At 38.8% G+C, this 123741-nt stretch overlaps 2 protein-coding genes across 16 annotated transcripts; one reads left to right on the top strand and one right to left on the bottom strand.

Annotated features, from left to right (window-relative positions):
- Positions 1 to 13973: 13973 nt before the first annotated feature.
- Positions 13974 to 54916, bottom strand: UTP18 (UTP18 small subunit processome component). Of its 2 annotated transcripts, XM_079906109.1 has the most exons (14): positions 54267 to 54916; positions 52507 to 52619; positions 50012 to 50110; positions 47934 to 48001; positions 43583 to 43671; positions 41919 to 42044; positions 40930 to 41104; positions 35022 to 35122; positions 34642 to 34732; positions 31813 to 31936; positions 22761 to 22935; positions 17785 to 17927; positions 16416 to 16454; positions 13979 to 15216 (listed from the first exon to the last, which is right to left on the bottom strand). In XM_079906109.1, exons 1-13 carry the CDS (start codon positions 54594 to 54596, stop codon positions 16430 to 16432), a joined length of 1659 nt encoding a protein of 552 aa, XP_079762235.1. In that variant the 5' UTR covers positions 54597 to 54916; the 3' UTR covers positions 13979 to 15216; positions 16416 to 16429. The 2 variants fall into 2 exon arrangements, with proteins under 2 accessions (XP_079762234.1, XP_079762235.1); XM_079906108.1 differs by lacking the exon at positions 17785 to 17927 and having other exon boundaries at positions 13974 to 15216; positions 54267 to 54694.
- A 158-nt stretch (positions 54917 to 55074) lies between these two features.
- MBTD1 (mbt domain containing 1) lies at positions 55075 to 121658 on the top strand. 14 transcript variants are annotated; one of them, XM_079906103.1, is made up of 19 exons: positions 55075 to 55346; positions 55956 to 56019; positions 59768 to 59865; positions 80616 to 80817; positions 85215 to 85354; positions 86625 to 86739; positions 87310 to 87395; positions 97721 to 97838; positions 100211 to 100345; positions 100620 to 100708; positions 100918 to 101152; positions 101760 to 101815; positions 102153 to 102257; positions 106359 to 106506; positions 107501 to 107583; positions 107989 to 108223; positions 108718 to 108795; positions 113168 to 113359; positions 118412 to 121658. In XM_079906103.1, the coding sequence occupies exons 4-19, from the start codon at positions 80664 to 80666 to the stop codon at positions 118528 to 118530; spliced, it is 2088 nt and encodes a 695-aa protein (XP_079762229.1). In that variant the 5' UTR covers positions 55075 to 55346; positions 55956 to 56019; positions 59768 to 59865; positions 80616 to 80663; the 3' UTR covers positions 118531 to 121658. The 14 variants fall into 14 exon arrangements, with proteins under 14 accessions (XP_079762229.1, XP_079762228.1, XP_079762230.1 ...); XM_079906102.1 differs by lacking the exon at positions 59768 to 59865; XM_079906104.1 differs by lacking the exon at positions 55956 to 56019.
- The last annotated feature ends 2083 nt before the right edge of the window (positions 121659 to 123741 follow it).

Raw genomic sequence — 123741 nt, forward strand, 5'->3', positions numbered from 1 at the left:
AAGAGGCGGGTGAGGAAAGTGAGACAGCACACGAGACTGCCACAGAGTGAGCCCTGTTCTGCCTCAGGCCACCTGCAAATGTTATTTTCTAATATTGGCTCCTCAGCATTGCTTGTAAAATACTTATTTTTCTTATATTAAAATGTATAAATTCATAACCAAGTTTAACCATGTGGTAAAGGAATTAAAATGTAAATAGTTGAATATTTATATACCAATATCAAGGGCCTGCAAGAAGAAGCAGGGCTGAAACTAGAATCCCTCATGTAGCCAGTACTTCCACAAGAGGAAATGTGGGCAAAGGAGGATGAGTAGAAGGATGAAGAGGGGCTTCCCTCCCTTGTTTCCCCAGTATCATCCGTCCCTGGGAACTGGAAAACATACCATTCTCAAGGGGCATAGATCATTAAATCAAATAACAATTTATTCTGGTGCCCTCTCTCTCCTGGTTCATCAAGTACCAGTTATTTACAACATGCTCGACCTCCTGCCCATAGAGGATCATCTACTTCTGGCCCCTCACGTACGGTCATTGGGGTTGCGAGAATACTTGGATCACTGGGCCTCCCTCCACGGTGGAGCCAAGGCCTGACTTTTCTCCCAAGTTCTCAAACTCAGGTGCAATTGTGTACCCTGTCTTGGTAGGGGGTTCTCCACCATTTCAAGCTGGTGGAAAATTCCCATTGAGTTGTTTTTTTCCTTTAAAAAAAAAATCCAAAAAAAAAAAAAAAAAAAAAATCCCAACCCTTGGATAACTAGCAGGGAGGTGCCAGAAAGACAGGGTAAAGAAGAACGTGCGAGAGCAGCCATTGCCCAAGACGGCCCTCCTCAGGCCCTGGCCTCTCCTGACCCCACTGCGGGTCAGCTGTGTGCCGCTCGGCTCCCTGCAGCTCAGCCCAGCACCAAACCTACCACCTCCTGCCCCAGCCAGCACAGGCCCCGGGCTGCACGATTCCAAGTGATTCGATAATGACAGTGCCACCTGCAGAAGGTGCAAAGGCTCTTCCACTCCTGCCAAGAAAGTCATTAATCACATTTATTAAGTCATTAATCACGTTTATTAAGTCAGTGAGAGTTAAATACAGTAATGAGTAAAAGAAATTCTGGATGAACAAGATATGATAATGTACCTAAATGACCACAGATAGTGCTGGCGGTTTAGTAATGTGAGGTGAAGAACGGTGCAAGCCATGGGGTGATAGCACACGGTCCCCAGAGGATCAGTGGGCCTGGGAGACAGCCCAGAAGGTTCTGCCGGTTGGGTGGGGTTCCAAGCAAAGTGAACGGCCCATCGGTTCTTCTGATTTATTAGTTTGCTGATGCTGCATGAGAGACATCTGTTTTCTCAGTGCCTGCCCAAGTCACCTCCCAAAGTTTCTTGCTGAGAATGAAAAACAAGTGTTTTTCTCTGGGCGGTGACTTCAGTGAGGCAACAAGTATTTACTGTGTTTAAGGCGCATGACTAATACTAGTAACAATAGGAAGCAGCAGCAGCTAACATTTACCACTTGCTTGCTTGGTGCCAAGCCCTGGGTTAGGCATCTTATGGTCTAATTTAGGCCAACAGTCCGTGGAAGCATATCTTGTTATCCTCGTTTGACAGATAGGAAACAGGGTTTAAAGAATGTAGGTAACCTGCTCAAGGGCCCAAGGCCCCACGGCCCCACGTCCAAAAGTGTGAGTTAAGGTTGGAGCCCAGAACTGTTAGCCTCCAACAGGGATGCAGAGAAGTATAAGCTGTGTTTGCCACCAAAGAGTTGATAACAATGATAATAATGAGGAGAAGGAGGCAGCTGCTGTTTATTGAGCACCTGCTATGGGCCAGGTACAGTACTAGGCACTTTGGTTACACTATTAGGTCACAAGAGCGGAAGGTCCCCCTGCCCGCTCAAACTCTGTAATGAGTGGGGGTCTGATTTCAATAAGAGAGGTGGTCACAAAGACAGGGAGCTGACGAGAAGCCAGGGGTAGAGATCCTTGTACTGCTGGGCTTCCCAAAGTGTGGACCAGCATTCCAGGTAGTTCCAGGTTCCTATTTTGGGAGATTTCCATGATTTCAAAGCTGGTACATAAATGAGGCTTAGATAATATTTTTGGTATCTTACTACCTCAGATTTGTACAATTTTTTATTAGTCTCAAATGCTACCCTACCGTATTTGTAAATTAAAATGCCCAAGAGTAAGATTCTGCATTGCCCAGCTTGACCTAGATTGGGCAGTGTTTTTGCCAGAGCCAGAGACTTCACCTGGCCAGCCTGTGAGTGAGCTGTCTCTCCTTGGATCAGGGACTCATCCCTGGCTGTGGCCCAGAAGCAGGAGGGGTGCCCAGGGTCAGGTGGTACAAAACATGGCCGCCTGGGGCTGCCTCTGTCACCATCTTATGATGGACAAACTAGCTCAGAGCCCAAATCCTTACTGAGACCTGAGAGATAGAAGGAGAGAGGGAGATACAAGGCCAACAGCTACTAAATGAATGAAAATTCTGATTCTGATGAACTCTATCAGAGAAATGAGCCACTTTTTGAAAGATAATGAAATGAGACAATATATGATTAGGGCAAAAATGATACAAAAATGTAGGATTCAGAGGAGGGAAGGTTAGGAAACTGGGGAGGGTCCATGAAAAATGTAGAACTTGTTCTGGGCCAGGATTATATACCAGACAATGTGCCTGGTGCTGGGGAAAGAGTTGGTTAGGACCAAGTCCCTGCTCTTGCGGAGCCCTGAGACTGAGAGGAGGCACAGACACCTGAAGACATATTATACATAGAAGACAGTGTGTTGACATGACAATGGCAGTGTACCAAGAAGTGGTTCAGCTCTTGGTTCGCTGGAAAGGAGTAAATGTGAAGGATGGCTTAGAGGAGGGGAAGAAGAAGAAAGCCAAACAGAAGTTTCTTGGGAGGACGAGATGAAGGAAAGGCATTCTAGATGGAGGACAGTACAGAGGCAAGAGGCAAGAAGCCTTGGGTGGGCTTGAAGCGTGTGCAGTCTGGTGTTCCCAAGCATGAAGCACAAGGAGGAAAGGGCAGCAGGTGAGGCTGAGCGGGCGAGCAGAGAACCGATCCCAAAGGGCCTGGTCAAGGCACATGGCCTCGAGCGAACAGAGCACAAACTACAACGTTTTCAACAGCGAAGAGACATGACCAAGCTCGAGTTTTATAAAGAGTACTTTGATGGTGGCCTAAAAGTAGAGAGGCCGAGAGGTCAACTTGGGTGTTTAGACCAAGTAGGAACTGGGAGAAAATGGGGCACCAGACCAGAGGTTTTGATGCAACTGAAGAGCATGTACGGTGGATACACGTGAGTGAGAACTGAAAGGACAAGAGCTTACGTTCAGAGAATGAAAGATTGTACTTTTAAGATTTTTTATGACAAATTCCAGATGATGATAAAGTCCAAATGTAACCTGGGAATGGAGATCAGTGAGGTGTTACGAATCCAGGAGGTGATGAGAAATAATTCAGATAGTCCTGGACACTCATCCCTTTCCCCTTTCAGTAGCTCAGCAAAAAGCTAGCTCAGCAGCTACCAGCGAGCTCGATGGAAAAAATAGGCTCCCCCTCCTACTGCAACCATTTCTGTCACCAAGCAGTTGCCACTGTTAGTAGTATAGACGTTCCCTGCCTCACCATCCCTGTGACTGTGACGCACTCCTGGCTGTCTCCTCCTCTACGGGAACTCTACAGGTCATGGGACACACAATCCGGCTAAGTCTGATCTAATCCCCTTCTCTGAAAGCTTGGAGGATTGAGTGCCCTCTGTTATTGCTCTGCTTATAAGTTCCCCCCGCCCCCGAACAATAAAACTCTACTGTATATTTGCACAGTAGGAGGTTGAGGAATTTTGTGTCCAGGAAAATCTGTGGGTTGTTGGCATAGCAAGTATTGTGGTAGAGGAAAGGCTTGGGGTCCAGGACCAAAGTCCCCAATGGTTACGAGGGCATCATTCATTAATATGCCAGTTCGGGCTTCCCTGGTGGCGCAGTGGTTGAGAGTCTGCCTGCCGATGCAGGGGACACGGGTTCGTGCCCCGGACCGGGAAGATCCCATGTGCCGCGGAGCGGCTGGGCCTGTGAGCCATGACCGCTGAGCCTGCGCGTCCGGAGCCTGTGTTCCACAACGGGAGAGGCCACGACAGTGAGAGGCCCGCGTACAGCAAAAAGAAAAATAAATAAATATGTGTGATATGCTTAAGTAAAGATAGTAAATTGGGTTTTTCACACAGGGGTGATGGGAGTATAAACTGATAAGGGTTTTGTAAAGCAATTTAGCCATATCTATCCATATTTCAAATTAATACTGGTCCCATGTGCTTCACAGGGTCAGAAGAAAATGAAATAATGAATGTGACTACAGATGGATAAGTGTGAAGGACTATAGAAACACAAGGTAAAGACAAACTCAGGCTGATCAAGCACCTCGTAAATGTCAGGGAGAGTGCTATACTAAGTCCTTTATACATATCATCTCATTGAACCCTTTATAATCTCTGTCAGATAATTATCATTTCAGATGTGGCAACGAAGGCTCAGAGAGGTTTAGTAACCTACTCAGAGTTACCTAGCCAACAAGTGAAAGAGCTTTCACTTCAGAAATACTACTCCAGAGGAAAGAGAATAGGGAAGCACTAGCATCTACCCTGACAATTCGTTGGACATCAAAGAAGAATGAAACCCAGTGCTTTCATTGAAGAAAATGGAATATTCTTGCTGATATATAAAAGCAAGAAGCCCAGAGGCCTTGGATGAGAAATAATCTTTTGTAGAAAGAGTAACAGTGTAAAAACACATTAGTATCTTTTCAGCAATATCATATTACAATACCTGTTATAAGAATTAAATGATTCTGGGCTTCCCTGGTGGCGCAGTGGTTGGGAGTACGCCTGCCAATGCAGGGGACACGGGTTCGAGGCCTGGTCCGGGAAGATCCCACATGCCGCGGAGCAACAAAACCCGTGCGCCACAACTACTGAGCCTGCGCTCTAGAGGCCGCGAGCCACAACTACTGAGCCCGTGTGCTACAACTACTGAAGCCCGCGTGCCTAGAGCCCGTGCTCCCAACAGAGAAGCCACCACAATGAGAAGCCTGCACACTGCAATGAAGAGTAGACCCCGCTTGCTGCAACTAGAGAAGGCCTGTGCGCAGCAACGAAGACCCAACGCAGCCAAAAATAAAAATAAATAAAATAAAATAAAATAATTTTTAAAAACAAGTGTTTTTAAAAAGAAAGAATTAAATGATTCTGCAGTTTTCAAATGCATAAACATATGATAGGTCTTATTTCAAGTTGGAGGGACTCTAAGTAATTCTACTCAGTAGACATCTAGGTGAACACCCAGCTGAAGGCTCACTGCTCACATTGCATGGATGAACCCACCAGCCTCACAGCCGCTGAGTGCCCTTCCTGGTCCCTCCTGAGAGAGACCTGCATCCCAGAGCCTCTGAGCGACAGGCAGAAGTTTGGCCCCGGGGTTTCTGGAGAAAGCACCAGGCAGAATTTTGGTAAGAGAAGGAGCAGCAGGAAGGAGAGAGAATTCACAGACATGAAAGGCAGGTCCCCAAGGGAAATACCACTCATTCCAGAGGCCACTCTGAGAACAGAAGGAGCACTGGACTCAGAGTCAGGACACCTGGGGTCCTGACTGTCATTTACTGGATTTGTGACCTCAGACCAAGTCATTTAACATTTCTGAAACTCAGCCTTCCCAGGGGCATAAAAGGGTTAATAAAAACTGCCCTGCCTACCTCCCCAGGCTGATGAGACAATAACAGCTGGCATTTACTGACTGCTTGCCATATGCCAGGCAACAGGCCACACGTTTTATATGCTGCAGTACTTCTTAATTCTCCATCAAGCCTCTGGAGTGGCCTCTATTACTGCCCCTCTTTTACAGGTGAAGAAACTGAGACTTGGAGAGTGTAAATAATTTGCCCCAGTTAGGGCTGACATTCTAAAGCAAGTAGATTGACTCTGGGTTCTATGCTCTTAACTGTGATGCTGTACTGCCCCCCTGGAGTACATACAGCATAACTAAAAGGACCCTGTGTCCTTAAAACTGTACAACAGGAAGACACACAGTAGGTACCAAATGCCATCTATAATGCAACATCTCCCCAAGCAAAGCAGAAGGGATGCTTCAAGGACACCTCCAAGTGAAGACTGAGGAATGTAGGGAGATTCAGGAATATGTCCTTCAAACCCTCAAGACAAGAGAGACTTGGAAATAGCAGGAGGGGGTGTTGTATCCTCTCCTACCCCACCCCCATCCCTGTGAGACAGCCAGAGGTGCTCCCTGCACTGGAGAGAGGTCCTGGGAGTTTCCAAGGTTGCACAGGACAGTCCTCTTTTTGCAGAGGAGACAAGAGGAGGCTTCTGAGAGCACAGACTCAAGGTCTTCTGGTGAAAAGAGACAGGGAGCCCCACTGAGCATCCCCACGGAGAATGAAGAGCATGGGGTACTGTAGTAGAAACAGCATTAAAGTACAAGTCAGGACACTTGGGTTGGAGTATCAAAACTTGGATCCTAAGTCTAGCTCCAACATTGACAGGTTGTATGCCCTTGGATAAATCACTCTACTGTCAAGACCAGATGACCTCTAAGGTCCCTACCAAACTTGATTCCTACAGCCCTATCTTCTCTGCTGTGCCTGGGCCATGGGGCCCTTGGATGGAGGAAGGGACTCATTACTTATGAAGTCCTTATTATGGGCAATGTACTGTCAGAGTCTTTTTAAAATAGTAATATCATTAATATGACATATATCAAGAATTTACTCTGTGCTTGACCCACTGCTAAACTGCTTTATGTTATGATAAGAAAAGTTATCCAAAACTTGGAAATAAGACGAAGTGATTTCTCCATCCCTTTATTAGAGCATTGTCTAAGAAAAAAGAGAAGCTGTAGCATTCTCTCTCCCCAAACTGAGAGGGGGAACGAGGTGGATGGACAGATCCATCAAAGAGGAGACAGAGGTCCACTGGAGACCCAGGATCTTCAGGGAGAACCCAGGGTTCGAAATAAAGAGAAGCAGTCAGAGAATGCACAGGGAGTCTTCCCAATAGGATAAGAAATTCCATAAAGCATAGTAGAGGCCAAGGCCTTAGAGAGAAATGGGGTGCGGTGACATGGAGGGACTGAGCTAACTCCTACTCACTCCTCCAAACTCCATTTAAACCTGGCTTCCTCAGGGAGCCCTCCAGGACCCTTCGGACCAGGTCAAGCTTCCCTGCTCCATGATCCAAAGCACTCTGCCCTTCCCTTCCAGTTACACTTGTTGAACTTGCAATTACCTGTCTAATGTGTGATTTTCCCTTCGTGAGAGGAAGGCCTGTATCTGTCCATGACTGCTGGGAATCCAGCACGAATGACATAGTACCTGACGTACACAGGAGCTCACCTGATATTCAGTGCGTGGATAGATGAATGGATGATCTGAAAATTCAGGTGACGCCAACAGGAAGAGGGAGCAAGACGCTGAGGTAGAACAGAGTATTTCATCTTCTGAGAATTTGATTTCCTTTCACAAGTCCATACATGCTTTGAAGGGAGGCAGGACCTACAAAGAGGGAATTCTGTCACCGCTCAGCTGTCTGTGAGATAATGCGTTTGCCCGCTGCTGGCTGACTCAAAGTTCCAGAGTCTATTTTCAACTCATTACCTATTTTTAAAACTACTGACTTGAGTTTTGCCTCTGGCTCTCGGCAGTTCATCTCTCCTTATGCCTCAGCATTCTCTCTTAAGCTCTTTTTTACAACTTAACCTCCAAAATAGTCCCAATTTCAAGTATACTGACCTGCTGTCTGTATAAACCATCAAAATACCTCAGAAGTTTCATTTCTATTCATGTTATACCTCCAAGATGGTGGCTTCCCACATCAGAAAGTGGCACAAAAATCCTTAGTTGAGCTTCCCTGGTGGCGCGGTGGTTGGAAGTCTGCCTGCCGATGCAGGGGACGCGGGTTCGTGCCCCGGTCCGGGAAGATCCCACATACCGTGGAGCGGCTGGGCCCGTGAGCCATGGCCGCTGAGCCTGCGCGTCCGGAGCCTGTGCTCCGCAGCAGGAGAGGCCGCAGCAGTGAGAGGCCCACATACCGCAAACAAACAAACAAACAAAAATTCCTTAGTAAACCCTTGCATCTTGATTTGAGATGCAGAAAATGTGCTTTTAGTCATTATCAGTCCATATTTACCCCTTGTTCTCTCTGTAATCAAGTCAGATTTTCTTGAACTCATAAAATTACATATCTAATATATGAAGCAAGCACTGAACTAGATGCTGGAGATACAGAGAGTAATAAAATATTAGCAGGACAGAAATATATTAACAAATGCATGTCAAGGATGGGTTGAGGGGAGGAGGAAGACTGCTTTCCCTGAGGGACTGGTATTAACTTCTCTTATGGACAATGTGGATCATAGAACTTTGTTTTTTTTTCTTAATGGAATCAGAATGATAGCATAGGCAAAGTAAGATAATAATAGGTATCATTTTCCCTCATTAGGTTATGAACAATAATATCCAGTGGTGAAATTTTATCACTGTTTAGCTGTCAAAGAGAAAGAAGGGAAGGGGAATGTTCATCCCCATCAGTGGAAATGTCATTGGCATAAAACCCTTTTTGGAGAGCGGTTTTTATCAAACTTTTAAATCAAAAATTTTAATGTCTTTGTCTAGCAATTCTATTTCCAGGTATCTCCCCTGGAGAAATACATATGTGTACAAAGAGCCTGTATAAGACAGTTAATTGCAGCATTGTTTAGTTTACAATAGTAAAAGACAGAAAACTACCCAAATGTTCCTCGGTCAGAGATACTATGCAGTAGTTACAAAGGAGGTAAGTCCATACGCACTGCCATATCGGCTGGGTAAGTGAAAATAAGTGCAAATAGTGAGTTGGAGAATACTGCAACTTGGGCCCATTGCTGTTTAAAAAATAAAACAAAAAATTTTAAAAGATGCATGCATGTATCTGCGGCAAGCACTGTTGGTTTTCTCCCAACAGTCATTCCCTCCTCCCCCTCCCTCCTTGCAAACTGAATGGCCAGAAGTTTTCAAGCAACAGGCAGATAGCAATGTGCTATCTGGGGCAACAGGTCCCACTGCCAGCCCCTGGGATGAAGCATGATTGGTTTTATGGAAAAATCGGTCCTCTTAGACAGTGATTGGTCTAGAGGTGGGCTTGTGACCCTATTCTGCCAAGGAAACATTAGGGAAAGTCTGCAGGGAGACTTCCATCAAAGACTTTCTCCTTTGATCAAAAAGAAAAGCCCTTGGCGAGGATGTGGAGAAAAGGCCACCCTTGTACACTGTTGCTGGGAATGTAAATTGGTGTTGCCTCTGTGGAGAACAGTATGGAGGAGCCTCAGAAAATGAAAAATAGAACTATCATGTATGATCCAGCAATATCGCTTCTGGGAACATATCCAAAGGTAACAAAAACACTGACTCAAAAAGATATGTGTGTTTATGGCAGCATTATTTACAATAGCCAAGACATGGAAACAACCTACGTGTCCACTATTGGGTGAATGGATAAAGAAGTTGTGGTACACACACACACACACACACACACACACACACACACACACACACACACACACACACAAGAGAATGTTATTCCACCATAAAAAAATGAGGAAATCCTACCACTTGCAATAAAATGGACCTTGAAGGCATTATGCTAAGTCAAATAAGTCAGACGAAGACAAATATTATATGATCTCACTTATATAGGGAATCTAAAAACAATAATAACCAAACTCACAGCAAAAGAGATCAGACTGTGGTTACCAGAAGTGGGGGTGGGGGGAGAGAGGGAATTGGAGGAAGGTGGGCAAAAGCTACAAACTTCCAGTTGTAAGACACTTAAGTACTAGGGTGTACTGTACATAATGTGCAACATGATGACTATAGCGAACACTGCTGTGTGTGGCATATAGGGAAGATGTTGAGAGTAAATCCCTCTGCCACCTCCATCTATGTTATCTACTATTAATGGAATTTTGTGCAAATCCCTTTGGTGTACTGATAAACAAATTAATATGCAAGTCATTTGGGGGGATCTATATACTAGCTACAAATTTTCTATGCAGCAAACATGGTTTTTATATAAACTGTAAATTTATCCAACTAATCTGTTGAAATAATTCCAATGAATTGGAAATGCTAGGACTAAGGATATCCAAAATTTATAGTTTGAGTCCAAACTAGATTCCCCCCTACTATATATAGATGGGACCTCATCAATCTTGTCCCGTGTTTATGTGGGTCTGTTTCCTAAGGCTGTACAAATGTTAGATTTTTAATCTTTGGTAATATGATATTACAAAGAAATTGCTTTTCTTCTTATTGTTCAGCTCAGTCATCTTCATATATGCTTAATCCTTACTAGTCACTTGTGTTATTTCATTTTTCATTTCCCTTGGTACCTCAATGTCTTTGTTACTGGTTTCTAAGAACTCATTTATGACTGAGGATGGTAACTATTTGTCATGCAATGCAAATGAAATACCATACTTTATTGCCATCAACTTACTATGGTGATTTGTATTTTGGTTGTATATTAAAATATAATCATGTTGTGTTTTATAAAAAAGAGTAAATCCCAAGAGTTCTCATCACAAAATTTTTTTTCCTTTATTCTTTTCTTCTTTCTTTTTTTATTGTACTACATGAGATGAATGTTAGCTGAACCTATCGTGGTGATCATTTCACAATATATGTAAGTTAAACCATCATGGCTGTATGCTTTAAACATATAGAGTGACGTATGTCAATTACTTCTCAATAAAACTGGAAAAAAGAAAAAGAAAAGCCCTGCCAGGGAAGAGACTATTTTCTCCCTGTTCCCTTCCTTCCAGCTTGGAATGCTCTTGGGTTGTGTGAGGATGTGAGACTTCAGGTACAGCAGCCATTTTGCAGCCATGAGTAACAGGCAAAGAGAACCCCAGACACACTGACCAAAGATACGGCATTGCTGAGCCACCGAATGGATTCTGAAGCCAGCCTGCCACCTCTAGACTTCATCAACGTTAAATGTCCTTATGATTTAAGCCACTATTTGTCAGGTTTTCTTGCATTTGAACATATAATTGACTCAATACCCCCCCCAAAAAAAAACTACTAGCAAAATATACATCAAACTGTTAATAGAGGTTCCGTTGGATAGGAAGGGAGAGAGGACTTTCACTTTTTCTTGAAATATATTTTTCCCCAAAAATATATGAGTATTGCTTAGGTCAAAAATTGAAAAATAAAATACAGTTCAACTTTAGTAACCACACATGGCCTACATATCTGGCTTCTAATTTCCCTTGTCTTATTCATTTTCCCAGGCTCTGATTCACTTCTATTTTCCCTCTTTACTGTGTGTTTTGGAAGGCCACTTCCAATCTTCTGTTGAAAGACTGTATTAAAAAAAAAGCAACAAAGGGTATAGGTACTATAATCGAAGTCCATCTCAGTCTTGTTAGATGTGCAGAGTTTGAAAGGCAGAAATAGTAAAGGCAAGGAGGAAGCATCAGCAAGAACAAAGGCATGTGGGAGAAAAACAGCTAAGTTTATTCAGGGAAATCTCAAGTAGCTCAAGATTTCTGGAGTGGTGAGAGCTAGAGAGATGGAAAGAGGCTGAAATAAAGGGTCCTTCTACGAGCATAGGAGCTTGAATGTCAGCTTGAACCTGACTGTGGTCATGATTCTAATGATGGCAGCTAACATTCACTGAGAACATGTTCTGGACCAGGTGCTGTTCTGAATCTAATAACTAGTCCTACAAAGCAAGTCAGCTTTTATGCCCTTTCCATAGATGGGGAAACTAAACAGTTTGGGAGAGATGAGCTGTTGAAGGATTTTAAGCAAGAGTAGCATGTTGAGATTTGTATTTTTAAAACACATCTCTATACATACTTAAATATTTAGAGATGAAATGATACATCTTGGCTTTGCTTCAAAATAACCAGTTTGTGGGTGGGGATATAGATAAAAATTCCCAGGAGCTGATCATTGTTGAAGCTGGGTGATGCATAGAAGAGGGTGTATTATACTAATCTCTCTTCTTTTGTATACATTTGAAGTTTTCCATAATAAACGTTTTTTAAAAATCTCTGGCTGCAATATAGAGATCCAACTGAAAGTGTGAAGTTAGGGTATTAACAGGTGAGAGCTGATGAGAGTCGGTGAAGTGGCAGTAGGATAAAAAAAATAAGACATTTTGAGAGAAACTAGTCTTTGTGGTGGGGGGATGGAGTAGCGGAAAAACCTCAGGTTTAAAGTCAGTCTTAGGTACCTAGCTTAAGTGACGCAGTTAATGCAGCACCTGTTAACATTATAGTGAATAAAAAAACAGGTCTGGGAAACAGTGAAAGGAAGGGTGTGGAAGTGTGTTCAGTTTTGGATATGTCAAGTTTGGTATGGCAGTGTGTGGGGCATCTAAATCAGTGGCCCTTTCATAGAAAATCCTTGAGTATATACCTTCAATTCAATCAAACCTATTTGTTTACAAATTACCTAAATGATCTATAGTAATATGTTATGTAACAAAGATACTTTTTGCATGGCATAGAAGTTCTAGCATTTCCTACCCACAACTTAATGGGCTGTATTTCATACTATTAAGAGTATGGACACACTACCCTTTGAGGACCACTGATCTCCGTAAGGGTGATGGTTTTAGACTGGAATGTTCAACCTCTCTGAACCTCAATTTACTTCCATGTTTATAGAAAATACTACTTTCCTTACAGAAGAACAATGAAAATGTCATGAGATCTACATATATGCTGATGTGAGCACAAGTATGGTGCCAGGGGCTGCAAAATGCTGTTTATACTCCATTCTTCCTTCTCCCCACACCTCCTGCCCCAGTCTCCATTTCCTCCAGATTAGAGCAACAGAATAGCCCATGCTTTTTGCTTCTTGTGTGAGGAATCTGGAGATGCATTTAAGTGGACTCCCGAGTGGCTTGAGAGCTGATTACAGGTGTGAGCAAGCACTTCATTTCATAGGCATTTGCTTGCTTACATCCCATCCCCAAGGTGAAGTGCAAAAATGCTGGTCACAAACCCTGCAGCTGGTCACTTCATTCTGCACAGGCTTAGAAAGGGTTACATACCCTCACCAGGAACACACCACACTTAACAGCTAGTACAGCAAGAGACTTCTCACAAATGGAGAAATTTTTCAAGAGGCTAAGAATTCTTCAGTTCATTGAATATTAGCAGGGATTGGGCGAGAGATGAGTTGAATACACTAAAGGTCAATGCATTACTCCAAATAAACCCCATGTGGCTCTAGATGACAAAATATCACCTCACAGCTTGACAGTCCCCCCAAAACACATATAAGCCACATTCATGCTACCTTAGCAACTGCCAATAGAGAAGTGGGTAAATAAGTTCATGACTGTGGCTCTTACCTCCTTGAAGAGTTCGCTTGGCACTGGTTACAAGAAGAAGGATTTGAGCTTGACTCAAATCCTCTAATCCCCATCAAGGGAGTAAAAAAAATTAGAACTGGGAATTCTTTATTCTCCCCCTAGTAGAGTATAAATATGACCTAGAGATGTTAACAAAGTAGAATTAAAATTTAAACTCTGGGGGCTTCCCTGGTGACGCAGTGGTTGAGAATCCGCCTGCCAAAGCAGGAGACACAGGTTCAAGCCCTGGTCCGGGAAGATCCCACATGCTGCGGGGCAACTAAGCCTGTGCGCCACAACTACTGAGTCTGCGCTCTAGAGCCCGCAAACCACAACTACTGAGCCCACGTGCCACAACTACTGAAGCCCGTGCTCTGCAACAAGACAAGCCACCGCAAGGAAGAGTAGCCCCCACTTGCCACAACTAGAGAAAGCCTGCGCACAGCAACGAAGACCCAATGCAGCCAAAAATAAATAAAATAAAATAAATTTAAACTTTGCTTCCATTATTTTTTTCTAGAACAATAAATTCTTATAAGTCTTTCGCTCTGAAAACCACATGCAAAATAAGCACATATAACGCTTAGCGTCCATTTCTGAAACAATGATTGAGCTGAAGCTTAAGATAAGGTGACGACAAAAAGCTACAAAAGCTTCAATTACTCACATAATCTAATGCTGCCGTCTAGCAACTCAAAAGAGGAATATTAATAAGCCTACTGGATCTAGGACTCTGAAATTTTTAGCCTTAGTATTATTTACGACAGAAGACGCTGAAAAAGGAGGCCACATAGGGTCTCCACAATTGTACAGCAATAGCTCATCTTAATAGAAAATGTTCTTTTAGAAAGATGCTGGGATACGTTAACACAATCCAGTGGGCTGCTCGAGGTCATCACCCGTAGACCTGGAAGGACCCTGAAGACACTGAAGGTACCCAGCACTGGCCTGTTTGTTTGTACATTTAAGTGGGATCTATTACTTCTCTGGGCAGAGCCAGAACCATTTTTTGTCATTGGAGTAACTTCCTTTTCTAACCTGCCATTTCTTTTCCACATTTTAGAAAGGAGGTGGGGTGAAATACATAATATAATGTCAGTTTTTCCTAAGAAACATAGGGACTTAAGCAAGGTTATACTATGATTAAAGAATTATGCAATCAACTGACAAACTTGGAACCTCAACTAAACTTTTAAGTTGGCGTCATGTACATTTCCAGGAAGGGGAGTGGCTAGTAATTAGTAGGACAAGCATACCAGGTGTTCATATGCCCCCTTCCCCACAAAGTAACAGTGACAATCATTTGAAGTACTAAGCCCAGAAAAGTCTTTTCGCTTCCACAACTACCTTTCTAGGAAAACCTGAAGGTTCAAAATTTATACCATTAGATCCCATGGTTCTCATAAATGTGGACTGACCTCCAGCTCATCAGAACCTCTGTTAGCTGATACCCAGAAACACAGAGAGATCTGTGCTGGGAAAGGGGGAAATACTCATCAGGGTTAACTGTGAAACAGGAGACTAACTACCTGTATTATTTTTGGCTACAGACAGGTGTTTCCAATCTCTCATGCTGGGTCTTAAAAGAAATGCACCCACATTAGCGTGTGTGTAGGTGGAGAGGGAAGAACCACATACACTTAGTTTCAAACAAAAGTTACTATGGGTTTATTAAAACATTTCTGGTAACTTAAATAAGCACAGCTGGCTCAATATATCATTATCCTTATATTATCACTCATTCTGGAAAGTTTCTGAGAAGATTTATCAGGATGGGTTTCTCTTGTGGCTCAACTGGATCTGAGGAAAGAACAGAAGAAATTATATACTTGATTTATAGTCACTGGTCACCAACAAACAACATGCACTGGCAGTGCTGTTTTGGGAGGCAAGGCAGCTGGACTGCTTTCCCCTCCTGGCTAACGGTTTGCTCAAAATTCCACCACCTTCAAAAATTCTTTCCCCTAATTAAGTCTACATGCACTCCCAGAGTCTCTCCTCAACATTTATGAATCTCAGAGAAGACCAAATTAGTCAACTGTGATGAACAGCTGGTCGCAGCTCCACCTCAGAACCACCACCATATCTCAGGTGAAAAATCAAGCCATAGGAAGAGAAGCATGTCCTACTGTTTTAAATACCAAGCAGCAACTGGAGGAAGGCACAAATCTTGTACCTGGAAGTCAAAAGGTACAAACGTCCAGTTATAAGATAAATAAGTACTAAGGATGGGATGTACAGCATGATAAATATAACGAACACTGCAGTGTGTTATACAGGAAAGTGGCTGAGAGAGTAAACCCTAGGACTTCTCACCACACAGAAAAAAGTTTTTCTCTATTTCTTTAATTTTTATCTATACGGATGTTCACTAAACTTATTGTGGTAATCATTTCATGACGTATGTGAGTCAAATCATTATGCTGTACACCTGAAACTTATACAGTGCTGTATGCCAATTATATCTCAATGAAACTGGAAGAAAAAGAAATACATATATGGTGTATATGTGTACATATATGCATATGCCAAATATATCTACTATATACGGCAGCAAAACTAATGACCAACCATTAACTAGCTACAAGGCAAGCCACTTATAATCTCTCAAGAAACATACAAAATAAAAGGGTTTGAGCTTACGGAAGCTATAATTATATCTGGAGATACTTATCTCTCTCAGTTAAGTCTCTTCTCCTTTGTGGATTAAATATTCAGTAATTATAATTTTGATGACCATTATGGACACAATATTAAAGATCTGCCCTCAGAAGAACAGAGCCAGACTGTTGTGATTTGGGATAAAAAATTCCCAAGGAAGGTTCAAGTCCAACTAGGCTCTTCCTGATCTATATCCATCCCACTCCCTTAACTGAAGACAGCGCAACCCAGAGGCAAAGAAACAAAAATCAGTTAATATGGTCCCTCTGCCAATTGACAGCAATGGGTGTAACCTTAAAACTTTGTAGGATGAAAAAAAAAGTGAAAGATTTTCTTACTTCAAATAATCTCTTTAAAAGTCTGAGTAATGATGCAACCTGAAAAAGTAAAAGACAAAATCATCAAAACAATTTTGTGATTACCCAGGATACTGTCAATCAGATCGCAGAATGACACTTAGGAAGACTTTGGTGCGGAAATGTAATCACAATCACTCTCACTAGGCAGCTAGGTGACTCCTCAAGCTGCCATTCTGAAGTATCCTAATGCTAATACCTCAGATTTTAGATAAAAGCCATCAGCTTGCTCCAAAGCATTACATCACGGTCTATGAAATACCTGATCAGCCACATCCAACAGAAATGCTGTCAGTCCAACCCACACGCTAGAAACAGTCTCACTAGAGACCAATGCTCTGGTGAAAACTCTAATGAGCTTTGGGGCTTAAGAAAAGAAACAAATCAGTTATAATAAACCAAAGCTTTGGAAGAGAATTCCTAAGTTCAGTAAGAATCTGCATCCTTTTATAAAATCCAAACTGAAAGAACCACTCCAAAAATGACGTGAAATGAGAATGATGGAATTATCAATTTTCCCGGTACCACCCAACCATTTTCCTTTCAAAGTAAGTAAAACTATAAGCCATATTATTGTTTGCTCTGTTCTCTTTTCAAAACCAATTTGTATTCCTCCTCTTCTTCACCCCAGATTTCAGTTTCTTTGAAAGCAGGCCTTCCCTGAAGCATACAAACATAAACACAGGGTTCTATGCAACATTCACTGCCAACACATGGGAGCAAGGAAAGGTGGCTATTATTTTTAAGTCACAGGTTCTCCCCCAGAGCTACCTTGTCACCTGTATCTTCTAGCAACAATGTAATTACATTTTATTTGTTCTTGCTTTATAGCCAAGTAGGTTGAGCACAGAAAAGAACCTGGACAGAGCACAGCCTTTTGGTATCTTTGTAGTTAACATCCTTATTTACAGCTTACAGCTGCAGGAAAAGAAATACCTCTTAAAAAAAATCACGTACATCTAGTGGAATAAATAGAGCATTGTCAGGTCAACAAAGGCTAATCTAAACATAAGGCACCATGAAAGTGGCAGTATTATTAAAGTGGCAACTTTTCCTCAATCTGACATTTTCAAAATATAGCTTCCCCCTTTCCTCCAAAAATTCCCCAAGTAAATTTTCTGCTAGAAAAATCTTATGGTAGAAAAATGCACATTTTTTTTTAGATATGACGATGGGAGTCGACTATAAACACTCTATAATTTATCAGTTAATAATTCTTAATTATAATTAATAAACTACAGATCTAATAAATTATATATAATTATAGACTTGAGAATGTAACAACTTTATCTTCACATTTTCAAAGGAAGCTGAGACTTCTTTCTGACTTCTAAACATAAATAATACCTACCTATACATCAGGGCCTTGCCCTTTTCATTCCCCAAAGCAAAATAACCACTTCTGGGAGAAAAATCCATAGTATAAACAAGAGAAATATTCTTCTTTTTAACAACTGGGAAGTTTGAAAATACTGTACAGGAAGGAAGGTGGACCTGCAGGAAATAATAAAAAGCTTTAAACTACAACAACTGGGAGCTCCTCTTTCTTAAATTTTAGTCTTCATTCTGTCATTTTGCTGGAACAAAAAGTTCATTTTGATTGTAGCACACATCAAGTACAGTTCTCTTAATAAGGCAAAGTGTTCCAAAATTAAAATTTGATTCTCAATGTGCTATTAACTAAGAAGGAAGGGAAGGAAGAGAAGAAAGTGCTTTCTTGATGCTGCATTAAAATGCAGCATCTAGCATGGGGCCTGGGAGGGTCAAACGAATAAGTGAATGAATAAAGTGAAAAGTCAACAGTAGAGCCCATTAATGCTCTAGCTTAATAACCACAGTAAAGGATACTAAAATTTAATCACAAGGAACAGATACTTCAAACATTATGAAGAGTTGGAATCCAAGACAAAGTCATATCAAATCTTCCAATATCATCTAACTCCCCTTTTTTCACTTTTATCTCTCAATTTTGTGGTATATTCTTTGCCTTTTGCAATCTCTCCTTGAGGAGGGCTAAACCATGAAAACCTAGTTCATCAAGTGAAACTGTGTTCTGATTGGGAAAGAGCCAAAAGCTCACCCCAAGGCCAGGTCTCTTTCTCCAGGAAAGTCTACTTGGGGGAAAACAGGCCCAATCCAAGCTAGGCAAGACAAGTCCCCGTCCAATTTGTGGATAAATAAAACCCAAGCACGGAAGCCGTTACCTTAAGCAGACTAGGATTTTAACAAACTCTCATTTTCACACATTCTCTAGCTCTTCCAAGAAATACACCACCTTAATACTCACATACAGAATTATCATTCAGCTATTAATCATGGTAGTCTATCATCCTTCACTTTTAGATGAGACTTTAAACCACCCAATCAAGGTGATTTTCATAGACAAGTACCAGGTAAAACCCACTGTTAGATACACCTGTCTATTACACTGGTTTCAGTCAGTCACTAGGCCCTACTCCCCCAATAAATGCCTATTGACCATTTTTTGTCAAGAAAGTAAAGTTTACAGTGACTCTCCAAGCCATTTTCGATTATTTTCAACTTCTCTGGGAAGCAGGCTCTGCCTGCACAGCCTGGCATCAATGCAAAGGCACTAGAAGTGGTCTTGACCCATTAAAGCTAAGAAGTTCACAAAAGTTGGGGCACAAGACACAAAGCAATTTTTTAAAGTTCATTTTTACCAGAAGGTAGCTGTGTATTTTTCTAGCTAAATAAACAGAACAATTCTGTTACCAAAATTATCAGAAATACTACAGTAAATACAAACACAAAGTTTATGATGTAAATGGAGTCTCTTTAGATGTGGTGCCTTGTGCAACAAATAACCTACACAACTGTACACAGCGGCCATGGTTTCACACGACAAGCTGATGTGTTCTTCCTGATGGAGGATAAATACCAACTTATGGGCAATTTAATTTTTTTTTTTTTGCAGTACGCGGGCCTCTCACTGTTGTGGCCTCTCCTGTTGTGGAGCACAGGCTCCGGACGCGCAGGCTCAGCGGCTATGGCTCACGGGCCCAGCCGCTCCGCGGCATGTGGGATCTTCCCGGACCGGGGCACGAACCTGCGTCCCCTGCATCGGCAGGTGGACTCTCAACCACGGCGCCACCAGGGAAGCCCTGGACAATTTAATTTTAAATTTTATCTCCCCTACTGACTTGGATATCAGGGGCAAAAAACATGTTTATGCCCTCCTAAAAGACTCAACTGTAACTATTCCCCAGTGTTTTTAGTACATCTTCCCTCAGACCAATGACCCCCACCTGGTTAGAACTCAGCTGTGCTCTAACCTCTCTTTATGACCCCCGTATTAAAAGCTGTAATTGAACTAATAAGAAAAAGTCCTATAAAAACCCAACTTCTGGGCTTCCCTGGTGGCACAGTGGTTGAGAGTCCGCCTGCCGATGCAAGGGACACGGGTTCGTGCCCCGGTCCGGGAAGATCCCACATCCCGCGGGGCGGCTGGGCCCGTGAGCCATAGCCGCTGAGCCTGCGCGTCCGGAGCCTATGCTCCGCAACAGGAGAGCCACAACAGTGAGAGGCACGCGTACCACCAAAAAAAACCAACTTCTTTAATTCAGAAAGTTCCCTTTATCTCCAACGTAATTTCTGTATTACATTTAAGGGTCCAGATACCAAAATTCAACAAATAAAAGGTCTCTCATCCTTAATTTAATGGATAAGGAGTTCCACAACTTCTACAACATCCAAGATTGTAGATGTAATAACAATTTAACTTCTGAGTCTCTGACTGGTGCAATGGCTTAGATTCATATTCACTGCTTTGTGCTGGAGTAACAGAACTCTTTGGATCATTATAAGAGATTGCATTTAATGACACTACCACTGTTTCACTGAGGCATTCTGAAGCTATGCCTGGCTTCTTTCCATTAGATATTATGGTTGACTACCATTTAAAAAATGGGAGTTAAAAAAAAAAAAAAAGGGAGTTGGCTGTTACTAATGAATTCCTTGTGTGATTTTGCCACAATAAAAAACCACAAATGCTGCCATGATCACTGAAGCAAACTAGGCAGAACTAACTACTAGGCATCTTGCAGAATACATTATGTCAACAGAGATTGATCCCATGGTTTTCTAAAACAACTTACTACCATTAAAATGATAAAAGGTTAATATGTACTAGTCCACCACTACCATTACAGGAGCGGAGATTTTAAAGCTGACTTGAATTAGGATCCCCTCATTTATCAAATGATTCATTCAAGAGGCAATAAAACACAATGCTATATTTTCCAAACACTTTTTCCAGCAGAACTCTTTCTTCCCTCAAAGAAAATCTTATGCAGAATGCCAATACATACCACAAGTAATACTGAAGCTGCTCTATATAATACAAGGAGGAGCTTAGCCTCCTACTTGCCCTACTTACCATCTGAAGTCCTATACACATTCTAGGGCTCTGAAGAGTTTAGTCAGAAAACCATTAAAATGTTAGAAAGAATATGGAATCTAGCATCACAGTTCACTGCCCTTTACTAGCTGCTGACTTGGGGTGAGCCAGTCCTCTGAGGACTGTTATTTGGCTCAAAATATTTTTGTACAATTCTTTATAAATCTTTGTAAACTATACACTATTAAAGCTGATGAAGTGTGTACGGTTTATTTGCTGAGTAAGCAAGATAAAAATAAGAATCTCTGTAAAGTGCTTATGGTATACACATAACAATAGCACAGTGTAATGCTGCCATTCAAAGTTCTATGCCATCTGCATACCTGGCCCACAGCAAGTAACTGTTGAATGAATGAAGAAATTGGTTCTGCCTGAAGGGTAGGAAACTTCACACAGATGGAGTGACATTTAAGCTGAACTCTGAGGTTGGGCAGAAAAGAGTCAACACTGGCCTGAGGCTGCTATCCTTAGAAAGGCCCGCTTGCAAGTGGCTCTTAGATGGCCTCTGGGAACTTGACTGGCATACAGGTCCCTACACACATGGGAAACTTTCCCTAAATGATAAGGACAGCTCACTATGCCTAAATGATTTGTCTCATGTGGTTTATGCTGAACACTTGCCTTTACTTCTGGGAGCCTTTACTTTGGGTACCTCCTAGGCAGAGGGTACCTACATGATCAACCCCCAATAAAAACCTTGGGCACTGAGTCTCTAATGAGCTTCTCTGGCAGAAAACACTTAACACATGTTGTCACAACTTGCTGTTGGAGGAATTAAATGTGTCCCATGGGACTTGCACTGGGAGAGGACTTGTATTAAATGCGTCCTATGTGACTTGCACTGGGAGAGGACTTGTATTAAACGTGTCCTATGTGACCTGCACTGGGAGAGGACTTGTATTAAATGTGTCCTATGTGACTTGCACTAGGAGAGGACTCTTGGAAGTCTGTGCCTGTTTCTTCCAGGTTTCACCCCATGCACCTTTTCCTTTTGCTGATTTTGCTTTGTATCCTTTCCCTGTAATTATTCTTAGCCATGAGTATGACCATATTCTGAGTCCTGTGAGTCCTTTTATTTACTATTCTATTCACCAAACCTGGGGGAAGTCCTGGGGATCCCTGGCACAGAGCTATCTTCACAAGTAACTATCCAGCTATTTAAATTGCACTCTTTGTACACAATTTATTTTCAAAAATTAAGAACTGCCTCTACTCCATTATGACACCAGGCCTTAAAAAAGTAGATGAAGAAAGAAAACTAGGGATTTCCCCGGTGGCACAGTGGTTAAGAATCCGCCTGCCAATGCAGGGGACACAGATTCGATCCCTGGCCCAGGAAGGTCCCACATGCCGTGGGGCAATTAAGCCCGTGTGCCACAACGTCTGAGGCTGAGCTCTAGAGCTCACAAGCCACAACTACTGAGCCTGTGTACCATAACTACTGAAGCCTGCGCACCTAGAGTCCGTGCTCCACAACGAGACGCCACCTCAATGAGAAGCCTGCGCACCACAACTAGAGAAAGACCGTGCACAGCAACGGAGACCCAATGCAGCCAAAACTAAATGAATGAATTAATTTAAAAAAAAAACTATAGAGGAATGAAGTGTTTGCTTTAAACATATTCCTTCATGTGTATGCCGAAAGAAACCTCTGAAAATGAAGACTACCACTTAAGAAATGCTAGGAATGGACAGCACAGCTTTCCCAAAAGAACTGACATAATACAAATTTGGTGGCTACTGTTAGTCATTTCTATAATAATACCCAAAAGCTACAGTATAAGGAACTTCTACATCAAAAGAGGCTACTCTTTTTAAAATAATCCAACACTTTCCTATTATCTTTCCATGTTTTCAACTTTAAATTTTAAAATTATCAATGCTAAAAGGAAAGGGTAAAGAAATATTACCAATCTGACTGCTTCTTTCATTTTTTCTGAAGCAATTGCCAAGATTTCTGTAGTAGGATTGAAGGTCAGAGAAGTAACACCTGTAACCAAGTTCATTATAGCTTTTATTGGCTTTGGGTTTGCTTCTTGGAGACAAGAATCTTGATTGTATATGTTTACCACTCCACAATTAGAACTGCAAAGAGAAAAAGGAATACAACAGATTAAAAACAAGCAAAAGAGTTTTCACCACCTAAGTGAATAAAGATTTAACCCCCCAAACTGATATTTACAGGAATCGTATTGTGTTACACAGGGACCATGGGCTGGAGAGTTCATCCCAAGGCAAAAGCTAGACACAGTCTATCAGTTCTACTGTAGTCTTACCGAACTCTTGTTAACTCTGGCAGCTTTTTAGTTACTAGCCTAGCTAGAAAACCCTACAAAGCGTAAAATCTTCATTATTCATTCCTTCAATAACTATTTACTGAATTTCAACTCTATGCCAGGCACTATTTAATCGCCTGGGATGCAAAGGTGAACAAAAGAGAGTAAGACTGCCACTCTCATGGTATTTATGGCCAACCTAACATCCTAATATGCGAATGAGAGCTGTCCTTCCCCTATCTAAATAGGTCTCCTCCTTTCCTTTTTTATTCTATTCTATTTATGAGAACTTCCAAAACAGTGCTGAACAACAGCTGTAACAGCAAGCATATTAATTTTTTGCTCTACCAGGAATATCTACAGTCAAGAGTTATGGAAATGATCATCCACTCCAAGTTTACTGAAACATTTACCAGCAATGAATTATACCCAATATTCATAAAAAGTAGATCTTAATGGCTTTAACAGAATCATCCACAGACAAGAACTTTCAGTAAACTTTTTGCCCTCAGTGTTCAGACAAACTAACGTTATGGGCATCATTTGTAAGGAATAAGAATAAGGTACTTGTAATTCATAGATACTTAATTCAAACTTAATTAGCAAATGCAACATCAACCTGAAAGATGCAAGAAATTAAGCCTCAAACTAACAAGGGCGACACACATGTATTCCACTAAGTGTTCTCTCATTCCTATACTCATTCTCACTTAAGCTTACTGCCTACAGTGAACCAGGCACAGTGCATACACAAGATAAATTCAGTTCACATACAAGATTCCATAGCTTGAAATTATAGCCAACACACAAATAGTATGTTAGATTTAGTGCTTTAAAGTCTTCAAACTGCTTACATATACAGTTTTTGATATATATTTCATATATGTTAAGAACGCCTTAATTTAAGGACAGCTAACTATATAGTCCATATTAACCACTCAGGAGAAACAATATATATCCTGGGTTTATATAATTTTGTTATGGACTGAACGTCTGTGTCCCACTGAAATTCTTATGTCGAAATCTTAATCCGAAATGCAATGGTATTAGGAGGTGAGCCTTTGGGCGGTAATTAGGTCATGAATGGGATTAGGGACTTTATATGATCTTTTTTTTTTTTTTTTTTGCGGTACGCGGGCCTCTCACTGTTGTGGCCTCTCCCATTGTGGAGCACAGGTTCCATATGCGCAGGCGCTCAGCGGCCATGGCTCACGGGCCCAGCCGCTCCGCGGCATGTGGGATCTTCCCGTACCAGGGCACGAACCCGTGTCCCCTGCATCGGCAGGCGGACTCTCAACCACTGCGCCACCAGGGAAGCCCAGGGACTTTATAAAAGTGACCCCAGAGGCTCTCTCACTCTCTTTTCACCCTGTGGGGTCACAGCAAGAAGCCAGCCTATTGCAACCTGGAAAGAAGGCCCTCACCAAGGACCCAAGCATGCTGGCAACCTGATTTCAGACTTCCAGTCTCCAGAAATGTGAGAAATAAGCTTCTGTTGATTATAAGCTACCAATCTATGGTACTTTGTTACAACCTAAGACAAAATTTATATTTTCCTTATTTATATATTTGACTTGGATCAAAATATCTATTCACTGTACTTATTTTATACTAAATCTCTTTTCTTGCTGAAAACTAATTTATGCCTAAATCCATCTTAATTAAAGATGAAAAGTTATAATCCATATACTCTCTTCTAAATATCAATTTTAGATCAAATCTTATCCTCGTGAACATCAGAGTACCCTTAAATATAGCCTATGTTGCTTAGATGTGTGGAACAAAAATGGTACAAGTTAATCATTTTGACATATGGAAACTTACAGTGGTATTTGTGCTAAAATATATTGATAACTGATTCTAATATGCTACTGAGAGTGGTTATTTATTGAATGATATCTATATAACCAGCAATATGCAAACTGTCACAGGAACACAGAATATCAGAAGGAATTTAACCCCAGAAAAAATACACCTGCAAGAAATACCCAGAAATACAGGAGAACATAAGCTAAGCTCTTTACGTGATCTAGAACCTCAAAGAAGGGAAAAATCAATATGAGGTGAAGTTGCTCCAGTGAAGCTCTGTGGAAGAGGTAGGTAAGACGTGAGATGGAGAAGGGAAATATTAGGTTAAAAAAACAAACAAAGAACAACAACAACTAAAACCAGGTATCGTAAGTGGAAGAACAGGACCAAAGGGAGAAAGGAGCTCATCCCTGAAATCCAAACTAAAGAAACAGACATGACTGTTATCTTTCCACCCTCAACCACAGCTGATTGGACTAGAAGCAGGTTCTTGAATCAAGAAGCCAATCCATTAGCAGATCAGCAACCATGACGTATCCTGGTACACAAAAATCTTCCCCAACAGGAATGATGGCAATTAACCACATCAACCTACCTCTAGTCTCTCTCTCATCTCATTTACCCCCATGGACCATCAGTGTCTTTAATTCCACTCACTTCTAACTGCTTGTGGAACAGCCCCGTGACACGCCTATCTCTGGCACGCCTCCCTCCTCCACCCTCATTCTATGGACAACTCCACTCTTCTGGCTGTCTTGGCCAGGAGCCTGATAATGTCACTGCTTCTCTCCCATCCCAATTTTCTAAGCAGTTATGACATATGTTACAAGCATTGTTTACCTATCTCCCTATTCCCATTCCCACCTTTACTACTTAATGCCTGGATTATTGCAATGACCTCAAGGCTCATCTACCTGCACCTCTATTCCCCTTCTGAAGGCTGTCATGCAAATTATCTACTTCAAACTCTAAAATTCAAATATCATCATGTTTCTCCTCTGCTTAAAAACTCTTAACGGTTTCTCTTTCCACTTAATGTCCATATTCTTCGACACAGCATAAAAGACCTTTCTACAAGTTATCCCCTGACTGCTTACCTTTGTAGCCTAACCCCCCTTAAGAGTCATCCCATCCAGACTTCTCTCAGAACACAAACCTGAACTTTCTCATCCTTTCCACTATCTGCAATGCCTTTCTCTGAACCCCACCTGGCCCTCAAAATGGCCAGCTCAAGTGCCAATATCCCCCAAACCCTTTTCCAGACATTCAACAATAACAGCCTTCACCATTCCTAACATTCTTAAAATTAAAACACTGTATCTCAACTGCAGCCCTTAAGACGTCTCACCTTGTAAATAGAGATACATGTATGCATGTCCTCACATAAGATCAAAAACTATGAGAAGGTGATGATGCATAGTTCTATCTCACAATCTCCAGCTCAATGCTCAATAAATGTTTTTATGAATGAGGAAACTGAAGCAAAAACATATCCCTGAATAAAACAGGTTTTCCTTGCGTTATAAAGCATACATGTCCTGAACAATCTCTAGATGAAGCAAAATGAAACCCATTTTATATGTTCAATGAGAGCACTAAAATTAAAGAACTACTAATTCCAGGCCCTAAATCATAACAAATTTCATACTTTTCTATAGCCCTGAATTATTCAGTATTCTTTTAAAATAAAATCAAAAATACTTGGGGGTGGCAGTGTGGAAAGAACACAGAACTGGAAACTAGACAACATGAGTTCCAGATCCAGCTCTGCCAATAACTAGTTGATAAGTAACAACACTTGAATTACCTAACTAATAGACCTCAGTTTCCTTATCAATAAAATGATTGGATTAGACTGGCACTACTCAGTATACCTTTCTGTGATTATGGAAATACTCTATAGCTGTGCTGCTCAATATGATAGCCACTAGACACATGTGGCTACTGAATACATAAAATGTGGCCAGTGTCATCAAGGAACTAGATTTTTTTTAAATTTTAATTAATTTAAAATTAAATAGCACATGTGGCTAGAAGTTACTGTGATGGACGTGCAGAATTAGACTAAGACACCAGCAAGAAATTAAAAACAGATATACAAACAAATGGAAAGATAACAGAAAAGGGACAATCATCATCAGAATAAACTAATACTGAAAATATCTTAGAAAGAGAAACTTTTTGTTAGCTTTAAGTTATAAAAGACTAGTTTCCACATTCTCCCAATCCAGGTAGATTACTGAAATCACAAAAATCCTGAAGCAAAGTTTTAAGCTAAGGGTTTAAAACACAGATTTAAGTAGGAAAAATAGCAATCTAAGGTATATTTAGACATTTTAAAAGATAAAGCTAATAAAAGCTGAAGCACAGAATGTTTGAAGCTGATGTTCCAAAGGGATTACATACATGGCACAAAAGGATTCATTCTAAAGACACACTGGACTAAATGTTCTTTACTTCTTGTAAGACTCCTTAATTTGCAAAACTCCTAGTGATTGTACCATTTTATATTTAAACACATCAACACACAGAGATGTACCTTTAAAAAGGCAGTAGAACTCAACCATAAAAAACAATGAAATGTTGCCATTTGCAACAACATGGATGGACTTGGAGGACATTAAGCTAAGTGAAATAAGTCAGAGAAAGACAAATACTGTATGACACTTATATGTGGAATCTAAGAAATATAACAAACTCATAAATGTAACAAAAAAGAAACAGACACAGATATAGAGAACAAACTAGTGGTTACCAGTGGGGTGAGGGAAGCGAGTAGGGGCAAAATAGGGGTAGGGGTCTAAAAGGTACAAACTATTATGTATAAAATAAGCTACAAGAATATATCGTACAACACAGGAAATATAGCCAATATTCTAATAACTATAAATGGAGTATAAACTTTAAAACTGTGAATCACTGTACTGTACATCTGTAACTTACATAATATTGCACATCAACTATACTTCAATAAAATAAAACAGCCCAGACAAAACTATAATTCAAAAAGATACATGCACCCCTATGCTATGAGCAGCTCTATGTACAATAACCAAGACACAGAAGCAACCTAAATGTCTGTCGACAGATGAATAGATACGGATGTGGTATATATTTATATTCAATGAATATACTCAGCCATAAAAAAGAATAAAATAATGCCATTTGTAGCAACATGGACGGACCCAGAGATTATCATATTAAGTAAAGTAAGTCAGAAAGAGAAAGACAAATACCGTATTATATCACTTATATATGTGGAATCTAAAATACGACACAAATGAACATATCTACAAAACAGAAACAGACTCACAGACATAGAGAACAGACCTGTGGTTGGGGGTGGTGGGGAGGGGCGGGAGTGTGGGATTAGCAGAGGCAAACTATTAGATATAGGATGGATAAACAACAAGGTCCTACTGCATAGCAAAGGGAGCTATAGTAAATATCCTGGGATAAACGATAATGGAAAAGAATATGGAAAAAAATATGGAAATTTTTCATATTCTTTTTTTCCAAAAAAGAATATGAAAAATTTCAAAAAAAGAATATGAAAAAAGAATATGAAAAAAATATGAAAAACGATAATGGAAAAGAATATGAAAAAGAATACATATGTATAACTGAGTCACTTTACAGCAGAAATTAACACACCATTGTAGATCAACTGTACTTCAATAAAATTTTTAAAAAGAAAACAAACAAAAATTTTAAAGGTTAAAAGCTCCAGCTCTGGAGCCAGACTATTTGTAATCTTGGGTCTTCCACTTACTGTCTGACCCTAACCAAGTTACTTAACTCACAGTGCCTCAGCTTCCCCACCTGTAAAGCAGGGATCATAGTACCAATATCATGGAGTAGGAAATGAGAATTAAGTTAGATTATATATGAGAAGATATCCATATATATATTTATATACACACATACATATGTAGCTTACATATATACACACACACACACACAAAATACACATATACAGCTATATATGAAAAACAGTGCTTGGCAGATACTAAGTGCTGAAAAATTTTGCTATTAATATTATAAATCTTTTTATTATAATTATTATTCAGAGCACAGTTTAAGACTATTTAGATGGAAACTAGTAAAAAGACAATCTTAATTTGTGTATTTTTAAGAAGGTAATGAAGACTAAAGTCAACAAGTATCTAACCACCTGATAGAACTTTGATGAGAAAATATAAAAACAGGTATTTTTATGGCTTTGACCAACAGTTCTCAAAATACAAAGAGCCCGAAGTGGTTTATCGGTTGCACACCCCCAGTCAAGGCAGGAGCCCAAGCCAGTGACGTTCCATGACTGCAGCACAAGATGCTCCTAACTTCTTCACTGTAAAGCAGAGAAAATAAAGCAACAGCAACAAGATACAGGGGATTCTCCAAGTCACCTTACGGGGCCACCTGAATTTAGTGAGCTATCTTCTGAAGTCTATGTATTCAAAGAGCTGTCACATGCAAAGGAGAGAATATGCCAGGTCTCAACTTCCCATTCTTCAATATACAGTGCTTTGTAATACATAGCCAGCATTCAAATTTTTCTTTTTCTTTTTCTTTTTTTTTTTTCCTGACTGACTTCTAGACTAGATAGGAAGTCACAAAACACACTACTGCATATACAGAAGATGCAGCAAAGGTACAACTTAACTAAGATTCTACCCAGTAGAGCGAGAAGGGCACTGCACCTGGAAAAGTAAGACTGCAGGCTTCAAGACCCCTCCTTATCAATGATTTCAGTTGTGTCTTACAGAACGCTTCAGGGCATCAGCGCCCCCGACCTGTAAGGAAGGGTTAGCCCCTAATGATTTCCCAAGTATGTCCTAACACTGATGTACAAATTAATGTGAAAACTTTCTAAAAATATGCAGCAATCCTTATATTAACCAAAGCCATAAAAAAAGATACTGCAAACTAACAGACCTCTCTATTTACAACATTCTTAGTTTCCCTATTTCCCTATCAGAGCAAAGCTGTAAATCAAAAGCAACCACTTTATGCCAGGACACTGAGAAGAGTTAATAGACACTATCAGACGAATTTTGAGATCAAGGGAGGAGTTAATTCCCAGCAGCAAAGTCCAGGATAGAGAAATTTCACACCAGTACATGGAGAGGGGTAAGAGAGGGAGGTGCGAGGAAGGGAAGGAGCAGCCAGCCAACCAGTCAAGTGAGTTCAGTTTCTCCTACCTCTGCCCTGATTCCACCACCAACTCTTCCCCGTCTGTCTGATAACATGGGAAATTCCTCTAACAAGGGTTAAGGCCTTTCTTTCCAGGTTTAACAATAAAAACCTAATAATGGTCTTTCACCAAGCACATCAGAATTCAATTACACTGAAAGGCAATTAAAATCCAATGAGTTTAAACAACTAATACTAGATTCTTTCCTCTTTGGGCCCTTCAAAGGCGATTAATAAAAAGTGATACAAAAAGAGAGGCAAGGACTAGAAAAAGATTAACTTCACAGATTTGAGTGAAGGTTACGTTTGTGCAGTTATTCTTTCCCACATAAAGGCAAAAGCAGGTCTGCTTAAAATTATTTATAATTAATTTAAATACCAGTCTTCATTCTAAAGGAGCTTTAGTCTCAGAAGACCTGCTAATCACGAACTGCTGCCATAGTGCACAGTGCTCTAGCGACGCTGGGCTCAGGCTGCCCTACTGCCTATGGCAGGCCCACGTGATGTTAGCCTGGCCTCCAAGCTCCACAGCCTGGTTCCACTTTCCTTTCTTCCCAGGCCCCAAGGTAGCTGCTGACCAATTTCCAAATGGTGGTAGGGATATTTATAAGCAGTTTCCCCAATTTTAACCTTTGAAGGAGTGAAATGAAGAAAAAGTGGTGAGTATGCTATAACGGCAAGACCCACTGGACCTCCCACCAAGGGAGAATTTGAAATCTCTTTATGGATCAATTGTGTTTAGTCTAAGAAAGTCATGAAGATTGACTTCTGGAAGTTCTAAAATTACAGGTGCTGATTGGTGATTTGGTAGGTAAAATCGTTTAGAATTACAGGTAAGTATCCAATACCCCCCCCTCCCACCCGGCATCTTTAAAATCAAGTAGGACAATAAAGCCATCTTTTCCCCAGTGTAATAACCGTTTTTTTCAGCAATGACACAATAACATGTTCTAGATAATATTTTCAAAGTCTCTAAAATACTAACAACAGTGTTCCCAAAAAACATGTTTTTGGTTTATACCACCTAGCTAGCTAAAGGCAAAAATGCTTTAAGTATCTTTAAGACTTAAACAAATATTTCAAACATAAGAAAACATACCATAACATAAGGTAGTCCAGTATTTTCATTGCTAAAGAGCTGAAAAACTGCCATTAGTATTATTCAACACAAATATTAACAAATATTATTAAGACAATAAAATGTAAGACCTGGGTTTATTAATTTCATATTACTAGTTTATAAACAGAACTACTAGGCACCATTCAGTATACTCAATTCTTTTTTTTTTTCTTTCTTTTTATAAGTTTATTTATTTTATTTTTGGCTGCGTTGGGTCTTCGTTGCTGCACACGGTCTTTCTCTGGTTGCAGCAAGCAGGGGCTACTCTTCGTTGTGGTGCGCGGGCTTCTCCTCGCGGTGACTTCTCTTGTTGAGGAGCAGGGGGTTCTAGGCGCTTTAGTAGTCGTGGCTCGTGGGCTCTAGAGCGCAGGCTCAGTAGTTGTGGTGCACGGGCTTAGTTGCTCCACGGCATGTGGATCTTCCCGGACCAGGGCTTGAACCCATATCCCCTGCATTGGCAGGCGGATTCTTAACCACTGCGCCGCCAGGGAAGCCCCTCAATTCTTTAATATTTTCTCATTAGCAAAAGGTGATTAAAGGTTACCAGAACCTCAGTTTACTTACCCACAAGCCACATACTGTCCATTCCTAGACGTGGCAATGCTTAATCCATATAAACTGCCTTCATCAACAAATCTGTTAAGGCACTTCCTAGAGTTCACATCCCAAACATAAACGTCTCCATCCCCTGAATGAAACAGCCAAAAATTGGGTTTGGTTAATTTTGTTTTAAACTTGAAAGGCAAGTGAACTGACTATTCTTAGTCCCTCTTTAATAGTACAAGATACTACAAATAAAGACCTACTATATACTATAATTGTCCTAGGTCTAGAAAACTGGCCTAAAAATGTTTCTTGTATACATTTTCATATATAGAAAACTACATCCTCATTAGTCATTAATAAACAATATCTTTAGGTTTAGAGTGAAAATCACAAACTCTTGGCTTGAGTTGAACTTTCAGAAAAAGTTTCTACATTTCACTCAGATAAATTATTGGCGCAAAATTTGAAAAAACAAAAAACCCACCAGCAAAGGTTTTCCAACATCTATCAAGAGGTATCAGAGTACCAAACATGTAAGGCTAGGTGATCTAGATATCAAACTGAGGATGAAGTTGACGACAGAGGAGGAAATGAAGAACGAACTGCTCCAGACCAAAAGGAATTTATAATTTAATTAAGGAGGTATGGATAATTTACTGCAGTAAGCACAAATAGTTTAGAGAAGGGAGAATGTGTGAAAGATAAAGGATATTAAATCTGATGAGAACACAAATATTTTCATGATAGAAATGGCCATCTAATTGCCAAAATCAGTCCTCCTTTTTTCTCTCTCCTATACACTCAATACTGATGATCACCCCCTTCCTCACACCCATTATAGATGTGTATAATGACCCTATACCCATCTCAAAGATGGCTCCTCACTCATGTATTTCATCTTTCTTTTATGTGGATATTGCTCTAACGTTCACCCTTCTATACTATTATCCTTCCAATGAGAATTCAATGAATCTCACTGTTTCAACTGTTTCATTAAGAAACAAAATTTCCCAGGCTGGCATAAGGGTTTAGGTTAGGTAGAAGTAAAATATGTATTTAGAAAAAATTTAATAGGCTCAAATTTTAAAAACTTTATGTCTGTCTGTAGGGTAATGGTACGATAAAGGAAGGGGTTTAAAGATCAGCCTAGCTAGCAACAGACTAAAATGGGAACAGAAGGGATCAAGGGCAGGAAGACCATCTAGAAAGCAAGTGTATTAGATGGTCATAAGTTGATGTTGACTTAAGAAGCAATAATTAATCCAAGAGAAAACAAAAAGAAAAAACTGGTTCAGCTAAAAAGATAAAAGGTAAATTCTTTCTTCAACACTCCTTCTATCAAAATATTCTTTATATATATAAAACAATAAATATGAACAATATGCCACCAATCACATAAATCACTCCTTACAGAAGAAGGAAAGGAGGAAGGGGAGGGGGGAGAACACCAATCAAAATATAGGTAACCCCTAACTTACCAAGGCTCAACTTTTCATTACTCCTTCTCTGATTTTAGGACCTTTCTTATGGTAAATTAGACCTCCATGGTACTAACCTAATTTGTAAATATTTAACATCTATATCCAATTCATATAACCAAATCTCAGTATCTGTGCTGACCCTTCAACTCTTCTCCCCAACTCTGACTCTCCCAGGATCCAAGGGCCATTTCATTAGGAGCATTATTTCTCTGAACCAATGTTTATTCCTTACCCCTCATAAAACCTAGCATATTAATTAATAGAGACTATATATGCTGCTGACATTCTTATATTATTGGATTAAAAACATACAAATGTAAGTAACTCAACCTTGTGAAAGTTTGATTCTGGGCCAAAACCAAAACAAAAATTAAAGTTAATGCTAAACTTAATCCTTTTTTTAAAAAAAGTTATGAATAGATTGAAGAATAATACTCACTGGCAGAACCACTCTAATTCCTCCCACTACCAAACAGCATGAGCTACGCTGAGCTTGTGATGGTCCCCAAGATCCTTTAGGAAAAGGCGTAAGAGTCACAGGACAGTCAGAAAGGCCAGCAGAAAAGCACAAGATTAGAGACTGTCAGGAATGATAAAGGGTTGGTTGGTAGTACTAAAGAAATGTCAGAATGAGATCAGAATTGTTTTCAGTCAGTAATGAATAAAATTCCAAACATTATCCAAGTCAAAAGAGGCTAATAGAAGTGATGATTCTAAGTAACTTTCAAAAAGAAAGTAAGAAAGTCTCAGAATAAATCATCTTTTAAAATGCATTTTCTGGGGACTTCCCTGATGGTGCAGTGGTTAAGAATCTGCCTGCCAACGCAGGAGACACGGGTTTGATCCCTGGTCCGGGAGGATCCCACATGCCATGGAGCAACTAAGCCCGTGCACCAAAAACTACTGAGCCTGTGCTCTAGAGCCCACGAGCCACAACTACTGAGTTCGCATGCCACAACTACTGAAGCCCACACACCTAGAGCCCGTGCTCTGCAACAAGAGAAGCCACTGCAGTGAGAAGCCCACACACCACAACAAAGAGCAGCCCCCGCTCGCCACAACTAGAGAAAGCCCGCGCGGCAACGAAGACCCAACATAGTCAAAAATTAACTAATTAATTAAATAAAATGCATTTTCTTCCCATCTTTTCCCCAAACAGTGCATGTTAAGTGGTTAACCCTTCACCATTACTAGTTAGTAAATGAGAAGGCAAACAGCAATGAAAAATGAATTGTAAAAATAAAAATGATTTTCTTACTAACACAAAAAAGTCTAAAATCAAACACAGTTTTGGTTAAAGTTGGTACTTAAACACACCCAAAGCTTCAAAGAAGCTTCGGATCATCTTATCATTAACTTAACTTACCTGAAGATGCATATACTTTCTTACTGTCTGAAGAGAATGTGGATGCTGCAATCCTTCCATTAATTTTCATACTACCAAGTAGCTCTTTAGTCTGGAAGAACAATAAATATTATTTATCAAATTGTTAGGCGCTGCAGAGAAGAATCACAACGTGCAGAATAAAAGCAATCTAGTTCTCTATTTTGAGCACCTACTCAACTTTGTTTTTCCCTACCCTCAAAAAAAAAATTCTTCCCGAACTGCCCACAACTTCTCCCGAAGTCTCAATATGTTCCTCTACTTGAGATGCAGATTTAAGGACACCATGAGTTATGGTTCAAGACCATCCCTACACTGATGTCTTATCCTAGAAGAACAAGCAACCCGTAATAATGGTTCACCTTCATTGACAGCAAGTGAAAATATCCAGCAACACCATTTATAAGCAAAAAGGACCCATCTGGGGAGACTTCGAAGCTCCTCACTATCTTCTCCTTCAAACCTAAGAAAAGAGATGAATCAATAAGGATTAATGGTTTACAGTAAAGCTTTCACTGACAATTGAGAGTTCCTTATTTTTTAAGTGCCTTAAATAAAACATGGGCTCAGACTCTGAATAAGTCTGACCCCATGCATCCCTGAGTATGACCGAAATACAAGGTCACTACAAAATGCTTAGCAAACTTCTGTTCTTTGTCTTGGTTAACATTCACCATTCTAATTACAGGCCTGAGAGCCAGCTCTCCAACCAGTAAACTTATCGACTAATTTTCCAAATGTAAACGGTAATACCTGTAAGTAACTAAAAGGATAAATTATACTTCTTTGTCAAAACGTTCATCACCAGAACGAAAACACACTGCCATAGAAACAGCTAAAACACAGTAACATGCAGAAACTAGTTGCTAGCCAGCTACTAAACATCCCATGATGAATGGGAGTCTAATTCTTAACTTTGTGGATCAAAAAGAAAAAACAAAACAAAACCATGTGTCAGTAGTGTATTCAAAAATTGATAAAGAAGAAGTAAAGTTGTCACTTTACTTTTTTGCAGATGACACGATACTATACATAGAGAATCCTAAAGATGCTACCAGAAAACTACCAGAGCTAATCAATGAATTTGGTAAAGCAGCAGGATACAAAATTAATGCACAAAAATCTCTGGCATTCCTATACACTAATGATGAAAAATCTGGAAGTGAAATTAAGAAAACACTCACATTTACCATTGCCACAAAAAGAATAAAATATCTAGGAATATACCTAAGGAGACAAAAGACCTGTATGCAGAAAATTATAAGACACTGATGAAAGAAATTAAAGATGATACAAATAGATGGAGAGATATACCATGTTCTTGGATTGGGAGAATCAACATTGTGAAAATGACTCTACTACCCAAAGCAAACTACAGATTCAATGCAATCCCTAGCAAACGACCACTGGCATTTTTCACAGAACTAGAACAAAAAATTTCACAATTTGTATGGAAACACAAAAGACCCCGAATAGCCAAAGCAATCTTGAAAAACGGAGCTGGTGGAATCAGGCTCCCTGACTTCAGACTATACTACAAAGCTACAGTAATCAAGACAGTATGGTACTGGCACAAAAACAGAAAGATAGATCAATGGAACAGGATAGAAAGCCCAGAGATAAACCCACGCACATATGGTCACCTTATCTTTGATAAAGGAGGCAGGAATGTACAGTGGAGAAAGGAGAGCCTCTTCAATAAGTCGTGCTGGGAAAACTGGACAGGTACATGTAAAAGTATGAGATTAGATCACTCCCTAACACCATACACAAAAATAAGCTCAAAATGGATTAAAGACCTAAATGTAAGGCCAGAAACTATCAAACTCTTAGAGGAAAACACAGGCAGAACACTCTATGACATAAATCACAGCAAGATCCTTTCTGACCCACCTCCTAGAGTAATGGAAATAAAAACAAAAATAAACAAATGGGACCTAATGAAACTTCAAAGCTTTTGCACAGCAAAGGAAACCATAAACAAGACCAAAAGACAACCCTCAGAATGGGAGAAAATATTTGCAAGTGAAGCAACTGACAAAGGATTAATCTCCAGAATTTACAAGCAGCTCATGCAGCTCAATAACAAAAAAACAAACAACCCAAAAATGGGCAGAAGACCTAAATAGACATTTCTCCAAAGAAGATATACAGACTGCCAACAAACACATGAAAGAATGCTCAACATCATTAATCATTAGACAAATGCAAATCAAAACTACAATGAGATATCATCTCACACCAGTCAGAATGGCCATCACCAAAAAATCTAGAAACAATAAATGCTGGAGAGGGTGTTGAGAAAAGGGAACACTCTTGCACTCCTGGTGGGAATGTGAATTGGTTCAGCCACTATGGAGAACAGTATGGAGGGCCCTTAAAAAACTACAAATAGAACTACCATATGACCCAGCAATCCCACTACTGGGCATATACCCTGAGAAAACCAAAATTCAAAAAGAGTCATGTACCAAAATGTTCATTGCAGTTCTATTTACAGTAGCCCGGAGATGGAAACAACCTAAGTGCCCATCATCGGATGAATGGATAAAGAAGATGTGGCACATATATACAATGGAATATTACTCAGTCATAAAAAGAAACGAAATTGAGCTATTTGTAATGAGGTGGATAGACCTAGAGTCTGTCATACAGAGTGAAGTAAGTCAGAAAGAAAAAGACAAATACTGTATGCTAACACATATATATGGAATTTAAGAAAAAAAAATGTCATGAAGAACCTAGGGGTAAGACAGAAATAAAGACACAGACCTACTGGAGAACGGACTTGAAGATATGGGGAGGGGAAAGGGTGAGCTGTGACAGGGCGAGTGAGTCATGGACATATACACACTAACAAACGTAAGGTAGATAGCTAGTGGGAAGCAGCCGCATGGCACAGGGATATTGGCTCGGTGCTTTGTGACCACCTGGAGGGGTGGGATAGGGAGGGTGGGAGGGAGGGAGACGCAAGAGGGAAGAGATATGGGAACATATGTATATGTATAACTGATCCACTTTGTTATAAAGCAGAAACTAACAAAAAAAAAAATTGAAGCCTGACAAAATTTATAACATGGCCTTGAGAAAGAAGATACAGAGCTTTAAAGATGTCAGGTGTAAATGTTTCTATGGATTAGGGAATGAGTTTTTTTTTTTTTTTTTGGCCACCCCACACAGCATGTGGGATCTGAGTTCCCAGACCAGGGATCGAAACCACGCCCCCTGCATTGGAAGCACGGAGTCTTAACCACTGGACTGCCAGGAAGTCCCAGGAATGAGATTTTTAGGTCAACTGCTGAGCAACTGATAGATAAGAAAAGAATGGCCAATTTAATTAGAATAGAACCAAATTCCATAGGATGGGAAGTGAATTGGTGCTTAGTTACAATCTTCTAAAAAATTCTTTTAATATTTTAGAACCCTTGAGCTTACAGAAAGAGAAAACTAAGGCTCAGCAATGACCATATGCCTATAAATCAAAATGGCTGCCTGACTAACTGAATTCCCAAATGGTCAAATTCTTTGTGTTTTCCTAGAACAAGACAGCTCCCTTAAGAACTGCCCTTCTGGGACTTCCCTGGTGGTCCAGTGGTAGAGAATCCACCTTGCACTGCAGGGGACAGGGGTTAGATCCCTGATCAGGGAACTAAGATTCCACATGCCTCGGGGCAACTAAGCCCACGCACCCCAACTACTGAGCTCAGGCACCTCAACTAGAGAGCCTGTATGCTGCAAACTACAGAGCCCATGCGCTCTGGAGCCTATGTCCCATGCACCACAACTAGAGAGAGAAACCCCACATGCCACAACTAGAGAGAAGCCTGCACGCTGCAAGAGAAGATCCCACATGCCTCAACGAAGATCCCGTGTGCCGCAACTAAGACCCGATGCAGCCAAAAATAAAATAAAATAAATAAATAATAAATAAATCTTTAAAAAAAAAAAAGAACTATTCTTCTAGGGACTTCCCTGGTGGTCCAGTGGTTAAGACTCGGTGCTCCCAATGCAGGCAGCCCGGGTTCGATCCCTGGTCAGGGAACTAGATTCCACGTGCCACAAATAAGAGTCCACATGCCACGACTAAAAGATTCCCGCATGCCGCAATGAAGATCTTGCATGCGGCAACAAAGATCCCACATGCCACAACTAAGACCCGGCACAGATGGACAGATATAGATAAAAGAACTGTCCTTCTAAATGATGCAACAGAAACTGCTTCTGAACTTTGAAATAGTAATCTGTGGTTCTTAACCTTTCTGTGTGCCAGTCTGGTGAAGTGTATGATACCCTTCTCAAAATAATGGTTGTTTAAAACTTTCGTAACTGAAGGAAATGCTAAATTTCATTTAGAGATTAGTGAAAATAAAGATGGAATGTTTTTCCTATCCAGCCTCACAGACCCCTGAATTTTGAGAGTCCACGGACCCCACTTTAAAAGCCCTGACAGGTTAGTGGAAGGAACCATCAAAGTGGAATTCTTCAGAATGCATCAATTCTGAATTCTTCATTTTTCAGACTTGCATTTGCAAGAACCAAGAGCTCACATACATGTAAGGCTTGCACATCCTAACTTGTCAGCAATTTTCCCCCTTGTTCTACTGTCCTTAGTTTCGAGTTATGAATACTGTTTTATAATCACGAGACTGAGAATTATATTCAATAACACCACAAGAAGAAATACATTTGATTTACTATTATAATTATCATTATTACCAAGTTATGCTTATTGAGGAAAGAGAAGGAAAAATATTAAAAGGCAAAGATAAATGCCATGTCTTAGAAGAATCCGGTGATCAGATGCACACCCCTGCACACCAGCAGATCCACAGTGCACATCACTAACTACTGGATCTCAGCCACCCCTGGTTTGCTTTTCCCAAGAGGATGCAAGGCAAGGAAGGACCAGAGCACATTCCTTTTGATTAGCGGAATGACATTTAAGAATAATAACTACTACATGTTGTTTTCTATTTCAATATGGGGAGACAGTTTAAGGTTTTCCAACTCAAAGGGAAGTCCATGGACCAGTAGCATCAGCAGCATCTGAGAACTTGTTAGAAATGCAGAATCAGGCCCGCCTCAGAACAACAGAATCAGAGTCTGCATTTTAACAGGATCCCCAGGTGATTCGTATGCACATTAATGTTTAAGAAGCACTGATTTAAAGCATAAATAGATAAATTAAAACCGCCCTTGGAGGGCTTCCCTGGTGGCGCAGTGACTGAGAGTCCGCCTGCCGATGCAGGGGACACAGGTTCGTGCCCCGGTCCGGGAAGATCCCACATGCCGTGGAGCGGCTGGGCCCGTGAGCCATGGCCACTGAGCCTGCGCGTCCGGAGCCTGTGCTCCGCAATGGGAGAGAAAGAAAAAAAAAAAAAGAAAAAACCCCTTGGAAAGGATCACTGAAAGTGTCAGGAACACAGGAAAGACCAGACCAGAAACACTGAAAATAAACTTCATAAATGTTTCTAAAGTTGGCCTTACTCACTTTTAACCACTAGCAGAAAAAAGGCTGTACAGAGCAACCTGTAACCTTTACAGCCCCACATATGTGCAATTTAACAGGGAGACTGCCAGCAAGCTGTAGCGTATGACAACACCTCCTAAGATTTATAATGTTAACCCAATCAACTTCATTACAAGGACTTTAGTTCCCAAAGGATTCATGAAGGTGTCATTATATTTTTGAGGTAATGGGAGTAGGAGAATGCAGAAGACGAGATAAGGCAGAGGAAAGATAAATTTTTATCTGATAAAAAAAGATGTATTATTTAAGTAGTTCATTCTTCAAAATACATTACAAATTCCAAAAGCAGTGCTTTATTTCCTTTAAACGTAAACCAAAATTGTATTATAACAAACAGCAGAAGAACTGGAGGGCACCCAAATTACAGATCAGAGGAGTGAAATAATTTGTCCAAGGCAGTAGAACCCAGGTCTTCTAGCTCCCAGGCTCATGTTCTTTCTGCTACAGCAACTGCTAATTTTACAGCCAAGTATTTGCAACTGCTTTTCTGGTCTAGGGGAATATATATTTGCAAATTATGATTTTCTTCCCATAGGTACTCAGTAAAAAGTCAGTTCACTTTTTTCAAACAGGTTATCTCAACAACACGACATTTTCCAAATACTAAAACCAAAGAAATCCTTATTTTTAATAATTCTATGGGGAGGAAAAAAAGTGGTTGTAATACTGTTAAACAAACTCAACTATGGGCTGGGGGGGAGGGAGGTGCGTGTCAGCTATATGTTCATTAGAAACCTTACCTCTTACTTGATGCACAGGAATTAGCTTTCCAGCCAGCATATCATAGACATAAAGAACCTTGCTGTGAGTACTCGTGGCTAAAACCTCTTCTCCATTAGCACTAAAACAAGCTTTAAAGATTGGAAACTTTTCCAAATAGATGCTCTGAATCTTAGGATTTGTTTTTCCATCAACCTATAAGGAAGTACAAATATTCCTTTTGATTATTTCCACAGACCATGTAAGCTGATTGTAAACACTTTTCACTACACGTCTTTTTTTTAAAATTTATTTATTTATTTTTGGCTGCAGTGGGCCTTCATCGCTGTGCACGGACTTTCTCTAGTTGCAGCGAGTGGGGGCTACTCCTCATTGCAGTGCACGGGCTTCTCATTGTGGTGGCTTCTCTTGTTGTGGAGCAAGGGCTCTAGGCACATGGGTTTCAGTAGTTGTGGCATGTGGACTCAGTAGTTGTGGCTCATGGGCACTAGAGCACAGGCTCAGTAGTTGTGGTGCACAGGCTTAGCTGCTCTGCGGCATGTAGGATCTTCCGGGACCAGGGATCAAACCCGTGTCCCCTGCATTGGCAGGCGGATTCTTAACCGCTGTGCCACCAGGGAAGTCCCTACAAGTCTTCATTTAAAAATGCATACCTGGGGCTTCCCTGGTGGCACAGTGTCTTTCCCTGGAAAGACATTTCTAGGGCATCAAGTGAGTAGAAAGGTGCCACTTTAGGTAAGATGGCAAGGAAAGACATTTCTAGGGCGTCATGTGAGCAGAAAAGTAAGAATGAGGGTTTCCCTGGTGGCGCAGTGGTTGAGAGTCCACCTGCTGATGCAGGGGACGTGGGTTTGTGCCCCGGTCTGGGAAGATCCCACATGCCATGGAGCGGCTAGGACCGTGAGCCATGGCCGCTGAGCCTGCGCGTCCGGAGCCTGTGCTCCGCAACGGGAGAGGCCACAACAGTGAGAGGCCCGGGTACCGCAGAAAAAAAAAAAAAAATGCATACCTGAAATAGCGATACAGCATTATCTAATCCAGCGACCATCACAACCTGTGCACGAGGATGGAACTGCACAGACGAGATCCGAGCAGTAGTAGGACGTTCAGCATTAGCCTGCTGGCAGTGCTTCATCTACAGAAAAATAAAGCTGGAATTTTATCAATTCGAATGGGTTAACATTATTTTCTTTAAAGCATGAAGACACTATAAAGTAGTTTACAATGCAGAAGAAAGTGCACTGGAAGAGTAACCAGAAGACCACAGCTCTGCTACCAACTAGTATTCTAGTACAGCGCTTTACCATACAAGAATCCATTTTTCGGGGGCTTCCACTACATTGAAAATGCAATTACATAAAAAACACAGTATCATATGATGTTTTCTTTGTAACCCCTGAAGATAAATTTTTGTGGTGACTACGTTTTCAATGGAGGTGAATTCACCCTATGAGGAGCTAAATGAATTATCTGCACAGGGTGGGGAGTGACAGAATCACTCTAATAATTTACCATAATAAGGTCCCCTCTCACCATCTAAATTCGCATGCTACCCTTTTATAATGGGGAAAATTATGTCAAAGAGAGAACTGTTCATTTGGCATATATTTAACTGAAGCAAGTGCTGGGTAGGCACTTGGTTACCACAATGAACAAGTGAGACACAGTGATGAGTTAGACAGTAACTAGAGTAAGCCACTTCAGATAGGATGGCAAGGAAAGACATTTCTAGGGCATCATGTGAGCAGAAAGGTGCCACTTGAGGTAAGATGGTGAGGAAAGACATTTCTAGGGCGTCATGTGAGCAGAAAAGTAAGAATGAGGGCTTCGCTGGTGGCGCAGTGGTTGAGAGTTCGCCTGCCGATGCAGGGGACGTGGGTTCGTGCCCCGGTCCGGGAAGATCCCACATGCCGCGGAGCGGCTGGGCCCGTGAGCCATGGCCGCTGAGCCTGCGCATCCGGAGCCGGTGCTCCACAACGGGAGAGGCCACAACAGTGAGAGGCCCGCGTACCGGGAAAAAAAAAAAAAAAAAAGTAAGAATGAGTTGGCCACTGGCAGTGCTTAAAGAACACATGGAGGGATGAGCAAGAGCAAGGGTTCAGGGGCAAGAAAGAACTTGGCATGTGCCAGAAACAGAAAGAAGGCCTGTGTGGCATGAGTAAGGAATAAGAGGAAAAGGCATCAGATGAAGCTGAAGACATCGGCAAAGGCCAGATCCTGTGAAGGGCAGTGTAGACTGTGGTAAGGAATTCAGAAGTTTTCAAAGAGCAATGAAAAGTGACAGGACATGATATTTTATTTTTAACAGATCCCTCAGGCTACTATAGGAAGAATAGTTTAGGAAGAAGGAAAGTTGAAGTGGAGAATCTAGCCACAAAGCTGTTGCTATGCACTGGGTGAGAGATGAGAGCAGCATGAACAAGGCTGGTGCCAACAGAAGGAACAAGAAATGCAAAAGGAGGAAGCAAATAACATTCCTAAAAAATTCCTGGGAACATAATTTAATCTTGTTTTTGCAAAAGGTAAAAAACCTAACACAAATATTTACCAAGGCAAAATGATAGCAAGCACATTTAATCCCACAGATAACAGGAATCCATACATTTGTAACTGGGAAGTATATTGGATTTCAGAGGTAATTAGTTGGATTGACCCAATTTTACTGATTCTCACCTTTAAGATTCCTTTAGGAAGAGAGGTTGATGTGGATATGAAATTCCCAGTCCTTTGCAACAAATCATCTTCATCCTCTTCACTTTCATCTAAATCAAACAAACCCATAGGCTGATCTTCAGAATCAATGAGATGGCCATTACCTATCCCAAACATCTATATTTCAAACTTCAACTCCCCTCCCAGTCTCCCAACCTCAATCGTTTTATTTAAGCTGCAACTGGTAAAAGTAAAACAGCAAAATAAATTTGAAGGAGAGGAAAACGATGACAAGACCTCCATGTATATGGTTAAAATCAACGCCTGACTCTGGAACAAAAGACACGCATTCACTACAGTGACTAAAACAACATGAAATGAAGATGAAACGGAGTCAGCATTTAATTTAAAAAGAGAAACTCGTAACAGTGGCAAGATGGGCAACAGGATGAACAGCAGATCCAGCTTAACAACTCACAGGAAAAAGAACTAGAACTTTTAGCTGACTGAAACAACAATGCCAGCAAACTGTGTATCAAAACTTCCAAGAGAGGTAATAGGGCTGCTTTTCCCCTGGAGATGACTGACGATTCTAGTAAAGAAAGCTGAGAAGCTAAGCAGAGTGTTTAAAACACTTGCAGGGTTAAGAGAGCAAAAACTAGTACCAAAAGCCCTCTAAGGTTCCTAAGGAGTCTGGTAAACCACCAGGCTCTGGATTGTTGCCACAAAAGGCTATACATAAAATTAAAGGTGAAATCAAAGAATTACGAGAAAATCTCCCAAGAACGGAAACCCGGCCTTGAATCCTCACACTCTCTCACTAGAATAAGATGTTCTAGGATTGCTAGTGCCCACTGCCCAACCACCTACCCAAAAACAAACATACAAATTCTCTGGAGAAAGATACCATTGTCCTAGACCTCTAGTTAATCAATACTATTTCTCATATACAATGCCCACCACTCAATGACATATAACCAGGTAAATGACAAGGTAAGATAACTTAACTGAAAACCTAAAGAAAAACAAACAATCCTCACAGGAGATCTAGATAATGAAGTTATCAGACATAAAATTTTTAAATATTACATTTAAAACTCATAGAAAAAGAGATCAGGTCTGTGGTTACCAGAGATGGAGGGTAACGTGAGGGGAATTGGATGAAGACAGTCAAAAGGTACCAACTTCCAGTTATAAGAAATAAGTACTAGGGATATAATGTACAACGTGATAAATATAACTCTGCTGTATGTTATATATGAAAGGTGTTGACAGTAAATCCTAAGACTTCTCACCACAAGAAAAAATACTTCTTTTCTACTTCTTTAATTTTTATCTATTTTTATCAGGAGATGATGGATGTTCACTGAACTTATTGAGGTAATCATTTCATGATGTATGTAAGTCAAATCATTATACTGTGCACCTTAAACTTATACAGTGCTCTACGTCAATTATATCTCAGTAAAACTGGAAGGAGGGCTCCCCTGGCGGCACAGTGGTTGAGAGTCCACCTGCCGATGCAGGGGGTCACGGGTTCGTGCCCCGGTCTGGGAGGATCCCACATGCCGTGGAGCGGCTGGGCCCGTGAGCCATGGCTGCTGAGCCTGTGCATTCGAAGCCTGTGCTCCGCAACGGGAGAGGCCACAACAGTGAGAGACTCGCGTACCGCAAAAAAAAAAAAAAACAAAAAACAAACTGGAAGGAAAAATAATAATAAAAAATAAATAAAATAAAAAATTTATGTTTAACATATTAGAGATAATGAAAGGCAAGACTCAGAATTAAGCCAGAGAACTAGACTATTAAAAAAAAAGAACCAAATGGAAATTCTAGAACTGAAAAACAGTAATTAAAACTAACACCCCAGTGGATGGTGTTAACAGGATATCAAAATTACCTGAAGAGAGAATTAGTGGTCTGGAAAAAGGATCAGAAAAAAATATCCAGACTAAAGTACAGAAAGCAGAAAGACAGAAGATACAGAAAAGAACACAGTCTACAGCCATACCACCCTGAATGCACCTAATCTCATCAGAAAAGAACAAAGAATGTTTTAAAAAAATTTTTTAACATACATGTAATTGGTATCCCAGAAGGAAAGAAAGAATGGAACAAAAACAACGTGTGAAGAGATAACAGGCAAGAATTTCCAAAACTTAGAAAAGACATGCAGCCAGATTCAACAGCACCTATGAAGACCAAGCAGAATACAAAGCAAGCTAAAAACACTGGAATACTGCGGCAGGGGGCTGGGGGGTGGGGGGTGGGGGTGAATAAATTGACAAAACAGCAACAATAAAACTCCATAATATTAAGGAATTACTACTGATTTCTGAAGGTGTATGATAATAGCATTATAGCTGTGTTTAAAGGGAGGAGTACTTCTCTTTCAAAGATGCTCAATCTAGGGACTTCCCTGGTGGTCCAGTGGTTAAGACCCCGTGCTTCCACTGTAGGGGGCACAGGTTCAATCCCTGGTCAGGGAACCTGCATGCCAGTGGGCCAGTGGGGGGGAGGGGAAGGTAATTCAGGAAAAAAAAAAAAGATAATCTAGTATTTACAGATAAAAACAAATAATACGTTGGAGATAACCGTGAAGCTGGGTTGTAGTCACCACTCCGCCAATAAGTATACCTTGGACAAGTCACTTCTATCTTTTTGAACTTTACTACTGTCATATGTACAATTAAGGTATTAGACTTGGATATCCCAGATAGTAACAGACTGGCTAACTGTTGACCTAATTCATTTCCTTTTTCTCCTGGGCACAAAGACAAACTATATTTCCTCGTATTGCATGCAGTTAGTGTGGCCTCATGACTGAGTTCTGGCCAATAAAATGTAGGTGAAAGTATCACATACCACTTCCAGGACAGGACAATAAAAACTTCCCTTGGTGAGTTCTCTCTCTTCTCCTATAAGTCAACTGGTGGTCAATATCCTAGGCAACATTGGAAGAGCCAGCCTGAAGATGGCAGAACGTCTATAAACTTGGGTCCCTTAAGTAGAGCATCACCTTCTCACCACCTCAATTGTACTCATAGGAAAAAAAACAATTCTATTGGATTAAGCCACTGGGATCTGGGAGATTTCCTGCTTCAATGTCAGCATAAACCTAATCTATATCTACACTGCTATAGTTCTATGAATCCAATATTCTAAAATGGATAATAAAATTATATTTCATCCAGGGCCAAAAAAAAAAACAGTGACAGGACAAGATGATTAACATATTTAAAAAAACCCGGAAAGACATTTCTCAAATAACAGAAGACTTTTATATGAAAGAGAGATAAGATTATATCTCTTCGAAAGGTAGGACTACAGTGTAGGGAGGCTGAATTTCAATAGTAAAAAAATTACAATTAGTTTTTAAAGAGAAGAAGAAAAGAGGAAGAAATAGTCTAATAAAGAGCACAACATTATTTGAAATATTTAAGCAGAGGCTAAATTATCATCTAACAGATGTTATAGAGAAGTTTCTTGCAGGAGATAAAGTCGGGCTACATCACTAAGAGTCCTTCAACCTCTAAAAGTATCTGGTTGGAAACCAGAAAGTAAGTTTCTACTTAATAACAGATTGAGTTTTCTAACAGAATTATATAAAACTGGCTCCTTGGAAGGGCTCTCTATACGTGAATACCATGAAGACTGACATGGGTGGGGAGATGGGAGGGAGAGGTGATGATGATAATCAAACAGAGGTTCATCAGATACCAAAGATGCTAAGAAAGGAGCTCCTGTATTACAATGGGAGGATATACTCTGGAGTTCCTCAAGGATTTCAGAAGTCAATTCCAAGGCTAAAATTTATAACTCCAAGAACTCAAATCAGATCTTGGCCAAACCATCCATATAAATAATATCTAAACTCAAAGATCTAAACAGCAGAAAACAGTTTTGGTACAAGTCAAACTTAAAATCTGCAGTTGAAAAATAGGTTTTTAGAAAGTGAATAATCATCTGGGCCTAACCTGACATGTGCTCCCTAGAAAGACATTCCATTTCCTAGTGGATAGCTAGATCAGCTGCTCATGTCTTTGGAAGGGGCTCTGAATCAAGAAATAACACTACTACTTATTTTTTACTTAATCTATGCCATAATGTAACACAGTTCTGTTGAGGAAAAACATCATAAAATCCATCCATTATTGTCTCTACAAGTAAAGAATATGCTACTAAGTACCTCTTACACTATTGTAGAAGAGCTTCCTTCAGAGAAATGATAGACTTCAAAACCAGACATAAAAAAAAAAAAAAGACATATTTCAAACACCAGGTTTTAACAAGCCTCGTGAGAAACCTCAAACAATAACAGAACAGGAATAGGAATCTATTTACCAACTTAAACAGAGGTGTCAACACTCACCATCTGAAGATGTTTTCCGCTTATTGGTTTCTGCCCAGGCAGGTACTCCCCCCATGGCATGCTGAAATCTAAGCAAAAATGTAAAAATAAAATATTGTAGTGACCACTGTATTTATATAGAGTTTAATACATTTCAAGAATATAGGTCAGAGCATGAATAGAATCTCTTCCAAAGAAGTTATCATCTTTCAGAACAGAAGGGCTACTCACACAGGATAGTCCTAAATTGGTAATAACCACCTGGATACATATTTGTTGTTATTTATTTACATCTAGTTACATAGTTGTCTTATTTGCACATATCAACACACCAGATTTGGTGACTAAGAAATAGAAATCTCTTTGTGGTTATAAATCAATGCTATAGTACACAGAGTACACAAAAGAATACAAGAACATGTCTGAAAGAAAACAACCAGATTGGTAAAATAAACAAAACTTCATCATATATCCTTTGCATAAAATGGGAGCATTTCATCCTGGAAAAAGTAAGCTTCAGGAGAAGCATGACAGTTATATTCTGAAGGGCTGGTATTTGGAAGCCTGAAAAGAATCTTTCTGTTTAATGCAGAATCACAGACAAGTCCACCAAACTAAGCCATAAGTAACTAGAAAACTGGACAAAATATGTGAAACTATTTTCAGAAATTGGACAACAGGCAACATAGGACTATGATCTCTAAGAGAAGAAAAATAACAAGGTGAGCAATGCCATTACTGGGATTTTCCCCTCAAGGCATTTTTATAAGACCCTGACACAGAAACAAGGAGAAAAAGATCAGACTTGAAAGAGGCTGAAACAACACGAATTTGAGGGGCAGTCAACTGTAGAAGAAAAAGAGAAAGAGCTCCAGAAATCTGCACAGGGGTCCACAGACACTTCTTCTGAATACTAAACTGCACACTCATAGGATGAAACTCCATGAGGTCAAGCAAAGAACTACTAGGGGTCTGTAAGTTGCACAGAACCAAAACTCAGACATTTGAGTTCAACCAGTCAGAGGAAGGGTCCTTACTGAACACTCAGGGCATTCAGGAGAGATCCCAGGAAGGTCATAACTTAATAATGGGGCTAAACCAGCCTAGAATAAATGCTACTGTAGAAGAAAGCTAAAAACAAATCCTGAAAGGATCAAAGTGATTTCCAAGTCAATTAACTGCCTGCCAAGGCAAAGTTCAACACACATTAAAAGCAAAAAACAAAATCCAGACACTGAACAACATTCACACTGCCCAGAGTCCAATCAAAATTACTAGATATACAGAGAAGCAGAAAAACATGAACCATAACCAGAAGAAAAAGCAGTCAACAGAAACAGAAATGACCGACCTGACAGAATTAGCACACAAGGACTTTAAAATAGCTAATACACACAAAAAGGAACAAAATTGTGCCATTTGCAGAGATGTGGATGGACCTAGAGACTGTCATACAGAGTGAAGTAAGTCAGAAAGAGAAAAACAAATACCTTATGCTAACACATATATATGGAATCTAAAAAAAGAAAAAAGGTTCTGAAGTACACAGAGGCAAGACAGGAATAAAGACGCAGACAGAGAATGGACTTGAGGACACGGGCAGGGGGAAGGGTAAGCTTAGACAAAGTGAGAGAGTCGCATGGACATATATACACTACCAAATGTAAAACAGACAGTTAGTGGGAAGCAGCCATATAGCACAGGGAGATCAGCTCGGTGCTTTGTGTCCACCTAGAGGGGTGGGATAGGGAGGGTGGGAAGGAGATGCAAGAGGGAGGAGATGTGGGGATATATGTATAGCTGATTTGTTATACAGCAGAAACTAACACACCACTGTAAAGCGTTTACACTGCAATAAAGATGTTAAAAAAAAATAATATCATTGATTATATTTAAATGGTGGGATTACAGGTTTTTTCCAAAGTTTTTTGTACTTGATTCCTTCTCAGGCCCCCATACTAAAACTTAATCATGTCTTCCAAGAACAATGCTCTTCCAATTCAAAATGGAAATCTGACTACCCAAGAAGCCAAAGACTGAGCAAATCAAAATACTGGTTATAAATACATCTTGGCAAACCTATAAAAAAGGACACTTACTCTTCCTTAAGTCTCTTTTGAAGCTCATCTTTTGAAAGTTTATTTTCACTGGCATTTTTCATCATATCTTTCCGAAAACGATTGTTCATCATGTCAACCCTATTAAAAAAACAGAAAACAGCATGCTTTCAATAACTTAAAGAATCAACATAAATAGTTGCTGCCTTTAGTATTTTGAGCAAACAACACAGGTCAAGATTTATAAGATGTGGAACATCTCCAATGCACATTCTCCATTCTTCCCGAAACAAAAAGGAATCTCCAATATTTCGGATCATCTAGTTTACCCTTTGAAGAGCTATTTCAAATTCACAATTACTTATCTAGACACAGCTTATGCCATTCACCAAAATAAATTCCAGGTAAATCAGAGTTAAATACAAAAAAACATAAAAAAACAAAACCCAAACCTTAAAATACTGTGAAGGAAAAATACAGGCAAATATTTCTCTCTGAAGAACTTTTTACTAAAAACAACAGCAAAAAAAAAAAAAAAAAAAGGAAAAGTGTCATAGACTTCACTACATCAACATTAAAATATTCTGTGCATCAGACAACATTAAAACAAACTTAAAGGCAAACAAAAAGCTAGATAATGTGCAATAAATTTGACATATAAAGGTTTGAAATTCTCAATATGCAAGGAGCTGATATACTAAAATCATTAATAAACAGTCTCATCTGCCATTTGCAACAACATGGATGACCCTGGAGGACGTCAAGCTAAGTGAAATAAAACAGACATCAAAGAGAAGTACTGCATAATCTCACTTACATGTGGAATCTGAAAAGAGGAATACATAGAAGCGAAGAGCAGAATGACGGTTACCAGGGGTGAGAAGGTAGAGGAAATAGGGAGATGTTGGTTAAAGGGTACAAAGCTGCAGTTACGTAGCATGACTGCAGTTAATGACAATATTATACGCTGGAAATTAGCTAAGGGAGTAGATTTCAGGGGCTCTCACCACAAATAAAAATGGTAACCATCTGAAGAAATGGAAATGCTAATTAGTTCACGTAACTATAGTAATAACTTCACTGTGTATACATATAGCAAATTATCATGTTGTACACCTTATGTACAATTTTTATTTTAAAAATAAAAAAACAAAATGAAAGTCTCCAGTAGACAAATACGCAAAGACATAATGGAGACTACTTTAAGAAAAACCAACGACTAATAGTTTTCTCAACACAAGTTAGATGTTTCCTACCCTAAACTGTCACCCTAAACTGACAATGTCTGAAAAAAGAGAAATCATTGCTTTTATTTTTTTTTAAGATTTTTTTGATGTGGACCATTTTCAAAGTTTTTATTGAATTTGTTACAATATTGCTTCTGTTTTATGTTGTGGGTTTTTGGCCGCAAGGCATGTGGGATCTCAGCTCCCCCACCAGGGATCGAACCCGCACCCCCTGCACTGGAAGGCAAAGTCTTAACCACTTGGACCGCCAGGGAAGTCCAGAGAAATCATTGCTTTTAAAATGGAGTGAAACGGACACTTTTCAATGGAAAGGTAAATTAGCAGAACCTCAGGGTCAGCCTGGCAGTATTTATCAAGAACCTTAAAAATGTCTGCTCTTTGACTAAGTTCATCTACCTCAAAGAATCTTTCTTAAATAATTTTAAGTAGAAAAAGATTTATGCATAAAGATGCTCATCTCAACATCAATCTTTTTTTTTTTTTTTTTTTTGCGGTACGCGGGCCTCTCACTGTTGTGGCCTCTCCCATTGTGGGGCACAGGCTCCGGACGCGCAGGCTCAGCGGCCATGGCTCACGGGCCCAGCCGCTCCGCGGCATGTGGGATCTTCCCAGACCGGGGCGTGAACCCGTGTCCCCTGCATCGGCAGGCGGACTCTCAACCACTGCGCCACCAGGGAAGCCCAACATCAATCTATTAAAAGGAAAAATATTTATCCAACGATAGCTACGTAAATTATGGTTAAATCATATAATGGACTATAATACATCCATTTTAAAATGTTTATAAAGGTTTTTTTTTTTTAATTGGGGAAAATACTTGCAATACAATACATTCTCATCTTAAGGTACATATTGTACATTATGGCTAACTTTTTTTGGTCTTTTCTCAATTTCAGGCATTGTGTTAAGAGCTCTACATACACTATTTAATCTCAAGAGCCTTCTGATATAGTTACTATTATCCCTATTTTACACATGAGAAAAGGTAGGTTCCAAACTTGCCAATGGTCAGTTAGGAACTGGCCAAACTAGGAGGCAAACTCAGGTCTGACCCCAAACACTGTGCTCTTTTAGCTTTTCTATACAGCACAGAAGAAAGAGGGAGAGATGTATGCCAACATGTTAACAGTGGTTCTCCCTCGGTGATGGGATTATGAATGATCTTTGCTATACTTTCCAGTATTTTTCAAGTCTTCACGTACTCACATATTCAGAAAGAGAACTTTCTTAAAACCTGCAAAGTAACTTTTGAAGAATCAGGGACTCCAGAAGAAAAATTAGGCAACCTACATCTCCTCATCTTCATCTTCTTCATCCAACCAAACTGGCTTCTTCTGAGGTGGAAAATTATCTTTTGCTTCATTCTCCACTTCAGAGTCACCTGAGTCTTCTTGTACTTGAACCTAGAAAAGACAAAATACCCACAAGCACTGAGTCTTTCATACCCCATGGTGGCAGACTTTGCAGAATAGTGGCTTGTAGAATGCTTTGTTTTTATGGCCCTCTTACCAAATTATGGGACAGAATGCTACCACAGCAAATGCTGGAGATCGAACAGAAAATGAGGAGATTAGAGAATGGCACCCCCCGTTGGACACATGAGGTAAGATTGGAATAGTCAAAGAGTCAACTTGCTGAAAGGAAAAAACCAAGTAAGACAAGTAAAAAAGGTAAGTTGACAGATGAATAAAGGAGCAGGGAAAATCACAGAACTACAGAAATCACAGGACCAAAGGCAGACACCAAAGATAAAATAACATGACTGAATGTCATAATTAAGTCATATTTCATATTCATAAACATACTTCTCCACTTTTCTTAACTGTTCTTGACCCCTCACCTCCTCAAGAAACTTTATACTACCCAAACAAATCTAAATCTAGACCACAGAATTTCACCTGAAGTGAGCTTGAGAGCTTTCCCAAAACCACATGATAGAAATGTCCAAATGATTTCTACTTGCTGTATTATTGGCCTATGATCCTTCAAAGCCCAACAAACCCCAACAAACCCCACCTCACTTAAACTGTTTCTTTTCCCGAATTGGAAACTGTCACACAGTTCAGCATTTTTCCAGTAGCATTTCTCTATCTCCCAACTAGATTCTGCAACCTCTCCCATAAGCACCCAAATGAGGTTCTGGCAATCAACTGATACTTGCTAGGTCTGCATTCGCTTATCAAACTGAGTAATTCTCAGTAAGGCTTTGCTTGACTACCCTATGTAAAATTTCACAGGCTCCCTCGACACACGCTTATCTCCCTTTTTTGAACGCCTTTATTTTTTTTTTCCTTCAGCACTTCACTGATATAACTTGAATTTTATCTTCTGCCTCTGCCACTAAGTATCCAAGCTCCAAGAAGGCAGGGATTTTTGTTAGTTTTCGTCCACTGCTGTTTCTCCTCTAGTGCCTAGAAACTGCCTGGGACTCCCTATATTGGAAGAAAAGACAGGTATAGGATTAAAAAAAAAAAAAGCAAAAAGCATGCAAAAAAATTATAATCAATTAATCATGCAGGGTTTGCACTGCCAGGAGAAGTATCTGGCGCCAAACTGGCTCACAAATATTACTTTAATAGACGAATACACGGTCACTCTCAAAAGCTGGCTTATCAACCACTCGATGTGGTTGTTAAAACAGACTCCCAGGCCTGTGCCCACAAATTCTGATTTCACAAACGAAGTGGAACCCCTGAATCACAGCAAAGTATTGAGGCAGGCGATTGAATGACCAAGAGAGAAGAAACACTGAGTCTGGGGAGAAAACAGTGGAACTGAGCCACTGCCACTAATCGAAAGATGCTCACGATTAGTTGGCTAAACGAATATGTGTTGAGCGCCTGCTGCATACCAGGCTCAGTGGCTCCCTCGGGGGCGGAGAAAGGCGCGGTCTCCGCCCTCCCGGGACTTTCAGTCTGGCACCCCGCGGCGCCCGCATTCCCGGTTCCCTCCCACCTGAACGCTCCCCTGCGCCACAGGTCGCCCAGGCTCCGCCCTCGGAGGCACACCGCCCACCGAGCGCCCAGCCCGCACGTCGCGGCCTCCCTTACCCGCGGGCCCCGCAGACGCCGCAGCAGCGCGTCCTCGTCGTCCACGACGTCGCCGAAGACCAGCTCCTCCAAGCACCGCTCCACGGCCGGCTTGCCCTCCTCCAGCGTCTGGCGGTTCCGCTGCCGGAGCCGTCTCTCCTCCTCGGCCGCGACTACGGCGGCCGCCGCGCGCGGCCGGGCCGGCGATTTCCGCTGAAATGAAGGAGCAGCCTTTTGGAGCGGCCCGTCCGGCCCCGCGGCTCTATCGTCCGGCCTCATTCGGGTCTTGCGGTCTGGTCTCGCTCCGGCTCTCCGGTCCGGTCTCGTTCGGCTCCTCCGTTCCGGCGGCATGGTTCGGTTTGAGAAGGAACGCAGGTGCTCACGTGGATCCTCACTGCGCGTGCGCCGAGGCCCTTGCTTTCCGTAGCGGCTGAGGCCACAGGGGGCCGGAAAGAGGCTGCACCGCCCTGTGAGCACGTGACCAGCACTGTCCCCCTTGTGTAACGCCCATCCCCTCACGAGCCCCTCCCCGTGTGGGAGTTCCTCCGAGAGAACCAATCTTCCGGGTGGAGGGGGAAGCGGCGTGACTGGAGTGGAAATTTTTTTCCAACACAACTTCGCAGCTGCAATTGATTGAAAGGAGCGCAAGAAAGCCAGGGTATAAACTGAGATGACAGGCTAAAACTGCTACTCTTCTTCCTAACTTTTTAACCACTCGACTTACACGAGCCCAATCGCCTTTTCCACCCCTTCGTCTTGGTACGGCCCTTGGAGTACGGAGCCTGCAGAGGGTCCCACGCTGGAAGACAGACGGAGGGTATGTAGGGAAGTGGGCCAATCGGGGCGCGGGTCACGGCGCAGGCGCGCTGGGGAGGGAGGGCTATGCTAATGTTGTTGATATCCTGGGGCCACCCGAGTTAAAGGGGGGAAATCCGGGGGCTGCCGCCGCCGCCACCGGTCTGGGCCCAGTCGGGGCCCCCCTGTAGTCGCCGTAGTCCCGGGGAGAGGCGCCTGCCCCCAGCTCGGGAGGGGGCGCCGCGGGCCCGGGGAGCACGGACAGCCCCTACCCATGAGGCCCTGATGGAAAACACAAAGGATCTGGTGAGAGCCGAGCGCGGCATCTGCTTTGTGTGCCAGGTTGGGGGGACGCCGGCAGCCCCCCGACCCCAGGAACCCCTGCAGCCCCCTGACCCCGCTCCCAGGCCTGCTTCTCCATCCCACGCCCCCTCCACCTCCGGAGCCCCCTCCCCCTACCGGCCGTTAAACGATTCGGGGGTTCCCCTCCCCCCATCCCCGGACTCATCAGGGTTCTCTCTATCCTCTTTACTTTTTGGAAGAAAAATTTTAGAAGAAAGTTCTCTTCGTTCCGGTCTCCCGTGCCCCTTCAGCTCTGGCTTGGGGAGAAAGGCTGGATTTGAGACTTCCTTTTTTGGCCGCCCAAGAATCGGGGAGTGGAGTCTTCACTTCTCCCAAGGGGGCAGAGTTTTGGTGCTTTGCAGGGGAAGGCGCCTCTCGGCTGTGGGGCAGGTGCCACGAGGCGTTTCGCACGTGGAGGTGGAAAAATTGAAAGGGGGCGGGGTGGGCACGTGTGGGATGGGAGAGGTGGGAGTGGTGATTGGGAAGCCGCCGCCTATTTAAAAGGGTTCTAGGTCGGTGGGCTTTTACGACCGTTGCGTTCTCTTTTGTGAAATAAGAATCCTAACATTTCAGAGTCGGAAGAGACATTAGAGGTCACCCAAAGCAGCCGTCCCCTGTGCAGCCTCTCTGACAAGTGGTAGGTAGCCTGGCCTCTGCCTAAACCCCTGCAAACACTGAGCGCTCGCTGCTGCCATGGAAAGCCCTTGCCGTTCAGTTCTGATTGTTGTCTGCCTACCCTTATTAGACTCTTTAGACTCATTCATGTCCTTATTAAGTGGATTCCCTTTTTACTTCTCAAATTTTCTCTCACATTCTCCTCACCCACTGCTCATTGGCCTATATTTTGTGTGCCAGGAAAGAACAGCAGGGAAGTGGGGGAAGGAGGGCTTGAGAGATAGTGAGGGCCGTCTGAAAACTTTGTTTTGTTACATTTGTCAGTTCAAATGTGCTGGCTTCTATGTCTGAGAATGGTTGATATTTTTCTACAGGAAGTTTGGGAAATAGGATCTGGGAATTTCATGGCTGTTTTCTCTCACTAGTGCATCTTTTTAAAGTTAGAAATTTCAGCATTCTATCTCAAATCACATTTCTCGTTGCCTAAATCACTTTCCCTAAGGGATGCCTAAATTGCCTCTTGGAGATAGTACCAAAGCTGTTAGAAGCATCTCCTGGTAGAGGGATGATCAGAAGAACTGCACTCCCCACCACCACCTCCTTTTGACCTGTGTTTTCCTTTCAAGCTGGGCTTCCTGCTTGGGGCCCCTCCTTCACAATACATTCTCTTTTTCGTTTCCAATTTTTAATGAGATATGAAATTTTTGCAACACTTTAATATTTGCCTAGAGTTTGCAATATTTTTCATGCTTCTTGTATTAGTATACATCAGTAGTTATCACTCGGTGGTTTAGATAGTTCAGTTCTACTATTGTCCCTTAGCATTTTTCTAATACTCTCCTTCATTTGGTGAGCTATGCTGCTTCCAAGAGAAGTTTTATTGGCCTAGGAATCTTGGGGGCACGTGTTTTCCTCTTCCTAATATGGTGAAGTGGGAGTCAAGACGTAACAGATAAAATGTAGAGGTAACGAATCTAGTATAAAAGCCAGAGAATGAATTTTACTTTAAACTCCCAGTCCCCCGGTTAAAATGTTAGAGCACAGAAATTGTTTTCTCTCCCCCTTTTATGACTTGGAGACTGTTGCTCTGCTCTAATGTGCTTACACTGTATTTTTTTTCATTTGTTTACCTCTACACCGATGAGTGTTTAGAAAGAAAATAGCTGTCTTTTTTTGCACCACCTCCTTCCCTGAATAACAAGTAGCTTCTACTTATGTAGAACCCCATACTCCACGCTTCTGGGTGACTTGCAAATTATGGCAAAAACTGTCTGAATAAGTATCTGTTCATAAGTATCTTATGTTGAACCATGTTTTTTAACTGTCCAGTTTTTAATTTTGTACACACTTTGACATGTGATATTTTCTCTAAATCTAGTCACTGAAAGTTAACATGGGAATGAATACTAGATACTGCTAAAAGTTAATGGAGCTGCATAATTCTGTCTTGAAAGTTTTCATTAACGTGAAATTCCCAAGTTCCTGTTCACTTTAAACATGAACTGTCATGACTTAAGCTGACTGACTTTGGAGACGTTTGCATTCTAAACATACTAGACAGGAATGACTGGTTTTATTTTTAAAGAAGACACTACTGTATATTTTTATGGCTGGTTATATGTTGATTTAATTAGTGTCTAAACCTTTTCTTAGATGTTCAGAGGCTTCAAACCCTCAGTTTCATCAGAAATTAAAACTATTTAAATTGTTTTAAATGTAACATAGTTGTCAAAGGAAGGTTAAACTATAGCTTAGAAGTGAAAACAACCTATTAATGTTATAAATACAAAACCACTAGATTACTGAAAGCCATGAGTTCTCAGTGATTTGAGTGACCACATCCTAAAATTAGACAAGTCACTATTCTTTTGGTTGCTCTTTGTTTCTCAATTGTTCATCTTTAAAATGTTTGCTAAGTAAGATTTAACTTTTTCATATTTATAATGTTAAGGTAAGCCAATTATCATTAGTTTCAGAGTTTCAGATCCAAAAGAAAGATAAAAACATCAGGATGGTAAAAGAGGAAGGAGTTAATAGTTAAACTAAGATATGCCTCCTAACACTAGGGTATTCTTAACTGTCCAAGGCTACTTTTAATTTTATACAAAAATTGCAAATTGTTTGATTTTAGTCATGAATTTTAAATAAGCCTTTGTTTTTTTAGGATTTTTTTTCCCATAAATTTAAAATTTCTTACTGCAACCCACAAGGAAGGGTGGAAAGAAAACAATTCCCATTTGAATAAACCCTAAATTTTTGGGGATGAAGTGATGCAGTATGAGGGACACTGGCAGATTAGGTTAGCATTTCAATTCTGCCACTAAATAACTTCATATGCCTTGTTGGACAAGATTCTATGCCTCAGTTTTGTCATCCTTAGAGTGGAAAGGTTGGTCTAGAATTAACATTATCCAATAGAACTTTCTGAAGTGATGGAACTGTCCTATATCTGTGCCATCTGTATGGTGGCCACTAGCCACATGTGGCTGTTGAGCACTTAAAGGGTAACTAGTGTGGCTGAGGAGCCCAATTTTCAATCTCATTTAATCAGGTGTAAATTTAAATAGCCACATGTCTGCCACACTGGACAGATAATAGAACAGTGTTTTCCAAGCTTAGCTCATCACCACAATCACCTCTTGGGGATCTTATAAAAATACAAAACCTCCCTCTTGTGGGTGATCAATCAGTAGGTCTGCAGTGGAGCCTTCTTCAGAAAGGTTTATCAGATTGGTTAGAGCAATACTGCATGAGAAGATTTCTGAGCTCCCTTCTAGTTCTCACTTTAGTATTGATAACTTAAAATGTAATGTAGTAGAAATGAGCTACGGACAAAGTTGGCAAACTGGCCAGGCTCTGCCTCTGCCACCTCCTGACCTGTGATCTTAATGCAGGTTGCCTAATCTCTTCAGGCTTCATTTTCCTCATCTAAAATAAGGGCCAGCCAGGAATCAGCCGTGTCTTCCTCCCAAGGTTTCCGTAAACCTCCAGTCAGATGTGATGACCACTGTATAAGAAAATGGGAGCTGCTATAAATGATAAAATGTTAAGATATCTATCCAGAATCCCTTTTTCTTATTTCCCTTTTCACTGTTATTATGTAATTCCTACTTATATTGTAGAACTAGTTGTATACAATACGCATTAATTAATTTAGTAATTTCTTGTTGTCTCAACTATTTGGCCGTAGTTTATAGTCTAGTTTTAGGATGTGCATATTAAGTTTAACACTTTTTTGTACTTCTGGTGCTTAGCATAATGATTTGTATATATTGCTCAGTAAATGTTGGATAATACCATCTATTACTTTACTATTAGACTTCAAAATTTTAATTAGCTAGTTTCAGATTATTTTATACACCAGAGAAATAACCCCCTTGTGTGCATATGTGTGTTTAACTCTATTTCAATTGTTCCATTATTAATACCCTATAGTGTTTATTGTTAGTGATTGTGTATCTTTTGAGCAACCAGCTCCAAATATATTTTTAAAAGATAAACACCAAGAGAATGTCATCATTTTGCATCAGTATTTTTAGGTATATCAAATCAAGATGATGCTGAATAACCTATTTAACTTATTTTTGCTACATTAACATTATAAATGCTCTTGTTTGATTACTTAAATTACATTTACACTTCAGCCCAGCCTTAATATGAATTCAGTTATTTGGAGTAGAATTGATAGCTGATAATGAATGATCTCAAAGACCCTCTCGGTTACTGTATTTCAGACTTAATTTTGACGAGGTCATCTTATTTTTAATTAGCTTTTCAGGTTCATACTTAAGGATTCATAACTTTCTTCTGAAGAACTGAAAGTGCATTCATGTGAATTATTTTATTTTTCAAACATCCTTCCTGTGTGGTAAGTGGTGTTTTCCTTATTTAGAAGAAAGGGAAACTGAGACCCAAATAATTGTTACATCCAAAGTCCTGAGTAATAGAACCAGGACTTGAACCCAAAGAGATAGAAATTTGTATTTTTTATATATCAAAGATAGCTTCCCTTTGCTCACTGTTGCTTTAAATCTTAGAGTATTGTTATGTAGAACATTGTCCTCTCCTGTCCTTCTCTGGGTACTTTTCACTTTCTCTAGGTGGGATATTCAGGATATTATTGCTTTCAGTTTCGATGACTGTATTTTTGACATGGACTTACTCTTTCACATTGAACTTGTGGGAAACAAAAACCCAACAATCCCAAATCCTTACCATTTATTTTTCTCCTAATAGTAAATTTAGAAAGCCAGAAGGCCTTTCTGTTTAGCCCAGTGAATTGTATCTTGATAGTGGTATGAGGAAGAAAGCAGCAAGAGCTAAGTAGCTCTTACTGAGTCCAGTCATCATAGAGTATCTGTTAATTCTTATTTTGAACTTTGTCAGTTCACACATACAACGTTCAGACTTAAGGTACTAGAAAACTTATATTCCATGACTAAATATAAAACTTTGATAATTATATGGGTCACTGTACCCTGTTAGTGTGGATAATGGAGAATTGGTTAACTTTTGATTAGTTTATTCATGTTGAAATTATGCTATTAGGACTTGGTTGCATATTTATATGTGCTTGCATTTAGAATCTCAAATATTTTCTGTAAAATTTCTCCTGGAGAGGTTTACACTTCTATTGCAACCTGTGGGGTGATTATACAAATAAGTTAATGGTTATACTTTTTAATTCCTTTGTAGATTTTATAAGGAGGAAGGTTCATCAGGGTTACAGTCACGGTAGGAAAATGAAATTCTACTGCAATTTATGACTTCCTACATTTTGTCACTCTAAAAACCTCTTTTTTGTTTTATTTTTCATTATAGAAGTGTTACATATTTACTGTTTTTAAAAAAAATAATGAAAAATATGGAAAAGTTAAAATTATCCTCCCATCCCATTCTCACACTGTTAACAGTTTAGCTATTCCTTCAGGATCTTTCTAAATGCATACATAAACAAACACAGATATATCAATCTGTGCATATACTAGCATATATTGTTTCTTTTAATAAAAAATGAGTCATATTATTCGTATTTGGCAATTTACTTTTTTTCAGTATTTCAAATACTTTTTACTCAGTATTTTACCTATAGTAAATCACCCCCCTACTGATGGTTAGATTGCCTTCAGTTTTTCACTATTACATTATTGCTGCAAGAAATATCCTTCCACATGGATTCTTGTGTCCTATGAGTATTTCTGAAGGACAGATTCCTGAAAGTGGAATTCCCTGGTCAAAGGCATGCTCATTTTTTTTAAGCTTTCATAAGTAATGCAAATTGCCTTCCAAAAAGATGGCATATGTTTGCCTTCCTACCAAGTGTATATGAGTGCTTTTTCTCCCATACATAAATTTACCAATGCCAGATATCATCAGTCTCTCAATTTTTTTACCAATTATTGAATTCTTTAGAGGTAGTTTATACTTTATAAAAATTAACTTTTATTTTTATAAAACAAATGCATGCACTTGATAGTACCATGTAAACAATAGTAGAAGTGTACCCCCAAAAAGGATCCCTTGCAGCAATCTTTTTTTCTCTTCCCAGTTCAGCTTTCATGAGACAAGTACTTTTTTTTTTTTTGGCCGTGCCTCATGGCATGTGGGATCTTAGTTTCCTGACCAGGGATGAAATCCATGCCCCCTGCAGTGGAAGCACGGAGTCTTAACCACTGGACTGCTAGGGAAGTCCTGAGACAACTACTTTTAATTCTTTTATCTTTTTGATCTAATATCCATCTCCATAATTCTAAATATTAGACTTCCATTACCTGATGTATGAATTTTAGGTATTATATTTTGACTTCCTCTGTGCTAGTTGAGGAGTTACCATATATGCCCTAATATTAGGCAAGGTCTCACCACCTGCAGTCATCCCATCACCTTATATTCAAAGCCTTGAGTAGTCACCTAACATGGTTTTTCAGTTTTATTTTGAAGAGCAGTGTGTTCAGAATGGCACATTACCTGAAACAGTTTTATTTGATATTTGTTTTCTGTGCTTACAGAAGTTAGCTGATAGAACCATAATTAAGAAAGAAAGAGAAAGGAGGTTAAAATTGAACATAGATTTAAGATTATTCCCTTGATTCATATTACTAGTGTTCATTTTAGCTCTGTGACCTTGGGCAAATTACTTAATCCGTTTGAACCTCTGCTTCCTCATTTGTAAAAAGGGAGTAATAATATTTGTAAGGATTAAATGCATTGCTACATATTAAGTGCTTAGAATGTCCCTAGCACATATTAAGCATCCTTTAAGTTGTATGACTTATATTAGTTGTATTACTAATCTTAACAGACTTTTTACAAATAAGGAGCAAAAGTATTTCATAAGGTTACTGCGGAATTTACAAATAAACTCCTGTAGAGAAAATGTGTTTCTAAACCAAATTAGATGAAAATGAACAACACTTACTCTGGAAAACTGTCAAGTGATACAAAAAGTGAATCTAATGTGTGACAGGGGAAGTGTTTCAGAAAATGACAAAAGCAATATTTCTAAGATAATATATTCTAATATACTACTTAAACATGTATGTATAGACTTCTAAGTCTGGAGAACAGTGGCAGAAGCCTGATGCAATTTTCCCACCCACCTACCTATAAACCAATAAAAAAGCATGTATAAATCACGCACCACCCCTGCCTTCAGCATTAAGAAACAGATTACCACAACCTTCAAATTAGCTATAAGCAGAGAAATCAGATTCCAAGAGCTCCTCCTGCCCATATGAAGAGTGGGAAAGGGAAGTCTTAACAGGTTTGTTGAAAGAGTTTAGGGACATGGAAGGCTTAGATGAAGCACAAAAGTACCACTTCCAAAAGAGAGAAATTCATCACTTAAGTTCCAAAATACTGAACACAGGTTTGAAATCTGATAGTTCACAGTTCCAGCCACAGAGAAGAGCTTGAATGCAAGCAATACCAGAATTGGTAAGCTGAAATTACCAGTGCTTCATAGGGAAGGAGTGAAGACATGGAGACTTGGAGTCATGGATAAAGAGAAAGAAGGAAGAGGAAAAAATTAATAATCTTTCAGAAAAAGAAAGAGGATGTTCTTTAACTAGGAACTTTGACCATGAAATGAATAGAAATAGAAAAGAATGGATCACATCCATACAGAACTTCTCTGAGAAGAAACAGTGTGAGTCAAAGCATATCAGCTGATGAATATCTCTACTCCCCCAAAAAAGAAAAACGTGAGGCAGAAGAAAATTGACACAATAATACTCAAAATGAAATAAAACATCTTCAGACCATATTTGGAGATAAGGGTAAAAAAATACCTTCACTCAGAAATATAACACAGAACAGAAAGGGACAAAAAACAGGATGAAATAAGGTCAGATTAGATTAAACTGAGAAAGTAGAAGGAAAAAAATCATATCAGAAATGAAGACTAAGTTACAAGTTTCCCAACAAACAATAGAGTCAAATGCAAATGTGATAAAAGACATAGAAGAAAAACAAAACTAAGAGAATGAAAATGACAGTTTTAGTGAAAGGTGGGTACAAAAAGTCTCACATGTAATTGGTGTCTCTCAAGAAGGCAGAGGAATAAAAGCATAACATTTAAATGCATAATCAAGAAAACTTTCTGGAAATAAAAGATCTGAATCTTGAATTTTGAATATATGAAAAGTTCATACCAGAATATAAACTCCAAGATAATATTCTAGTAAAGCTATACAACTTTAAAGATTCATAAAAATTCTCAGGGCCTCCAGGGTAAAAAGATGAAGTGACTTACAAGGGCCAGAGAATTAGACTGGTATTGGGTTTCTCAAAAGCAACATACACAGCAAGAAATAGTGGCGCATCGCCAATTAAAAATATTTTCAAATTGGCTTAGAAAAGCAAAACCCACTTTATAATGTACAATAGGCCCTTAAAACAGTAGAAGTAAAAGAATGAACAAAGATATACCTGGCAAACAAATAATAAGAAAACAGGATTGGCAATGCTGATAAAGTAGAAGTCAAACCAAAAAGCATTGAACAAGACAAAAGAGGACAGTTTATAATGCTACAACCACAATTCACAACAAAAGTACAATAGTTGTATATATGAACCAAATAACAGCAACAATCTGTGTAAATCAGAAGCTATAAAAAATGCAAGTAGTGAAAAGCACTAAAAATTGGAGACTTTAATACTCTTAGCACAAGATAGGTGTTGTAGACAAAAAATAAGGTTATAAAAGATCTAAACCACATAATAAGGCAGATCATCAGGTATATCCATTGCTACATCCTAGTAGACACTATATTTCAAACACAGAGTATTCATAAAAATTGTTGCTAAATTAGGAAAACATCAGTAGGTTCCATTCAAGAAAGCAAAAGCAAAACCAAAAAGCAAAAGGGCACTTCCATCTTGAAATTTAGAAACCTTCTATTATATGTTAGAAAGCCTTGTGCAAAAAAGTTCATAGCAGTTTTATTCATAGTATTCAAGTCTGGATGGAGAATGGATAGACTAATACATTGATAAAGTTCAGTTTCACTCAGCAGTAAGAAGCGTTGAACCATTATACATGCAATAACATGGATAAATCTCAAAATGTCCATATAGTTTTATTCCATTTATGTAAAATCTTAAATATATGCAAAATTAAGCAATTGTGCTAAAACTGGGAGGAGGAGAAAAACTGAGTGTGAAAGGACATGAGGGAGCTTTCTAGAGTGATAGAAAATTTCAGCATCTTGATTGAACTTGAAAAGTTCAGCATCTTTGATATGCATTCAAAATTATGCCTCAATTTAAAAAAATCAACTTTTGGATAAACAGGGAATGCAAACAAATTACAGAGTTTCTAAAAAGTAATAATAATGGGGCTTCCCTGGTGGCACAGTGGTTAAGAATCCACCTGTCAGTGCAGGGGACATGGGTTCGAGCCCTGGTCCAGAAAGATCCCACATGCCGCAGGGCAACTAAGCCCGTGTGCCACAACTACTGAGCCTATGCTCTAGAGCCCGTGAGCCACAACTGCTGAGCCCATGTGCCAAAACTACTGAAGCCCACACGCCTAGAGCCCATGCTCCACAACAAGAGAAGCCACTGCAATGAAAAGCCCGCGCATTGCAACGAAGAGTAGCCCCTGCTCGCTGCAACTAGAGAAAGCTGCACATGGCAACAAAGAACCAAAGCAGCCAAAAGTAAATAAATAAATAAATTTATAAATAATAATAATGAAAATGCTACATACATACCAGAATCTGTGGAATACGTTTAAAGCAGTGAGCAGAGGAAAATTCGTACTCCTAAATTATCAGCTGTTAAAGGAAAATTCAAAAGTAAATTCTAAAGATTTTATTGGCTTTGTCAGCAGTTGATACATTGGGCAACATCCAGTCTAGCAGGTAGAAAGGAGCTCTGAAGAGCTGCAGAAGGCCAAGAGATTTTGATAGACCAAAGTGAGCAGGAGGAGCAAGGAAGTTATACTGGGCGTTTGCTGATTGGTTAAAATGGGGTTGCTGGCCTTAATGGAGCAAAAGGAAGTCTTGGAGCTGGGTCAAGTAACTTGTGCTGATAGGTTGACTTAGGCTTATCTTTTTCTGGAAGAGCTGAGTGTAGAAAACTAACCACTAAATTTTGGCTTTCTGACTTGGGACTTAGCATGAGCAACTCCACCTTCGGCCTAATCCGGTTACTTTAGCATAGTAAATATAGAAGATTGAAAATAAATAATTCCCAATTCAGAAACAAAAAGAGCAAAGCAAAACACACAAAAAAAGGGAATAATAGATAAAAGTAGAAGTTAATGAATTAAAGGACAGAAAAACTATACATAAAATTGATGAGTCAATCCTGGACCTTTGTGGGAAAATTCACAAAGTATGTAAACCACTAGCTAGTTTAATCAAGAGGGAAAGGAGAATGCACAAACATACAAAATAAGAAATAAGGAAATAACTTGATACAGAAGAAATTGAGAAAATCTTACACAACTATTTTGCACACACTGTGCAAATAAATTTGAAAACCTAGATGAAATGGATTATTAGGAAAATACAGTTTGAGAAAATTGACCTCACTAGAGAGTTTCTTAAAAACTTAGGTAAATTTCTCTATTTCTTTTATGGAAATTATCAAGGAGCTATCCCACAAAACACCAGGCCTGAGTGATTTCACAAGGGAATCTGCAAAACCTTTAGATAGCATGTAGTCCCAATGCTACACAAATCATTTCAGACCACAGAAAATGAAGGAAAACTTTCTAATTATTTTTATGAAGCAAGACTAATACTGATTTCTGAACCTGATAAAGATGGTGCAAAAAAATGAAAATTAGACATTTATGAATATCAGTGCAAAATCCTAAATATTGTGCAATCTCTTAACACAATATTCAAATACATTATAATGAAGTGAGCTTGATAGTAGCAGTACAAGAATGATTCAGTATTTGGAAGTTTGTTGATATAATTTACCATATTAATAGCTCTAAGGAGAACAGTCATTCTCTTTTTAGATGTTGGGAAAGTCTGTGACAAATTCAACACCTATTCCTAATAAAAACTTTTAAGAAAACAGGAATGGATAGATCCTTCCTTAACATGATTTTCGTGCACATGCACACTCACATACATACATACATCAAAATATCTTAATCCTGGGGCTTCCCTGGTGGCGCAGTGGTTAAGAATCCGCCTGCCAGTGCAGGGGACACGGGTTTGAGCCCTGGTCTGGGAAGATCCCACATGCCGCGGAGCAACTAAGCCCGTGCACCACAACCACTGAGCCTGTGCTCTAGAGCCCGTGCTCTGCAACAAGAGAAGCCACCTCAGTGAGAAGCCCGCGCACAGCAACGAAGAGTTCTTCCCACTCGCCGCAACTAGAGAAAGCCCGTGCAGCAACGAAGACCAACGCAGCCAAAAATAAATAAATAAATAAAGCAAATGCAAAAAATACAGTTAGGAAAAAGAAAATTATAAGCTTAGTGGAAAAGAGAAAAGTTTCTTTGCCAGTGACATTATAGTGTATCTGGAAAGCCCTAGAAAATCAATGATAAAACTTTCCAAATAATTTAGCAAGATTGCAGGATATAAAATAATAAATCTAAGTGTACTCAGTCAATTCAACAATATAACAAAAGGGAATTGCATTTACATTAGCCACGAAAAATAAAATACTTAAATTCATAAGGATTTCCTTTTAACAAGAATTGTTCAAAAGCCTATATGATGCAAACTGTACAACATTTCTTGTTCTCAGTTAAGACATTTCAACATTATGAAGATTCCGAAGTTAGTAAATCTAATGAGGCCCTAATAAAAATACCCAACAATTTTTTGGTATAGAACTAAGCTAGTTAATACTGAAGTTCATTTGGAAAAATAAAACATGCAAGAATATCAAAGCATTAAAGGAAGAATATTGGGGGCGGGTGTCTAGGCCTACCAGATTTCAGACTATACTAGAAAGGCTCTCTAATTTAAAAAGGAAGCTATTGGCACATGAATAGACAGACCAATAAGATAGTATAACGTTTAGATGTGGACACAACTACATATGGAAATCTAAAACATAAAGTGGTATTTCAAAGCACTCTGACAAAAGGGACATTTTAGTAAAAAGCGATGGTACAACTAGATAGTTGGGAAAAGATAATATTAGGACCACTGTTTATACCATACATAAGAATAAACTCTAGGGGCTTCCCTGGTGGCGCAGTGGTTGAGAGTCCGCCTGCCGATGCAGGGGACACGGGTTGGTGCCCCGGTCCGGGAGGATCCCACATGCCGCGGAGCGGCTGGGCCCGTGAGCCATGGCCGCTGAGCCTGCGCATCCGGAGCCTGTGCTCTGCAATGGAAGAGGCCACAACAGTGAGAGGCCCGCGTACCGCAAAAAAAAAAAAGAATAAACTCTAAATGGATCAGAGATGTAAATAACAAAATATGGGTGAATTTTTCTATACCATGGTATAAGGGAAATTTTTCTGTGACTCAAGGTACAATGAAAGAAAATACTGATAAGTTTTACTACATTAAAAAATTTTTATTTAATTGTATGGCAAAAAATTCCATAAAATCAAAATATGCCATATATAACAGAGGTAAATTTAGGGTAAATTCCTAAATACAAAGAGTTTTGAAAAAACATTTAAAAGATTAAAAACACTTAAAGAATAAAGGGCAAGAGATAAGAACAGACAAGTCCACACACATATACAGAAAGGTACAAAAATGGCTTAGTGTAGAACTATACTGGTTTTTAATACCAGTCCCCACTAAAAAGGATGAGATCTCCTTGGAGAAAAGGTTGATTTAGGAGCTGGAGCAGTGTAGGGTTTAAAATGATCCTAGAATATCTTGATATTCCAGAAAGTAAGGTACTGCTCAAAAATTGATGTGGGCATGTCAAGATGACATGGGAGTCAGTTCAAGGGGATCCTAGTAGCCAAATCTGGGATAATTTGAACCCCCAAATAATTAAAGACAGAAATGAATTATGAACTAGGGTGGTGGGGTGGGGAAATAAGAGTTAGTGAACTCATACTGATAATGAATAGGTAGATAGATATATAAAGGGGATGATGAGAGTTTCCTGCTGACTGGTAAGAGAGTCCTAGCACTAGAAAATCATTTTGCAGACATCATAATGTTTGGTTCTGCAGGAGTTATTGGATGCCTAATTTAGGGATGAGGGGGGTAGAATTTCAGTGAGCAACTGTATTAGTTTGTTTTAAATGTGTTCCCAAGATTGCTTATTAGTTGCAAGGAGAAATATGGTAAGTATACTGGAAAAACTGGACAACACCTTGGCAGGGTGATGAAAATGAACATCACCACTGAGGGGCAGATATGTATCTTGTGCCTCTGGATGTAATACTCTTGAGAAGGATATATCACTTATGTAGTATTATGGGGATATATAACCTGAAAATGAGGAAACTTCAGATGAACCCCATATGAAAAGCATCCCATTAAAAAGAGGAGAGGTCTTCCCAGCATTGCTTGGGTCTGGATGTAGGTGTTTCCCCAATTGATGCTGTATGCACTTTTATTTCTATCTATATATATATTGCTTGTTCTCCCAACTTGGTGATGTAAGTTCTCCCAAACTGGTGATGTATGTACATTTATCTCTGTCTCTCTCTCTGTCTCTTTATATATATATATATATATATATATATATATATATATATATATATATATATATATATATATATATATATATATATAGCTTGCCCTTATATTGTAACTTAATACTAATATAATAAATTTTCTTATTTCTTGCTTATTAAAAAAAAAAAGAGAGGAGGCCTACATTCTCCAAAAACAATCTTCTAGATTAAAGGAAACAAATACAGCATGTGATGCTGGACTAGAGGGAAGAAATTCTATAAAGGACATTGGGTCCATTGAAATATGGATGGTAAATTAGGGCAAAGTATTAACATTAAATTCCCTGAAACTAATAACTGTGCTATAGTGATGAGAGAATGTTTATAGTCTCAGGAAATGCACACTGAAGTAGTTTGGAATAAAAAGACATGTATGGGACTTCCCTGGTGGTCCAGTAGTTAAGACTCCACACTTCCACTGCAGGGGGCATGGGTTTGATCCCTGGTCAGGGAACTAGGATGCTGCATGCTGCTGCCAAAAAAAAAAAAAAAATTGTATGCAACTCACTCTCAAATGGTTCAGAAAAACATCTATATATTTCGAGAGAAGAATAAAACAAATGGAGCGATTTTCTAGTAATTGGTGAATCTGAGTAGAATACACAGGATTTCTTTGTACTATATTTACAGCTTTTCTGTAAATTTGGAGTTATTTCCAAGTAAAAAGTTTTTTTTAAAAATAGGGGATAAAAGACTACTGACATACCATTTTCATCCAGCATATTATATGGCAAAAAAAAAAAAAAAAAACTCCCAGTATTGCTGGAGCAAATACAAAATGATAAAGTTTCCGTGGAGGGGAATTTGGCAATATCTAACAAAACATTCACCATTCTACCCAGCAGTCACACTTCTGAGAATATACCCTGAAGTTATACCTCAAACAATTTATATACATATATGTGTGGATGTATATATACATGTATATATGTTCATTGCAGCAATATTTGTTATTGGCAAAACATTGAAAACTATTGTGTCCAAATGAAATTGATTGAATAAACATGCGCACAGTGGAGAACTGCGCAGCTTAAAAAGGAATGAGGAAGATGTCTGTGCCCTGAAATGAAGTGGTTTCCAGGATGTATTTCTAAATTAAAGGACAGAGGAATTTAGTATGTGGCCTTTTGTGTATATAAGGGAGCATAAATATACCTGTTTACCTTTTTAAAACATACACACATAAGAAAGATGAACCAGAAAGCAATAAAGTTGGTTACCCACCTACAGGAGACAGTGGCGAGGTAAGGGAAGGAAATATTTCTCCAAGTTATACCTTTTTGTATAGCTGTTTATATTTGAAAGCAGGGTGATTTTTTTGATAGTCCCAGTAAATGAAATTAACTCAATAAGGATGTCAAGGGAGACTAAAACCAAAAGCAAACCAAAACCAACTTATTTCAAACTGACAATTGAAGGAGGGAGAAATAGCTAATCCAAGTAACTCTAAAACTCAGTACTCTGTTCCTCAGTTTGAGGAGAAGGGACTACAAAGAAATTCTGAACTCAAAAGTTCATTTTTGTAGCAGTATGGATGTTATGCTCTGAAACTATTTAAATATATAAAAGGATGGAGCAAATGAATAAATGTTAATTTTGTTGGAAGCCAGGGTTTTCAATAGAAGAAGAGAGAGACAAATACGGATGTAACAAGGTAAGGAAAAGCCCTGTGGGGATGGATTCTAATTGGAGGTGTAAGTGTAAACTTATGATTTTGAAAATACATTGTATATATACATAAGTCATATGTCACATACATGTCTGCATATATATTCCAACTCACATGCACTGAAAGGCTCCAGAAGCAAAGAGATACCCCAGTAGCAATGAACACATGGACCACCTAGATCTTTATTTCTAACATTCCTAGTAAAAGAAACCAAGGCTCTTTGGAGAAATGGTTGATTCCAGAGCTGAGACAGGAAAGTGAGATAAGCCTAGAATTAGAATGTCTTGTTATGCCAGAAAGCAAAAAATTGTTCAAAAATGATAGGGGCATGTCAGAATGACACAGGAGTCAGCTTGAATGGGTTCCCACTGGCTGAATCTGTCATGATTTGAGCCCCCAAATAACAAAGGACAATAAAGAATTACAAACCATTGAAAAGTTGGAATCCAGGAGTTAATACCCATAAGAGAAAAAAGAAGGATCTTCCTGACAGAAGAATGCCAACTGATGAATATGGAAGGAATTCTGGGATTGGAAAATCATAGTAAAAGATTGGGCAAGAATCATTGGATGCTAAATCTGGAGTGAAATTTTGATGAGCAGTATATTTGCATGGTCTTGAAGTGTCTTCCATAGGTTGCTTATTAAAAGAGGGAAAACAGTAAAACACCAGTGGAGAACCAGATCCCACAGCTAGACCAAGTCTTATCATCACCAATAAGGGGCAGATGAACATCATATAATCTGGGTTTACTATCCTGAGTAGCATGAGTTATGTAGTATTTCAACTGGGAATATACAGTCTGAATCTAATGATGAGAAAACTGCAAACCCAAAAAGGCGAAGTTTTTAAAGGAGAGGAAATCTATGTGAAAGAATTCCAAATAATTTGTGTAGATAGTCCATGCTCAAAGAGGGGGTGCTTGATGGCCTCTTGCTGATGTGCCTTCACCTATGCTGTTCTCTGCCTAAAAAGATCCTCCTCTCACCCATCAGAAATCTTCTTTCTCAGCCTTTAAACAAGTATCATTTGTGTGTGTGTGTTTATGTGCGTGATACTGAGTTGACCTGACCCCCTGTTTTTCTCTCTTGGAAATTTTCATTCCATTCATCCACATAATTGTCTTTGGAGCTGCTCTGTTCTTTTATGCCCCTGACCCTCTGGTTGAATACCCCTAGGCATGCACTTAACCCAGGTGAAGACAACATACCCATTATTTGGGATTTTTTAAACTTAGGAACTCTGCTCTTAGAACTGTAAGATGGCAAATTTAAGAAATGAATGATAAAGAGATCATAATACCAGGGAAAAAAGCTAAAGGCTTTGACTAAGATTTTGTCTGAGGAATAAAGAGGGATCCTCAAATATTCAGGGACAATAATGAGAGAATAAAATTGGTTTCTGCTTAGCCCCTACCAAATTCAGTTTGTTCATCAAATTAGGAACCACAGTTTAATTAGGTTTCTGTCACTTATAACCAAAAACATAAAGCCTCAGTTTAAATCAGGGTTTCTCACCAGTGGCACTAAACAGCGTTTTGGACTCTCCTGTCATGTTAATGCAAAGGAATGTGACTCTTTTCCTCCAGTCCTCTTAAGGGATATTGCCAAATATCTACCAGGGGGCTAATATCCACTGCCCCCAGTTGAGAGACAACAAATATTTGAGTCCTGCAATGCTGATCTCTGAGAATATTGTGAACAAGACAGAAATACAGTTCAGAGAAGATAGGTAAAAAATTAAGTGCACAGAAAAATCTTAAAATCGAATTCATAATAAATTCTCTGAAAGAAACAAACAGGATACTGAAATGAGAAATAATGGGGTGAAGAGTGCTACTTCATTTAATTAATTTGTTTAAGAGTGCTACTTTATTTTTTTTAATAAATTTTTTGAAAAAGAGGGGGTGCTTAATTCCCCACTCCTTGAGCATGGGCTTCGAATAGTTATTTCCTTCCAAAGAGTACAGTATGGAGAGAGGTGAAGAGTAATTTTATAGGAAAAAAAACTGCCAAATAATTCTTCAGGCAAGTGGGACTTCCCTGATGGTGCAGTGGTTAAGAATCCGTCTGCCGATGCAGGGGGCGCAGGTTCAATCCCTTGTCCGGGAAGATCCGACATGCCGCGGAGCAACTAAGCCCATGAGCCACAACTACTGAGCCCGAGTGCTGCAACTACTAAAGCCCGCGCACCTAGAGCCCACGCTCCACGACAAGAGAAGCCACCGCAATGAGAAGCCCGCGCACTGCAACGGAGAGTAGACCCCACTCACCGCAACTAGAGAAGGGCCACATGCAGCGATGAAGACCCAACACAGCCATAAATAAATAAATAAATTTATTTATTTTAAAAGAATAATTCTGGCAAGTAATCAAGGTCAACATCAACAGGGATAAGTTATGTTGACAGGATGTATCCCCAGTCTAATCATGAGGATATGAGACAAATTCAGTAGAAGCGACGTTCAACAAAATACCTGACCAGTACTCCTCAATTGTCAAGGTCACCAGAAACCAGGAAAATCTGAGGAATTTTCACAGCCCAGAGGAGCTTAAGTAAATCTAACAACTAAATGTAGTGTGGGATCTTGGAACAGAAGAAGAACATAGGGTAAAAATGAAGGAAATTTGAATAAAGTATATATAGACTTAGTTAAATAACATATCAATTTTAGTTCATTAATTAACAAATGTACAATATTAACATAAGATATTAATAGGGAAACAGGTATAATATGGGAAATCGCTGTATTTTCAACTTTTCTGTAAATCTATTGGAACTATATACATTGTAAATCATTTGTAAGTAAAGATGAAATATTTTGCAAAAATAGCCGTCTATTACCATTCTTAAGGGGGGACATAATCTTATAATAAAGAGTAGTCATTTAGTCATTTAAGTTTAATAAGTTAAGCTTTATGGAAAAAATTTATAACCCAGGCAATAAATATAAGTTGACATTCGCCCTTTTTATCTCTATCCTCCAAACTTTTTATTCAAGTTGATCAAAAAACTCACTTCTTGTTATTTTTAATCTCATGGGGAAATGAGGAATCACTATATCTTTATACCTATCCACTTCATAAGTTAAATCATTAGTGTTTATATGATAATGTTTACGGCTGCTCAGCCCGGTCACTGGATTGAACCCAGACTACGGCAGTGAAAGCCCAGAATCCTAACCACTAGGCCACCAGGGAACTTCCTTTGTTCCTTTTTGTTTGTTTGTTTGTTTGTTTTTTTTGCGGTACGCGGGCCTCTCACTGTTGTGGCCTCTTCCGTTGTGGAGCACGGGCTCTGGACGCACAGGCTCAGCGGCCATGGCTCACGGGCCCAGCCGCTCCGCGGCATGTGGGATCTTCCCGGACCAGGGCACGAACCCATGTCCCCTGCATCGGCAGGCGGACTCTCAACCACTGCGCCACCAGGGAAGCCTTCCCTTTGTTCCTTTTTGATATAACTTCTTTTCCTGGAGTTAACAACTGTCTCATATTTTTTCGTTTAATCATTTAACACTATTAAAAGTGTGTATTGCCTTGTTCCTAAATCCTCCAACAAACTCTGTCAAACACAAAGTTTTATTTTTATCCTGGAGCTGCCATCGGCCATCCTCCTCCAGTATAGTCTGGTTGCTTTGTAGGCCTCCTGTACAGCTGTCATCCGAGGACGTCCCTTTTATCATTGTCTTGGGAATTCCCTGTCCTCTGTTGGATCTTTCTCTTTCTTCGTTACTTTGATGTTATAATGAAGCACATCTCCTGAGTAAAAGTGAACATGGGATCTAAGTTTTTTGAGACTTGGCCTATCTGAAAACATCTTTATCCAACCATTATACGTGGCTGATAGATTGACAGGATATAGATTTTTTTAACAACTTTCTTGAAGTAAAATTGACACGAGATTTAAAACTTTAAAGTGTACAATTTAATAAGTTTTGACAAATATAACACTCGTGAAACCATCACCACAGTCAAGATACAGAAGCTGTCCATAATCCCCAAAAGTTTCTTCATGATCCTTTATAACCTCTTCCCCACCCCTGGCCCATCCCTTCCCCAGGTAACTTACTGATATGTTTTCTGTCACTATACATTAGTTTGCATTTTCTAAAGTTTTATAAAAATGAAATCATGCAGCTTGTGTTCTTTTTTTTTTTTTGGTATGGTTTTCGCTCAGCATAATTATTGTGAGATTATCGCTGTTGTGTGTGTCAAAAATTAATTCCTTTTTATTGCCAAGTAGCAAAATGGAATCATTGTATGGATGTACCACAATTTGTTTATTCATTTACTTTTTGATGGACATTTGGGTATTTCCAGTTTTGAGCTATTATGATCATTCATATATATGTCTTTGTATGGACTTAAGCTTTCATTTTTCTTAAATAAATACCCAGGAGTGGAATGGATCGTAGGCGGTGTATATTTAGCACGTCTTATTTAACACTGTATTTAAAACTGCGTGTTCTCCAAAGTGCTTGTACCATTTTACATTCCCATCTTCAGTATATGAGAGTTCCATTTGCTGCACAGACCATAGAGGGCTGTGGGTTTGTTTGGCCATTCTAATAGATGCATAAGAACATCTTGTGATTTTAATTTGTAATTTCCTAATGACCAATGATGTTGAACATGTATTCATGTCCTTATTTGCCGTCCATGTAGCTTCTTTGTGAATTCTCTTTAGATCTTTGCCTGTTTTTTGTTTTTTTTAAATTATGTTGTTTAAGTTACTGAGTTTTGACGGTTCTTTGTATGTCCTGGATACAAATCCTTTATCAGGTATATGATTTGTAAATATTGTTTTCCAGTCTGTGGCTTGTTTTATTCTCCTAATAGTGTCTTTCAAAGACCAGAAGTTTTAAATTTTGATTAAGTTTAGTGATCAATTTTTCCTTTAATGGGTCATACTCTTGATGTCATATCCAAAAACTTTTTAATACCTAACCTAACATCGTGAATGTTTTTTTCCAGTTTTCTTTCTGGAAGTTTTTAGTTTTAGCTCTTACTTTTAGGTCTGTGATCCGTTTTGTTTTTGTTTTTGGCCATGCCGTGTGGCTTGTGGGATCTTAGTTCCCCAACCAGGGATTGAACCCAGGCCACAGCAGTGAAATTGCCAAGTCCTAACCACTGGACCACCAGGGAATTCCCTGTGATCCATTTTGAGTTACGTTTTGTTTATGATATAACGTATAGATCCCAGTCTCTTTTTTTTTTTTTTTTGCATATGGTTATCTGCTTGTTCCAGCACCTTTTGTTGAGAAGACTATATTTTCTCCACTGAATTGCCTTTTCACACTTGTGAAAAAAAATCAATTGACCATATATGTATGGGTCTATTTCTTTTGATCTATTTGTTGGTCTTTATGTCAAAATTCCACTGCCTTGATTAGAGTAGCTTCAGCATACATCTTGGAGTCAGGAAGCTTAAGTCTTTGAACTTTGTTCTTCTCAAATTTGTTTTGGCTATTCTAGGCCCTTGCAGTTCCATATGAATTTTAGATTCAGCTTGTCAATTTCTACCCCCAAATGTTCTGTGTTTTGATTACGTTGTGTTTTTCGGGGTTGGTTTGTTTGGCCACTCCATGTAACATGTAGAATCTTAGTTCCCCAGCAGGGATTGAACCCCTGCCCCCTGAAGTGGAAGCACAGATTCTTAACCACTGGACCACCAGGGAAGTCCCTTGATTACAATTGTGTTGGATCTATAAATCAACTTGGGAAGAATTGGCATTTTAACAATATTTATTCTTCTAATCTGTGAACACAGTAAATCTCTCCATTTATTTAGATCTTTCTTTAACCCTTTCAGGAACATTTAGTAGTTTTCATGGTATTGGTCTTGCATATCTTTTGCCAGATTTATCCCCAATTATTTCATACTTTTTGATGCTATTGTGAGTGGTATTTTTTTATTTCCAGAAATTGAACTCCAGAAATTTCAATTTCTGGAGTTTTGTTGCTAGTATATAGAAATGCAGCTGATTTTCCTGTACTGATATTTTGTCCTGCATCCTTGCTAAACACTTATTAGCCCAACACTTACTGTATATTCCATCAGATTTTCTACAATCATGATGTCTGGGAATAAAGATTTAGTTAAATTTACTTCTTTACAATCTGGATTCTTTTATTTATTTCTGTACTTTTTTTTTCTTATTGCGCTGGCTAGAATTTCTAGTACAATATTGAATTAAAATGGCAAAAGAAAATATATAAACTCCCAGTCTTAATGGGAAAACATCCAGATTTTCATAATTAAATTTCTTTTTTTTGGCTGGGCCACACAGCATACAGGATCCTAGTTCCCCTACCAGGGATCAAACCCGTGCCCCCTGCAGTAGAAGCATGAGTATAGATTTTATGATAAGAATTTTTTTCCTTAACCAGCTATTTCTTTTTTTTCTTCTTTTTGTTTGTTTGTTTTTTAGTTAGTTGATTTTCACTTGGAGCTTCGAGTATAGCTTTTCTGATAAGAATTTTTTTCCTTTAGAAGTTTGAGGGCATTACTTTTGTTAATCTTGTCATTGAGAAACCCACTGATATCCTAATTCCCTTCTCTTTTTGTGTGATATAGTGTTTTTCTTGAAGCTTTTAGTATGGCAAAGTTCTGTAATTTTTATAAGGATGTACCTTGGTATAGTTTGGTTTTTTTTAAGTCATTAAGCTGGGCTTGCGTGGTCCCTTCAGTATAGGAACTCTGTCTTTTGATCCTGGAATTCTTGTTGTTGTTGTATTTTTTTCTCTGTTCCTATCTGTTTTCTTTCTTCAGTATCTCTATTCTTTGGATTTTGTATCTTCTGTATTTAACTTTTATCTTTTCTCTTTTATTATCTACCTATTTGTCTCATGTATATACATACACACATGCTTTTTGAAAGATTTCCTTGATTTTACTATCCATGTATTAATTTTTTTGCCTCTTCTGTTTTTTAAATTCCAAGATCTGTCTTGTTCACTGATAGCATCCTATTATTATATTTCTCTGAAGAATTTTTTTTTTGAAGTTTTCTTTTGCTCCCTGTATTACTTCTATTTCCTGTAGATTCTTTTTTCTGAAGATTTGTTTTGGTCTTTCACATTTTTTAAATTAATTTTTTTAATTTAAAAATTAATTAATTAATTTGACTGTACTGGGTCTTCATTGCGGCACATGGGCTCTTCATTGAGGTGCGCAGGCTCAATAGTTGCAGCGCAAGTGCTTAGTTGCAGTATGTGGGATCTTAGTTCCCCGACCAGGGATCGACCAGGGCTCGAACCCAGGTACCCTGCCTTGGGAGCGAGGAGTCTTAACCACTGGACCACCAGGGAAGTTCCTGGTCTTCCACATTTTTAAGAGGCCTTTCACAAATGACTGGTAATCCTTGCCTGTTTATTCATATTTAATGGTTAGTTACTAAGCAGCTGATGGGACTAAATGTGCCTAAATTGGGCTTGTTGACTAGTGAGATTCACTGTTGTGATTGGTTACTTTTAAAATCTCTCTGGTCTCCTGCACTTTTACTGTGATCTGTTTAGATGTGGATATCTTTTTGTTGTGCTTAACATATATTGTAGTGCTTAACATATATTGTAGTTCTATCTGTGAATTCATGTTTTTGTTATTTCTTCAAAATTTTCAGCCAGTATCTCATTCAGCTTTACCTTTTTCCATTCTCCATAGCCTCTCCTTTGAGAATTTTTTTTTATATATATAAATTTATTTATTTATTATTTATTTTTGGCTGTGTTGGGGCTTCATTGCTGCATGCGGGCTTTCTCCAGTTGCAGCGAGCAAGGGCTACTCTTCGTTACCCTGTGCGAGCTTCTCGTTGCAGTGTCTTCTCTTGTTGTGGAGCACAGGCTCTAGGCACGAGGGCTTCAGTAGTTGTGGCACTCGGGCTCAGTAGTTGTGGTTCACGGGCTCTAGAGCACAGGCTCAGTAGTTGTGGCACACAGGCTTAGTTGCTCTGCAGCATGTGGGATCTTCCCAGATCAGGGCTCGAACCCATGTCCCCTGCATTGGCAGGTGGATGCCTAACCACTGCGCCACTAGGGAAGTCCATCTCCTTTGAGAACTCTTATTGACATTTATTATTAGATCTTTACATTCAGTGCTCTTTTAACCTCTTAGTTTCTATGTTTCTGTTCTTTGCTGTTTTGGGTTCTTTCTTAATGTTTATCTTCCATTTCCCCAATTATTTTTTAGGCATGTCTAATCCATTTAGGGTTTTTTGTGTTTTTTTTTTAAATTACAGCAATTGTATTTTTCATTTACAGAAATAACATTTGGTTCTTTCTGATTGTATTCTCTGTTCCTTTTTCAATTACATTTTTTATTTCTTCTTAGTTCTTGTATGGTTATTTTATATTCTGTCTCTGGCAATTCCAGTGCCTAACTATTTGGGATATCTAATCTATTTCTGCTGACGCTTGCGGTGGACCGCTTATTGTGTGTTTGATATTTGATTGTGTACTGATATTTGATAAAAATCTGTGGAAATGCTGAAAGGCCGGAATTGTAGGTGATTATTTCTGAAATGATTTAGGATTGCTTTTTCTGGGTGTCAAGGGGCACTGGTATCCTAGAACCACTTTAATTTCTTGACATGGGAATTTTCTGACCATCTAGGGTAGGATAAGTTATAACCTCAGGTCTTTGGTTGCAAAATCCCAGAGAAGCCTCTCCACCCAGAGCACGGACAAAAAGGCTCCTTTGTAGGTCCCCGAGCTGTGCAGCTTGTGGGATCTCAATTGCCTGACCAGGAATTGAACCCGGGCCACCGCAGTGAAAGCCTGGAATCCTAACACTTAGGCCACCAGGGAACTCCCTACATGTAGTCAGTTTTTTTCCCACCCATTTTACAACTTATATTGAAGTTGCAGCCCCCTCAGTGGCTTTGGTCTGATATAGAGAACATTTCTCTAGAACATTAGTCCTTAAAGATGCTTTGGGGGCTTCCCTGGTGGCGCAGTGGTTGAGAGTCCACCTGCCGATGCAGGGGACATGGGTTCGTGCCCCAGTCTGGGAAGATCCCACATGCCGCAGAGCGGCTGGGCCCATGAGCCATGGCCGCTGAGCCTGCGCCTCCGGAGCCTGTGCTCCACACGGGAGAGGCCACAGCAGTGAGAGGCCCGCGTACCAAAAGAAAAAAAAAAAAAGATGCTTTGGAAAACACTGCATACTATATATACCTCTTAAATTATTGTAATGTTCACAAGCATCTTAAGGGTTCGAAGAGGGCTTTGAAGTAAGGAAAATTTCCCAAATGTATTTGACCATAATACGTTTTTTTAAATGTTAATAGCCTATACTTATTGAAACCAAAATGTTTGTAATCATTGGGTCCCTGAAATTTTAAGTTTATATTCTCTAACAAGTTGAGTCAGAATAAGATACTCTGTGTTGACATTTCAGGATCAGTAAATAGCTGCTAACCAAGCTGACTATAAAGTGGACGACAAACTTATATGAAAACTCTGGATGTAAAAGATCATCTCTGTATGGAGTTAGGGTGTATGAATTTATTAGGATTTAGAATTCCAGCCAGTGTTTACTAAATGTATATTCCAGGCATTGTGATAAATATTTCATAGTGTCTTTATGTTGCCCTCAGGAAGAAAATATATCAAACTTTAACCTAGCCTTCAAGGGCCCTGGTGATCTGGCCACTGCATCCTCCTCAAACATTTAGCTTTTCATTATAAAATAAAATGATCAATTCTCAGGGCTAGATTTTCATTTTTCAAATCTCATTTATCACAATTTGAGCTAAGGTCTTTTAGGTAGTGTACATGAGTGCTGTGTCATGTGTTACTGATTTCTTCTACTTTTAAGACTGAACATTCTTCACGATCCGAAAGGAAAAGAAGAGACTCTTTCGGGATGTTTGACGGTTATGATAGCTGCAGTGAGGACACGAGTAGCAGCTCCAGCTCTGAGGAGAGTGAAGAGGAAGTTGCTCCTTTACCTTCTAATCTGCCAATTATCAAAAACAATGGCCAAGTGTACACATACCCAGATGGTAAATCTGGCATGGGTGAGTATGGAGATATATACTTCAGCTCAGGTGAACAGCCTTTACCTGTTACACACTTTATACTTGAGGGTATGTTTTGATTCTATTTCTCCTGTCATTTCCCTTAGAATTTTTAAAGAACAGTTTGAAGAAACACAGTCTGAAACTTATAGTTCTAGATAAGATCACTGGGTTTGTGTTAGATCTCTTTATTTTGCATACCTACCACCTGCTGGTAGAAAACAAGTAGAAAAAAATGAAAACAAAAGCAGCTGAGAAACTTAATGGGACTTAAGTTCCATAATTAAATAATAAATCCCTATGTAATTGGAAGTGTGTAAGATAATAGACTTACAGAGTTGAAAGAGACTTTCAAGGTTAAGTCTCCCTTCTCTTTAACGATTCCTTATAAGTTTTCTGTTTTAACACTTTGGCTATAGGGTATCTCTAATTACCAGAATATCCTTTATATTGAACCAAAATTATCCTTGCTCTAACTTTGTCTTTTGGTCTTAATTTTGATTTTTAAAGGTACACAGAATGATTCTAATCCCTGTAACAAAGACATCTCTTCCCATCACATTACAACACTTATTTCTAGGGTGTCTCTAGGACACACTAAGTAAACCTAATTGCTTCAGTCATTTCTCAGCATCAATGATTTAATTCATCAGTATCCTGCTCACTTTCTTCTGGGAATACTTCAGATTATGTGGTAGTAGGGTGACAACTTGTCTTGCCTGAGACTGTCCTGGTTTTAGGATTAAATGTCCCACATCCTGGAAAAGGACCTCAGGCAAATAGTTGGTCACCCTGTGTGATTAGGACAGAAGGTAGTTCAGCTTTTATCTCCTTTTTTTATGACACTGTGTTTCCATTCAGGCCACCAAAATTGCTTTAACTTTTTTAAAACTAATACTGAATTTGCAAATAACTGAAACCACATGAACTAGGCCAATTTAAATCAGTCTTGCGCTTTTGCAGTTGATTTTTTAAACCCAAGGTGTTAAGACTTTAAAACTCTCCATGTAACCTTTTTCTTACTAAATTTTGGTCTTAGAAATATTTTATTCCTAATTCTTTCATCTAATGTTGAATGCAGTGTCATCTGATCGTCATTTGCAGATTTGATAATAATGCCCTGTAAGTCATATTCTAGTCTTTTTTTTTTTTTTAATTAGTTTCCTTTGGCCTTTAATGACATTGGTACTTTTTTTTTTGGCTGTGTTGGGTCTTTGCTGCTGCGCGTGGGCTTTTCTCTAGTTGCGGCGAGCGGGGGCTCCTCTTCGTTGTGGTGCGCGGGCTTCTCATTGGGTGGCTTCTCTTGTTGTGGAGCACGGGCTCTAGGCGCGGGGGCTTCAGTAGTTGTGGCACTCGGGCTCAGTAGTTGTGGTTCACGGGCTCTAGAGCACAGGCTCAGTAGTTGTGGCACACGGGCTTAGTTGCTCTGCGGCAAGTGGGATCTTCCCGGACCAGGGCTCGAACCCGTGTCCCCTGCATTGGCAGGTGGACTCTTAACCTCTGCACCACCAGGGAAGCCCTATATTCTAGTCTTTTGATTAAAACGTTGAGCATCGAAGGCCCTGGTACAGAGTCCTGCAGATCATATCAAAGAACTTAACTTCACTTATCAGGACTCACTAGGTGTAGTCATCCAACCAGTTAAAACCTACCTAGGTGTTTTCTACTTCAGCTTGAATTTCTCAATCCTTACTGACAAAGCTACATGAGAGATTTTATCAAATGTGTTAACTCCTGTTAATATACATCTTGTCGTGGTTTAGTTATGATATACCAGTCTGGTAATCTTATAACAAAAGGGAGCTTTATATGTGCCAGACTCTGTTTTACAGATACAAATAGAAACAATATAGAATAAACTCCCTGGTGGAGCTTACATCCTGGTCATGAGAATTCTAGTTTGACATGTTTAGTTCTTGGAAAAGATATACTGTCCCCTTGGGATCGCTTTTTTTTTTTTACGTAGATGATCCACAAACCTTTTAAATAATCTGTTCTAGAATTTTTACAACAGAAAATCATTCAGGCTTTTTTTCCCTTAGACACCCTTTGTTTATCTCTTATCCTTGGCTTCTTACATTTTTTCCATGATTTCTCATAATTTGTTATGAGAACTTACTGGTTAAACTGTAAGTTCCTCCAGTAATAACTGTTTAGATGGAGATTTGAACCCACTCAACCCACTCAACAACATAGTTGTTTGCTCTGTTATCTTTTCCCCCCAACTTTACTGAGGAATAATTGACAAATATAATTGTATATGTTTAAATGTATAAATGTCTATAAATGTGGTGATTTGATATACACGGATACAGTGGAATGATTACCAAGATCAAGATAATTAACACATCTGTCACCTCACAAAGTTAACTGAGTGTGTGTGTGCGTGCGTGCGTGCGTGCGTGCGGTGTGAGCACAAGATCCACTCTCAGCAACTTCCAAGTATACGATACAGTAGTGTTATTAACTATAGTCACCATGCTGCACATTAGATCCTCACAACTTATTCTTTTTATAACTGAAAATTTGTACCCCTGGCAACCACCATTCTATGAAATGGGCTTTCTTTTTTTAAGTTTCCACATATAAGTGATACCATACACTATTTGTCCTTCTCTTTCTGGCTTATTTCACTTAGCATAATCCCCTCCAGTTTTGTCCATGTTGTCAGAAATGACAATATTTCCTTCTTTTTATGGCTGAATAATACTCAATTATAATGAATAATATTCCAATTTAATGAATAATATTCCATATATATGGATACCATATCTATCTGTCTATATATAGATATATACCACATTTTTTTTTTAATCCACTCATCCATCAAAAGACGTTTAGTGTGTTTCCATAACTTGGCTATTGTGAATAATGCTACAATGAACATGGGAGGGCAGATATCTCTTTGAGATACTGAGTTGCAGTCAACTAATTTTTGATAAGGGCAACAAGAACACACAATGGGGAAAGGATAGTCTTTTCAGTAAATGGTGTTGGGAAATTTGATATCCACGTGCAAAAGAAAAACTGGACCCCTATCTTATACCACTCACAAAAATTAACTTGAAAATGGATTAAAGACTTAAATGTAAGACCTGAAACTATAAAACTCCTAGAAGAAAACATAAGAAAGAAGCTCCTTGACGTTGGTCTTAGCAGTGATTTCTTGGATAAGACACCAAAAGCACAAGGCAACAAAAGCTAAAATAAGCAGTGAGGTTACATTAAACTAAAGAGGTTCTGCTCAGCAAAGGAAACAGTAAATTGAAAAGGCAACCTACAGAGTGGGAGAAAATATTTGTAAACCATATATTTGATAAGGGGTTAATATCCAAAATATATAAAGGACTTATACAACTCAATAGCCAAAAAAGCAAATAATCCAATTTAAAAATGGACAAAGGACCTGAATAGACATTTTTCCAAAAAAGACATGCAAATGGCCAATAGTACAGGAAAATGTGCTCAACATCACTAATCATCAGGGAAATGAAGATCAAAACCACAATGAGATATCACCTCATACCTGTTAGGATGGCTAGTATCAAAAAGACAAGAGATAACAAATGTTGAGGAGGATGTGGAAAAAGGGAAGTCTTATAAACTCTTGGTGGTAATGTAAATTGGTATAGCCATATTGAAAACAGTATGGTGATTCCTCAAAAATTTAAAAATAGAACTGTTATGTAATTCAGCAATCCCACAACCTATGTATCTTTTTTGAGCTTCACTTCTTACTACCCTGTTCTTCTAATTCTGCCTTTCAAATTATTGTCCATTATGCTAGTTTACAAAAGAGACCCACTAGTGGTTAGAGTTTTGTTGCCCTCTATTATCAGTTAATAATAGTGCACGTACTTCAAGCTTTGAACCTATCCTGTTTCTCTCGTCTCCTGAATATAACTTGAGAGAATCCTCATATTGCCTTTAGCATTTTTCTGAGTTGGCCATTTTTATGTTTCAGTCTTTACAGTATTTTAAAGACCTGTGCTGCACTTTGTATTAATCTTCAGTTGTGTTGCACTTTTTTTAATCTTTTGTTTATAATCCTTTCAAACATCAGAGCTTATAATGTCTGGCACAAGGTGAGCACTAAGGAAATGTTAGTTGAATCTAACTTATATTTGTTTGTGAGTCTTTTGACCCTTTTTAAAGCCCTTTCAGACCTTAAGCTATTGTCAGACCTTCTGGAGCCTGTAGCTGTGGTATCATTCCAGTCTTTCCCCTACCTTTTATTAGGTTTTTATATCATTTATGTATCAGATAGAAGAAATTTTCTATCTGCTTTAAAGAAATTTTTTAAATTAAAACCTTTAGATAATTGGAGAAATTATTAAACTGTTAGATGAAAATTGGTTTTATTATATGATCATAACACCAGTGTTTTTGTTAATTAGCTACCTGCGAAATGTGTGGGATGGTTGGTGTGCGAGATGCTTTTTACTCTAAAACAAAGCGTTTCTGCAGTGTTTCATGTTCAAGAAGTTACTCGTCAAACTCCAAGAAGGCAAGCATTTTGGCCAGACTTCAGGTAACGGTACAGAAACCTTATTCTTTATATCTGTTATATCTATGGCTTTCACTGTTTATCTGTCATTTGATTGTGATTCGTTGCACTTCACCTTTGCCCAATTGGCCAGTTATCATTTTATACCCCACAATTTAAAGAAATATGTTCATTCTATAAAATTGAGTAGCTGTTATAAATAGAGAAGGCATACTATCCAAAATAAACTATGACTTGTTTGTGTCTTTTTTCTAAATAAGTATAGATGTAATAAACATCTTTAGATATATATGAATTGAAGCCACTTTTCCCCCTGATTTTCTTTGGAGTTAACATCAAAGTAGAAACTTTCAGTGTTGGGAGGGGGAATGATTTACCCTTTGGTTTTATTTTTCCATCATCTTTGGTTTGTATTTTTGATTGTAACCCATTTGATACCTTGACCAAGTGTATTTGGTTAATCCAACTAACTTTTTGGAAAAATTCATAATACAAAAGGCAAATCATCTTTCTGTAAATGCACGTCAGTGCCTACAAAATGACTGGAGATTTGACCATTTGACTAAGTTATTACTATTGTAGCATATAAACTACTTTTTAAAGGCATCACGTAACTGATATTTGTAATATATTTTATTTGAATGATCACATTTTTCATATTCTTCTTTACCTTATTGTGATCATTACATAGCGCTGAGAGGATTATTTAAATTCCCCAGATCAAGGAAATACATCACTTAGATGTATTTCTATATTTCAGATAGACAGTACCTAAAGATCCTGAGCAATGGTCTGTACCCAAATGGATGGCAGTTTGTCACACTGAATTTGGCCCATGATCATTTTGTCATTGATCTTTTGCGTTAGCGCTAAAGGTATAAACCTCAGTCACTTGCTCTTTAAACATTAAGTTATCTTTTCTTATATGAATAGCAATGCTTGGCAACCTGCATGAGTGAATAACCACTGGTTTTATCTAGTACAAGAAGGAATGAATTATCCACCACAGCCTATATTTTAACATCTTATGGGATATAATTTTTTATTAACATATTAATTTGCATATTGCTATTTTAGTCTGTGCCAGCTCTGCTACCCATATTACGTATCTACATTGTAGCAGAACTCCAGAAAACATTTCTCATGTTAAAATTCCTTGTATGTTTCCTCTGCTTTAATAATTTTCTAAACCCTCGATGTTTACTTAAGCAGAATGAGTAGTATGCAATCGAGTTAGTTTTCAGATTTGGGGGTGGGAGGATGAGAAAGAATCCTATTTACTTAACTCTTCTTGTTTTAGGGTAAGCCTCCAACAAAGAAAGCAAAAGTTCTTCAGAAACAACCTTTAGTTGCTAAACTAGCTGCATATGCTCAGTATCAAGCTACCTTGCAAAATCAAGCAAAGACTAAATCAGGTAATATGGGTGAATGTAGTGGAGGTGAAATATTTGGTACTGATTCATCTAGTTTTAATTAATAACATTTTAATTTTGGATTCTGTTAACTAAGCTATTTGTGTACTGTATTTGCACATTATGACACTGGGCTTCCTGGTAGTGGTTTTGGTTTCAGTAAATTATTCTAGAATAGAATAGTGTTCACAAGTTATGGTGCTATTAGGTGGTGGATACTGGATAGAAATTTCATTGAAGTGCACGGTAACAGCTGCGTGGGAATAAAACACAAGAGCAGCCAGAACGGCATTTGTTATCCTGAAGGTATCTGCTCTCCGCTGTTCTTTGTTTCTTATAACTGGAGAGCTCTTGCCTCACTTCCCAAGGAGCATATGTTGTATATAGAAGAGTTAAACTGCTATTTGTTTGCAAATATGATATATGCTAAAGTTCATGTTTATTTAGAGAAGTTCTGTCTTTATAGAAGAAACTTTCTTCAGAGGTGATAAATTTATGTCATTTCACATTTTAAAATAATAGCCTTCTTACAAATTTGAGAACTGTAATATATCTAAATTTATTTTATTTCAGTAGCAGTCTCCATGGAAGGTTTCAGCTGGGGTAACTACATCAGTAGCAATAGCTTTATAGCAGCTCCAGTTACCTGCTTTAAACATGTGAGTATGGAATTTCTCAGCTTATGTTGAAATGCTTAGTCATTGTTTAAATCTGAAGGCACAATGGCATTTAATCATCTTATCCTTAGAAGGTCTTTATTTTATACGTTGTAATGGAAATGTTTCTTTTTTTTATTAATTATTGTACTATGAATAGTTACATAACTTCTCTAAGTTTTATAAGTAAAAGTTTCCTATAAAGACATTGCAAGTTGAAATTGTTTCAAACGGGGAAAGCCACTAGTCTCATCCAATTTTCGTATTAAGTTGAACCATATAAAATTGCTGGTTTTGTGTATCAGAAATAGTTGTATATTGGCAAAGTCATATGGTTCAACCTCATAGAAACCGTGCATTGTATATGTTACCTAAATTTTTGTGATTTGACCTAATAATTCAGAAAAGGAAAGATCTTCCAGTTTTGTTTTGTCTCAAATGTAAAATCACAAGAACAAAGAAGGAACTATTAGTAATACAGTATCGTGGGCTGAAATGATCTGTTGGGAGATGTTCTTTTTAACAAGTAGTGTCACAGAACATCTGGAGTAATTGAGAGTTATGTTTAAAATGTATCTAATGATAAATTCTTTCCTTTTGATTTCATTCCTTTTGATTCAGTTATCTGATTCTCTTCAATACTTTTTTTAACCTTACTGTAAGCTTAATTTATATTTAAAGGTTCTATCTGCTACTGACCATGTATAAGAAGGAAAGAGAATTTAGAAAGTTAATGAATGAAATTTTGTGTACACTTAACATATTGTTAACTTAGGGGTTTACTGTTAAATAATAGCATGTGAACAAAACTGAGCTTGAGTTCTTGCTGTGGAAATCCAATGAATTTTAATTCATTCGTGTCCAATAAAGGATGTTGATCAAGGCCAAACATATTAATTCAGTGGTAGAAATATGAATTAAAGCCAAATTCATTCATTTGCTAAGTTTTCTTTCTTAAAAGTCCAGGTGTTAAGCCCTTGGTCGGTGGCATGCTGACCATCTGAATCAGCCTAAGTGGAATCTTAGATACTTTACCTTAGTATCCAGTAGCTGATATATTTTACTGTAGTGTTGATAGTAGTGTCACGTTTATGAGATACGTTAAATACATGGCAACAGCAGCTTTCATGAGAATTACAAAGCAAGTCTTTAACTCTCCTGTCTTGAGATAGTTCTTTTTGGCACTAAGAAGATAAGAATTAGATTAAGTTCTCAGTTATAATAACTCTTTCATCCCAGATTCCTGGGACATTTGTCTGTTGTCTCCTTCTGAGTATCCTTTATCTCTTTCCCTATCTTTATTTTAATATTTTGTTTTTTTAGGTTTTAATATCATAAGCCATGTTCAGCTATTTTATATAAGTAGTCAGGATATTTTTTAAAATAGCATTTCAAAGTCCCAAACGTATAATATTTTATTTCATGTCCGTATCTTTGAATAGTAATACTATGTTAAAGTTCTTTGCAAGAAAATCTCTATTATAATGAAACAGATTTTTTTTGACTTTGCTTTTTTAAGATTAAAGTATTCTATCATATAGAATAGAGCAGGTAGCCTTAGCTGTATGATTAATAATGATACTGTGGGACCTCCTGTTTCTCGTTCAGAAGCAAGGTATCTGTCACCCAGTGCCTTCCTGCTCCACTCATCTTCCTTTACTGCCTTCTCCTTACCAAATAGGAAACATTTTATACTGCTAATGTCTTAATATATTTTAGTACAAAATGAGTTTGCTTTGTTGCCTTAACGAGCATTTTTATTTGAAGTCATTTGGTTTAGGAGGTCAGACTTTGTGCTATACTTGATTTTTGTCCTTTAGAGTTGACTCTTCATGGTTCTCCCCCTTAGATAGTTTTTGGGGTCTCCAAGGAGAATTACTGGCTTTAGCTTTAGAAAACCTATTGCCAGGAGCAGCTGCAAGCACAAGGTCCTGCCTTGAATCATCAGTCTTCTAATCTTCTAACACTTGATGCCTGCTCTAACACTGGTTCATCTGTGGGGCCTCTTCCTCCACACTCTACACCTGCGTTGTCTCCAACTTGAGCGCAGGTTGGGAGCCTTTCCCTGCTCCTAGGGGATTCTTTTTTCAACGGAGCACAGGCTCCGGACGCGCAGGCTCAGCGGCCATGGCTCACGGGCCCAGCCGCTCCGCGGCATGTGCGATCTTCCCGGACCGGGGCGCGAACCCCTGTCCCCTGCATCGGCAGGCGGACCCTCAACCACTGCACCACCAGGGAAGCCTGGGGGATTCATTTTTCAAGCATAAGTTTTTAACACATTCAATCTGGGAATTCCCTAGCAGTCCGGTGCTTTCAGTGCTGGGACCCAGGTTCCATCCCTGGTTGGGGAACTTAGATCACGCGGCTTGCAAGGCAGTGGCACCGCCAAAAACAAACAAACAAAAATTCAGTGTGTACATGGAAACAGAGCTGTTCTGGTTGAACCAGGATTTGGGGGTGGGGGTGGTGTCACAGCTTTGACTGCCTTGCTTCTTTAAGGTAACTCAACCTCTTGCAGTAGGGACCCCAGGTAAATATATTTTCCAGCACTTAAAAATGATAGTGATTAGTTCTTAAACCATAGAATTTCAGTAGAATTCCTCTTTTCCATGGTCTGTCTTTAAATTTCTGGGAAGTTTCTGCAAAGTATTTCATAGGACAATATTCTCTTTGAATATTGCTGTAATTGTGCATAATGGTTTATACTTAATCACTCAATTACAACAGTGTTTGACATTTTTTATAATTATCAGTGTAAATGGAGCCCAGTTGTCATTAAATATATCTACTTAGAAACCTGTATATTATGATTGCTGTATATCTGATGCAACTTTCATTTCATCTAGGTGGTAGTTTTCAGACTTTTTTTTTTTAAAGCATTACGATTCCCGCTTTCCCTAATAAACATAGCTAGCATAAGGGGAAGTTATACTGATTGGTCTGGCAAGAGTAGGGTGGTGTGGCTGGAGCCTTGGCCCCTGACCCTTGGCTTTCCCTTCTTTGGCAGTCTCTGAGGTTGGAAACCACTGAATTAGGTTAATACCATTTTTAAAAAAATTTTTATTGGAGTATAGTTTATTTACAATTTTGTGTTGGTTTCAGGTGTTAAGTAATATCATTTTTAATTAATCCTAAATCATATGGTCACAAAGCTGTAAGTTATCTTAAAAATCATCTAGCTCATCTACTCCATCTCTTATTATAAATGAAGAAACTCTTGCTACGTTTTTCAGTAGCTGGATTGAAATTTTCAACTTTGGGCTTTAACCTGCTTTTTCTCACACAGTTTTTCTTATTTGTTCGGGTTTTAACATAGTTTTGAATTAAGCCCCTATAGGAAAACCCTCCTGTGCTCCCCCTTTACTTACACAACTCGACCACACAGTGCTGCTGATACCAGCTGTGTGGGTTTCCTCATATCAAGCATTTCTCTGACACCAGCTTGGGTGTCCTACAGTTTAGTTCAATTCTGACACTGTCTGTCGGGAGTTAGCATCAGATCCCACACCTACGGACTCAGTCCCACAAGACTGCCCCTACTTCAGACACCAGTTGCAAATCCCACATTGTCACCTCTACTTCTGACAGGTAGCTGTAAATCAGAGTTCCCATGCTCCTTCCTTGGGTTTGATAATTTGCTAGAATGGCTCACAGAATTCAGGGAAACACTTAGGTTTACTGTTTCATTATTAAGGATATAATAAAAGAGATGAACAGTCAGATGAAGAGATGTGTAGGGCAAGGTATATGAGAAGGGGCATAATTTCCATACCCTCTGAGGTGCACCACTCTCCTGGCACCTTTACTTATCCACCAACCCAGAAGCTCTCCAGATCCTGTGTATTGGGATTTTTATGGAGGCTTCATCACATAGGCATAATAGGTCATTAACTCAGTCTCTAACCCCTCTCCCTTTCCTGGAGGATGGGTGATGGGGCTGAAAGTTCCAAGCTTCTAATCATAGTTTGATCTATGTGGTGACCAGCTCCCATCCTGAAGCTATCTAGGGGCCCACAAAGAGTTGCCTCATTAGAACAAAAGACACTCTTATCACCCAAGAAATTCCAAAGGATTTAGGAGGTCTATGTCTTGGAATTAGGGTCAAAGATCAAATATTAAAAGAAAAGATACCTCTAGTACTCTTATCACTTAGATAAGTACGAAGGCTGTTAAGACCTCTGTGCCAGGAGCAGGGCCAGAGACTAATACGTACATTTTTTTATTTCACAGCTTCTAAAAGCACCTTTTAGCCTTATCTTTACTAACTGTGGAACAATCTCCAAAATACTACTGCAGTATCACATGCCAGTTAGGTACTCCACGTTAATGAAATTCACAGACTATTTTCTCCTATTGACAATTTATGTTTGAACCCAAGAGAGTTGTTCTGTGTATGCAGAACATTTAGCTTTAAAGCATTCTTAATTTTTTTAATATTATAGTCTTTTAAATAGAAGCACTCCTGTTCCCCATTATTTGCCTTATAAAATCAAGTACAGAGAGTTCCATGGTGGCCTAGTGATTAGAATTCCGGGCTTTCACTGCCTTGGCCCGGGTTCAATCCCTGGTCAGAGAGCTCAGATCCCACAAGCCACATGGCGTGGCCAAAAAAAAAATCAAGTAGAATATGTCTTTCCTAAGCATTACAGCACAGGCCAAAATGTGCTAATATCAAAAGTACGTGAATCATAAAAAGCTAAAATCATATTCCTTTAGTTATGTATTTACAGACTTCAGATTTCTTTTGTTTGGTACCTGGACTATATACTCCGGTGTCTTGATACTGTCATTGCCAAACCAGAAATGTAATCATCCTACTTTCTTCTCCCTTGAAAATAGTTGTACTTAGGTATTTTTTAAAAAGGTCCTTTGCACACGTGCGTGTCATAACTTTAAAGCTGCGTTTACTATACTATTTCATCCTTTCTCCACAGATATCACCTTGTATTGCTTACATGATGTTTTCTGTTTTGTTTTTTTTTTTGCGGTACGCGGGCCTCTCACTGTTGTGGCCTCTCCCGTTGTGGAGCACAGGCTCCGGACGCGCAGGCTCAGCAGCCACGGCTCAAGGGCCCAGCCGCTCCGCGGCATGTGGGATCCTCCCGGACCGGGGCACGAACCTGTGTCCCCTGTATCAGCAGGTGGACTCTCAACCACTGCGCCACCAGGGAAGCCCTACATGATGTTTTCTAATCCTCTCTTTGGTACCAGACCTGTATGCCAGCTATTTTGAAGGGGATAAGGTTATCCATATTTCTTTGCAACACATATTACAAGTATATTTTTGGATTTTAAGGACAAAAACAGAAACCTTTTTGTTTGTGTATGTGCGGTAACAGTAGCTTATAGTAAAACTCATTATTTATTTCTCAGGTGTGTATTTATTACTAAAATAATCTCTTTCAAATAAAATTATTCTTTGTTTTTTTCCCTAGCCTTAACCATGCATACGTAACTCCATTGAAAATTGAAAATAAATGTGATTTCACATCCATTTTAACTATAGTTAGAATCTTCAGTATGTCATCCTAGATTGCAAAACTTCTTTCTAATGGAAATAAGACTTAAATTAGTTTCTGGTACTTGTTAGTACTCCATCCAGTTTAGCTATTATGAGTGTTGCCACAAAATAGATTCTCTGCAGGAAAGCAGTGGACTCTGATATAATAAAAATCACCTGTTTTAAGGAAGGCCTAAATAATCTAGATTATTTTCATTTGATATGTTTTTTTAAATTATGGGCTGTTTATGCCTTTCAAATTAGTAACCACTGCTTCCTGTCTCTTTTTACATACACTAGCATTCCCTCATTCTTAATCTTGCTTTCACCCCAAACATCCCGTTTTACTTTTGAACTTGCCTTGTACTCCCTATCCCCCTGCTACCACCACCCCAAAACGTATTGGGATGGCCAAAAAGTTCCTTCGGTTTTTAAGTAAAAATAAGAATACACATTTTTCATTTTCACCAAGAACTTTATTGAACAACATATTCACTCTTTTGTTCCACTACCTTCTGCCATTTTTTCAGGCAGCTTCATAATTCCATCTTCCCAGAGCTTTATCTTTTTGAGCAAAGAACTATTCCAGGTACCTTTTAGTCTTCCAGGGAATTGAAATTATTTCCATTAAGAGAATTTTGTAAAGACCGAAGTAAGTAGAAATCCAAAGGTGCAGTGTCTGGTGAATACGGCGGATGAATCAGAACTTCCCAGCCAAGCTGGAACAGTTTGTGCCTGGTCATCAAAGAAACACGTGGTCTTCTATTATCCTGATGGAAGATTATGCATTTTCTGTTGACTAATTCCGGATGCTTTGCCGATGCAAAGTGCTGCTTCCAGTTGGTCTAATTGGGAGCAGTCCTTGTTGGAATTAATCTTTTGGCTTTCCGGAAGGAGCTCATAATAGAGGACTCCCTTCCGTTCCCACCATGTACACGGCATCACCTTCTTTGGTTGAAGACCGGCCTTTGGTGTGGTTGGTGGTGGTTCATTTCGCTTGTCCCATGATCTCTTCCATTCCACATTATTGTACACTATCCACTTTTCATCACCCGTCACAATTTGTTTTAAAAATGGAACGTTTTCATTACGTTTCAGTAGAGAATCCCATGCAGAAATACGGTTAAGAAGGTTTTTTTCACTTAACTTACGTGGAACCCAAACACCAAAGCGATTAACATAACCAAGCTGGTGCAAATGATTTTCAATGCTTGATTGGGATATTTTGAGTATGTTGGCCATCTCCCGCGTGGTATAGTGTTAATTGTTCTCAATTAATGTCTCAATTTGATCGCTCCCAACTTCAACTGGTCTACCTGACCGTGGAGCATCATCCAGCAAGAAGTCTCCAGCACAAAACTTCACAAACCACTGACACGTTCCATCAGTCACAGCACCTTCTCCATACACTGCACAAATCTTTTTTTGCGTTTTAGTTGCGTTTTTACCTTTCTTGAAATAATAAAGCATGATAACGCTGAAAATTTTGCTTTTTTTCTTCCATCTTCAATATTAAAATGGCTACACAAAAATTCACCAGTTTTGATAAGTTTTTTTTTTTTTAAGTGCACACTGATACGACAGCTGTCACAATACAGTCTAACAAAATTGTTTCAAATGAAGTTAAAGACAACTAAGGGCTACTAGAGCCAGCTTACGGAAAAACTGAACGCACTTTTTGGCCAACCCAATAGATTGTGTTATCAAATCAAAAGGTGAGTGGACTTTCTGGGGAAAGAGGGATCAATTATTTTTTCTGTTTCTACTTCCTATCAGTTCTAGCAAATAATACTTAGGAGTTCTAATTTCTTTCTAGTTAATTTCCTATAATGTTTTCTCCCCTTTTTGGCCAAATAATAGTCTATCTTTCTCTACTAGGTTCATTTTAGTCATCATAATGCCTATTAGTCAAAGTATTTTAATGGTGGCTTTTTGTATATTTGCCATATCATTATTAGGATCAATAATAGTTACCTATGTGCAACTTGAAGGCTAACTTCTGCCCACTTAAATTCTTTGTCACTGCTGAAGATTGTGATTATCAAAAGTTGTAGGTTGTCAGCTCTGTGGAGGGAAATCTGTATTTCTCCCATAAAGCATCACATGTACAGTGTGTCAGCCCTCCGAGAGTCTAAATACTAGCCATCTGAGCTGTTGGACTATCTGGGAATATTCTTAAAGCACAGAAAAGTAAGAATCCCACCCAATTACTTTCTTACAGATAGACAGTCAGGTGGAGGTTATCATATATTTGTGTTGGGGAGCCCTCAACATTTGGATTTGGCCATGTCCTGCAGGACCTGATGACAGCGTACCTTGCAGGGAAGGAGAGTCGCTCCCAGATAGCCCTCACGAGTGGCCCTGGAGCAGGAAGTGGTGAAGCAGATCTTCTTGGTTTGGGAGGAACCTGAGGTGGACCTCTCGTCCTGAGTCTGGAAGGTAAATTTGTTGTTACCTGTAAATTATGGTTCTGCTAGTTCATGCTATGCCAATCCAGACTTTCAGAGGTATCCCTCCTGCCAGCAAGAGAAGACAGATGACTTGGATGAAGATGGCTCTCAAGCCCTGGGTCATTTAGTCTTCCACACTTAAGAGTATTCATTTTAAACAAAAGGGCAGATATATCTATGAAATGACTTTATTATTTCAACACATTGAGCACATACTATGCAATGACTATGGTGCTCGTTTTTGTTTCTTCATTTTTTTTCTTAGAGTGAACCATATGGATTGGTTTAAGAGGGCCTAGCAGAACCACAACCTTACAGGCAAGAACAAATGTCACTTTCTGCTACTTTCTCCTATACCAATCCAGACTGTAGGGAGCAAAAACATAACATACCCCACTAAAGTGAGCATTAACTTTATTTTCTAAGTGAGCATATTGACACATTCTCTTTAGTAAAATGTGACCAGAAGTTATTTTCTCCAAACAATTGTTAAGACTTAAAAAAAAAAGTCAGTATGACATTGTCACATCTAGCTCAAAAGGGAGTCAGTCCTGTATGGCAAATTCATTTAACGGTGTGCCCACCTAACACACAACTTGTCAGCATACCCATGCTTCTTCCTTCTCAGTGAAAAATAAAGCCCATTCCACAAGATTTGGCAGCCAAACAAAGAGGAATGGATATCCCACCTTAATTTAATGCATACATTTCACTGCATCTGTCTGCTCTAATTGGTTCATCCTCACAGAAATTAATACATGGTCTTTGTGTTAATATATGGTAGCTTAATCTGTTACCTATCTTCTTTCCAGCCTCTCCTTTTCTAATCATATCTGCTGGCAATAGGGATGGCCCTACAGTCTAGAATGATATAGGGGGAGGTAGCAGAACCTGAAGAGTCCATTCTTTCAATTTAAAAAAAGCAGAAAGAGGTAGTCATAATAGATGTATTATTTTTTTGCACAGCTCGGGAAGATAGTTATGTGTATCCTTCCAGAATTACAAATAGTTGAGATAGGCCACTGTCTCCAAGTGATTGAAGTATATTCATTGCTTGCTACTTTAAAAAATAGCCGTAAGTTGATTCTGTGTTTGGTTTCTAGACTTATCCTAGTTCAGTGTTGTTTGACATTATCTTCCTCTCCTTCAGAAGTTCCTTAAACTATTGAGAGCCTAAGGGTTGAGTGCTGTTTTAAGCTAATCCTGTTGGGTTAGCATCCACCCAAGTATGAGCAGCCTTGCATGGAAGACATTTGCCCAGTGTTCAGATGGACTAGTTTGTGTGACTCTTGGATATCTTTGTTTAGTCATCTTTCAGCTTTGAAGCTATTTTGTCTTTTCCTGATTTGTTCATATTATCAGGTCTTTTATAACCTCACCTAATCCTTTTTTCTGTGATCAAGGTTCTAAATTGTATTTAACGAGGAGCTGATTATCAAGGACCACAGAAACTGTTTGGTAGTATCAGCATTTAAATTCCTATATTCATTTATTTGGTTTAGTTAACCATTGCTAAATTCCAAATAGTTGTAAACTGCCTCAAATTTAAGGATTAAAATATAATGGAAATTGTAATTTGGAAACATACTAAGTTTTGGAAAATCCCTTCATGGTATTCATTTAATAGGTTTTCTGAGTCCCCATCTTAACCATTTGCGTGGAGGCTATTGATTACCAGATCTAACACTGAAAGTTTTCTCTTTGTTTATGTTAATTCCTGCATGAGAAATTTTGAAATAATAAATTATTTAACAATTTACCATGGTACGATTCTCCAAAAACTCTTCCACTCCACCTTTTTAATAACTTTATCTGGTGCTTTTGCCACAGGTCAGTTGTAACAGACTATATTTCTATTCTATGAATTTAACTGAAGTTGAAAATATAGATAACTAAGTTTTGTTTCTCTACGTTTCTGAAACCACATTGCTGATTGGAATTATCTTTCTTTCTGCTCTTTGACCAGATCTTTTAAAATTAGAGGTTAAGGTAAAGTACATTCATTCAGTTCATATTAAAAATAATGAATTTCTTAAATCAGCTTTTTCCTTTGAAACCTACTATCAAGTTTGTAATTTGGATTTTACAAAAATTGCTGCTCAAGTCTTGTTTCAGGGCAGTTTTGAATTTTGAACTCGACATGGATCTATTCTAATATATGTGAATTCTCTTCATCTTGAGCTTGTCCCTGACATCGGCTTTTTCCAAATAGAATTCTGTGACACAGGGAATAACAATTATATTTTTAGAGAAAAATGAATGAATTAAACGGTATTTTTAGTTTAATGTTTCCATGATTGAGAGTAGTGCTTAATTTTGAATGATGTGTTTTAGGCTTTATTTAATAAGATGATAATTTAATAATTTTTATATGACAGGCACCTATGGGGACCTGCTGGGGTGATATCTCAGAAAATGTGAGAGTAGAAGTTCCCAATACAGACTGCAGCCTACCTACCAAAGTCTTCTGGATTGCTGGGATTGTAAAATTAGCAGGTGAAAAGCATGTGTAATAATTTACTTTAAAAATGTCAATTATATTTGTAACTTATGAGAAAGCATATTTGTAAATTTTCAAGTATTGCCAGATAAGTATGATGTAGGGCAGAGGTTAGCAAATTTTTTTCTGTAAAAGACCAGACAGTAAATATTTTCAGCTTTGTGAGCAATGCAGTCTCTGTCATAACCATTTAACTCTACCATCATAACATAGAGGCAGCCGAAGCAGTGCGTAAATGAATAGGCATGACTGTGTTCCAGTAAAACTTTATTTATTGTTATGTGTCATAAAATATTATTTTACCTCTGATTTTTTTTTCAGCTATTTAAAAATGTAAAAACCATTCTTAGATGGCAAACTAAAAAACATCAGGCAGTAGGCCAGATCTGTGGGCCATATATAGTTTACCAGCCCCTGATAGAGGGAGATGCTTTGGAAAGTAACAAAAAAGTCGAAGTACTAAAAAAAAGTGATATGGTCCATAATATGAGAAGTAAACTAGTGATGAAAATTTCATCTATTTTGGGTACTACCTTTTTCTTCATTCCCACCCCTTCCTTATTACATTGTTGCTCATGAAGTAAATGCATTAGGTGTCTGCGGTGTTAGACACCGTGGGCAGGTGACATGCAGACGTATAAGATGTGTTTTTTTTCAGCGAGCTCACATCTGCTAAATATTGAATACATTTTAACACAAGGTGCTTAGTGAGTGGTGCAGTAGGACACTAGTGCTTCAGAGGGGGAGCAGCCGCTCAGATGATAAAAGTTGTCCTGAGATCACTGGAAGAGGTGTCTTACTCCTCCTACTCTTTCTAGGCTTATCTCCAGCCATTCTCCCCCATACACCCTGCGTGTTGCTCCCTATGTACTGCTGATAGACTTAATTTACCTAAAAATGATCTCAATTCCATCTTTCTGTCTTTAATGGCTTCTTTGTCCTTAAAGGATCAGGATGGTCAGCATTTACAGCTATTGATGAGTTTCACCATACGCCACTGACCAGATTTTTTATTGTTCCCCAACATAAATGATCTGTTCTTGTGAGATTAGTTTTCCTCCTCTCTCATACAGCATGTTCTGTGTCACCTCCATGCCTTTACTCACTCACTCTCTCACTTACCGTATTTAACCCAGTTCAGTTCCCGCCTTTTCCTTGAAACATTTCCCCAGCTATATAAGCATTCTTTAAATGCTTGCATTATGCTCTACACCTTAATTGAAAACAGCAGTATATATTGTTTTGCTTGATGTTTAAATCAGTTGCATTTAAATGGCTCTAAAGGTCAATGTATTTAATATCCAAGAATTATTTCTATCTTCCATCTGGTTTTACATTTCTGTTTTATCTAATTGCACCTTATATCTCATTTTAAGCCCCTTTAGTGACATTTTAGAAGTGAGCCTGATATTGATCATGAACCCAGAATCAGCAACAGTTAGCAAAGTCATGAGTTGTTCTGTGAATTATTGAATTTTAAAACTAAAAGTTTAATGCTATAAATTTTCATCATAAATATTAACACATGAAAATGCTGACTGAACTTAGCTCCCAGCCTGAAATACAAGTTTATTGGGCCTTTTTTATTCCACTAAAGGCCTTAAATTAAACCTTAATCTATTATCAATACAAGGTTTATTAAATTATAAACAATATATATCCTATACTATTTGTTCTTTTCAGGAAATAATTCTTCCAATTTGTTTAGTACATATAGATTTTAAGTGATTTCACATACTTTTATTTGTGTTTACTGAACTTTTTTACCTCGCATTTTCAAATCTTATTTCCAAATAAACAAGACAGAAAAGTTTAGGCTCCTAAAGGAGCCACATCCAAATTATCCAATAATAATTTGGTCACCTGATCACTTGGATAAAGCAGTTTCTTTGAAATGTACTTTAACTGGATTTCTGTGACTTAACAAGGTTATACTAACTTACCACAGTCTTCTTTATTTCCAAAACTACACGTTCTAATAGAACTTTCCCACCCCTCTTTTCACTGAGAATTTCTTTTCTAGAATTTAAGAAACTATGGGTCAAGTTGAAATATATTCAGAGGAGTAGGCCATGCTCTGAAAACAGTTAAACTAATTACATTGTTCAGATAGTTCTCAAAGTTTCATCTATACCATTAGTGACAGCAGCCTCTGGGAAGGTGTTATAATGCAGATTCTCAGGCTCACCCAAGATCTACTGAATCTGGATCTCCGGGGTGTGAGGCCCAGCTATCTGTCTGTTCACAAGCCCTGCATGTGGATCTGTTTCAGATGCTCACTGACATTTGACAACCGCTACCAGCAACCATATCCTGTTTTATTTCATTTTGTTTTCTTATTATGCGGCAATTGCTTTGTTGGTTTCAGGCTACAATGCCCTTTTAAGATATGAAGGATTTGAAAATGACTCTGGTCTGGACTTCTGGTGCAATATATGTGGTTCTGATATCCATCCAGTTGGTTGGTGTGCAGCCAGTGGAAAACCTCTTGTCCCTCCCAGAAGTGAGTAGCTTCTTTACCCTTACTATAGAGTATTTGCACTTTAATGCAGTTTTACACTTAGTAACGTTAAAGTGACATAGAAATTAAAATAATGTTTTTTGGTTTCAAGTAACTTACTTGCTAGTAAGACATGCTTATTTTCCCTATTTTTGTTACTCTTCTTGAGAACTTTAATTGCAGGGAAATTTGTTATTTTTTTTTTTTTTTTAACAAACAGTTTATGAAGCAATTCTATTCTTTGCTAAAGTGTAACTGGTTATTTCTTTTGTTTTAGCTATTCAGCATAAGTATACAAACTGGAAAGCTTTTCTAGTGAAACGACTTACTGGTGCCAAAACACTTCCTCCCGATTTCTCACAAAAGGTAAAGACAGGATCTTAGAAAGGACTGAAGTGGCAAATGAGAACTCTAAAAAATGGAATACCTTCGAAGTTTTTTAAGGAATTGTTTGAATTAGTGAGTCAGATGACCTATGTTAACTATCGAATGCGCTCGGTATTTTTATAGTACGATACTAAAATTATTTGTAGACCTTTGTCGTGAATTCCCAACAGTTCTGCTTTTGTTTCAAGGTTTCAGAGAGCATGCAGTATCCTTTCAAACCTTGCATGAGAGTAGAAGTGGTTGACAAGAGGCATTTGTGTCGAACACGAGTGGCAGTGGTGGAAAGTGTAATTGGAGGAAGATTAAGACTAGTGTATGAAGAGAGTGAAGATAGAACAGATGACTTCTGGTGCCATATGCACAGCCCATTAATCCATCATATCGGTTGGTCTCGAAGCATAGGCCATCGATTCAAAAGATCTGGTAAGCACCTGTCACAAGAACTCCTGTGGAAAATATCATTGAGGCTGAATTGTACTACTTGGTTATTTTTCTCTGCAGAATAGCATAGATCAAAACTAGTTGCCGGGGCTGCTTATTCTACCTTAATTAGGAAAGTTTCACACCAGGATGTTAATGTCCTAACAGTTCCTTTATATTCCTTCCATTTGTGCTCAAGTAAAAAATAACGCACTTTTGGTCACAACTACATTTGTTTTCTTACACTTTTTTATCCAGCCTGTTTGAAAGAACTGAAGATAGCCTTTCCCTTTCCATTCAATTTTAGTTGAAATAGTGAAATTAAATGTGGTTAGGCTTAATACTAAACACATTAAAACGTACTTTCTAAAGTTGTAATTCCCTAACTAGGGAATTTCCAGCATTCTGATTGGCTGAATGTATTTAACAGCACATGTACTCTAAAGAGAGAAAGACTTTTAAAGAATACTATTCACCATAAATGTAGAAGGCATGTATTTTTGCCATGTTTTAGAGTATACATACCTTGTGAGTTTGAAACCTTCAAAGAAACGTGGTTTTTGGTCTTCCCACAAATGCTGACAGATTAGTATGTAACTTTTCCTTGTAGATATTACAAAGAAACAGGATGGACATTTTGATACACCACCACATTTATTTGCTAAGGTAAGAAGTTTTTATAAGAACCCTCATTTGTAAATTAGGTTTGAAATAGGGTTGGGGGTTTTTTCCTGATATTATGGAAATCGTAATTACATATGTTCACCTAAAAGGATTAAGACCTTGTAATCCATATGTGTCACAACTGTTGATTATAATTATTCTTCAATTCTATTTGCCTGAATTCTCTCTATTCCCTAATGGAAGTTTGAGTTATAATATTAGGTAGGTAGGAGAAGACACTTGGTATTTTCATCTGGTAAACTTCTTCAACTTGGTATTATTTTAATTATTAAACTGATAACACTTGTGACAGTAGATGTACTTTCATGTAATTCTTTAGGTAAAAGAAGTAGACCAGAGTGGGGAATGGTTCAAGGAAGGAATGAAATTGGAAGCTATAGACCCATTAAATCTTTCCACAATATGTGTTGCGACCATTAGAAAGGTAAGAGAATAGGTTTTAAAATATAGAAATGCAGTTATAGGAGCTAGGTTTAAGGTAATAGGAGAAGGAGGCCCCTAACATATTCATTTTGACATAAAATGTGTGCATCTGCATCTTCACTGGGGAGAACGTTACTAGTAATTTCAAAATAAATTTGAATTCTCTTAGGGGCTTTTCTTTTTATATAGCTTGTTGTCAAGATTGTTATCTTGAGTCTGCTACCTTTATTTTATGGAAGTATATCCTTAAGTTAGAGGAGGAATAGTTATTTAACTTACTTCCTGGTCAAAGCTTGTCCCACACAGAATTTGTAACAAGGCCAAGTTTATCTTCAGTTTCCTACGTTTCCTTTGTGTGCTTTTTTTTTTCCCTTTTAGTAGTACTTTACTTCTTCTTTTCTCTTTTTTTCTCTCTTCTGAAACTGTTTTTATAAAAAGATGTAGAAGAGTGGTTCTCAATTCTCAGTAGGCATCAGAATCTCCTGGCGAACAAAAAAAATACCATTGACTAGGCCTCTTCCCTGACCCTGCACCCCCATTCTGATTTAATCAGTCTGGTTTGGGGCCCTAGCATTGGTTTTTTGTTTTTTTTTTTTTTTTAAGTCCCCAGGTGATTCTCAGGTACAACCAAGGTTAAGAACCATTGATCCAGAATCTGCTTACATAAAGGTGTAACTAAATTGTGATTTGCATTTCAACACAGTTTTAAGCCTTAAGCCAGAAGAATTAAAAACAGTTGTGATGGCTGCCATGTCCCAGACACTTGTGTTCAGGTCACACAGCTAGACCACACAGGCTCCAAACCCTTGTTCTTCTTCTTCACCTGACTAGTGATCCAGACCACCTGGTACTATTTAAAACATAGATTTCCATGACCTACTCCAGACCTACTCAATCAGAATCACAAGAATTATTGCCCAGATATCTGTATTTGTTTAAAAAATAAAGAAAATAAAAAGTTCTCTCGGTACTTCTGAAAATCAGCCAGGTTTGAGAACCAGCGCCATGCTCTGTGTGAAAGGAAAATAAGTGTCCAGCGAGTAGAATACCCAGCTTCACTCAGAACATACTTTATGAATTCTTGCCATGCTAGGTTTGGTTTGGACTTTAAGAAGCTTACAGTCTTGTAGAACGAGATAAGATGTATGAAAATAAGTTTAACATACAAGATCAACTATGATTTAAGAAAGGTGCAAGTACTGTTGGAATTCAAATAAAGAAGAGGTCACATCTTCTCAGAGGAATCAGGGAAAGCTTTATGGAAGAGAGGACATTTGAAAACTTTGTCTTGAAGGATGGGAGAAACTCTGCCAAGCAGAGATGCAGGAGGAAACTGTGCCATGGAAAGTGAATATGCACAAAAGCATCAAGAGTGGAAAGTACAGGCCACGTTTAGGAAAGGGAGAGTGGTTCGCACACATTACACATTAGACAAGTTGCTTTGAATATTCTGGACCGGGCTTTTTGTTTATGAGGAACAGAAACCCACTCAAGTGAGCTCTAGGAAAGTTACTCTAAGGTTGCAGTGGGCACGCTCACAGACAGGCAAGGACACAGGGATGAGACCTGGGAAGGCATAAGCTTAGTGTTATCCTCCACCTCTCAGGGGCCTCTTTATTCCACCTATGCTCTGTGTCTGCACCACTCTTCTTTCACTCTTTCTCTGTTGGTGTCCTGCTCACTCAGTCTGCACATGGTAGCCCCTGTCCCTGTCTGTATCACAACCTTTCAGTGCCAGCTCCAACCGATGGCTTGACTACTATGTCTGTGTCTGTTAATTCTAATTACTGAGAGAGAATCTAAACAACTGAGCCCAGCCTTTGGCCTGGTCCTCTGAAGGTTGAATACTAACCCCTGATCCAGTCAGCTGTATTTAGAAAGGGAGAAAAGAATCCCATGTGAGTGGAGGTAGTCCTTTCCAGAGGTCTTAGAGCTGTTAAGGTTGAAGAGAAAGTTAGTGTACATATCCAATATAGTAGAAATAACTAGGAGAAAGGAATCTGCAGGCAAAGACAAAAAGATGATGTGGAATTAGATTATGCAGTCTTTAATGCTTGGTCAGGCTGTCTGAGTTTTCTTTATGAACAGGAGAAGTTGGTAAAGGTTTCTGGAATGAACAGAGGTCATACCAAAGGAAAGTTTAACTGTGTAAGAGGGGAGAGGTCCATAGAGGAAGGCTGAAAGCAATGATATCAAACAACATAATGGGGAGAGAGTTAGTTAATGGCAAGGATAAAGGGACTGAATGTTTAGGGAGAGCTGTGGGGACCCAGTGATTGATTGCCTTTGAAAGGAGCAGGAGAAGGAAGTTGTTGGTTTGATGCCCTGTACTAACTCTCAGAGAATATGTTCAGCGTGCAGGTAAAATGCAGGACTGAGACACTGGGAGGGTGACAAACTCATGATAAAACTTGAGAAATTGTTGGCATAAAAGTCAACCATTGAAGAGTGGATGCCATCATGAAAACAAAAGAAAAGGGCTAAAATCAGAAACAAGAGTTGGAGGTGAAAGGGTGGCCACCAAAATAATGTGAAGGAATGAACACAGAGGTGAGAAGATGGACCAGTAGACTGTAATGTAATGAGAGTATGGGAAAATGTTTCAAAAAATTGAGTAGTCAACTGGTATGGAATACTGTAAGGGAGGCTGAAGTGTTGGAAAAAAGGCACTGGATTTGACAAACTAGGAGGTCATCGGTGAATTTAGCAGTTTAGTAGGGTCAGGACAGAAGTCAGACTTCAAGGAGTTACATAGTATATAACTTGCATTGAGTCTCTGGGTGAAGAGTATATAGGAATTCATTGTATTATTCTTGTATCTTTTCTGTAAGTTTGAACTGTTTCAAAATAAAATATTTTTAATGTAATGGGAATTGGGAGACATTAGAGTATAAGAGATGGTGTTTTAGGAGCAAGGTACCAGTGACAATAGGTCAAGATGGAGAAGTTTGTCTTGAGGGGCAAAGAAAGGACTACTACTTACAACAATTTGAGGTGCAAAGGATGGACTGTGAGGCCCCTCACATAGTTTCTGTGATAGAGGAGCACGATCATCCAGAGCATGAGAGAGGTAAAGTTGGAGCTTGAGGAAGGTGGAAAAGGTTTAGAAAAGCTTCTCTATGTGATAAACCAGACGGAAATAAAGTCATTACTGAGTAGGATTTAAAGCTTAGCTGGGACTAGATAGTTAAATTGTAGAAGAGCACTCAGCCCACTTTCACGTGCCACAGCAGCAGACAGCCTTGGCCACTGGCAGAGGTACTGTTTTCCCTAGACCTCTGAAATCACTTCTGTGGAACCATGCTGTGATTTCTGGTACACACTAGAACTTACACAGATTTTTTTCATTATAATTTCAGTTATTTAATTAAATAAAGAAACATTTTTCACTTTTAAGAGATCTTTATGTAATAGATTTTCCTTTCTTTTAGAATGTGACTTAAAGAATCATTTTTATAATAGTGGTACCTAATTTTTTTTTTTTTTACATCTTTATTGGGGTATAATTGCTTTACAATGTTGTGTTTCTGCTGTACAACAAAGTGAATCAGCTATATGTATACGTATATCCCCATATCCCCGCCCTCTTGAGCCTCCCACCCCTCTAGGTGGTCACAAAGCATCGAGCTGATCTCCCTGTGCTATGCAGCAGCCTCCCACTAGCCATCCATTTTACCTTTGGTAGTGTATATATGTCAGTGCTACTCTCTCACTTCGTCCCAGCTTCCCCTTCCCCCCACCTCCATGTCCTGAAGTCCATCCTCTACGTCTGCATCTTTATTCCTGACCTGCCACTAGGTTCATCAGTACCGTTTTTTCTCCATATATGTGCATTAGCATCCGGTATTTGTTTTCCTCTCTCTGACTTACTTCATTGTGTATGACAGACTCTAGGTCCATCCACCTCACTACAGATAACTCAGTTTTGTTCCTTTTTATGGCTGAGTAATATTCCATTGTATATATGTGCCACAACTTCTTTATCCATTCATCTGTCAGTGGACATTTAGGTTGCTTCCATGTCCTGGCTATTGTAAATAGTGCTGCAGTGAACATTGTGGGTACCTAATTTAAAATACTTGGAATTCTGTTAATTTAAAAGGTGCTGGCTGATGGATTCCTGATGATTGGGATCGATGGCTCAGAAGCAGCCGATGGATCTGACTGGTTCTGTTACCATGCAACCTCCCCTTCTATTTTCCCTGTTGGTTTCTGTGAAATTAACATGATTGAACTTACTCCACCCAGAGGTACTTCTTCCTAATATATACACTGGGTTTTCATCCTTGCTTTCCTTTTACATGGTACCTGTTTACAACATTTACCACAGCCCTAGATTTCTTGCTGTATGAAAATATAGTATGTGTGTATATGTATATATAAACATATGCGTACATAACAAGAGCTGGGGGGTGCTCTGAAAACATAAAGAACTGTATCCTAAGTAGCTTTAATAAATTACATTGGTGTAGAATTTTCCCTTAGCATGTGTACATTTTATAATAAGAATTGGTATTCTCAAGCCCTGTTGAGATGTTGATGTAGGCTCAAAGAGCTACTGCATACATGAACTTTTTAAAAAAATAGGTACTTTAGCCTTTGAGAGAAAGCAAGTTTTCATCTTTAGATTACCATATGAGGGAATAATTCCCTGGCGGTCCAGTGGTTAGGACTCGGGACTTTCACTGCCGAGGCCCTGGTTCGATCCCTGGTCGGGGAAGTAAGATCCCACAAGCCAAGCGGTGTGGCAAAAAAAAGTTAAAAAATAAAAATGATTACCATGTGACTTTTAAAAAGATTACATACCCTTAAATAGCTCATGTGGCTTAACCAGTGACTTTCCTAATTTCAATAGCTGAGCCTTGGATTTTTCTCTTAAGAAGGAGAAAAGCCAAACAGAAGACTATAAAAATAGTATTTGCCCAGCCAGTGTTCTTTCTTACAAAGAAAGAAAAATACTGCTGAAAAAATATTAAATATTAGACTGTTCTAAGCCTAGGATTGAAAAGCAAAAGTCTGTAGTTCTTACACACTGAGGAGAGGAGAGTTACTTTGGCATTAGAATAAATGGGCGCACCTGTTTCTGCCTAGAAAAAGAAGAATATCCATCTAACAGGGAGGAACTATTGTACTGTACAGCATTAGCACCTGTGATTGTAGTGCGCACTGAATTACTTTGTATCTGCATTTTAATATTACACTAATTTTAGGTGAACTCCTAGTTAAACCAGTTATGTTTTTCAGGTTACACAAAACTTCCTTTTAAATGGTTTGACTACCTCAGGGAAACTGGCTCCATTGCAGCACCAGTAAAACTATTTAATAAGGTAAATTTAAAAGATAGCATAATACTTACGTTGATTTTTTTTGATGCTTCACAAATGCAAATCATTGTTGATCAAAATGTCTTTGCCTTATGTTAGAATTTCTTAGTGGAGATTAATGTAAACAAATATATATTAGTAAAACAATGTACATATTTCCTTTACATAGGCATTGAAGCTTGTTTCCAAACTTTGTATCATTTTTAATCTGAGTAAAATAGGAATGAATACATTTCCTAACTAGTTCTTATATGCTTCACCTTCATATGTTTCAATAATTAATTATTCGGGATTTTTTTGGTCTAAATTGTTAATTGGTTATGTTACTTCTCTCTTGTCTTTCTTAGTGTTAGTAGAGTTATACATTCTTCTTTTCACCAGTGTTAATATTTTGCTTCTCCGTGTTAGGATGTTCCAAATCACGGATTTCGTGTAGGAATGAAATTAGAAGCAGTAGATCTCATGGAGCCACGATTAATATGTGTAGCCACAGTAACTCGAATTATTCATCGTCTCTTGAGGATACATTTTGATGGATGGGAAGAAGAATATGATCAGTGGGTAGACTGTGAATCCCCTGACCTCTATCCTGTAGGGTGGTGTCAATTAACTGGATATCAACTACAGCCTCCAGCATCACAGTGTAAGTTGGTATACAGAAAAGGTGTCCTTTTGTAAAAATCAGCAATTCTCCGAGGACTATCTCACATAAATCATCTTGTGAGCTCACAGGACAAGAATATACCTGTGTCTGATTGGTTGCCAGGTAAGATCTTAAGACTCAACAACAATATCACAGAATCAGACCATGTGTACCATGGCAGTGTGAACTCAATAGTCAGTTGCTTAACGACTATAGAAACACAACATTAAGAGCACTCACCAAATTAAGCTAGACTTCCTTTAATGAGTTTAAAGTTATAGGCTAAAATTTATTGATATATAATAAGTGCTTATTGAATAAATAATGGAATCTGTCTGGTATTGAGCTTCATGGTTTTGCAGGAACAAGTACCCTTATTTTCAAAGCATCGTGTACTTTTATAAACGTCATGGTTTTGGTGAAGATAGTTCATCTAAGTTGTACCTAGAGTTGTAAGCAATTATTTGATATCAATTTTCTCTTTTATTTTTCAGCATCAAGAGAAAGCCAATCAGGTTCATCAAAACAGAAGAAAAAGGCTAAGTCCCAGCAATACAAAGGACATAAGAAAAGTGGGTCACCACATGGTGTTTATATACATTTCCTAACTTGTCAGCCAACTGGGATCTTGGTATTGTTGCACAGAAATGGTATCCCTTGTGAGAGCTGGTAACTGTGCATTCTGTATTATGCTTAAAGGTGCAGTATGCCATAAAAGGCAAACCTTTTCAATAATGAGAAGCACTTATCTTTGATTGACATGAAAAATTATTACCATAATATTTGATATATGGTAAAGAATAGAGTCTGTGAATGATTCGTTTTTTGTTTTTTTGTTTTTTGTTTTTTTTGCGGTACGCAGGCCTCTCACTGTTGTGGCCTCTCCCTTTGCGGAGCACGGGCTCTGGACGCGCAGGCTCAGCGGCCATGGCTCACGGGCCCAGCCGCTCCACGGCATGTGGGATCTTCCCGGACCTGGGCACGAACCCGTGTCCCCTGCATCGGCAGGCGGACTCTCAGCCACTGTGCCACCAGGGAAGCCCTGTGAATGATTCTTGAAGTAATATGTAAACCTTCTGAAAATTAATCCTTTTTTTAAAAATTTTTTATTAAAATAACTGTAAAAGCAGATGCTTGATGCTTACAATAGACTTGGAAACTAATAAACCCATCCTTCTTATAAACCAAAACTCTCTTTCTAGAATGATACTTGTAAGAAATTGAAGTTAAAAAAAAGAAAAGAAAGTCAAGTTGATAGGTAGCACAATCAGGCTTAAGAAACTCTTTTTCAATATGCTGTCTATATTTTACCTTACAATGAATGATTACTGACATTGATGCCAGAGTAATATAAAATATATTGATAGCTCTGATTCTTTTAAAATCTCCCTCCCCCACCCCATAGTGAACTACAGATTTTTCTCTTCATGAAACCTGTCATGGAATATTTCATTCTGAGATAAGATTATTTTTACTTAAAGATTTTTTTTTAAGTAAAAAGTATATTAGAGGATTGAAAGTAAAACAGATTTTTCCAACTGATTTGCCATGTGTTCGACTAAGTGCTAATCTGTCTCATTAACAACAAAGAGATTGAAACAGTGTGAAGAGTCAAATACACCTTCACACGTTTGATTATTGATGTTAATTGTTTTTTCAGTGGGGACTTCTAGCAGCCACTGCAGTGGTGCTTTAGTTTCCTCCCCACATGAAACGCAAGTCAGCCTCACAATCGTGATAATCATCAGGCCTGTCTCTCACCCTCTCTTTTATATTATGGACATAAGCCTCCCACAGACCAAAAATTACTTTGCTGACTGGCTGTTTGATATTCACCTAAAAGAACTCTAGAGAACATTGCCAGACCAGATAGATGAAAGTGACTTCCCACTTATCTGGAACTGATTAGCAAGAAGTCACGTAGTAACTTCATGTCAGTGGACTAACCATAGCAGACGTGATCACTAAGCTTTCTCTAAGACAGGCTGCTTTGGCTTGTCTTTTCACTTTTTATTTATTATTATGAGATTTCGGAATTTTCTTTGCAATGTGTCGAATTTAAGAATGCTTTTTATTACTCAGTGACGTTATGACATATATTTTTTAGGACGAATTTCTGAGCATTGTATACACAGTTCACATACCTCCTCAGTGTGACACTCACATGATTTGTTTATGGTTTATGGGGCTTAATTATTTTGAATTAATGGGCTGGGGACATGGGAAGAAATGTGAAATTAATGAAGTGATGATATCACTATCCCAGTTTTTAGTGACATTTAACATTATCAGATTTCTGGATTAGCTGAAGAAATGAATTTAGCTAAAAGTATAATTTGTTCTTTAACATTTTAATAGCTCCTAATATTATGACATCATCTCTAATGCCTTTATTTTTTTTAATTTATTTATTTTATTTATTCTTGGCCACGTCGGGTCTTCAGTGCTGTGCGCGGGCTTTCTCTAGTTGTGGCGAGCAGGGGACTACTCTTCATTGCGGTGCGCGGGCTTTTCATTGCGGTGGCTTCTCTTGTTGTGGATCACAGGCTCTAGGCGTGCAGCCTTCAGTAGTTGTGGCACGCAGGCTCAGTAGTTGTGGCTCGCGGGCTCTAGAGCGTAGGCTCAGTAGTTGTGGCGCACGGGCTTACTTGCTACACGGCATGTGGGATCTTCCCGGACCAGGGATCGAACCCATGGCCCCTGCATTGGCAGGTGGATTCTTAACCACTGCGCCACGAGGCAGGTCCCTCTAATGCCTTTAAATTGTCCTTTGGACATAGAAAAGAAAAGAACTAGGGACTCACAGCCCCTTATTAGAAATCCTAGAGACCAAATGTGTTTTGGAATTTAGAATTTTTTGGATTTTAGAAAAGAAGTACAGTGTGTGTAGCATATATTATGTAACACCCCTTGCAGACTCTGCAGCATATTTTTTTTTTTTTTTGCAGTATGCGGGCCTCTCACTGCTGTGGCCTCTCCCATTGCAGAGCACAGGCTCCGGACGCACAGGCTCAGCAGCCATGCCATGGCTCACGAGCCCAGCCACTCCGCAGCATGGGGGATCCTCCCAGACCGGGGCACGAACTCATGTCCCCTGCATCAGCAGGCGGACTCTCAACCACTGCGCCACCAGGGAAGCCCCATCTGCAGCATTTTTTGAAGCAAAATATATATAAATAGTTACATTTAATGGGCCAAATAAAGATTATAAATAGTATCACCAAGTGAGGTCTGATTTTGTTGCCGAAGTTTTGCCAAAAAAAACCTTTGAATTTTGGAATTGAGCATAAGGAATTGTAGTGCTTTGTGAATGAAGAAGCAGTCTTCATTGTAAGGACACTGTTCCTTTTATTTTTTCACATTACTCAGCAAATAATTTATTAGAAATTTTTTCCGCAAAACTTTACCCACCAGAATAAGAAAGAAGTTGGGGTCCAGGAACCTAAGTCATCCATTGCATGCAGATTTATATCAGTCAGATAGGCCACAAAACCTTTTATTTGTTTTTAAGTTTGTCTACAGATTATTATATTCTGGCTCTGTTGTTTCATCTTAGGCTCTTTGGTCTTTTTGTACCTAAAATCATCCATCAGTGTGTTCTTTGTTAGGGCTTATTTTTTATGGAACTAGACAGTTGATTGGCTTTCTCTAGTTGTGGCGAGCAGGGGACTGCTCTTCATTGCAGTGCGCGGGTTCTAGCCTATTTTTTAATTAGCTGTGTTCATGCTGCAGAGGGATAACTATTAATTAGTGCTTCTGAAAAATAAGGGTGATGTTCTGTCGAGGGAATCATGTAGACTGTTGTGTGCGCATGATCTGTCCAATCTGAAAAGCCTTTCTTTCCTCAAGACCTAGTAATTCTAGACCAGGAAAACCAGCACTAATTTCTGTACCATCTTCAGGGGCTATTGTAAGTAGTAGAGAGTTGGAGATTCTCCTTGCATTTTTACCTCCAAGTGTGTAGTACATTAGACTTTTTCGTCTAAATGAATGCTGCAAGTGGTTTTGGTTTGGCAGTTGAGAGTGTACTCACAGGAGCTTGGTTTCCAGATCATTTTACATAAGAATATTGTCTAACTTAGATTTGTCTTTTAGTTCTGATTTTGCAAAGGATAATTTCTGATTGCTCTTGCCTGAGTCATTTGTAAACTCTGGAAGAAAACATATAATTTATAGTCACAAAGATATGTAAGTATCCTTCAGCTTTCGATCAAATTAATGCAGTATGCTTGGTTGTTCAGTATTTGCAAAGCTTATTTTCTTTTTGTTGGTAAGAGCATTGTGTAAGTCTTTGAAAGCTTATGTGTGCTTATGAAACCGTAACCAAAGGGTGTTTCAAAAGAAATCAGGTTGCTGAAGAACTTGCAGGCAACAAACATTTAAATTTTAGAACTGCTTTTCAGAATAAGAACTATAATTGTTTTCTAAAAGAGTGAATTATAAACCAAAAGTTAGGGGAGCACATTTCATATCAGTAAAATCCTGCCACTCATATAATTCATTAATTAAACTGTTTGATTTCTCCCTGAAGGACAGTGTTTGTTTGGGCTTATATGGGCAGTGAAACGCCTACAAGTAGGGTTTGAAAGCCCTCTCTGCCATTGGATTGTCAGTCCCCCTCAAACTAAAATTGTTTTGAAGGTCATTAGCCAGCTGTTCTCCACACTCGATGCTCTCTGTAGTTCATTTTGCTTTGTTTTGTTTTAAATTGATTAGAGAGTCAAGAACCGGGATTACCAGACTCTGAGAGACTAGAAATAATCTCCCCCATCATCCACTCCCCAACACACACACACACACACCCCTTGTTTTCGGAAATACAAACCTTGCATAGTTGGTTCTCTTTTCAGAGTATCCTGTGCAGCACAACCTTTCCTAGTTATGATGCAGTTTTCTTACCACACATGTAAGTAAAAGCTTACTTTAGTTTAACTTGATATTTAGAGAGGAAGATGCCAATTGGGAAGAAGCCTGTCAGTTTGTCGAGCCTGCCCATGACAGGTGGGGTACGGAGGAGCTTCTCTGGTGGCGAAGAGTTGACTCCCCCTCTATATCGAGCCCTTCCAGCACAGACAGCCCTGGAGGCCTTCCCACCTCCCCGCACTAGCCGAGAGTTCAGTCCCAGCCTCAAAACAGGTAATTGGTCACATCAGCACCGCAGGTACTGCAGAGGGTCAAAGTCTGGGTTAGGGTGGTGGGAGACAGAAGCATGGTCTGGCATGACAGATGCTGACATTAAATTTTTCTTTTTCTTTCAACTAGAAAATTCATTTTCATTAGCCTTTGGTAGTCACTTCACTAAAATGAATAATCAGGGAAGGATTTTTATTTTGTTACAAGTCACTTTTGAGCTTCAAATTCAGGTAAAGCTGTGATTTCAGTTTATGGAATTGTGAGACGACTTGTACTGTTTCATGGTTTCGTTAAAATGGTTGAACGTTTTGCATTGCAGAATTCTACGTGACTTGACCTGAGGGAGAAATATGCCATAAGGGAGCAATCTGATTAATCAGACCCAAAAATGAGGCTTTGTTCATAGCATTCCATAGCGTCTCATTCAGTAGACAGGATGTGTTTTGTATTCCTGTGTGATTTGAGTTCTGGTAGTAACATTTACCACAGTCTTAGTTGAATAACATGGATTTGGAAATATAATGCCTCTATAATTTTGGTATTGAATTTGAGTGAAATTTATTTCTATAATTTCATGTTTATATATGTACAGTGATTAAGTAAGTAAATGACATTTAATTTGAGTTGAATTGGTTAGGCTAAGCTGGTAGAGTATAAGGAAGACTGCCCTTTGTAACTGCTAAGAACAAACATGTTACCGTAGAATGTCAGAGGCTTCACTTGCATATGATGAATCTTAGATGTGAGTACAGATCAAATAGCCCCAAATCCAAAGTTGTATCTGCCTTGGCATATATTCTGCCATATCCTAACTATTGCCTTTAAACAATTTTTTGTCTAATTTGCAGTCTTTAAAATGCCTTTTATATGTTGAAAAGCATGATGGGACTTAGTACCTAGCTCTGTTTTCTTCTCAGTCCTCTGTTTGCTAATATTTTTGCACCTGAAGTTGTCATCAGCCTTTTTTTTTCCATTTTAAAATGTGTTCTTTAGCTTTTGCCTTCTTAAACAGTGTATTAGGTGATCTTGATCCTTCCTAGTCTGTTTCTCTGAAGATCACTCATATCTTTATATCTAGAGAAAATTACTATACCTCTGTTGTATAAGAAATGGATTAGGACTGCAGATGCAAGTTTATCTGCTCTTTTATGGAAATACCTTCAAATGACTAAAGAGCCTTTCAGCTTCTTTTCTTGTCTTTGTAACTTTTTTCTTTTTGTACTTGTTATTATGAAAGTTTTCTGTAACCTAAGTGATTAACTATAGATATTGTGAGCTCTGAATATGTTTGAATTTTTATTGCGTTTGAGGTGTATTTTCTTTAAGCATTAGACTGATTTTGAAGGCGTGTGTCACGTTTTGTGAGAGAACTAGACTTTTAGGATTGGCAAAACCCAGGAACTTGGAGTAGGCATACAGGATGGAACCCACAAGGCCTCCTAAGTGACTTCCCTTTCCACTGGTGTCTATTGTGTGTATCTTCTGAGCTAGGGGCACATCTTGTGGGATTTAATGTGATTTTACTGTGGTGAAACTATGTAGGGACTACATTGCTGTCTTAACTCTGAAAGCTACGGTTTGTTTAGCTATGGAGAGAATTTATTATTTATGGACTTCTAACTAGGAAAATGTGATTTCTGTTAGACTGTCTTTTGAAATGTTAGTGAGTAAAGTCAGCAAAGTAACTTCTTTTTAAAAACAGAGCCAAGAAAATGCATTTGTGTAGAAAGTGACATCAGCCACAGGATCTATTTTATTTCATCCATCATTCATTGAGAATAAGGCCTGTAAAGGAGAAATGATAAGTGTGACAATACCAGACAGGCTTTATTTTAGGTTCCTTGAAAACACTGAAACTTTGCATTAGAACATTACACATCTGAGTGACTGTTTCACCTTTATCTTGAGTTATTTTTTTTAAGAACATTGTTTCCATATTTTAACATGAGTAGAAGCATAATCCAGAACTTTGTTGTTAATAATAAGTGCAAATAGTTTCAGGATGTGCTTTAGAATTTCAATTTACTTTTCTTACATTTAAAAAAAAACAAAAAGCATCTGTTTGAATGGAACATGTTTGGTCTTGAAGCACAGTAATTCTTTTCTCATTCATTTAGCCATCTGATCATCATATAACAAGATATTGTTTTAATCAACCTTTTATTGTGGGTACTGCACCTTTAATGAAATTTGGAGTTTTTTTCCTTTTCCATGTGTTTATTTTCATGGTATTGTTCAAATGTCCTTAACAACGCATGTTGGTTTGACTTGAAGGATAACTGTTATATGTTTGATATCCTCCATAAAAGCATTTTTATCATATTAACTAATTTTTTTAAAGGATTTTTTAAAGAAAGTAAGCAGAGTCATGTTTGCTTTACCTTTCAGCAATCTGATTGGTATGTGTTTTGCTATTATTGTAGGCATAGTGTATTCACTTTTCAGTCTTTGGGCTATTAAATTTTTTAACACCATTACCAAAACAAGTACCAAAGTAAAATAAAATGAATTAGCGTTATTTCAAAAGATTATCCTTTTTTTAAATTTTTATTTATTTTTGACTGTGTTGGGTCTTCGTTGCTGCACGTGGGCTTCTCATTGCGGTGGCTTCTCTTGTAGCAGAGCACAGGCTCTAGTCACGTGGGCTCAGTAGTTGTGGCTCGCAGGCTCTAGAGCACAGGCTCAGTAGTTGTGGCGTACAGGCTTAGTTGCTCCGCGGCATGTGGGATCTTCCCGGACCCAGGCTCGAACCCATGTCCCAGGCATTGGCAGGCGGATTCTTAACCACTGTGCCACCAGGGAAGCCCCAAAAGATTATTCTTTAAATTATTAAATAAGATGTCAAAGACCATTATTTTTGAAACTAATCTTTTGTAACTAAAATCAAGACACGAAGTATTTTTCTATCACTATTTGACTTTAAAAATAGCCATTTTAATATTGTTCCACGTGGTGTTATTGTTTCATGAAACTTAGTTGGCTTACTACTCATCTAAATACTCTGAGTCCTAATTCTTCTCATAAATTGACCTTTTTCCCCCTGTATAAGCAGTTCCCAATTTACATTCCATATATATCTTCATCCTCTCACTCCAGTTATTATGAAAAGAGCCATAAAAAAAGAAAAATTTCATCTTTCCTTTGGAGACAGTCCCTGCAGGAAGCAGACAGGTGGTTACTCAGTGGCTGAGAAGCCAGTCTGAGAGTCACAAGTTGTGCAGAGGGAGGCCTTAGGCTACATTGGTTCCCGCTGTTAATAGCCCTTCAAGAATGCTAGTCTTATGTTACCAAGTCTCCCTACTTTTCATGGTTTTATATGAAATCTCCTGTTTCAGAATATTCAGTCAATTTGAAAGAACCACAGGGCAGAGGTGAGGGAGGGAAAAGCCCAGTTTGTGAACTCTGACTTAACAGATCTCTGTGCTGAAGAAATTGAAGAAGAAAGTTAGCATTACTCACCATGGGATTAGATTCCAGTGAGAATATAAGCATAAAAGATCACCTGTTCTTTAAATTATTTGAAACTTTACGAACTCAATTTTGGTTAAACAGTAACTTTTTAAGAAACTCAAATACATCTCTGAGAGGTTGGCAGTTACTAAGACTAGTGTTTGTTTAACACCTCGCTGAGATCATTTTCATTTAAAAAGTAGGAAAGTAATTTTTTTTAAGGGAGGTGTTCTATAGGAAGTAGAGGGTGGGCTTCGGGGAAAGGATTTAGGGCAGCCTGAAATTACTGACTAACTGCGTTGAGGTAACTTAAGAGATGTTTATAAAAAGAGATAGGAAAATCTCAGAATTAAACAACCTAAACTTTTGCCTAAGACCAGTGCTGGGACCAGCAAAGAAAACATTCCTCTTTTTCTTCTTGCTGTCCATGCAGTAAGAAGAGCCCTCCTGTCACTAAAAATTATGACTAGCATGACTTCAGTGACTATCAAGAAACCTAAACCCCACTGAAAATACTGGAAACTGAAAAACAGTTGTCCATAAAAATAAAGACCTATTGGAACATGACCTGTTCATAAATTGAAGATTGCCTATACTGTTGTTTGTTTTCATTAAAAAAGAAGTCTTCGGGGCTTCCCTGGTGGCGTAGTGGTTGAGAGTCCGCCTGCCAATGCAGGGGACACAGGTTCGTGCCCTGGTCCGGGAAGATCCCACATGCCGCGGAGCGGCTGGGCCTGTGAGCCATGGCCACTGAGCCTGCGCGTCTGGAGCCTGTGCTCCGCAACGGGAGAGGCCACAACAGTGAGAGGCCTACGTACCGCAAAAAAAAAAAAGAAGCCTTCAGATAAGAACTCAAACAGGTAGTACTACTGTTAAGTGATCCCATTGGTAATGTTAGCTGTTTTTGTTTTTGTCTTCTTTTTTGGCCGCACTGCACAGCTTGCAGGGTCTTAGTTCCCCCATCTGGGACTGAACCCGTGCCCTTGGCATTGAAAGTGCAGAGTCCTAACCACTGGACCACCAGGGAATTCCCAAAGTTAGCTGTTTTTTATACCAAGGATTTTCATGTTGCTGGTGTCAATCAATTTTTATTTTACCTAAAATGATTACTTAAGTTTTTCTTGATTTTAGTTTTAATACAGGTGTTTAATATTATCAGATTTATATCTTTTTTATGAAGAGAGTCTTTAGGTACTCCTTGGAGATAATAACATGTTAAAGTCATTTGTTGTGTTACTTATTATTCAGAACTATCCAAGAAATATGCTGTTTATGTAGACATTGACATAAAAGTGAATACTTAATCATGAGAAAACCTCTAATCATTCTAGTCAAATTACTGATCACTGTTACCTTCAACGTTTCATTGACAGTGTCCATTTGTGCAGTGTCCATTTTGCAGTATTGTTCCTTTTTGGAACTCTTCTTAACTACGAATATACTTTGAAACTTAAAATTAATTAAATGCTCTTCCTTCGGGGGGGTTAGTTTTAAGAGTTACTGAAGACATGAAGAAGTCTTATTAACTGTGAAGCTGGTGGAACATGAAGCAATCTGAATATTCTAGAAAGACTTAATAACATCTTGTACATTTATTTCTTACAGTGACTACATTGCAGCTGAAGGAGGAGTTGATAGATGGAGAGGATTATAATTTCCTCCAAGGAGCATCTGATCAGGAAAGCAATGGCTCTGCCAACTTCTACATCAAACAAGAGCCCTGAGGTTGCTCAGAAACTGAGGGTGGGAGGGAAAGAATTTTACACAGGACTGATTTATAATCAATCCAGCTGTACAGCGGGGCTATTCTACTGGAACATTTTGCTAAACATAGAAAATTTCAGTTCCAGATTTTTCAAGTGGGTAGGGAAACTATTTTAGCTGTGGGGGGAAATTTTTCAATTTATAAAGATGGACAATTTTTGTGTTGTATTTGAAGCTTTTGAAAGAATTTTGTAATATTTTCCAAGTTTGGATTTATGTGCATTGTTAACAAGAACTGAAATTCTAACTTTTTTGGTAAGATTAAAGTTTAGGTAGCAGGATTGAAGGAAATGATTTAAGAAGGATATAGTTGTAAATGCAAATGAACTGTCATTACAAATGAACCTTTTTGGTACCTGTTGGGAGATTTTGGGATTTTGGAAGTTAGGCCAGTCACATCTCCAGCTTCCTCTGCTGCAGAATATGCAACTGAACGTCCCCCCCGATCCCCGCCCCATGGAGAGCTCATCACCACATAGATCACGGAAGGGTAATTAATTCTGCTTGTTGGCATTTTATTGCAGCCCATTTTAAATATTTGTACAGAAATGTTTTTCATTCTGTGAAAATTTCTTTAGAGTTCTGTATGAAACTGGAAGAACTCTGGATACTTTTATATGTTCTCTTTTAATTAAAAAATGAGTAAAATTATCCTAACACTAAAGTGTTAAACTGGAATGGTTGACAAGATATACGAGATCTCAGTCTACATGTTGAGGGGTTGGGGAAAATGCAATATTGTCCTAAGTTTATTTTATTTTCCTTACTAAAAAATACCCCACAAAAGGGATTCTCATCAGTTCTCTGCCATTTCTCTCCATCTGTGAGATAATACTTGGTATAACCACACCCCAAAACACATGTTCTGTATTACCAGGAGAATCAAATTAACAGTTTAAAGCCAAGATAAGTTTAGATTTCAAAATCATTCCAGCTCTGCTTTTAACTATCCTGGATTTGTTAGAAAACTAATTTGAAAGAGAATTTAATTTTCTTAAAATTTAAAGACAATTCATACTAATTATATATATATATATATGTATATGTATAAAATTAGTATGAATTGTCTTTAACTCCATTCAGAATTAATTTTAACAATAATAATGGATTTGGACCATTTTGAACATTCCCTATTTTAAAATTCACATGGCTTCCTTTGAAAAAAGGATATAAAGGTAAATTGGTGAAAGGTTTGCTCTCTGCATTTTTTGACTTTCTGAGTTGTGACTGAATGAGAGAGCTTTAGCATTTACCAGTGAGGTTCATAAACTAAACTCTCAGGAATTACTTGCATCTGTTCTAGAAGTGCTTCTGGGTCTTAGCCTGGCCTCTTCAGAGTGGTAATATTGACCATCTCCTCTGGAATATAGGTAGGGCTAATTAGAAATTAATCAAAATGATTAACCTCTACAGTCCTTCAGCCTATGGAATGCTTTAAAAAATGTTAATGGAAAGCCCCAGGAGACCATTTTAGGTAAGATTTTTTTTGTTTGAATTTTAAAATGCATAAAACATTAAAAACCAGCAATTTATTTTCTAAAATATTGCTCTACTTTTGGGAATAATAGCATTGGTAATATGCACAGGTTTACCTCATTCTATGCAAGAGGGGTTAATATCATAAGGTTTTATAGTTGCTACTGGAAGTAAAATTTGTTACTTTATAGTGTAAGAATGTATGGAATCGCATGTCAACATTTCTTAATACTGACTCTTTAGGGGCATAAATGCAGACCATATCAATGCCAAGTTGATTCTCATGTGTCAGATATATGTGAATTCAGCTGTTAAATTACTGGATATTTATCTTAAACAACATTACTGAGAGGGACCTACTGTAAATGTGACATCCTCACACTTCCCAAATCTTTAACTTTTAAGAATCTTCCTATAAACTTAAAGCCTGGAAGACTTCCAAAAAGCAAGGGTTACAACAATCTTTATTCTCAGGCTTAGTGAATTAAACCCAGGACTCCGATTCCATGATATGGGCACCAGAAGCCAGTTGTATCGTGTGCTCTAACAGTACCCTGGGCTTAGGGGCTCTATAGGGACCTGAATAAACCAGGAGGGATTTGATTTGGAGCCTGGTAATTAGTTCTGTGAAATGCTCATTTGTAGCCAGGTTTTATAAGCTTCCAGTTCTACAGCAAAGCCAGGCTCTGAGTGTTTTCAGATTTCCCACCTATTTATGAAGTGTTTCGTGTCTTAATCCCATGACCAACGTTAAATGTTGGTAAGGACTTCCTACCGAGTAAACACAATCTGAAGCCCTCTTCATTGTTCAGACTCTAACTCCCTGCTGCCGATGAACAGAAAATGAGTTGATGCAGAGGAGATTTATGTCTTAGCCACAACTCCAAGTGTACAACTCAGTAGCCCCATTCTATTCTACGGTTCAAATGTACTGCTGACCTTGGGTTTGTTTTGTTTTTTTCCTGTTAGGATTATTTGGGGATTTTTGGTAGTTTAAACTCTTTAACCTTTTCCTTGCTGTGTATGAGGAAAGCTAAAGCTGTTATCAACTTCTTATTCTACGGATACTAACACGGGTTTTCAGTGTTTGTTTGTTTTTATTATTATTAATTTTGTGTGATGTGAATACCCTCTCCCGTCAATATTTGTATTATGGTGCTATATATTTGGTAATGATCCTTTACTATTGGGAAGGGATTTTAAAAATACTGTGATTAAACTGGGTTTCTTCCTTTGATTTTCATATTTTAAATAAAGCCACAGTCGTTTATACAAAAGAAAAGTATCTGTCCCTGGGCAAATCTTTTGAGGACAGAGGTCAAAGTAAACTGCATAAGGTTTTTACATCATTTCTGTATGTATTTGATAAATAGATCAATATCTGTACAAATTTAATCTTTTATTTTCTTGGTAACTTGTGATCATTGAGAAAGTGTTTGAAACTTTCTCGTAAAGTGTATATAATGGCGTGAAAAATTCCTTTGGAGAAATTTATGTTCCTTTCATTTTTACCAAATTGCAAATTTTCAGCATGGATGTGAAAAGCATTAAAATTATAACTTTGTGTACAAGATGAAAATAATTCACTAAATTTGCCCTTTTTTACACAAAATAAAACGTTAAAGTTAAGTTGTATATGAGCAATTCTTTAATATGCTTTGATATTTGAGGGATTTCCTTTTTTATTCGAAATATTGAGTGCCACCTTTTATTTATTTATTTGTTTATTTTTTTGGCCGCGCCACACAGCATTTAGGATCCTAGTTCCCCAACCAGGGATTGAACCTGCACCCCCTGCAGTGGAAGCACGGAGTCTTAACCATTGGACGGCCAGGGAAGCCCCTTGAGTGCCTTCTATAAGCAGTCGAAGGCACCTGGGAAAGTCAGATCAGTTCCTCCCTCACAGAACCTGTACTCTCATAAGGTAAGCCAGCACAAGTGAGGAAGAATTTACTGCTGGCTGACGAGAGGAAGAGGATATGGGTGGATATATGGCCATAGTTGCATTTGAGCCAGGATCTCACTTGGAGGGAATAGGCAAAGAACACGGGAGGGGTGAGTGTGGACCCCTTGTGGGGAAATTAAATCACTTTAGTCAGAACATGGTGTTTCAGGGTTGGCATGATTGCTAGGAGACTTTTTTTTTTTTTCCAGCTCCATTAACCTCAGCAACAAGGTTCATAGGATGTAAATGAATTATCCCAGCTTGCTCTTGCTGTTTACATTAAGAGGGAACGCAGACACCCTCCTTTATCAACAGCTGATTCTGTGGGAAATTATCCAACTTTTACTGCAGAAGCAGTTTGTAGAGAATTTTATGGATGTTAGATAGTAATGAGATGGATTGGGTATCTTTAGTAGTTAATTTCATCACTTTAGAAAAATATAACACACTCCAAGAAAGACAGAACCTAATTTCTGCCCTGCTTCCTACCTAAAATGGCTTGAAAACAGTTGCCCTAGTAAACTGGAATTCCCAGGTTGGCCTCAATTACTACCCCGAGCTCTGACATATACATTCTTCTTTAAACCCTTACGCGCCTCTTGGGAAACTAGTTTCCTAAAGTGCTTTATGCCCATGTTTTAAGAGGAACAAATGTTTCCCCAAAACAAGTAACTTTAGCACTGTGTTGTTTATCCAGCCTTGTGAGACGGGGAGAACAGCAACTATTTCCTTTCTGCAGACTCTTACTGAGGCTAGGTTGACATCCCTCTTTGGCCTGTTAAGAATTCCAAGCCTCACGAGCAGGCCAAAGCAGGGCTTGCCTATTAACAAATAATTATATAAAAAGTAATGCATTTTTTAAAATGCATTTATTATATGTTTAAAATACAGTTTTATGAAAGCATAAAAGTTTCTGAATTAGTTGTCCACTTTCACACACCCAACTGTTACATAGGATTAGGTCCAACCTTACTCCAGAGGCAGTGCTTTTGTCCTCACCATAGCCTACCCTTCCTCATTCAGTTCTACCAAATTAAGTCCTAACATTCATATCCTTCCTCTCAGCTCTCACCACTCCAAATTTGACTTCATCACCCTCCAAACTCATGACTTTTATCACGTCACTTGGAAAACTATATAAAGGTAGTAAAGCACAGTGGCCAAGAGCAGAGTCTGCAGCCAGCTACTTGCATTGAAACTTGACTCCTTCACTTGTTAAGCGCTCTAACTTGACTCAGTTTCCTCAATTATAAAATAGGATACTAGTACCAACTTCCTAAGAGTTGTGAACATTAAATGAATTCATGTACGTGAAGTTCTTAGAACAACCCTGGCACAGAGTAAGCCTATACTATACTATACTATACTATACTATACACAGAGTAACCGCTGCTGCTGCTGCTGACAGGTACCTTAGCCACTGTGCATGTGGGTCCAGGGTGGGCACCTCCACATTAGAATGCAGGCCCCAGGCCTGCCCCAGGATCTAATTTCAGTAAACTGCCATTTAATGCAGTGAAAGCACGTAGCACACAAACATGAGATTCACTTGAAACTAAAAAATAATTTAGAAAATGTTAAATTTCTTGTCAATCATTGACTCGAAGTTAGAATCCTGACACTTCTGTACCAAGCTGTTGATGTGTTTGTCGTTGTCTTATAGTATAGCAACGTGCATAAAAAAATGTAACATTGAGGGCGTTCCCTGGTGGCCTAGTGGTCAGGATTCTGGGCTTTCACTGCTGTGGCC

The sequence above is a fragment of the Stenella coeruleoalba genome, assembly GCF_951394435.1.
Source record: "Stenella coeruleoalba genome assembly, chromosome: 19".
In the NCBI taxonomy this organism is placed as follows: domain Eukaryota; kingdom Metazoa; phylum Chordata; class Mammalia; order Artiodactyla; family Delphinidae; genus Stenella; species Stenella coeruleoalba.

Bases quoted from the DNA above. Each gene is read 5' to 3' on its own strand.
- UTP18 (XM_079906109.1), bottom strand. From the start codon at position 54,596: ATGCCGCCGGAACGGAGGAGCCGAACGAGACCGGACCGGAGAGCCGGA. The intron at 48,002-50,011 runs GTAAGTGTCCTT...ATTTTTGCTTAG, and splicing joins CAAAAGAGACTTAAGGAAGA to ATTTCAGCATGCCATGGGGG. The intron at 41,105-41,918 runs GTATGCATTTTT...ACTTCCTTATAG, and splicing joins ATGCTGTATCGCTATTTCAG to GTTGATGGAAAAACAAATCC.
- MBTD1 (XM_079906093.1), top strand. From the start codon at position 55,326: ATGGAAAACACAAAGGATCTG. The intron at 86,740-87,309 runs GTAATATGGGTG...ATTTTATTTCAG, and splicing joins TCAAGCAAAGACTAAATCAG to TAGCAGTCTCCATGGAAGGT. The intron at 100,709-100,917 runs GTAAAGACAGGA...TTTTGTTTCAAG, and splicing joins CTCCCGATTTCTCACAAAAG to GTTTCAGAGAGCATGCAGTA.